Source organism: Solea solea, chromosome 14 (genome assembly GCF_958295425.1).
Source record: "Solea solea chromosome 14, fSolSol10.1, whole genome shotgun sequence".
In the NCBI taxonomy this organism is placed as follows: domain Eukaryota; kingdom Metazoa; phylum Chordata; class Actinopteri; order Pleuronectiformes; family Soleidae; genus Solea; species Solea solea.
In genome coordinates, this window is record NC_081147.1 from 25439138 (window position 1) to 25544183 (window position 105046).

General features: G+C 40.2%; 4 protein-coding genes across 9 annotated transcripts; all 4 read left to right on the plus strand.

Moving 5' to 3' along the window:
• Nucleotides 1-3000: 3000 nt before the first annotated feature.
• On the plus strand, nucleotides 3001-26117 carry tapt1a (transmembrane anterior posterior transformation 1a). 2 transcript variants are annotated; one of them, XM_058650219.1, is made up of 15 exons: nucleotides 3001-3214; nucleotides 5214-5344; nucleotides 7929-8047; nucleotides 8983-9015; nucleotides 11532-11694; nucleotides 11792-11927; nucleotides 12481-12578; nucleotides 12802-12871; nucleotides 13819-13899; nucleotides 15352-15461; nucleotides 15568-15627; nucleotides 15747-15815; nucleotides 15956-16032; nucleotides 17969-18138; nucleotides 22437-26117. In XM_058650219.1, the coding sequence occupies exons 1-15, from the start codon at nucleotides 3019-3021 to the stop codon at nucleotides 22826-22828; spliced, it is 1905 nt and encodes a 634-aa protein (XP_058506202.1). In that variant the 5' UTR covers nucleotides 3001-3018; the 3' UTR covers nucleotides 22829-26117. The 2 variants fall into 2 exon arrangements, with proteins under 2 accessions (XP_058506202.1, XP_058506203.1); XM_058650220.1 differs by lacking the exon at nucleotides 8983-9015.
• A 3513-nt stretch (nucleotides 26118-29630) lies between these two features.
• prom1a (prominin 1a) lies at nucleotides 29631-90954 on the plus strand. Of its 5 annotated transcripts, none has more exons than XR_009242097.1 (26): nucleotides 29631-30211; nucleotides 50685-50743; nucleotides 51721-51747; nucleotides 56385-56590; nucleotides 72381-72501; nucleotides 73121-73184; nucleotides 74316-74405; nucleotides 76406-76635; nucleotides 76741-76815; nucleotides 77599-77662; nucleotides 77825-77984; nucleotides 78408-78560; nucleotides 79357-79480; nucleotides 79763-79866; nucleotides 80386-80470; nucleotides 82597-82743; nucleotides 83271-83342; nucleotides 84372-84464; nucleotides 84888-84905; nucleotides 85403-85456; nucleotides 85531-85611; nucleotides 85706-85774; nucleotides 86348-86437; nucleotides 86888-87003; nucleotides 88192-88678; nucleotides 90925-90954. XR_009242097.1 is itself a non-coding variant. In XM_058649632.1 (26 exons), the coding sequence occupies exons 1-26, from the start codon at nucleotides 29953-29955 to the stop codon at nucleotides 88680-88682; spliced, it is 2658 nt and encodes an 885-aa protein (XP_058505615.1). In that variant the 5' UTR covers nucleotides 29631-29952; the 3' UTR covers nucleotides 88683-90261. The 5 variants fall into 5 exon arrangements, 4 of the variants coding, with proteins under 4 accessions (XP_058505615.1, XP_058505614.1, XP_058505616.1 ...); XM_058649632.1 differs by lacking the exon at nucleotides 90925-90954 and having other exon boundaries at nucleotides 88192-88215; nucleotides 88610-90261; XM_058649631.1 differs by lacking the exon at nucleotides 90925-90954 and adding an exon at nucleotides 89634-90261 and having other exon boundaries at nucleotides 88192-88215.
• Nucleotides 90955-91219: 265 nt separating this feature from the next.
• Nucleotides 91220-98142, plus strand: fgfbp2a (fibroblast growth factor binding protein 2a). The gene is given in 6 exon segments (XM_058649635.1): nucleotides 91220-91270; nucleotides 92561-92586; nucleotides 93044-97030; nucleotides 97032-97095; nucleotides 97098-97286; nucleotides 97289-98142. Coding segments are annotated over 4 exon segments (594 nt in total). The 5' UTR covers nucleotides 91220-91270; nucleotides 92561-92586; nucleotides 93044-96775; the 3' UTR covers nucleotides 97375-98142.
• Nucleotides 98143-98742: 600 nt separating this feature from the next.
• fgfbp1a (fibroblast growth factor binding protein 1a) lies at nucleotides 98743-100651 on the plus strand. The gene is made up of 2 exons (XM_058650253.1): nucleotides 98743-99119; nucleotides 99775-100651. Exon 2 carries the CDS (start codon nucleotides 99796-99798, stop codon nucleotides 100423-100425), a length of 630 nt encoding a protein of 209 aa, XP_058506236.1. The 5' UTR covers nucleotides 98743-99119; nucleotides 99775-99795; the 3' UTR covers nucleotides 100426-100651.
• The last annotated feature ends 4395 nt before the right edge of the window (nucleotides 100652-105046 follow it).

Here is a 105046-nt window from a genome sequence, read left to right on the forward strand (position 1 = left end):
AGCACTGGTAAAAAAAAAAACAGCATTCCAGAATCATTTAAAATATAAATCATAAGGTAAGCTCACGTCTGCCTTTATTGTCCCCAAGGTTCAGTTTAATGTTGTTGTGCAGTCAGCAGTGATCACACACGTCCAACAGCAAAGAAAAAACTAAATAAGTCTTAATTAGAGCACTCTGCTGATCACTTTATTAGGAACACAGATCACGTCCATCACAGCAATGTGAAACTAACAAAACAAAAAAAACATCAAGAGTTTAAGTTCTGCACGCGACATGAAGAAGTAGCCTTTTAACGACACATTTAAAACGACATTATACAAATAAATAAATGAAGATAACACTTCTCAAAACAAATGTTACAAACTGCTTTACGAATAAAAACACACATCAAAAATAATAATATATACAAACAAAGACGTTTTAACATTTAAAAAAAAAAGTTAGGTGATGGAGAAACCAAAAATTAAGAAACCTGTTCCCTAAAGACATTACTTTCACTTTCACAGCACTTCCTGTTTAGTGTAATAATAAAAATGCAAAACAACAACACTGTTGTCGCCCTCTGCTGGACAACTTGACTTCAAACAGTGCGATGTGCTTCTAGGCTGCACATTTTTTTAACTCACTTTTTAAAGGTTTGCGTTTAAACTCCCCCCCAAACACAAAAGGTCAAAAGGTCACTGAGGTTTTTGTTGTATGCACGTCAGTCAATGCACTTCAGTCCATCTGTCAGTCCACTGCTCGTGTCTAGTGGATTTCTTTCCAAGACTTCTTCTATGTCACTTACTTACCTACTTATGACTTTTATATGTTGATAAATGTAAAGGTTTTGCGTCTGGTGTTGTTGGATATGGACGTCTGCTTCTGTGAGCAGCACGTACAGTAAGTGGCAGTCGAGGAGAAAGAGGAGGAAACAGTAATAAACGACTTCTCTCTCCTCTGTTGGAGGTTGGTGCGAGTGGTCAGAGAATCAGTGAGTACGTTTGTGAACGTCCTGTTCAGCAACCAAGGCAAACAGTTGGTTTGACCGTCTGGACGCCTCCTGGTGTCAGGAGGCTAACACACACACACACACCTACACTGCTTATTATACGATGCAAGGCCACCGGACCGGAAAGAGAAGAGGGGGTTGGTTGGGGGAGGGGGATGAACGGATCAGGAGAGATGGAGGACGGAGAGACAAGAGAACGAGACACGGATGACAAAACAAAGAAAGAAACAGTGTGATTGTGTGTATATATCTGTATATTCCTCAAATATGTTGAACTTTGTGGTAACGTTCTTGTTTCAACACCAAGGTTGAACAGACCTTGTACATGTGTGTGACTGTGTGTGTGTGTAAGTTTTAAGAGGCTGGAATCTCCCAACGACAGGAAAAACAAATCTCCCTCAAAGTTTCGTTAAAACCAGTCGTAGCTAAACTGCCAGCCGACATCTTACTACCAGTTTTAAACATTTAAAACAGTCTCCATTGGTCATTCTGTGTCAAACAGTTTCCCCTATACGTCTGGAGATAACTATAACGGGGGCTTGTGTGGGATCTGTAATCTGTACGTCTTTGTTACAGCGGACTACACCTGGTCTCGAGTGGTGCACAGAATTCAACGTCTAAAGCCGCCTTGAATTTAACACATTGGGCTTGTTGTCAATCTCAGTGAGTGTCTCGTTACAGCTTGCTTCCTTATATGCTTCCTTATATGCTTCCTTCCTTGTGTCTTGTTCACCTTCACACGATTGAATCTCTGTGTGAGACGACATCTCGTCGTGTTTACACCATTTTTACCCAGGCAACAAATGCCACAAATACAGCAAACCTCAGGATTCCAAAGAGCACCTGTGTGTGAGATTAACACAAAGACCCGGCAGCAATTCCACTTCATTGCCCTCAAGTGTTTTTTTTTTTATTCTAGTTTTGTTTCAGTCGTTTTTGTGTTTGACTTTGAGTTATTTGTTTTATTATTATGTTTTAGTATCTGTGCCCCATGGGCACTAGCCAGGTTTCCTTCCTGGCATTTAAAATAGGAGTTTTTTTTGTCCATGTTTCAGTTGTTTTGTGTTTGCGTGTGAGTATTCAGCCAGTTATCTTTTCTGGCAGTCAAAATAAGTAAGGGCTTTTTCTATGTGTGTTGACTTTAGCTTTGTTTCAGCACATTTTCTGCTTTTTGTTGTACTCCCGCAAGCAAACCCCTGAATCCAGTCCAGCCAGTCGACGGAATCCAGTCCAGGGTTAGGGAAACACCTGCCGTAAACAAATAAACAAGCGCGAGAAGAAAACCAGCGACTTTTTAGTTGATTACGTAGTTTAATCCTAAAACTTTTTAAGTTTAATTGGAGACGTTCTCTCTCCAATTATTATTATTATTTTTATTTTCTATTTTACAAATAAAATTCATTATTATTATTATTATTATTATTAACCGTGGCACAAATTATACCGATTTAAAGTCCTTACTTCTTTGCACCGGCATTAGTAAATGGTATTTTACGGAAGCTGTTGATAAGGAAGCTGAACATTGGCGCGCGAGTGGGGGCGTGGCACGAGGCGTTACTCTGGACGGGTACAACCCTGGTACCTGACGCTACCTGATAAAAACAATAAAAGAAGTATTTACTCGTACAAAGTTAAAATGATGAGTTTGTGTCAAACGGTGTTTAAATTATCTTTCATAAAGTTTCCGTGTCACTACGTTGTAGATGTAGGTATAGGTATGTAGGTATTTGTTGATTACAGACAAACACGTAGTGAGTGAGTGAGATTTACACACTGATAATCATGGTATGATCCAAATAAAATTAAAAAAAACCCTCAATGTATTGTAATTATTTTTTATAAAATATTTGTTTATAAACAGTTCACTTCATGATACTTCATTTCATTTAAATGTATTCCAAAGATATTTAATTAAATATACAGTTTTTGGTTGGACTAAACCACTCGTTGATTTACAAATGACGTCACCGCTGACGACGATGATGACGCTGCACAGAGCGACGCCGCTGTGGCCAAAGCAGCAAAGATGGCGGACTCGTCGGGGACCGAGCTGTCAGAGGAGAAAGATGCAGACATTGAGCACCAGAAAAGGCCGAAACGGCCGTGGGAGGATTTACACAAGTCGGGCAAAATTGGCCTGACTCCGCCGCTGCCAGAAACGTTGGGGGTTTACGACATTAGCGCTGTCAGGAGGCGGGAGCAGCAGCGGGAGCTGACAGCAGGTAAACCGCGGGTCCTCTGCTCATACTCTGACCCTACTGACGTCTCTGCCGCCGCCGCCGCCGCCGCTGCTGCTGCTGCTGTAGACGTGTGTCGAGTCTATTGTCAATTTACTTTAATCACAGGGTCAATAAACACTGCAGTGACCCATTAAACTCATTCATGGCGATACGAGTGACGTGTACGCTTAACTAGTTGGAAAGTAGTTTATGGTGAAGAGTGGGGAGGTGACGTCACGCGTGTTGTTGTTGACAGTCAGTGGTCAGCTTTGTAAACAGTCTGTTAATGGAGAGTGTATTCTTTGAGCCATTCAAACCTAGTTCTTTACTTTTCACCTTGTAGCCACTCTACAAAAACATGCTAAACCATGTGACTTTGAGGGAGATTGATGTTTAGTTGCTCATGATATGAATTAGTAAATAATAGGGGCGTTAAAAAGCACCTAAACAGTGTGATATCGATATATATATCAGTGTGAATTTCATGTGTTCATTCTATGAAGAGCTTAAGTGACATGAAAGTCTTCCTTGGCATCATTACCTTGGCCTAATTAGGTTTTCTCTCCAAAACAAAATTGTATTTAGTTTATTTTAACCTTTTTGAATACAATTATCTCAATTATGTCATGACTCACAGATAGTTTAGTCTAGTTATAGGAATTGGACAAGTTGTCAAGGTTACACTACACTGCCAGCTGTAAATGTTGGAAAGAATAACCCCATAGATAAGATTCAAAAGTCACAACTGTGGGGCATCTGTGGAGGAAATGATTGTGCTTACAGACTCCCATGATCCTCGTTTCCCTGCACTTTGACCTTGCACTTTATGAATTACTTTCTCTGTATTTCCCAGTACAGAGATGATGAGATCTTGTGTTGTGACAGAGGCCATAGCAACATTGTCCTACCAAAGCAAGACGTTTAATTGTTACTGATCAAAAAACTTTGGTTTAAGCACTGCCGGTGTATACACACAAACGCTCCCTCAGTCACGTCGGATGGATTTTCTTGACAGAGTCCATGGACGCAGGATATAAATAATCAATTAAAAAATAATCAATCAAAAAATTTATAACAACGTAATCAACAAAACGTCATGCATCGTAACTTTAACAACCATTCAAAGTTCTTTGCAGTATTTATTAAAGACAGTACAGGGATCTGTAAGGCAGACACATTATTAAATACATATTGGACAATATTAAGTGTAAATATGAGTTACATTTGCTATGATAAGATAAAGGTACATATTCCAACCTGAGGGAAATGTGTAATCAAACAGAAAAGTCACTGTAATTCATTTATGCTTTACTGGAAACGGTGGGACATAATTTATGCTTTACTGACTCTATAAAACCCCCCCGGTGTCATTGTTACTTTAACTTTGGCAGCAAAACTGCTGGCAGTTGACAGCACCAGATTTATGAGATCAAACGATATTCTGTGTACAGTAAGCGCACCCTTGTTTCCAGTTCATAAAGCTTGACATGTTTGACAAGTTCTCACAGGTTCAATTCGAGTAGAAACATTTTGAAAACAGCTTGGGGGGGCATTTGGGGTTAAACTCAGAGCATGAGAATTGACTTCAACAACTTAATAAAGCCACCAACACATCTGCAAAGAAAATGTATGTTTATCAAGTGTGTCCTGTATTTCAGGTTAGTAAATGATGTATTTCATCAAAGAAAACACCCATACATCAGCAGTGTTTTGAGTGATTTGCAACGTTAATAATCCTGTTGTATCACTCAACTTCTACTCATTACATGGGAAAAAAAATATCTTGGTTTTTCAAGATATAATGCTCATATAGCACTGACACCAACCACATACTTACATATACTATAACCCCCCCAGTCTTTATTATTATGAGAAGTTTATTCCTCTCATTTTGTGCATCTCTTCAATGGTTGCCGCTGTCATTGTGTTTGTAGCTGTGGTTGTATTCTTCTCTGCAGACAATGGCCCTTATGCTAACACTGCCGCTCTCGTGTTGTTCCAGATCCGTCGTTGTCACGGTTTATATGCACAGAGCTCACCAGAGGATACTTCCTGGAACACAATGAGGCGCAGTACACCGAGCGCAGAGAGAGGGTGTACACGTGCATGCGTATTCCCAAGGAACTGGAGAAGGTAGCGTATAATACACGTGCAGACCTCTGTCTCCTCAGCCATGTGCATCTGTCTGCTGTCATTCAGCCCGTTCACTGACCACCAAACATCAGCATATGACACTTTTGAGTCTCTCTACATGTTACACACCACTGCTGAACTTTAGATTGATCAACTCTGTATTTATAACGATTTAATTATTTGTTCCTTTTGTACAGTAGTGAACAGTTTCCATCCTGTATTTCTTTACATTGGGTTATGTAATATCAATTATGCAACAGGTGTAATGTACATAGGGCATCATGTATATGCACCTGCACATGTCAGCATATTGACTGTGTAAGCATGTACAAGTATGCAAATACTTACGTCATTGCTTCATTGTGTTTATTTGGCTTTATTTTTGTCACTATACAGTATTGATCTAATCATTATTTTAGTTTAAATCACAATGGAGAAAGAAATATAAATTAGTTGCAGCCTCAACTATGAACAAAGGGCGATGCAAGCACACAGAATTTAGCTTGTGACTGCGTTCTGTAAAACAATATTACCCAGAAACGGTCGTCTGCTGTGATTCACTGACACCGGTCTGTTTTTGTGCTTCTTCTGATGAGTCAGTAGATGGCAGTGTTGATCTGAGCTGCATCACATATTATATACACACACACGTGTACACACTCGATGCATGATGTATGGAGTGTATAGAGTGAACCCTCTCTATAAAGTCTTAACAAGTGAGTCTACACCAACACAGCTCCCACTGGTGTGGGTTTTCTTTAGGGGATGAAAGAGGAATGTATTTATACATGTAAGTATGTAAACCTAAAAAGACCTCAGTGTGTTAAACAAACACAAGAAACGTTACACAGAATCCACCAATGAGGAAACAAACCCTCCCTCCAACTCGCAGCAGTGCTCACCTCAGGCCATTTAATGTTTATTATGAGTGACACAATATTTCACAGTTACACATGTTCCCTTTTGAAGCGACAAGGACAAGACCATGACTGTTCTGTTCTATCGTATGTATGACACAGCTATGGTATGTCTGCTTTGTATTTGGGTGAAGGTTTTTCTTTTTACATGGTGTTGCATGGTGGTCGGGAGCTTTAAGTCATTTTTTAAGCTTTAATTTGTGAAACAGTTGTGCATCTCTTCAGCTGATGCATTTGCAGCATACAGGATATGGACAAAAGTATTCAGACACCTCACTGTTACACAACAGGGACTTTAATGACATATTCAAATACTTATATACTACTTTACAGGGATCCAGACTCACTTATTTTGCTATTTTGAGCACAGTGGCCCCTCACTGAAAGATTTAGGTGTGCAAAAATATTCACATTTCATGATATTTACTTTAATAAATGCAGAAATTACAGTGTGCTGTTTTGTGTCAAAATCAAACGCATCTCTAAAAATGAACGACCAACTGGATATGTTACGTTAAAATGTAAAGGTTTGTATTTCTTAACTTTCAGAACCAGTTCCTCAGACCTAACATAAGCCTTACTCGAGTAAAGTCACCGGAGTAAAAACAAACGGTGGCCAAACTCCGCCTTGATGTCTGGAGCCCTTCCTCAAGATTTTTGAAGTGAATTCTATGTGAATTTGACTTTGTGTCCGTTCATTCTGTAGAGCATGTATGAGGTCAGGAGAAGACCTGGCTCACAATCTCTGTTCCACTTCATCCCAAAGGTGCTCGATGGGGGTGGAGGTCAGAGCTCTGTGTGCGGGCCAGTCAAGTTCTTCCTCACCAAACTCAAAAGGCGTATTTCCACCGGCTCTACTCGCCACGCCACGACACGATTTAAGTAGTGTTTCCACTATTTTACTACTATATTCAGCCCCTGCTCCGGCGAAGTTCCAAAAGCATGCTGAGTAGGCACTAAGCGATGATTGGTCAGACTGCCGGCCACTGACTGGCGTCACAGGAAGAGACGTCCCACACAGAAATCAAGCTGAACAGTGGATCAGTTAAAACTTAACAATCTACCAGGAGTCTGGTGTAAAGTCACTAGTCACTCGTTTGTTTGTGTGTGTGTGTGTGTGTGTCGCGTATAAAAAAAGTCACTGCAGTTTCACGCAGCCGTGCAGTGATGACTCCGCCTACGTTGAGTAGGTGCTTTTTTTGTAGTGGAGATGCAACCTAACCCGTGTCGTGTCGTGGCGAGGCGAGTAGAGTAGAGCCGGTGGAAATATGCCAAAAGTCAAACCGTTTCCTTAAAGTCCTGAGACTCAGTCATGTTAGAGAATAGAGAAGGAGGACCTTCCTCAAACTGTTGCCACAAAGTTGGACGCGTTCCAAAATGTCTTGGTATGCTGAAGATTGTCCTTCACTGGAGATAAGAATTCAGTAAATAACATGTGTGGCCAAATACTTACAAACACAGACACGTTCTTCTGTGTCCTTGAAGATGACGGACTTGTAACCTGAGGGTTGCCGGTTCAAATCCTGGTTCAGCTCAGGGGCTGGTATAAAAAGGATGTTTTAAATACAGAGATCGTAATTGGTGTGTGTGTGCAAACATAAATAATTCATTGTAAAACATTGTTTGACTTAGACGTGGGTTGGGTGTTGTTTTTGTGATTTTTCCAGCTGATGATCTTTGGCTTATTCCTGTGTGTCGACGCCTTCCTGTACCTGTTCACCCTGCTGCCCCTCAGGGTGCTGCTGGCCCTGCTCCGCCTCCTCACCCTGCCGTGCTGTGGCATCAGGTCAGAGCGCCTCACACACACTAGTTCACATCCTCCTGCCGGCACTCGTGAAAAAATCTGGAAGGAAAAACAATAATAATGTATTGCTGTTCCATAACCAGTAATGAGATACAATTATGTAAGTTATACACCCACAGTATTTATTATTTTATAGATATTTTTCTATATAAAAGATATAAATACAGTACGTGTGTGTTTGTAATTTTCAACTTTTAAAGTCTTACTGTTAGGGTTTGAAAGCTATTTTTTTTAATCATAATTATTTGTAATCACGAGACACTATTTCTGTTGCCCATCCAAATGTCTATTTTATCAATGACAAAAAGTAGACACTGCATGATGTATATACATCGCATGGATGAAGATAAACATTTAGATGCACACACATTGATGGTCTGGTCTGTCAGTTTAGAGTTTGACTCTTGCTACTCTTCTCTCCTCCTCTTTCTGACGGTTCTTGTTTTAAAAATGTTAAGATCAACTATTTAGCTGAACTTTGCATGAGAAGAGGTTGTGCATGGTTGTTTTTGTGTGTGATTATTTTCAGCCTGTGAGTTTTCCTACAAATATCTGGAAACAAGAAAAACAAATGACTGGTTGTGCATCCCAGTAATCTGTGTAGCTTTTAACCAATAGACACTTTCAAAAGACAGCTCCTATACTTCCTGTCAGCTGTCGTTTAGGGGTAACTTGGACTTTTTAAAGTAACATTAACACATTCAAACTTTTACATTGTCTTTTAGTAGTTAGTAGTAGTTTTAGCCTAAAATGAATATAAGTTTAGCACTGCAGAAACCTTTTTTAAAAAGCAGTGCAACACAGGCGTTTGTATTCAGAGCCTCATGATGGACTCTGCCTCTTCTACTTCCCTCCTCTCACCCTCTGAATCTGTCTGATTGTCCCCCTTGCCTTCCTTCCTTCCTCCCCTCCTGCAGGGCACACACATGCCCCTACTGCAGAAGAAGCAGGTACGCTCTCACCCTCCCACCCAGCCAGCAACCTGCCATGGCTTCATAAATATCACGTCATGTCGTGATTCACCAGCCTCCACATTATTCACCAGTTCATCTCCATTGTGTCTGTTAATGTGCAGCTTTGGCTCTGCTCATCCTGTCCCATTGTCCAAGGCAAAGCAGCCGTGTTGGCTCCTCATAAGTGCTGTTATTTTTTTGTCTTTTTGTCCCGTCCCCCCCGTCCCCACACACACACACACACACTCTGCTGAGAGTGCATGCTCGTTGTTGTCATCACTGTGTCAGTGGCACAGCGGTCATCACGCAGCTTTTCTGGAGCAGTTTGGATCTCATGTGTGCCGTTGAAGTGCAAAAACTCAGCATTGATTTGATTTGATTTAAAAAAAAAAAAAAAAATAATAATAATTTAAATAAATAAATGAATAAAATACTAAAACTTAAATCCCCCCCGACTGCTTCGCAGAAGCAAATTGGCACATTTTCTGCTCACCAGCCTTTATATTTATTTCTATTTTCCAGTTTTAATATCATGTTTCTAAGCTAATACAGTATGAAAGGCACATAGCCACGTGCTACTTGAGATGCTGCACATACTGTAGCCGACTGCACTGCAGACTTAACGTTCATGTGTGTGTTGGTGGAGATAATGCCCTTTTGTGTGCGCTGCAGTAGCAGCTGACTGCAGCAGCTTTGCAACCACAGATTTGTGCGTTTGGAATAAGATGCTGTGCGGGGAGGAGGTTACTGTCTGCTGACGTGCAGTATCCACTTTGCATACTTTTACTAATTAACTTGCTATGAAAACAACATTTTAAGTTCCTTCATGACAGTTATTATTATCCTATAATATATACATTTATATATATATTATATTATTTTGAAATCAGTTAAACTCTCCCAGCCCAGTCTTCCATATGCTGCTACATCTCTTGACCTTGGATTGCATCTTTAAAGCCTTTGTTTTCGTTACCAGCCAGCTCTTTATATGTTTAACCACTAGATGGAGCTATAGTCTCAGGAACAAACCATAAATATGTCAATATCCCTGTAACATATTCCTCATATTTTGCATTTTTGTTGACTCTATACTTTTCCTATATGATTTGAGAGGAACCACTAAAGGCTAGTTGTGTTTATCCAGGTTCTCCTCGTCGGTGACGAGCTGTTGTCTTTATTCACACTTATTATTTTTCCCTTTTGCTTATGAAACCAATCACTGTCTTTTATTCCTGAGACAAAAGGCACAGATGCTCGCGTCGTGCTGTTCTCTTCACAGTTCTGTGCTCAGCTGCACACAGACTCAGGAGACAGTGAGAGACTTGATGAAGCTAATTTACACATTTTTGTCTAAACTCGGGCCGTCTCTAGTAGTAGTAGTTCACACATCTACACCAGCCACACCCTTATGTTATTTGAAATATGATCTTATTGTACGAGATTAATCAACAGCAGCTGAATGAATGAAGGTAATGGTGGCGTGGTTTGCATTAGTCCGGATTGTCCTGCTGTCTTTATCAGGTGCTGCTCTTCGGGGTTTTGTACTGCGTGGCCATAAACCACCAAGTAACACTTGCAAAATTGTGCTTGACTTTGGTTACACCGAGTGTAAACAGTCAGTGGTGGTGAGTAGATGAATCCGAGTTCCACTGCTGTACTCTGGTGTGTTTGTAGACGTAATGACTAGGCACACAGCTGACAAGGGAAATATGCAGCAGGATGTGTCGGAATTAAGCTCCCTCTGGCTCTTCCCAGTTATCCCCGCTGTCATAAACTCTAAATAACCACTCCTATGGATTTGTCAGCCCTCCTTTTTTTAAATATGCTTTCCAAGCTGCCACTGCCGTTAATGAAGGACACTGCACATAGCTTTTATTTCTGTGTTCATTCGTTGTCCAGCAGCACTTTGAATGTTTTTTTTTTTCTTCCTTGAAAAATATCTGTTCCCTTGAACAGATATTAGGTTTTTCTCATGTAGTCTGTTTCATAAAAACAACAAAGATTTAATCTTGTTAGAAGCAGCATCGACCAAAAACAGAAACATATCAGAGGGAGATAAGGTTTAGACACCAGCTCTATTATCTCATGATGGCTGTTTCGTGTTATTACTGCTTGTTGTTGTCATCTCTTTGTAATCGGAATTGAATTATTTAGCCCGTTTTGTGTTTTCCGCACTGTTTTCTCACATGGTATAAATGACAAAAGGTCATTCAGAGCATTTATAACAAACAAACTGTTCTAGTAGTGTGTTTACTGAAAAATCCATTCCTTCTTCAGTTCATCTTTGGAAAGACGAAGTGAAGAAAGTTTAAATGTGTGTTTAAATGTGTGTAAACATACGTGTGTTCATGCAAACAACCGTTTCTGTTTTCACTGTTAACTTAACACACGTGCATGTCGCCTATAGACACACTGCACTCTGTGTGGCAGCATGCAAGTCTGCATTTATAAACCCAAAAGCATAACTAATTATTTGTCACAAACCTCTTTGTTGTGTTTCTCTGTGTGGTCAGTGGGTCACGGCTGCTGCAGCCGGCGCAGGTGTGCGACATGCTGAAGGGGCTCATCCTGGTGTTGACCCTCTCCATGATGCATTATGTCGATTACTCCATGATGTACCACCTCATCAGGGGACAGTCTGTCATCAAACTCTACCTCATCTTCAACATGTTGGAGGTACACTCATTTATAGTTTTATAGACACGCAGTTATTATCTTTATTTTACACCGCTTAAAAAGAACACTGCCACCTGTGCCTTTCCTTCTCTGTCAGGTGGCAGATCGCCTCTTCTCCTCCTTTGGTCAAGACATCCTGGACGCCCTCTACTGGACGGCCACCGAACCCAAAGAAAGGAAAAGAGACAGTATAGGAGTCATCCCTCATTTCTTCATGGCTCTGTTTTATGTCTGTATCCTTCTGACTCCGACTCCTGGGGGAGTTTAAAGAGTAAAAAAAAAAAAAAAAGTTTTCAGTCACGTTTGTACAACTCCAACTTTTTTAACAGTCCCATGTCATGTTTCACGTTTAACCTTTTCTTGGCGTGCTCTTCTTTCACTACCAGGATAGATAAATGATGCCTTTTCACGTAAGTGCATCAGACGCTTTGTTTTGATGTTCTTTCAGCTCGACAGAAACAGCAGAACTAAGAGCCAGAAATTGATTTCTGCTCAGGTGTGCAGCAAAGATGATGAACTGCAGAGCTTCAGTCAATGCACTCGAACTCGTGTCTATCTTCTTTTATTTGTATTGTTGTTATTTTGTCTCCCATTCCTACGTACGAGAAGATTTCATTATTGTTTTATAGACTTGTAGCTGAGTGAACGTCAGTGAATGAGCAGGCCTGAGGTCTTATTTCAAAAGAACAAAACTCTGAAAGGTCACAGAGGCTGTTTTCATGCCACCATTTTTTGGTGAAGGAACAAACAAACCAACCGTTGCTTTCCTCAGTGACTCGCTCTCAGTCCTCCATGCCATTCTCATCATGGTCCAAGCCTCCACGCTCAACGTCGCCTTCAACTCCCACAACAAGTCCTTGCTCACCATCATGATGTCTAACAATGTGAGTACACACACACACATGCAGATGATTGAAAGCCAAGTCATTGTAGTGTAGTACATAATAATGAGCCGCTCACAGGCTGAATTCTTCTCGAGTACTTATGGATATGTGTCGCAGAGGAATATTTAACATGTCACGCTGGTGATGAAATGTAGCTGCAACGTCCTTCTCACTGACGCTCTCTCTCGTTTTGTGTTTCTGTTTTTTCCGTCTCAACACACAGTTTGTGGAGATCAAAGGAAGTGTGTTTAAGAAATTCGAAAAGAACAACTTGTTCCAAATGTCCAACAGTGGTAAGAAAGTCCATTTCATGTTGATTTAATGCAACCCGGAAAAAGCAAATGTCAAAGCATGAAACGTAGCGTTACATTTCCTCTTATGTCCCCAGAGGCAGAATCTTTTTATCTCATTCATGCTGAGTGCATTCTAATGACAGTAGAATACAGTGAGCTTAATTGGCTGCTGTGTTCACCGATCTCTCTTATCTTGGATCATTGTCTGTTTGTGAAAGTTGAATTTTTGTGTGTGAGAGTGTGCAGCGCTGACTTGTTATCTCGCCGCATGCTGACGCGTCTGACAGTTTCAAAGACGTCTGTCACACCTTTTAGGATCACGATGTGTTTTAACACAGCTTCAGTTCTACGGTTTGTTCCTCATTAAGTACACAGAATACTCAGTATTTACTATCCACAGTTACTACTTACAGGTATCAGAGTTTGAACCAAAAGAACATAGAAATATTTACACAGTTATAATAATTATATCATGACATCTAATTGGCTGAAAAATACTCAAAATATGATGTTCAATGTCCATTAGAGCTGAAACAATCACTTGTGTAATTGATTACTAAATTAATTGAAGTTTTTTTCATGGTTAAAACAAGATTTCTGTTTGTTTCAGCTTCTTAAATGTGAGTATTTCCTTAATTTCTTTGCTCCATAAAACAAAGAAAACATTAAAAACTGAATCATTTTGGTTTGTGGACAAAAACAGGACGTTTGAGAATCCATTATTTCCAGATTTGACAACATTTTTTAACGGTTTCTGACATTTTATGGACTAAACGATCACTCCATTAATGGAGAAAATAATCAATTATGAAAAGAATAGTTAGTTGCAGCTCCTACAAGATCTTGTAGTGTCCCAAAAGATGATTTAATCTGTACTAATAATCCCATTTTATGAGTCAAATTGCTTTGGATTCAAACAAGTGTCATTTCATTATTTTGTCCTGCAGATATCAAAGAGCGGTTCACCAGCTACGTTCTCATGCTCATTGTGTGTCTCAGGAATATGGAGCAGTTCTCATGGAACACAGGTAATTACATGAGTTATATTTCAGTACACAAATATCACGCTACCCCAGGGGTGTTTACCCACAATTTTACAAGTGTTGGGGCTTGTTATGATGAAAAAAGAAAAGAAAAGAAAAGAAAAGAAATGAAGAAAGCCGAGCGGCCTCTTTCCCGCAGTTTCAGAGCACCCGCTGCGACGCCTCAGGGGAGTTTAACCTCCCGCGGTCGCCGTGAATGAGACAAAGCAGAGTGAGAGATGAGAGCTGGGCGTTTCTGTGTGACAGCGCTCTGAAAACAATCAGCTTCCCCCCTGACAGACTCAAAGCCAGAAACACAGTCGATGACAGACGTGGCCTGTCAGCTGAAATTACAACACCGCGGAGCTACAAGCAGCGCTAAAGGCCTGCGTCGCTTAAGAGGGATACAAATGACAAGTCCACAGTAATTTATGTGTTCTATGTGCACGGCGCATTCGTGGCGCTTGCTTTTCTTTGGCTGGATTGGAAAAAACATGAAAGGGTCTCAGGCTAATTACCTACTAAACAAGTTGTTTGAGATGTCGACACAAGGCTGGTACAAACATATGTCAGAGAGTGTTCACACTGTCAGTGTAAAGGTGAAGCAATCTTCAAGTTCAGGTGATAAGTCTGTGTATTTGCATCACACTGTCACATTGTTTCCATGCGATCATCTGATCAAAAGCTGAAGTGGTAGATGTGTTTGTATTGTGGCTGGCTGACAGCTCACAGTGATGATTTGACAGAGTTATCATCGTATTTATGCAGAGCTCCTTATATTAAAGGGCGCTTTCAGCCATTTTTTCCCACTTAATAAACTTAAAAACTCATTATGATGCCGTTTGTTCACATTCTATTACAGAGTCAGGTTAAATTTGACCAGTTTTTTTATTTATTTGAATTTTTTCAGATCTTTTACTCATAAAACTTGACAGAAACACGGTAAAGAGCAGTGAAGGAAGTAACTTTTTGTCAATTTTATTTTATTTTTTTCAATCCCAACTTCCTCTGTTGTTGTTGGAATGAGACGTGTATCTCAGTTCCACTGTCTGATGATCGAATAACTAGTAAATTAGTAAAAAAAAAAAAAAAAAAACCTGTATACTTTAACTTATTTTGTATTTTTATTTGCATCTTCCACCTCGTTGTTCAGGTTGACTATTCTGGTTTTATAGTCATGAACCTAAACAGCCAATGGTCTTCCCCAGAAGTTGGTGCAAAGCAGAGCTGAAAAAAAGATAAATGTTAGAGTTGCATTCATTGGATGCTCAAAAACGTAACTCCACATGAACGAGCGTGTTGCTACGTGTGCTCTTCGTATAAATAAGGAAGGAGCTTGTTTCAACTGCTCAGTGGCTTACTCTGCCTTTCCTCAGATGTTATTCTGTCAGGATAAACCACATGTTTGTTTGTTTGTTTGTTTGTTTGTTTATTATCTTGTGTTCTCCCCATCTTCAGATCACCTGTGGGTGTTGCTCCACGACGTCTTCATGGTCGTCGCCTCGGAAATAGTCGTCGACATCATTAAGCACGCTTTCATCACAAAGTTCAACGACATCCCTGCCGCCGTAAGGGCCAAACATGCTGATGCCGACGACTTCTAAACACTGATATTATTAACAGCTCGTCTATATCACTCTCAGTCTCTGTGTGTTTCTTTCTCCTTCTCTCCAGGTGTACAGCGAATACCGAGCCAGTTTGGCCTTCGATCTCATCAGCAGTCGACAGAAAGATGTAAGCTATATCTCCTCTGCGCGTCATCGTCATTGTACTCGCACACAGACTACGATGCTAATCAATGACATGCTGTTCTCTGAGCTCCTGTCACTGTGTGTGTGTGTGTGTGTGTGTAGGCTTATACTGACTACAGTGATTCATTTGCCCGGAAGATGGGTTTCATCCCTCTGCCTTTGGCCGCTATGGTAAGAGAGAGACTGCCGTCTGTTGCTTTACACAAACTCAAGTCATGGGTACATTCGCTCTGTGTTTTTTCCAAATTAGATTTTAATTTCATATTATGAATTCAAATGTATTCTTGCCTTGCCTCGCTGTGCCTCAACAGCTTATCCGAGTGGTGACGAGTTCAGTGAAGGTGCAGGGAGCGCTGTCGTACACGTGTGTGTTCCTCTTTTATCTCGGGTAAGTTTTGTATCGCCGATGTCACGATGGCAGGATTTTATTCCATTCACTGCTCAGCATCCAGAATTGAGGAAACCTCATATTACTGCACATGACATTTTCTTTTTCACGTATCTACTGAACTGTAGAAAAGCGGCGCAGGGGAACATTTAAATGCTGTGACAGTGACAGCTAGGTTTTAGGGCTGAAACTATTACTCGATGAATCGATTATTAATCGATTACTAAATGAATCGTCAACTGTTTTCATCATCGATTATTCAGTTTGAGTGTTTTCTAAAGAATTAAAACTTTTTCAGCGTCTTTAATGTGCATATTTTCTGGTTTCTTTGCTCCATATAACTACAAAAAAATCATCAAAAGTGAATCATTTTGGTTTGTCGATAAAAACAAGACATTTTTGGGGCATCGTCATTTCCACGTTTGACAAACACTGATCAATATTTTTCAGCATTTTCTGACATTTTATGGACCAAACGATTACTCGATTAATCGAGAAAATAATCGACAGATTAATCAATTATGAAAATAATCGTTAGCTGCAGCCCTAATTGGTGAATGCAGTTATTTACCCTTGTTCCTAATTGAACGACAGTGGCTAAATTTCCAGGTTTCTGCATCATTTAGTCACGGACAAGTGAATATTTGTTTATTTATAGAGTGACAATTATGCACAGAGACTCACAGACATGCTTGTGGAGACCCTTCTCATGCAGGGCCTGTCATACACACACACACACACACACACACACACAAGCCCAGATTCAGCGACATGCAAAGTTATGTAAGCATTAACACTGTGGCCTTGCGTACTCTCCCGCGCTGAGCCGCCGATGGCCTCGCTTACTCTCGTTTGCCAGATCCCATTGGCTTCGTGCTGCTGAAGAGTTTCCCTCAGGGTAAAGAATACAATGTTGTCATTTCTCGTGCCATCTCTCCCCCCTTCACCCACCCCCGAGTTAAAAATAGCTGCAGCCTGACCAGAGTGCTGTGCCAAGGCAAAGATTCAGCTGTGCTTGAGACAAACGCTCACTCAGACACATCCTGTCACAGCGGGCAGCGGTCCACTCTCTCGTCTCAGTGTCAGTGCTGTGGCCCAGTCCAAGGCAGCACTCTAATAACCCAACTCAAACCTAATAGCTTTATGCTAAATCCATAAACCAAATCAATGGAAAAGTGTAAAGATGGAAATGAAATGTATTAACTGTAGATTGCCTTAAATGGCACATGCATGTCCATAGACGTCTATATACATCATCTACTGACTGTTTTATATTTGAATCTTGGGCGTTTGGAAGGAAATATTCAGTGCTACTAGTTAACTAGTGTGTTGTTTTTTTTTTTTTTCATTTTATTATGTGTATTTGTCTTATTACTACTTATTGCTTTCTGTCACCAAAGCTTTTTCCTGAAAGCGCAGAGACTAACAGACCCCATAGACATTTCAAAGCTGAGCGAGCTATAGCTAAGCTTCCATTCCTCAATAATTTGTCACAATCTGTTCCTATGCAGTATGGAAAAGTATGACAATTTAATTTCCATACATAATTTCCAGTAATTTCCAGGTCTGAATAGACTATTATCTCAGTTTCTAAAATAAAATATATCAATATATACAAATGAAAACAAGTTTTACTAACACAACATAGTAGAATAGTGTCGGGTTACCATGGTTACCGTTCGCCGTGCGACTACGATTCTCATTGCACTGTTTTAGCATTTAGCTTGAATAAAATGGTGTGCATTGAACATGTGTCGGTTTGGAGACTCAGAGAAGTCCGGAAATTTGACTCTGGAAAACTATGGAATTTTGAAATGGAAAAAAACTCTGAAGTGACCGGTGTTGGAACTCCGCAGTAGCAGCTGAAGGAAGGGAAATATTATGATTGTGGAAGTCAGAGATGCAATCTTCTAACCGCTGCTTTCTCCCTCCACAGGCTGGTGACACTGCAAGTGCTGAACAGCATCGTGCTGCTGGGGAAATCGTGTGTTTACATCAAGAGAGCCAACATGGAGGACAAACTCTTTGAGGAGCCCGGTGCCACGGCGTCGTCCTCCGCACAGAGCCCCGGCGACGCTGAGCAGGCCACGTGTCCCACGCCTCCAGGTACAACCAGAGACACTTGGTGCTATAGTTTCACACTGATATCACTTTTCCATAGAGCACCATCGTTGTTTGAATATCAAATGCACTGGAGCTCACAACAAGAGTGGGTGTGTTGCTCTAAAAAAGGAAGTGTGATCAGACGTGATGTTACACTGCTACACTGAAGATTATCACCTGAAGCTTCCTGAAGTTTCATGGAAGTTTATTCTTTTCCACATTCAGCGCACACGGGTTGACCCAGTTATTGGTTGACATGAGCGTTTTCCAATCACTTTACATAATTATTCACAAAACATCTCAGCTTGATAACAGTGGGTCCCTTTCACTAAGTACACTGTGTGCAACTGTCAGAGTTCCCAAATAAGTGCTGAATTATTGATGCAGAGAAGTCGACACTTTACATTTGGATTTCATGTCATTCTGTTAGTTGTGTCGTGGGCTAATGACAAGCATGTTTGTTTGTGCCTGGTTTCTACTTCTCATGCAAATAGAACACAACAATTTGATGTAGGGTCTAAATACTTACAATGTGTTGATGTATTGCAGTGATTATTGTTATTACATAGATAATGAGGTCATTGCACAAGAACGTAACATCATTTACACAATGTAAAGTGATCAAGACCTAAAATAGCCAAATAGAATTTAATCTGCCTCATCAATAATGTAGCGTGTTGCCCTCTGACTCTTCTGCTGCTTCTGTGAACGCACGAGAAACAAACAAAGTCCTTTGAATTTTGACGCTGTACAAACCCAACTAAAGCTTTGATGTGATAATGACCACGTGTATTGAGTGAAAATGAAAGTATTGTCTTGCAGTGATGCTGCATTTCTTCTCTACTACATGCACTACAGTTTCTAAACAGAACTCAATCAAAAACAAATACATCTTCTCATAATTATTGTCTTTTTTACACCCACTACTCACTCATTGAAATGCTGTCATGGTGGAAATGGCTGCAGCCAATTTGAAATTCTGTCGCCTTTCCATCAGAATCTAAAATGTCTTCAGAGTGATATCATCCCTCTATGACTGCACCAGCAACACTAAACAAACAACTTAATATTAACCAAAGAAATGATGCTAATGAGCGCTGTGAGACATTAAACCTCCACTGCAAAGTCTATCTATGATCGTTTTGTTGATGTTGCAGATAAATTAAACAATCCGTTAGTGGACATAACCTGAAATCGGTAGTTTAATTTATGCCACCATTTAGAGCAACGTAGACAATGAAGCGTGACAAAACACTGAGGAAGCAGCCGTCAAGTGAGAGAAATCCTTGTTTCCAATTCCATTCCACAGATCTTTCAACATCTCCACTCTGTTAATTAACCAGCCGACAGTTTCTCTCCTTTTTCTTTTCATTTTTACAAGATCTTTTTACACCACTCTGGCACTTTTACCGGAGTTGTCAGTGATTTTGTCGCTCTTGCTTGAGAGTATCTTGTCGCTCACAATGTTACAGATAAATCAAATAATCGTTAATTAATGAATTAGTTTGTGGCCATACATGAACTACACCTAAGGATTTGCTCTTGTAAATGAAACAATCATAAAAATGAGCAGCAGATTAAGTTAATTAATGAACAGTACCATTGGAGAAGCGTCATGTATCATTTAAATATCATAAAAATGTAAATGTACAACACTATCTAGGCCTGGTACATCCAAATCCTGAGCACCCAGGTCCTTTATTCCAGCGGTGGCACCGACATAATCTGCTCCACTGAGCCGGGATCTTTAATCTATCTGAGATTCTGATGCTACATCAAGTCATATCAAACATCAACGCTCCTGCCGCTTCTTCTCCTTCAAATGAAACTCGTTCCTCAGGAAGTTTAGCGTCCCCTGCTCCAGCATACAGTCAATAATAATAATAATAATGATGATAAGTGCGTTCTCTCTGCCGCTCCCACACATGCAGTGGTGGGGATTTGAACCAGTGACCTCGGATACCGTGCTCACTCTCCCATCATTAAGTGGGTTTGATGTGTGCTCCCTGACTTACCTACTGCTCCAGTGGTTTCACTGCACGTCTCTACAATGATCTGGATTCACACAAGGCTGAGATTTGCCATCTGTCTTTGCCCAGAGGGCGGAGTCAGGGTAATGTGCAGTCTCGACTCCACCCCCATGGTGTGCAGCATTTATTAAGGCTCACATAACGAGAGAAGAAGAAGAAGAAGGAGGAGGGGAAATGTCTTGTTAAATGTGTTTTGTAAATATTTAAAGACTCTTTCACGGACACGTATGTAAATACTGAACTTGTCTGCAGGTGAAGACGAGGAAGTCAGTGGAAAATAGAGTTTGAATGGAAGTTTTTTAATTAACGTACTTCTCACGTGATTTGTTAAGTCACAAAACAACGGTTAATGGCCTCAGTTACTAGTTTAATTGTTATGTTACCATTTAGAGGAAAACAGATGATAAAGCACAGCAAAAAACTTAAGGTTTTCTTACTCATAAAATACATATTTCACTGATTATTTATTTATCATTATTATTTATTCACACCGTATACTCCTGACTGATGCCACCACTAGCGTGCAGTTTATTAAATTAACACCATGTTTATTACATTAAGCCATGGCATGTAGAACTAAATTGCTTTGAATTTTTGTAGAGCTGGAACAATTAATTAAGTAATCGTCAACTATTTCTGATAATTGATTCATTAACTGTAGATTGCCTTAATCATAAATCTTGTTTTAATCATGAAAAAAAGCTTCACACCGAGCAGGTGGGCAGCGTAACACCGTGCAGCGCACAGTCCGTCGGACATTATTAGAAGATGATGAAGAAGAAGAAGAAGAAGTGAGTGGATATCCTGCACCATAATAACCCCACACAGTCTGCTGGTCTGTCACTATAGCAGAAATCCTCTTTAATGCATTAATCAAACACACGTTGTACACGCTCCAGTGTGCTGCAGCTTCTCCTGCGTCGTACAGTGTTGGTTCATCCCTCTCAACAGTATAAGAGCAGCAGGTTTGTTGTAGCTTCACAGCCCCGGGCTGCTGGACACTTTGCTCAATTCTCTCTCTCTCATATGATAAATTATTCCGTTTGCTTGATTTTTCCTCATGTAACACACTGTGTATCCACAGTTAAGAGGCTCTGCGGCGTTTTTCTCTCAACATAATGCGGTGGAGTTTGTCATGGAAACCGAACCGTGCCGCAGTGCATGTGTTCAGTGTCCGCTTCCCTTCTTCTCTGTGCTGTGTTGAAAGGGAGGCAGTCAGGAGGGTGAAGGTTAATCTGAGTCACCCGCTCCTGTAAGCTGTCTTTCTTCTCCTGCTGCTTGTGTTGTTGAAAAGTCAACTTTCACATAATCTGCTTTGTGATTCAGGAGTCTCAATCAGTCTGTAGTGAACTTAACACAGATTAACTTTGGTTAATGCTCCTCCAGACGTGTCGGCTGTAAACTACACACAATTCAGCACCGAAATAATTCAACTAATCAGTTCATTGCTGGTTCATGTTTATGTGAAGATCTTCATTGAAATTCCTGCAGGAAATGAAAGAAAACAACTAATTAAAAACAAAACTCAATCTTTTGCAGTGTAAGGTTTTGCTGCTTTTTTTTTTCCAGTTTTCTATCTTTGTGAATTTAAAATGAGAAATGCATTTTTTAGGAATTGCCCCCCGTTTTATACACTTGTGTTAGGAGAGTGGTATTACTCCCAGATTTTCTTCTATGTTAACATCACATCTTCCCTTTCTTACTTATTATTTTATATAATCGTGTGTGTGGACCTCAGCAGGAGCAGCTGGTTTGTGGCAGTTAACCCTTAGACCATAGAGCTGCTTTGTCCATTACTATGTTTAAACATATACAGTATATACAGAGGAATATAAGAATGTGCAACATAGAGCGTCTTATATTGTTTTCTGATAAAAAAAAATGTTTCAAATCGGATTGATGTTGGGAAATTTGGGAAATACGTCACAGTTCAAAGTTAGCTTGTCTCGATTTTTTGAACAAAAGAAAAGAAAAACACTCTATTTTTGTGACTTCTGCACAATTATAACGACTTTATATCACGACTAAAAATGTGATATAAAATCAATCATAACTCTGACTCAACAACACATAAGAGGATTAAAAAAAAACCTCATTTTTTAAAGCCTGAATATGCACTAAGGGTTAATGAGGATCCAAATAAATGAAAGATGTACAATAGACATCCCAAATATAATAACGAGGATACTCATTTCCATTTTCGTGTTTGTTTTCCACACTGTTCTATAAGTTAAAAAAACAAATAACTCATTCACATGTTGTCCTGTACAGATGAACCTGACGTGGAACAGGTCCTCACCACGCCCAGCAGTCCTCCATCGTCCTTCTCTCCCTCCTCCACCTCCTCCACCTCTGTGACGACACAGCCAACTCCAAGGACTGACTTGCTTCTTACGCCACCCACTGATGCTGCTGCTGCTGCTGCTGCTGCTGCTGCTGCAGCACCACCACCAGCAGACGTCCCTCCATCTCCACCACCTGACGCTGAACACCCTGCAGCTTCACTCTGCAAAAAAGAAAAGGACATGGAGGAGGAGGAGGAGTCGGAGGAGTCGGAGGAGGAAAAAGAGACGCAAACAGCCACAGAGCTGAAGCGTAGGACTCCCAAAAAAGACTTGTTAGAGATTGACCGTTTCACAATCTGTGGCAACCGCATTGACTGAGCAGCAGCAGCAGCAGCAGCGGCAGCAGCAGCTGCTCCTGTGGATTGTGGAAATTAACCTCTCAGGAAAGACAGACAGACAGACAGACAGACAGAAAAGGCCTCTCAGCCCAGCTCTCCAGGCCAACAGCCGCAGAAAGCCGAGTATTTATTCGAGTCAGTGGTGACACAGTAAGTTATTGTGAGTAAGGACACAGTCTAAGAGGACCCTGCTGATGTGGAAGCCTGAAGTTTTATATAAGAATACTTCAGCAGGATTTAACAGCAGGAGTGAAACAGTGTGAGTTGTCAGGATGAAGTGTGTGTGTGTGTGTGTGTGTGTGTGTGTGTGTGTGTGTATAGGTGTTAGGATTGTTCAGTGTTTAGAGTGTGAGTGTGTGATATAGCGTATGTGTGAGCACACAAGCACTTCCCCGGGTTAGCAGCGCTGCGAGCATGAGGAGAGACGTTTCTCAGTTTGCCCGGCAGCCAGAAAGTACAATCATTTCCAAACTACTGCATCAAGCTAATCCTGGGCTTATTTATACTTGCATCAAGTGTCTCCTTTGTCCTGTGTGAAAAATGATTAGCATTTTTTTGGACTGCGGTGCTTTAGGGCCGTGCTCCTGTGGCGTCCGTCGTTACTAAGCAACTGAAACCTGGGCGCTGCTGAGACGACCATCAGTAAAACCAACACATGAAAACAAAGGCGTGTCTAATCGATACAGTGTCTTTGCTGCTCAATGAGTTTGCCAACTTGTCCAGGAGCTTCATCTCGAAGATCACATCATTCACCTGTCCCCATTCACATGTCCTCATCATTCACCTGTCCTCATCATTCACCTGTCCTCATCATTCACCTGTTCTAATCATACACCTGTTCACATCATTCACCTGTCCTCATCATTCACCTGTCCTCATCATTCACCTGTCCTCATCATTCTACTGTCATCATCATTGTTAGAGATTGACCGTTTTCTCACCAATTCTCACCTGTCCTCATCATTCACTTGTCCTCATCATTTACCTGTCCTCATCATTCACCTGTCATCATTCACCTGTCCTCATCATTCACCTGTCATCATTCACCTGTCCTCATCATTCACCTGTCATCATCATTGTTAGAGATTGACCGTTTTCTCACGAATTCTCACCTGTCCTCATCATTCACCTGTCCTCATCATTCACCTGTCCTCATCATTCTACTGTCATCATCATTGTTAGAGATTGACCGTTTTCTCACGAATTCTCACCTGTCCTCATCATTCACTTGTCCTCATCATTCACCTGTCCTCATCATTCACCTGTCATCATTCACCTGTCCTCATCATTCACCTGTCATCATCATTGTTAGAGATTGACCGTTTTCTCACGAATTCTCACCTGTCCTCATCATTCACCTGTCCTCATTCACCTGCCCTCATTCACCTGTCCTCATCATTCACCTGTCCTCATTCACCTGCCCTCATTCACCTGTCCTCATCATTCACCTGTCCTCATTCACCTGCCCTCATTCACCTGTCCTCATCATTCACCTGCCCTCATTCACCTGTCCTCATCATTCACCTGTCCTCATTATTCAACTGTCCTCATCATTCACCTGTCCTCATCATCAGAAACCTGGGAGCTGCTGAGACGACCGACCCCCCCCCCCCCCGCCCTCAGTAAAAACCGGTGTCTTATCAGCAGAGAATCTTTCATCTCGATGATGAATGTACAGAGTTCATTTCAGAGTCAACAAACGCCAGTTTATTTGGCCCGAGTATAAAAAGACACGTTGAAAGAGTTCCTTTGTCCACCCAGAACACACCCAGAAAAACCAAGCACATCCGACTGCAGACAGACAGCAGGCACTTAGGAAAACACGTCCGTGTAAAGTCACAAACGTAGAGCGCTAGGGTCAGGGTTACAAATGCACGTCGCATACGGCATTGCTCTCGGGGGAAAAGACGATGCACGTGAACCTTCAGACTTCAGACAGAATCTGTGGTCTCCAGCTCCGGGTTTTCTCCCCTACAAGTGATTTTTAGATAAATGTGGTCAATCACGTGGTGATTAATGAGAATACTTTTACTTTCTCTATCCACGCGATCATTTCTCCCAAAGTTCTTCAACTGACACACATATGATGATGGTGTTAAAGGCGTCAACAGATGTTTGAGCAAACAGTCGTACACTGGTGATAATACAGCGTCTTTACATTGTGCTACTTCAAATTAAACCGAAGAGTTCACTCCTGGGTGAGTGCGACTAGTTTGCATTTTAAAAATGAAATGGGTTGTTATTTTTTTTTTACATGATTAATACACAACTTCACATGCTCTAAATGAGTAAATAAGTTTAATGTTCCATTACCTTTGGTCTGTAGAGCCTTATGTTTGCACTGGTGGACCGCGTTGTCTTAAATAAGGTCACATTTCTCATAATGTTCTAATGTTTACATCTGTAGAAAAAAAGAAAGAAGCAATATTTCTGTGACAAAATGCCTTTTTTTTCATATTATGCATGATATGAAAATGATTTTGTTGACTAATGTGAATTATTATTATTTTGTTTATTTGGTTTGATTTAAAATGGCCTTTTAATGCAAAGAAGAATCTACTGTATATAACAGAGCAGTACTTTGATTTTGTTTTTAACCGAGTGTTTAATGACTTTATATTATGTATTATTCCCGACGTTATATATGAATATATCAGAGAGCTATAATCAAAAGTCATTAATATGCTGTAGCTGCACCAAATATTTCTAATGTACAGTATAATGTCAAAAAAAAGAAGAACGGTACGTTACAGTGACGATCGCTCCCTGATTTCTTGCCGTTTATATATTGTTTTTTATTATTAAACTCAAATATATTTGACTGGTACTATAATAATAATAATAATAACTCTGAAAATGATCTGTGAAATTAAAAGGAACTTTTCTGCCTGGTGATACGTGAAGCATATGAAAAGCAGAAAGACGACATATGTTTGTAAATAGTGTTTACACGTTAAAATGTGGAAAACAGCTCTTTGTAATAATGGAGATTCTTCTGTTTTTGGTGCATGAAAGCTGTTGTTGGTCCTACATTTGTTTTTTTGTCACATGTCTCATATTCACTGGCGTGAGCTCTGCTTTCTTTCGCCGCCTCATTGGTCCCAGAACCATAAACTGGGTCCAGCTGAGCTTCGCTGGGCTAATGGAGACGAGACAAAAGTGTCCTTGACGGTCCAGTACACTGCCTTGCTGTGTTTCATCCCTTTTGTTTCTTATTTAATTGTATGAAAATGCTTTTGTTTGGTTGTTAATAAAAAGTTGTTTTTTAATTATGTTTTTTTGTTTTTCAATCTAATAATTATAAATTTGTCATTGTCATTCTTGAAGACATGTGTTGCTGCTGTAGTCTCTCCTCTTGTGTTTGTTTCCCCTTTAGAAGCTGAATTTACCTACAAAAAAGGATGATTTTGGGATCTGCAGGGTGACCTGGACTTTGAGTCAAACTTCCTCCAGGTGTGATTCAACGATGTCTGTGAGTGTCCTTCACTTCCCCTGACTTTGGTCGGAGGCGGTCAATGCTCGAGTTTAAGTAAAAAAGTGCCTTTTTTTTAAGTTTACTCGCAGTAAAAGTTACTTCGTTACTAGGGAACACAAATCTCACATATATTGTTTTTAATTAAAGGCAAAACCTTACAAATTAAAGTGCTGGCAAAATAAAATATGTTAAAAGGTCACAAATGCTTTAACTTTCTCACTCGCTCAGGGTTCTGAATTAACGCCAATTCACCTGTCCTTATTGTTCACCTGTCTTCATTCACATGTCCTCATCGTTCACCTATCCTCGTTCACATGTCCTCATCGTTCACATGAATTCAGGTCAAATTTGTTGTTACTTAGCAACAGATGTGATTTAAAATGTAGCGATGTACAGTCGGTCCAAAAAAAGATACTTAAGTAAAAGTAAAATTATACATTTTAAAAGTACACAAAAAAAACCTACTCAGTTACAGTAACACAAGTAAATTACTTAGTACCCTAATTAGAAATTAAAAACAACTGAACTTTCCCTGATCAACATTCTTTTATAAATAGCTGAAAATAATTTATTCTAATGTAACAGCACTGAATCAAAAAATCCTCGCCTTTATGGAGGTTATAATGACAAGTTGTGGGATGTCGTTTCTGGTGCCGATCAACTGACTTACATTGTACATAACAGCATTATAATGTTCAGTTAATGTTATCCTGACAAGCTGAACTTAAAACTGTCAAGACGTAAGAATGTATTGCAGGTTTGCTTTATCATACTGGACTATATATGATCTGTGAACATGTGTACACATTTTAAATGTGGGGAAAACGTCCTTTTCTCACGTCTTTAAAACCTATTGTATGTGGACTGGTTTCTTTCCATTCTCTCCCATTAGAAACGTATGAAATGTAGGAAAACAGCTCTTCACAGTTGTGCCTCACCTGTGCTTCTGAGGCTGTGGCAGAGCGGTGCCGTATGAGCCGAGGAGAAGGAGGTGAGGTCATCAGGTATAGAATAAATCTGCAGCTGACATTCTTAGACGCATAATCTTCTTATACTGCTGAGGACTGAGACGAGCGTCAGCTCTGTCACTGCTACCGGGAAGTTGTCTCGAGGCTTGATGACAGTAGTCGTACTTGGAAAGATTCCAGTATGTTAGGGTTAGAAGAAGAAGAAGGAGCATTAACGATACTGTTGTTGATGTTGTTACAACTTGCTTTAATTGTCCATCTAATCCCAGAAAGTTTAAGACATTTAAAGACACCAAACTTGGCAGATACTCTAAGAAAGAGAGTTAAGATTGATGGACTAAAGCCTGAAAACAGTTTCTCTTAAATGTTCTGTTCAATATTGTCTAGGTTAGGTGTCTAAAACTATGGCTCTGGTGCTGTCACTGAGCCAGAGATTATTTAGCACAACTTCTCTTCAAACACGATGTAACGATAATGAAACTCAGCGGTTTACCTGTTCACTCGTGACTAGTTACATGTTTTTGTCCTGAAAATTACCTCGATGCAGAAACACAGAAACTCTCGGCTGCTTTATTTTATGGGTGGAGTGGCTCAGTGGCTAAGATCGGTACCCTGTGTGCAAAAGACATCATGGTTGCAAGTTCAACTCCACCCCTGGCTGATTGTACTCAATTCCCTGCTGGTGTGTTTATAGGTCACATATTCAGGTTTAAAAAATGTGTTTTTTTTGTGTTCTTGAGTCAAAGCTATGATTTATTTTATATCCCTTTTTTACTCGTGATGTAAAGTAGCGATAATTGTGCAGAAGTCACAAAAATAGAATACTTTTTGTACTTTTAGTACTTTTTGCTCAGGTTGTGCTGAAAAAAAGGATATAAGACGTTGTTGCACATTATCTTATAGCCTCTGTATATACTGTATATGTTTAAACATAGTAATGGAGTTCTAAGGGTTAAAATTCATAAAGGTATAGAAATGAAGTAGAGAAGAGATGGAACTGTAGCTAAATCAGCTCTGTTTTGTGCAATATCTCCTTAAACTGTGACCTTTGCACTTTCTTTTCTTTTTTAGATCCATCACTTAATCAAGAACCTCCACCAGTCACACGTGTCCGTGGAGCTTCAAGTCACCATCTGCCTCTCTGCAGGTCTAATGAGTGTGTGATCAGTGGAGGAACGGTGCTCGGTAACGGTGATCAAACGCTCCTCCAGACAGGAGAGCCTCTTGTCTCCTGGAGGCCGGGAGGAGGTGGACAACGGTGTCATTGTCCACACAGAGGGACAGACGCAGAGTCCAACCTGTTCACTGCTCCACCAATCGTGATGCACCTCTGCGCTGCACCGCAGGTATCCTCTGTCTGCCCTCTGGGTGGGGGCAAGGGTCAAAGGTCAGGGAAAACAGAGAGCACCTGTTAGAGGGAAGGTTTTGGAGAAACATAAATGTGATAACTGATGATCTGCACTTTCACTGAAGCTTTAATGAAGAACAACAACAATCGAGGAGGTGAAGTCTTCACTGTGCACTGCCGTCCACGAGGTGGACGCCTGAAACACAGAAGGCAGGAGCTGAGCAGAAGAAGAAGAAGAAAGTGACTGAATCCATCAATAAAGTCAAAGCTGATCATGAAGAGACTCATAATAAAAGGTGAGGAGAAAACTCAGGGCTTGAAACAACAGATCCTGGTTAGAGACAAAGGAAGAAGCACAGAAGGTCCATATTAAAGTAACCCCCCCCCCCCCAAACATGAGAATTAATAATGATTGGTTACGGCTCTGGTACCTTAATAAATGATTTACAAAGCTTTTCTCAGTCTTCTCCTCTCTTACCTGTGGATCCTCTCATCTTTGTTCCCAGGATTCTCTCTCACTCACTTGCCCCGAGGGTCAGAACTGAATGGGGGGGTAAAAGGGGCTTTTATGTTTGCTGCTCTGCTCTCTTTGCTTGGAATGAACTGCAGAAAGATTTGAACCTTAAAGTCTTGGAGGCACACACACATCTGCCTGTACACATTTATGATTGTGTGGATTTTTATGATCATGATTCTGAGAATTGCATTTGATTACTGTATGTTTTTTATACCTTTCCCTTTTTTTGTGTGACTGCTGCCTGTCTTGGCTGTAGGACACACTTAGAAAATAGATGTTTAATCTTAAATAAAGGTTTAATAAAAATAATAAACAATTCATAGTCAGATTACTACCAGGAATTCACTGAAACAAATTCACACCTGACTCTGTGAACTCCCTCCTCCTCCTCTCCCGGCAGGAGGAGCGCTTCCCTCCGGATCCTCCCTGCGTAAATGGACGCGGCGGCGCGCACCCCCGCCCGCCCCCGCGACGCGCAGATGCTGCTGGAGCGGCAGAGACAGTCGCGCTCATCACGGTGGGACTGAAAGAGCGGAGACTGTGTGCGTGCGTGTGTGTGTGTGGGGAAGATCGCCCGGTTATCGTCCATCCATGAGCCCGAGACCTCGGGGAACGATGCGCAGAGAGAGCGTCTCCGCGGGCAGCACGACTTAAGGAGCCGCGCTTCATCCATCCGGACACTTTTTTACTCAACGGAAGAAGAAGAAGAAGAAGAATCCAGGCGGCGCGGATCCTTCATACAGCTCATCTCCATTTAACCCCAGTTTGATCCAATCTGTCAGTTGGTTTGGACGCGATGTGGAAGACCAGCGTCCTCGTCCATGTCCTGGTTCTGCCCCTGCTCCTGCTCCTGTCCCCGGCCTCCGCTGAACTCCGGCAGGAGACGCAGGAGACGGAGCCGCGGAGGCTGCCACCGCCGGGAAAGTTGGATTTCGGTTATGTGCCCGCGGGACTTTACGAGACACTGGCCCACTATGAACCGGGACCGATCGGGATCCTGTTCCACATAGTGCAGACTTTTCTGTGTGCGGTGCAGCCCAACGCTTTCCCGCAAGGTAAGAATCCACATCACAGAAACAATAATGATAATAATAATGATAATAATGACACATACATTGAATCCTCGTGGATTCAGAGACATCTGTGTGAATTGAATCACTTATGACAGAGTTCTGCTGTGTGTGTGTGTGTGTGTGTGTGTGTCAGCTTCAACTGTTTAAATACACTGTAAAATATTTCACAGTAATGTACTGACCATTAACTACTGTGTCTCATAGGCTACACTGTATCTCCATTGTAGGTTACTGTATAAATATATAGTTATTTACTGTTAAAAGATAAACGCAGGTGTTTACTGTGACTTAACAGTTATTATTATTATTATACGACTGTGATTTAGCAGTATTTTGTTATTGTAATCATATCACGTAGTACATCATTGTGATTAAGCAGTATTTCCCCTGTATCAATGCTGCATTTTATTGTGAAATTCACACCTGAACAATCACTTTTAGAGGAGTGAACGATCACAGTCAATGCCTGTGAAATCCTGGAAATAATCCTGGAAATAATCCTGAAAATAATCCTGGAAATGTGCATTTTTTTTTAAAAACGAGAATAATCTGATGAAATCAAAAACCCGTCTCTCTGCACCAAAAACATGTTGTGATTTATTTGAACAGATCCTGGTTTAATTCTGATTGAAAACGCTCATCTGGGGTCACATGACTCACGTGCTCCTGCCATGTGGGGGGTGTGTTTTGATTTGATTGGCGCGCAGACCCGAGCTGACAGCACACTTGACGGTGGCGTCTCTGCCCGCGGAGCTCTTTGTGTCAGCTTGATTACAATTAATGAAATCCTCGCTCACAGCAGCTTCTGCCTGTGCTTAAATCAAGGGAGTGAAATGAAGACTGTAGCTGTAGCAGTTAGCCACCAGGGGGCGACTCCACTGGTGGCAAAAATAACTCCTTTCTATGCGGAAAATTTGTCTAGTTTTGATTTGATTTATCGCGTCAGCAAATGTCTTCTTTAATCGTTAGTTTCACGACTTCTTCAACAGGAAATTTCTTTTTCTTTTAAAGACGTCAGTGAATTCTGGTTTCAAACGCTGACACAGTCGCTCAATGTAATCCTCAAGCGTCCAAAACAGACGTAACTGGAAGAGCACGTCCACATTTAAATACCAGATGCAGACAGGGTCACATGGCTTCTCATTTAATGCTATTAAACCTGACGTCTTAAACACACACACACACACACACACACACACACGAGCAGTGTGTGTTTAATGGGGCTGTGTTCGGCACAAAAACACGCGGCGCCCCCTCCGTGTGTCACAGCCACATGTATTGTCCTCACACTCCTGTGGAACATTTTGCAGATTAGCAGCTCCCTGACTCACCTTGTTAGTTGCGTAATCCCATAAGCCAGTGTGCCATATGTTGTTGGCCCTTTTAGTTTCCAGTTTGTCACCAGCACTCAGGGGCTCACCGTGGTCTATCTAATCCTGCGGAGAGCACAGTCAGAGTCACTGGGGCTCACAGTCGAGCTGTGCTGTTGGTTCATTCATGGGTGCATTAAGTAAATGACGGCGAGTGGAAATCATGTGGAAACTGCTGGGTCACAAAACTGCTCGGCTTCTCGTGCACACTTTTTTAATTCCCATTAGTCCATAAACCTCCTTAATTAGCTAGAATGGGGAGGTGGGAATGTGTTTAATCAGCTGTCACTTTTCCCAAACGTCGCCACCTCTGACAACAGGAGGAAGCTCCAACAGCTAAAACATATCCATCCATCCGTCTTCTACTGCTTTATCCTCCACATGAGGGTGGTCAGTCCATCACAGGACCACAGAGAGACAAACAACCACTCACTCTCACACTATGGTCAGTTCAGAGTGTCCAATTTACCCTAATCCCCGGAGAATCCGGAGAAAACCAACACACACACACACACACACACGGGGGGAGAACATGCAAACTCTAGCAGAAACACAAGAAACTCAAATGTCTTTCAACCTGATCAGGATCAAGTGTGGCTCTGTTTTTGGTTAAATTCATGTATTTACGATATTGTAACCCGTGGATAAGAAGCTCAGATGTCTCTCAGATGTCGGCTTCAGTTGGTGAACGCGCTAGTTTCTTCTTCGTATATTCCCACATCATTCCCAGCACGATGCTAAGATGGATTCATCTTCCAGCTGTTAGCGTTAACTCTTAGCACTGAATGTTTTTAGCGAGCTTTACCTTTGACAACATTGGATAGCGCTTTATATCCTTTATTTCCTCGCTTTATATCTTCTTATTTTCTTCACACTGGACCTTTAATAGTGTTCTCTCTTTGTTGATTTTGGACTAGGTACAAACAGGAAGTGACTGTCATGTTGTCACTGAGCTCCATTGTGTTGCTATTTTCTTCTTCCTCTTGTTTTGTTTGCGTCACGTTTTTTGTGGCGTTTGTGTCAAAATCCCGGTCACGCCCACTAATTCTAGAGGCTTTCATTATGATGTTTGTGTTACCAAGTGCATGTATGGATGTTTATCACGACACATGCTGTGATTGGTCACGTCTGGTTTGACGTAAACTTGGAGTCGTAGCACGTTGTCGTTCCCTGTGCATCTGTTGGAAAACAGAACTCACGAGTTACGTTCAATTCTACGAGACGAGACAAGTGAGGGAGAATAAGCGCTGAATGGTTTTCCTGCTCGTGGTTTGTGACTGGAGGGGGATGCACGTGTCAGAGTGGAGCTCTGTTTAGGTCGGGTGGATGTTCAGTTTGCGGGCGAGCGCAGCGCTGACATGTCGGGAATGAATCACAGACCGCCCTCGAGCGGAAAAGAAAGAATTCTGCATTTTGACTGAACAGCAGCATCAGCAGTTTGACCTGTTTCTCTATTCTGAGATCTAGAATATTGTGATGCAAAGGTGACATCTTCATCCACCTTGCTTTCTTCAAGTTCAGTCCATAATCCACAGATACCGACTTTAAAATGAGATTAAAAAATATAATAAACAGCACAGTTGATCAATCAGTTATCTAAACTATAACTGTTATTACTGTGATACGGTCTTTTCCTGTGATTTACTCGTATAAATAAATAATCTGCTTGTATTTTACTGACTAAAATGTGAAAGAAAAAGCTCATAATTGCAGACATTGGCTTCTAACCTGGTTAAATTTGTCATTTAACCAGGTTAAGGTTAATCATGTCGCTTTAAATACAACAATGCAAAGTAAAACTAGGCATTTCATGACTTTTAGGCCGAGATAAAATGATTTGAAACATATTCTTAATTCTTAATGTACCAGGAAATCATAAACAATCACTGTCTGATGTCTGTTCACACAGCTTCGGAGGTTAAAGCGCCACAAAACTAAAACAGAGTTCACCATCAGCTGCATAACGCAGGAAAACCACCTGCAGGAATGACTCATAAAACACAGTCAGCCATTATGAGCCAGTCCTATCAAAGTAACCTAAGAAGCCTCTGTGTTAACAGGCCCGTGTTTCTCTTGCCTTATACGAAGCCGCAGCACGCCCGTGACATTTTCCATCGCACAGAAAAAGGTCTTTTAATCTCCTGACGCGGTCGACTGAAGTGTCGCACACACGCAGGCTTCCCGACAAACACACGACTGACACCTACACAAAGCAAATCAACACTGACATGTGCTGTGTTTTATCACTGCAGTGTGGAAGCATCACGCCCACTCTAACGTGACATATCTGTACACATGCTGATTCATAGCACCATCAAAAGAAGCTGCTAAGACAATGATGAAGTAACACTGCTGCTTTTGTGAAGCTGTTTTTGCCTCAGACAGCTTTATTATTTACTGTATGTAAATGTGGACGTGCTGGGAGTTTAATGTCGTGTGTGCAGTTTTTCGCTGTAGATTAATCTGGTGAAGTCACGGTGAAGCTGTCACTTGTCTCTGTGTTCAGCCTGATTTTGCAGAATTTTCAAAGATTATTCTGAATATTGGGAGCAGGTGGTGCAAAGGTCTGTGTCGTTACAGCTGTTATTATATATCGTTATTGGTAACCGTTATACCGGTAACTGCGCTGAATGTGAAATTTGCTGATTCAAGCCTTCCGAGCAGTCGCTTCGCCGCTGCCATGTTTGTCGCCATGGTGCTTTTGAATAATAGGATCTTTTTTTTTTACATTTTTGCTGCAAGATACAAAGTTACCTTTGTGAAAAATGAGGTAAAATGGAAGAAGACAGGCTGTAATCTCCAGCTTCTTCCAGAAGAGTCATCGTGTAAGAATTGTTTTCTTGTGTGAATGTTCAAAGGTGTGAAAGGTCAGAAAATCATCCCAAACACACACAGCTAATATGTGGTATGCATGAATATATGAAACATTAACAACATTGAATAAGTAGACAGTAAAGCTGCTCGTCAGGGAAGATGGAATAACACATTTATAAACTGTAAAAACGATTTTTTTTCGTCCACAGAATTTCCAGAATATTCCATCGTGAAGGTTTTAACAAACAAAAATATTCACCCTCGAGCTAAAAGCCTGCCCACACTTCTTAGCTTTCTTTTGAGACTAAGATTTTACATAAAGACGTGTTAATTGAACTTTTCCCCCTCCCTGAAGCGTGGAAATGTTTATGTAATGTTGTGTAATGTTATTATTATTTACTTGACAAATCAAGGTCAGAAAGTTGACAATCATTGTCACCAAAACCTCAAAATGACAAAGTTATTCAGATTAGAGGAAAAGAAAGATGATGAGAATGATGTCTGTGCTCCTTTGATTCTCGTGTCAGAAGTTTTCCTGAGTTTTGCTCAAGGACACTTGAGAGGAAAAATCTGCTCAGAAGCCGGTGACCTTCAGCTCCTGTGCTCTGTCCAAACTCATAAACACCAAGTGTAAATTCACCAACAGTATTGAAGCCTTTGAAAAGCTCCCCCGTCGCCCGCTTTCATGTCGCATATTAATTCATCTGGGTGTAAGTCCGTCAGCGCTTGAGAATAGAGGTGCACTAATCTCCCTCTGCAGCGTTTTTAAGTGTATCATCTCTCGCCTGTGGGTGAGTAAGCGCGGCTGGGGAGAAGATGGTGCCAGCCACCGCCGTGCATCACATCCCTGCTGGAAAGGGTTTGCTCATTAGTGAGCTGCACTCCCTCTTCTCAAGAAAGGTGGAATTCAGACAAACAGTTGAGAATCTGGCATCGATTCAAGGAAAGCAGCAGTTGCCAGGGAAACCCGTCATCGGCAGCGATCATCATCGCTGGCATCTTTGGGTTTCACCTCGCTGAGCTGCTGTACAGTAAATCTATCTGAGGAACTCCTGCTTGTTACTGAGCTCTCATCAAAAGAGACGGAGGTGAAGGACGTGCAGACATGAAACCAAATTAAAGAGGGAAACATTTCAAAAGACTTCTAACCAAGGACAAAGCAGAGATCCAAGCGCTTTCGCTTTGCAACCGAGATTTGACAGAATTATAAAGTGGCCGGTGTTTTGAATTGTTGTCTTTCATCTTTTAAAAAGGAAGAAAGGAAGAAAGAAAGAAAGAAAGAAAGAAAGAAAGAAAGAAAGAAAGAAAGCTCTGAGGGGACGGATTCTTTTTAAGGTCAAATTTTGATCGTACACTTTAGAAGAAAACGTTTTCTGGAAGGTTTCAGGTTTTTCTCAGAGGCTGGATTTGTGAGAGAGTGGTGTATGGAATTAGATTTGTGTCAAGGAAAGAAACACTTTATGAACCGAGCAAAGAAAAATGAACCACAGAATCAAAACATGCAACAAAATATGGATTTAATTCAAAAATACACTTTTTGTTTGGAAATTCCAGACAGACAAGACCGTGACTACTTCTGGTCCATCGAGCTGTCGCTCCTAAACTCACTCAAAAATGTGTGTATTTGGATTTTGTGCTTGATTTTTGTTTGCTCACATGATAAAGTGTTGTGATGCAGTGTCATAAACTTTCAGATGTTGAATATAAAGAGGCTACAGTGCATCCATCAGAGGGAAACGTGTGTGTGAGGTGGGGAAAGCTGAAGCAGCTCAGTCAGTGCATTTACATATTTACATGATATGAATCAGATTATCTGTTATTTAGCCAGGAAGTTTCCCATTGAGATACAACATCTCTTCCTCCTGGGGGGGAAGTCCCGGTCGAGATAGCAGAAGCATAAATAGTAACGGAAACGAGACCTTTTCAGATATAAAAAGTCATCAGCAGAATATAAAAGATAAAAAGGAAGTTGTTAAAGGAGAGTAAAATAAAGAGTCAATTCCAACAAGGACCTTCATTCAAACCCCTCTACAGTACGTGAAACAACACATGGACTTTTAAAAACACATGTTAACCCAAACTGTGCCTGTTCCCCGGCTCCACCCCCTGAGTTTTGACCCTTAACAATAGAGGAAGCTGCTACACAGACACGAGGAAGAACAAGTCCCGCTGACGTCCAGATGATCAGATGATGATCAGATGATGATCAGATGATGCACTGATAAGGCGACTGACTCTGTGCTCTGACAACTACAGCTGTCGGGTTGTCGTCGTCCTGGTCGACACCCGTCGTTTAAATTGAGTCTGTGCCAGTGCTTGGACACTTTGCACAAGGACAAGAGAGTCCATTTCATTTGAGTTGTCAGGCTACAACTGTTATGTGACGGCGTTATTTACTGTTCCACTTAGTTTTTATCACAGCAGGCTGTTCAGTTGTGGCGCTGCTCGTCTGTGATGCCTCTCCGCTGCTTCACTGCCACGTACTCGCTCATATTTCTTGGCTCATGATTTGTTCCGATCGCTTTTCAAACTTCTCTAGGATTAGGAGTTAATCCCAGTTCTGAGAACAACACACAGTAACGTCATGATGTCTTGTTAGATTATTCAAAGTGAAGCAGTGTCCACTGGTTTTCAGCGTGGAAAGCTGGACGTGATCACGTGTTCAGAGGAGACTCCTCCATGACATGATGATTTGAGCGCTGGTCACATGTGATCAGATCACGAGGAGAGGATTAAAAACCTGGTCAGAGCGGGAATCACAGGTAGCCTCACGGTGCGATACGACGATTCCATGATCGTCAACATGTCGCAAGACAAACATACAGAGATACGTCTGATATGTGTCAGGATTTCTCTGTTATTTAAGTCTATGTATTAACTCCTAACGTGGATGGAGAATCTTTAACGAAGCTTTCTCCGCCTTCATCCCACTGTTAACTCACTCTTCTTCTTCAGGAAAGGTCACTTCCACCCCCACATGGTTTCTCTGTGTATTGACAGAGCACATAGCTGTGGCAGCACTATGGCAATGGCTGAACTGGAGTCAGCTGACCCTGCGCCGCGTCACGCCGTATCTTTGTGTGTCACACGGTAAACTGCTCTCCTGCCACGTCTAAGGAATAAAAGTGGCAGCTGTTCTTCAGCATATTAAAACCACGCCGAGGCTTATTTTACATGCTTTTGTATTTGTACCTCAGGAGGAGGAGGAGGAGGGGGAGGGGCTAAAACTCGAGCTTGGTGTTATTGGACACAAATGAGCGAACATTCATATGTTTTTGTGGCATTTATTTCCTCAGAAAGCTCTTTTTTCTCAGAAAGAAAAAAGGACGACGTTGCTGCTTTTTCTCTTTCTTCTGGAGGATTGGATGATGCCGCCCTGAGGCGTAAACATGTCACGGAGAGAACTGAGACACGTTTGTCTCCTCGATACTTTAAACTTCATCTCGGTAAACAAGGCCGAGCATTTATGAAAGCATGGCTGGACTATTAATCTGAAATAATCTAATTACGTGTAACCCTCCAACCACCCGGGCTTCATGATAATGATCTGAACATAATTTTGTCTCAACAAATGATTCAAATAAGTAACTTGTGCATCTCTGCATGTTTCTGCTGACTCAGTGTTACTGCTGCAGCGTCTAACAGAAGGTGAAGTCTGCTTTTTCTGTGCTGTCACGTGATTAAATGTGACAGTGACGGCCTCGGGGGGCCGGCTCTCACGCTTCAGGACACGCTCCCTCTTTCTCCCCCCCTCTCTCTCCCTCTCTCTCTCTCTCTCTCCCCCTCTCTCTCTCTCTCTCGCCTGTACGACACAATGCCAGCTGATTACCACGCGCAGCGAGTGTCAGTCACCGCGGCAGCAGCAGCAGCATCGTTGTGATTTTCATCAGGTGTTAGAGAGACAATCAGGGATGGATCCGCACACGAGCGGCTCACCTTCACTCACTGTCCACTTGTTTGACTCTGTTGACGGAGACGAGGCTTTCTCATGAGACTGTGACTTTAAAGATTTCAAACCTAATTTTAAATAGTAAGGTCATTTTCTTTGGAAGCATTAAAAACATGGTCAATGTTTATGTTTCTGTTGGTATATGCCTCAAACACCAAAGACACCAAATTTCCAGTTCATTCTCATAAATTCCTATTAATTCACCAAATTTCCGTGGAAAGTTTCTGCAAATGTACCTGAAATTTTCCAAAAAATGCAACAAACACTTACTTTCATAATCGATGAATCTGTCCAAAAATGTCAGGAAAAAAAATACTCAAATGTCTTTGTTTTGTCCACAAAATAATTGTTTTTTCTGTTCTGTGGAACATGTTCACATTTAAGAAGCTGAAAAATCAGAAAATCATTGGAAAAACTTAAGTAAGTGATTAATAATGTATGAATCGAGTAATTGTTACAGTATTTGAAAACGTCCCATCACTACAACACATGCAAAACTTACACAAATAATTATTTGTCATTTTAAAGATGATTATCAGGCATGTATAGAGTTGCGTGTAACTCTGGAAAAAAGTATTTTTTACATGAATTATTCTTGATTTATCCTCTAAAAGCTACAGTTTATTATTACATTAGGATTTTTTGCGATATATATCTTTAAAGTGATGCCACTAAAAACTAAAATAAATCTGGTTCCAGATTTATATCACTGTAAAACTGAAGCCGTTGCATTTTATCTGCAAGTTTCCGTTAAATATGATGTTTTCACAACCTCAGGAAATACTCTGATAGATATTTATAGACCGATATCATTTGTAAATATCAGGTCATTAAAATTAAAATCTGTAAATTGTGGTTTCAAACTCACACGCACTTCAACAACAGCTGTTTTTAACTCACTTTTTGGCAGCGTATCCTGTGGAAAATAGAGTCAATATCACTCACCACTAATAGACAATAAATCAAAAGATAAATAATAAGTTTATTATCAGTTGAGGCAGAAAAATCTCCCTCCAATGACAAAGTCTTTGCTTTGCTGCTTGATCAGCGCAGTTTCCTGTCGTCATAAAGTCTGAATGGATGTTGTTATGATTCAAATCTGCATCCATCGCTGCTATAAACAGCTTTCATCACTCTCACATGTTCACGTCCAGTCGCTCTCTTTACTGTATGTGAGAAGACAAACACAGAAAAGTCAGGTTTCATCCACTAGTGTTTTAGTACTATTTCCTGCAGCTGAATGAATTCACATGAGAATATATTGGAATATGCAGTTTACAGCAGATTATAACATGTGATTATTGTAATTTAACTGAATTTTCACATTATTAGACATGTTTTAGTGTTGTTGTCAGTGTGTGAAGTGTGTGGGTTCTCCCCTGATCCATATGAGGCCTGTATGTCCGTAGTATTATATAAATCATTTATGATCATTTTCAGTAAAACATAAAAGATGTTAGTGATGTTCACAACTTCAGGTTATTTGAAATATTTAGTCTGTATTAAAATAACAAAAAAAAACCTTATGACACTTATGTTACACATTAAGTCTGATTGTCCGATATTGTGCTAGTTTAACAATAACAACAAAAATAAAAACTTAAGACACTTGAAACAAACAGCAGTTGCACACGTTACATAGTACACACTTGGAAATTATATTCTGTTTAGAAAAAAGTGAAAACCCGCACTTTTCTTTGCTCTTCTCATGAGCTGCCAGTACACAAATAAAAATGCTTGATACATATACAGTATATGAATATGCATACATACAGTACACAGCCACTGTGCATTCAGACTCACATGTTTAAACAAAAACACTAGAATAGTACAGATCATATTAAAGTTGCATTTAAACCAGATCCAATTGTAATCTCATTGAAACATTTAAGATTATCCAGCAACTGTTTACAAACAAAAGTCCACTAACGTAGCAGACACTAATTGCCCAGTTTCCCTCTGCTTTGTTAACACCACTCTGTAATTGTGGAAGAAAGTGTTATTTTTGCTTCAAACCACTCACAGCCCCCCCCCCCCCCGCTGTGGCAGAACTGAAGTAACCCATAAAAAAATAAGGCTTTTTATGTTCTGATTGTGTCAGAACATAAAGTGCTGGTGGTTACGCAGGAACGTGTTCTGGTTACTCATATTCCCGAGTGCTTTCAGAGAAAGTTGGGTCTTTCTCTGATACGGCAGAAGTTCAGCGGTTGGATTCATGACACTCTGCGTGACTCCATCACAGGGAGCTCCTGCATTTGAAGTTGAAAAGCCATTCATGGTGTTTTTGTAGCGTATGAAAGCAGAAGAATAGATCAATGGAGCGAACACGCGGCTCCTGGATCCCTGAGAGGAGAGAAGATGCATCTCGTCTGTCATATAAGCCGCGTACGCGCGGGCGAGATAAGAGCGACGGCATTTAGATAAGTTAAACGCTTGAAACATTTCAAGGTAATATTATAATGCCGCCATCAGCTTAAGCCTCCCCGTGATCTGGCAGAGAGCTGCTGAGGAATATGGCAGACGTACTGAGAGCTCAAGTCGAGCTCAAGTCGAGGAAAATCTAAAGATTACGGGCAGCAAGAGAAGCTGAGAAGATATCAACTTTATTTGAAAAAAGAAATACAAAGAAGGGTAAAGCAAATAAATGGGGGAGTGTGAGGGAGCTGCTAAATCTGTGTCTCATTCAGCGGCGTCGTCATATTTGGGTCAAACCGAGAGGTCATGGTGAACTCATGCATTCTCTGTCTCTTTGTTGCGCTTCACTGGCGAGCGCAGTGATGTCTGCGACAAGTCCACTCTGGGGACACGCGGAGGTTTTCATTGCAGATGTGTGACATCAAGCGCTCAGTGTACAAACACAGGAGAGGGCAAACCCAACGTAGCATTTAGCCTCGGCGCTGCCCGTCACAGCTTCATCATCAGGTCCTCGAAGCCTTCACTCACGCGGCTCCAGTGTCACGGGAACGCGGCCGTGTCACCGCTCACAGAGGATCTGACGGTTTGTCGAGCAGCTCGGTGACAAGCGGCGTGTCAGATATGCACAGGTAGTCGAGCAGCTGCGATATCATTGAGGGTGGCTGTATATCTCCGCTAGCTGACAGCAGGTAACCTCTAAGGATTACTACGCTGTTCATCTCTATCAGTGTTCTCTAACTTTTTATACCAATTACCACAGGAGGAAATATTGAGCTCTCAAATGGCTTTGTTTTCTCGCCCTGATGGCAGCGACAGTAAGCTAAGTTGTCATTGACGACAACACAGGAGGACGTCCAGCAGCTCTATTTTACCTGGTCTGTGCTTTAGTTAAACAGGTCGACAGTGAAACGTCATTGATTATGTGGACTTGAGCTTTCAGTACAAAACACAGCCACACCATATGGATGGAAAGCAAAGGCCTTCGCCTAAAGCACATAATACAAGGCTTAGTCAATAGCCATGTTTCCATCATGGTACAGTTCGGTTTGGTTCGGCACAGAACGGTAAAGACCTTGGTCAGGCTTGTGTTTCGACTGAGAACGGTACCTTTACTCGGTAGGTGGGGGGTGGGGTGTGCGCTGCGTTGGCGAGATGCGACGCGTGACGTTGTACCGGTGTGCCGTCATTGAACGTGACGCATTAGCATGAGAATAGACCGCAGGGCGTTGAAGAAACACCGGTTGCAAGAGAGCGACACTTTGCTGTCGCTCCATCAGCGGACTCTCGTAGCTCTAGCGACACTCGTTACCGTTTCCATTTTTGGGTACCCCAAGGGAAGGGTACCCAAAAATGGAACAGTTGGGGCCGGTTGTTTTGGTTTATTCCTAATGGAAATGTAAAGAAAAATACGTACCATACCAAACCGTACAACTTGGTGGAAACACGGCAAAAGTATTTTGTTGTTGTCTCATTTTGGCATAATGAGACAACAGCAGCCGTGTGCAGTCGTCCAAAGGACATTTCAGTAGTATGTCTATTTTCTGTCCTCCCGCTGATGGGTGGGTGTTAGGTTGTCTCCTCTGATTGGTCAGAGTCTCGGCGCTCTGCAGGTTCCTGTCTGTCTTTGTCACCTTTGCAGCGCGGCTTCAGCCTCGATTAGCCAGTGCTAATCTGGGATGTTGTTTTCCTGGGTCAGACCGCGGCGAGACAATCCTCTTGTCGGTGCAGTGGTCAGCTTTCAGTGGTCAGCTTTCAGAACCAGACGCCACAGCACACACTTGTTTGTCCTCTTGTCCCTGGACGCAGCCTGAAGGTTAGAAGCGGAGGCTGGTGAGCAAACGATCACATTACCTGGTTTTCGGGGGAAATCAGATTTCTCGCTCCTCCTGGCCGCTTTCAGTGTGTAAGTCCAGTGTGTGAGAATGAGCGGCATCTAGTGGTGAGACGACAGATTTTTTAAAGCAATCGTATTCGTATTCAAATACTTCACGGTTGTCATTTCAGTTTCTCCCAGGACAAACCACTGGACCATTAAGTTCTACAGAAACACCCAAACTTTTTATATGATGACCTGCTATCTTTTTACGGCTAATATTATTTTCAGTCGGCAAACCAGCCATTTCAAAAGATTCGTATGACAAATCAATCACAACACCCTCATTATTCATGTGTTATTTCTTCAATTCTAAGTGAAAGGCTGCAGAACATTCAGCACATTTATTTATCACCACCCAAAATAAATCTCCCACGAGTGTCTGGGAGTGACTTTTTTTTAACTGCACAAACGAATAAAATGAATAAATATTAATAAAACTTGTGCATCGAGGAAAACGCGCTCTATTCTGACAGCCGGTGAATTATTGTACTTATCTCTGAAGGCACATCACTCAGCGTACACTGGATTCACGTTGTCATTTCTCTGTGTCCACGGACACGACGGCAGCGATATTACAGGTTTTATTAGTGTCTGTTGCCATGTCACCCACATTTATTTTTATCCGAGTGTGTGCAGTTGCCCTGTCATGCATTAGCTCCCATCAATGTGATTTCCACTGAAGAGGCAACTGTCAGGATTATTAAAAGTGTAACTGTGAACGCTGGATTGTATTCACAGCATATTGTGTATTGGTGCATGTGAGCAGGTCTGATCAGATTAGCGATGAGGATGTTTATGTTCTGTCTGTGTCTCCTCTCAGCCGTGGACGCATGAAGACAGCTTTATTGTGTAGGGGCCATGTCTCAGTCGTAAATGAGCCCAGCAGCTGTTTACGTACGAGTGATGTGTACAATTCCACTGTATGTACTTACTGTACACTGTATATACTTACTGTATACTGTTTGTACTTACTGTATACTGTTTGTACTTACTGTATACTGTTTGTACTTACTGTATGTACACAGACAGTAAACTTCCCTCTCCTTTGAAGCATTAACGTCATATTCCAACAGAACACGGTGAGATTGAAACAGTTGATAATTTTATGACAGCAGATTAAATCATCTTGACGCCATCTTTGGCATCCACACACAAACACACCTGTTTTTATTAGAGCTGAAACAATGAATCGATGAATCGATTACAAATCGATTACTAAATTAATCCACAACTGTTTTGATAATTGATTAATTGGTTTGAAGCTTTTTTCATGATCAAAACAAGATTTCCGATTGAAGCTTCTTAAATGTGAGTATTTTCTTCATTTCTTTGCTCTGGATAACAAAGAAATCATTAAAAGTGAATCATTTTGGTTTGTGGACAAAACAAGACATTTGAGAACACCATCATTTCCAGGTTTCACAAACACCGGTCAACATTTTTTAAGGTTTTCTGATATTTTATGGACCAAACGATTAATCGATTAATTGAGAAAATAATCCACAGATTAATCGATTATGAAAATAATCGTTAGTTGCAGCTCTTAGTTGTTATGATGCTAGGGAATGCATTATGCCAACCCCTTACCCTAACCCTTACCCTAAGTGACTAACCCTAACCCTAAAACCAGGTCTTAACCCTGAAAAAGCACAAACATGTCCTTACAAAGATAGGTTTATATATTTTTTGGACCTCATAAAGACATAACACACATTCTTGTGCAGCATCCTTAGCTGGGACAACCTTAACTTTAACCTTAACCATCACAACTAAATATCCTAACCCCAACCCTTAACCTAACCCTGACATTTATCTAGTTCTAATCCTAAAACCAAGTCTTAACTTAAAGATTGTGAGTAACGGCCAAAAATGTCCTTGATTCCCATGATTTGTATGGTTTTGTCCTCACAAAGATATATATGCCCTCTCTCACACACACACACACACACACACACACACACATATGCGAGGCAGCTCATTTCAGTGTGATTGGTGGGAGGAGATAATGGCACAAAAAGATTAAGTGTTTTAAATTAAATGCCTTTACACCATGTCGTTTTGTAACTGTGTGTGTGTCTCTATCTGTGTGCGTGTGTGTGTGTGTGTGTGTGTGTGTTCCTTTATTCTAGTTGTGATAAAAGCCAATAGACTCCCCTTCATAGTTACGGGTTCCATGGTAACAGTGTGTTTACCTTGCGGAGGTGTTTTCACACCAGGCTCATGGGAAGTCAGCTCTGATACACACACACACACACACACACAGACACACGCACACACACGCACACACACGCACACACACACACACACATTATTTCAGTTAAATGCCAAGTCAGTGGTGCGTGTGCGGACATTCACTGGAGGACGATTATCAACACTGTGTGTACAGTATGTAACCACATATTGTGAAAGCCTGTGTTTATTAGTATTTCATACTTGTTATATAAAGTTAGTTTTAAAGGTTAGAACACATCTGTTTACATGTCACGACAACATGTTCAAAACTGATTCATCACTTATCAAAATGGCTGCCAAGGCATTTAGCCACCAGGTAACCAGTTGCTAATTATTAGTCATTATTAGCTGTAGCTCTAACGATGAAACAAATGTGAAAATTAAGCATTTTTTTATGTTTCAAACTGTGATTTTGATTTGAAAATCAGGAGCAGAAAACCCTAAAAACATGGAGAGTTGTATAATCACACATTACAGTCCTAGTGATTTATTTATTATGATCTTATTTAAAACTCTGCGCACATGCTTTTACATTTAATAATACTAAAAAAAGGATTTAGGTCAGGATAATCTTTGATATCGTCCCATTCTGTCCCAGAATGACAAAGTAACAGTTAAAATAAAGTGTATATTAAAGTTAATAAGCGTTTTTTGTGCCTGATTAACTTTAATATACACTTTATTTTAACCGTTCTCCGGAGTTGGGCGAGGGGAAAGTTTATCAGAAAGTTTGAAAGTGTGGGGTCACCGCAGGTCTGGAATAATCTCATCTCAGGCTGTTTCCATACGTACGTCTGCATTATATATCAGAGTCAGATATATTCAGTCTGTCGGGGTTTTGTGATTGTTCAGCACGAGCTTCGTGGATTTACAGCGAGCAGTCGACTCTGACGGCTCGAAATTGGCGCCGCCACGGTTCATCTTTGCGGAACCTCTTCTTGCCGCCATTGTGGTTTTAAACAAAGCTAATCCCGTGACGTCTGTGGCTCTGGAGGAGTTTTTTTTAATATCATAACACAAAGCTCTCCCTCATTTTGTGCGAGTTTCCTCAGATAACTTTCACGACTCTTTTGTGCTGTGGACGTGTTTCATCTCACGACCACGCTCACTTTCTTCTATATTTATTTGATTCCTTAATAAGTCTGTGAGCAGCAGCTGTGGTCTCAGAGAACTGCTGAGGCTTAGCAGCAGGAATAGCAGACTTTTGTTGATTTGTTGGTGATTGGATTGGGTTTTTCTCTTCTTCTTCTTCTTCTTCTTCTTCTTCTTCTTCTTCTTCTTCTTCTTCTTCTTCTCCTTCTTCTTCTTCTCCTTCTTCTGTGCAGATAGTATAGATTTTCCTTCACTTAATGCAGAGCGGCGTGAAAACCCATTTTCATCAGCTTCTTGTCCTTGCATTGCATCACCTATCATTTATCAGTCTATTTATACTCTCCATCTGACCATGTATTCTTCATCCCTCCATCTCTGCACCATTCTCTTGATTCTCATTCTCTGATTTTTATTCGTCCATCTGTCTCAGTCTGTTCCAGATCTATTACCCCCCCAACGCGCCCCCCCCCGACTTCAGAGCTCATTCCTTCTGTTTTTTTTTTGCTGATTTTTCATTTTTCAGCTGTTTAATCAAATCTAAATATAAACATAAACTGAGCCTCAGTCCACCTCAGAGTGTGTCCTCTGTCAAGATCAACCACAGTCTTATTTTAGTGTCTTCACTTTACTGCACGTGTGGGTTTTATTCAGCACTAATCCACAGTTAAACCAATTAGCAGCGCAAAGAAACTGCTTTATTTCATATCTGAAACAACGAGGAGACGTTTGTTCTCCTGGAAACTCGTGTGTTTTCCTAAAAGAACACGGCTGAGTATCGGAGCAATAAGCCTGAAGCATCCTCTGACCATGATGTTAGCTGAGTCACTTCTACAGTAGACACAGAGACAAAGGTTCTTCTGTCAGTGCATCAATAAATGTTCCGTCCTGATGAGAACAAAGTTCTGGCACAGGAAACTGTTCAGCGTCCTGAGGAACCCACTGTTAGTGTCATCTTCTTCTTTGGTTGTCTTCTCTGTCGTCTTGGTCTTCTTGGCCTTCATCTTCTTTGTCTTCGTCTTCTTTATCTTCTTCCTCCTCATGTTTTTTCTGATCAGCTGAACCAAGACAGAGCTCTGCTGGATTTCTCTGGGCGAACGAATCCCTTCCAGTAAAAGTAAAGACAAAAAAGCCAAACCCTCTCTCTTGGTTCGTCTTTATCTTCAGATCTCTGGAAAGCCTCAATAAATCTGCTTTAAATGCTGAAACCAGCTTGTGCTTCTGCGTTTACATTTACATTCATCTCAAAATGTGCATTTACACTTTAATACTGTACATGCATCTCGCTCAGCATGTGGCACGTCTATTTTCAGTCCTGCTTTTGGAAGAGGAGGAGGAGGAGGAAGAGGAGGAGGAGAGGAGAGAGTTAATGTGGGTGGACACTCATGGAGTGAGGGATTAAATGTCTCTGACTGGAAACAGAGGTTCACTCAAACCCTTCCTTCGTACGGCTTTTCACTCTTTCACCTCTCCTCCTTTTCCTCCTGTCTTTGTCCTTCCTTTCTCCTTCCACTCCCTTTCACTCCTTCATCCTCTCACGGCTCCTTTATCCCTGATGCTCTTCATTCTTGGCCGACGTCCCAGCCATCACTTTGTTCATGAGCCCTTTTTTTTCAGAAGCGAGAAGATTCATTCATTCATTCATTCATTCATTCATTCATTCATCAAGGGGGTTATGTTTTTGGTTTGTTTGTCTTTCTGTGTGATTGTGCAAAAATGACTTCTAAGATTTTCTTTCAAGTTGATAAAAGAAACAGCTTTTTATTTTGAAAATCTGTCCTGGACGATCATCTACTCCAGAAAACATCCTCTGAGCTTCTGAGCTCTGAACTCTTGGACTGAGGACCATTATTTACTGCCCCAAGGGGCTTTTTTATCCTGATACTTTAACTTCATTATTTTAAACTAGTATTATTATTTAAAAGTACGAAAGATCAAAGATGTAATGACATATTACACATTAGCATCTTTATATGTTGATAAAAAGGCTCATGGATTTTTTGGGTGACTCCTGCTACACCGTGGATCTTTCTTCTTGATCTACAGCCACCTGCAGATTTCTCTGTGATGTTCCTGTGGCTTTGCTGATGCCTCTGGGCAGTTGTTGGGCTGTACTGTAGCTCACCTCAGTGGTCATCTCCCCCCCCCCCTCCTTGTTCTCTGGCAGTTGGAGGTATTTTCACCTTCTCATGCTCTCCGTGTGGCTCCTCCTCAGTCGTCCCAGGGAACTGTGAGTTCAAGCATCACAACTTGCCTCGAGCAGTCAGATAATAAGACTCAGCTCAGGCCTGGAGTGTTGTATTTGCAGTGTGTTCTGGGAAATGCAGCTGCTTCCCTTCATGGATTTAAAGTCAAATAAATAAATAAATATTCTTCAAGCAAAAATGGAACACTGCTTGTAAGGATTGACTACTTTTAGTGGAATATTAGTAAACATCACAGTTTTTCACAAAATAAAAGCACTATTTCTTAAATTTCGACCCCAAGTACAAGATCTACTTGAAGGGTGTGTTCAGGGTTAAATTCGTAAAATCTCGTCCTGCGAGACTCCGCTTTGAGGAAGATGCGTTTCCGTGGTTACTCTGTCCACACATACCGCACCATCTTGTCTCTAAAGACGGTGTAAATGCAGAACAAAAAAAAGTGTTTCTATTAGAGCTGCAACCAAAGATTGTTTTCATAATCCATTAATAAACAAACTCTGTTCCATCTCAATATTTGAGGTTTGTGCTGTAAAAAAATGATGATTTCAAAGATGCTGATTCTCTGTTGATATAATAATTAAACCAAACCTGCAGCCGTCACTGAGGTCAGTGCAGAATCATAATACACTCCTCGGTTACTGCTACCTGAATCGTGAGAGAGGACAAAAATAGCTTAGTCTTTGAAACTCGCACAAAAGAACACGGGGACAGGTAAAAGATGATAGCTCTGCTCTCAGCTCCATGTGCTTTTATTTTTATGGAGAAAGTTGGATTATTTTACAGATTATTTTACAGCTCGATCATAAAGGCACAATAGTGACGTCCTATAGCCGTTACAGGGCGGAGGGACTTTAACCTAGATATGGAAAAACCGACTTATATTATCGTTGTTTTGTTTTTGCACGAACACGGTGGGAAAACCTTCGGGCAGGGAGAGAGGATTACAGGAATCAGGTCATTGTTCAATCATGAACAATTCATTATTTTTAAATCAAAACACTGTAATATGTCTCAAAGGCTGCAATGTATTGGCAGAAAGTTTGTTTCGTGATACGTCAAACAATTCATTTCCTCCTGAAGAAAAGAACTTTGTGCTGCAGAAGACACAAAGAAAAAATGTTCTCCTGGTTTTATTTTTGGAAAACCTCTCACCTCTGAGCAGACGAGATGAGTCACATCAGCAGCGCTCCGTGTCTGCAGGAGAATGAAGAATGAAATAATGTTTTCATTTAACTGGGATTGGAGTTATTAAAACAGTCATTTCATTAAATATCCTTTACATGACTTCAATTAGACGTCAAAATATACAGTCTGTGGAAACCTTGTGTTTCAGCCCAAACACTGTACTGTCAAGTTTCTTTGTTTTTATCCTTATTTGGATATGATTCATGAATTATACATTTGTATTATTCCAGCAGCCACAATAATCCAAGTGAGGTACTGTACAGTAAATCATGTGATAATATCCATGAGAACCTTTACCTTTTATACATTTATAGAAAAACCTTTTATTATGGAAATCAGCACTATAATCTTGTAGTATGTCACTTATCCAACATCAAATAAATGACATAAACAATAAAACAATTCTAGCAACATAAAAATATGATATTTCCACAGAAATAACAAAAAAACAATTCTAGTATTGTCAGATTTTAGCCCCGCCCACTTCCAATTTTTGACGCACATTCCCTCGAAAACCACTTTCAGACATAAAATGTTCACGTTTCACGGGGCATGTTCAGGTTTTCAAATATGTGATTCATTTGGAGGAAGAAGAAGAAGAACTTCTTCTTCTCATTTATTGGAAGTAACTGCAGGATAAACATACTCATTAACACATAACACAACAAATAATGACACAATATCCAACAGTAATGTAAAACCAGGGCTCTTATATCAACAAACATGAACTCCACCGACACACACACACACACACACACACACACACGCGTCAGTTTCATCAACTCGACGTAAAATTCTCTGAAGTTGTCGCGCGGTCCCTTCGTCAGCTCTCCCCGGGATTGAGCAGGAACCAGGGTTTGAGCAGCACCAGCAGCACTTTTTGACAGGATGTCAGTCCAGTGATGAATAATAGACGAGCTGCTCACAGTGTCAGACTTCGCCCTCGGCCTAAACCCGGAGGGATGAAGCGGACGCAGCAGTGTCACTGTTGATTGTGGATTTCATGACAGCGTCTCCTCAGAAATGTCAAACCTGCTGCTTCAGTTTGACAGAAAATAACTTTTTTTTTTTTTTTTTCCATGAAAAACTTAACTCTGCATTATTTACCGTTATTACTTACCAAGAGTTATTGAGAGAATGTCGAAAAATGTCAACAAACCAACAAGTATTTGTTTTTAATGATTTTTTTTGTAAAATGGAGCAAAAAAAAAAGAAAATATTCACATTTAAGAAGCTGATAAATCAGAAATCTTATTTCTAAATTGACAAAAACGGCAGCAGAGTTTTCCTAATGTGTTGTTTTCCCTCCATGTTGTTTCAGATCTTATCGTCAAACTGGCAAAAGACAAGTTTGGAGCTCTTCACACAGAATATCAAAAGGTAAGAGTGTGTGTGTGTGTGTGTGTGTTACTGCTTTTATTTTGTCTGCTTAGAGGTCAGAGGTGAACTTTTAGAATGAAAAGAGACATTTTTTTGTCCCCTTTCCACCCAAATAAAATGAATCTGGAGCCACAAAAAAACCCATTTCACCCATAAAATGAAGATAATGACATTTAAGAACTACAAAAAGAAAACTGTTGACATTCCGTTGCTGTTAATACCTAAAAAATAAAACACTGAATAATTTAGACCTGGTCTTCCCACTGTTTTTGGAAAAATGTAACCCTAAGTAACCCAAAAATATTTGGATTCAGTGTAATTTATGCTTTAGAAGACCGACCTATGTGGATCCAAAGATGGACAGGACATTTGACTTCCATACTTCAAACACAAGTTTGTTGAGGCTTTTTAATTTAAGACATTGAATGTGACTCACAGAATATTGCAACACCTTTAAGATCGGCTCACTTTGAAAGACCAATATAAAATAAAATAAAAATAAACATGTTTTTTAGAGCCACAGGTTGCAGACCCCTGCTATCGAGGAGGAAAACACTTTTTTGCTCCAGCCGTTCTGACACTCGACAAATGTGCCTCGCAGATACTCTGCAGTCCGTGACTCCTCTGGAGGAAAGTGTTAATAGCTTTTTGCAAACCAAAGCCAATAAGGTCATCTTTTGACATCTTTGTCACCGCCCAGAAAAACATGGTAATTGCTTCTGTTGCACAATGTGTGCATTTAAAGACACAACATGGACAAACAAAGACTTTTCTTTTCTTGACTCACTCATGAATACATTCTGTGTGTCTCATTTATTACTGTCTGTGTGGATTTGCATGCTGATGACGGACGTCTTTCATTTCTCTTTTTGTCTTTTGTTGTTATTGTTCATCCACACGTCTTTTGCTTCTGTCTTTTGACGCTGACTTGCCTTTGTCTTCTGCATGTCCTCTCCATCTCATCTGGCCTCCTTCAGCCAGAGAACATAGTGCTGAGCCTTCAGGTAACGTCTGCACACTGGATTCACTGTCAGACCCGTCCATCCCCTCCTGTCATCCCGCTCCATCCTAAAGCAAAGTCAGTGGGGTTGCACAGCAGTCGCTAAAATTCCACTTTCGTCTCTGAATTTTGAGTTTTATGGCTCAAAATCCCATTTTAACCCTCAATTTAGTGCATTCCTGTGTAGTGAGAGTGTCCTGATTCTTATTTGGGCAGGATGAATGAAGAGTAAGGGCTGACTAAATAATTAAAGTCTAATTAAAAATGTATTATTAACCTTTCAAACTGAGCTTTTTTACCTACCGTCTCAACAGTAACTCTCATTAGCATGTTGTGTCGCTACGGTAGCCACAACAAAAACTTGTCTCTTGCACAAACCACAATCTGCTCCTCCAGGTTTCCTCAGGCGTTGTGTTTTCTGACAGGCGAGTGTTCAGTCGCCCGTGACAGAGATAAACCGGCCATCTCACCTGTGAGCGGCTGACAAGTCAAGTGAAACACTGAAACACTGAAACACTGCATCAGAAGTTCAGGGATGTTCGACTTTCAAGTGTTGACCACTTAAGTCTTGAAGTACAAATATTCCAACAATCAAATCATGTTTTTGTGTTTGGCCGAAACACTACACAAGGCTTTTCTCCCTGTTTCTGATCTTTTTAGTCCAACACTGGACATTACTTTAGCAACATTAGTTGACTTTAGCTACTTATGGCGCTTTTCAACGATACACTTCTAGCTCTACTTGGTTAGCATAGCATGGCTGCACAAAACTGCCGTGATTCATGACACAAACACACAAACTAGTGACGAGCAAAGCAGTTGTTTTCAGTATACTGAATCATTAGAATCATTAGAATCATTAGAATGAGTTGATACTGAATGGCTTGTGATTGGGCTCACGATCGCTGGCTTTCAGCAGTGCTGTCGCTAAATACACCAGACTCCTCTGTGAAATATTGAGATTTTAGACATTTCCTTTGCTAAATGTTGGAGATTAACGCACATTTTCAGGTTGTTTAAGTGTTTCTTAACTGATCTACAGTTCGGCATATGTTCGGTTTGATTCTTGTGCCGGACGTCGCGCTCATGACTGGCCGGCAAATCTGTCAACGTCACATTTTTAGTATCGGCTTTTAGCTCGCTTGGAACCTCGTCAGAGCAGGTACAAAAAAAAAGCACCAGGTACGAGGTTCTATCACTGATGGAAAACCAAAATAATCAGTAGAGTTGAGCTGAATTGTGCTCGAACTGTATGATGGAAAAAATGCCAATAGTTAGCCACGGCAGACACTGCTATGCTAACCTCCGAAACACCACCTCCAGCACCAAACGCTGTAAAACATTAACACAACACACACGAGTCTGAATCTCCTGCAAAAACATGTTAGCATGTTACTTACATATGTTCCGTGATGTCGTGTCACATTGTTGAACGGGCGTCTCATCTTGTAGGGTTCCAGAGAGATAAGGGTAATGGGGGTAAACATGGAAATAAGGATTTGGCCTTGGAGTTTACATAAACAGTTGTGCAGCCCTCTGACTTCCACTGAACCTTCTTATCACTTAACTACGTTAAAATAGCACCTCTGACTCCTGTGCTCTGTATCTCATGTCAACAGCAACTCACAGTGCAGCAGCCGCACTTTGACAACTCTTCTGCTCCTTGTGTGACGATGTGTGAACTGTAATGACTGTTCAGCTCACAGCTGGTCAGCCATCGATTTGATTTTTCTGCTGCGTTTTCTTCCCCTGTGTAAAAGTCACATGTTAACACAGACACACAAACACTCGTGTTTTACCTGCTGATGTTTTTCTACAACCTTCATTCTACACATACGCTGAGAGAGCACAGCCTCATAAAAGCCTCGCACTCATAATCATCGACACAAATCCTCTGCATGTCACCGCGCATCCCGCTGCCTTTTTATCACGTTAATAAGTCGGAGCAATTACTTCTCCAGTTTCTCCAGAAATATTTGATTTCACTGTCATGAAAGCGAGCTGCAGTACGCTGCTAACCTGATTCTGCACTAGAGCTTTTTAAAACTGCATAAGATTTATGACTCTGGCTCAGGTTTATCAAAGCAACTAAATCCCAGAAGTGACTCCAAACTTTTCTTCAGGGAACAAAAAAGGAAAACAGGCCCCGTACCTGCGCGATGTGCCACTTAAGCACAGAAGAGAAATGTTATCCAGTATTATTAAGGTTGGAGCTGCTGCTGTCGCTGTGGGTCTATAATCCAGTGTACTTTCAAGCAACTTGGAACCACATCATTAATTTACTCTCCGTGGCTCTTATATCACAGGTAGATCAGACCTTTATTTTTGAGTGTGGAAGTATGGAATCTACCTCCTTAGCAACCTCATGGAAACACTCAAACTTAGCAGGAGGACGGTGTGAGGAAGTGGTTCATATCCCAGCATCTTCTCCTCGACCTGCTGGTCTTCTGTAGGTTTATTTTCAACCATCAAACAGCAGAAGAATCCATGTTGTTGTCAAAGTTGTTTTCTGACCACAAATGCCAAACCAGATGTCAGTCCACACGAGCTGCTGCTCTTGTTGCCTCAGTGACGGCACATCGGCCCTTTAGGTTCTTCTGTCCATCCCAATGCTCTTTGAGCAACATTCTATAAAGAAACGTTCATAAAAAACTGTTTCTGTTTCTTCCATCTCTGTAATATCTCTAAATTGAAACCCCCTTGTGTCTTGAAGTTTGAATTGGAGATGATTAGTCAATCCTTTTAGAGGACACTGTACAGTCTGTGTGCTGCGTGTAGGGAAACAGCATTTTGCTCAAGGACACTTTACGGCCGCTGTGTTGATGGACTCTGACTTCTGAAGCTCCACAAAGTGCCCGCCTTCGTCACTTAGAGACATGCTGCCAACACATTATTCAGCTGCTTATTGGCGGAAGGTCACCTTCTTCTTTCAGGGCACTTGTTCAAGATAAAGCTCTGGTCCAAAACTAGTCTGAGCTGCAGGCCATTGAAGAGCAGTGGATACATCTTTGACCTTCTTTTGTCAAGTATCGCCAACAACACACACACACACACACACACACCCTCAGGAGATCCTGGATACTGAAATGTGGGGAATTACCCCAAAGTGTCGGGGGGGTAGATGGAATTTCTTTTGTGGGTGGAAACACACACTGATTCACTGATGGAGGGAGAGTGAAGTGGTTGTGGCGCAGAATAGAAGAGGCATGAATAAAAAGCAGCAGAGGTAACTGTTATCTCAGGTGACGTCCAATCTGTAGAGAGGAGACTTTGTATCTCAGGTGCTGGTAATGACTCAATCATCCTAAAAAGAGACACGTTGGCTTCTATTAAAGCTGATTTAACTGTGAGAATAACAGCGTTGTAAGTACAGCCTTCCTCTTTGTTCAGGGTGTTTTGGATAACCTTCTTGTTTTGAGTTGTGGCGAGAAGTTTAATTTATCAAACTGGACCATTCACATCCTGTCGCTGTCACCATGTTCCTTCCTGTATCTCGTACGTCTGCTGTATTTTCCCGACGCCTGCATCCACAGCCGTGACACATCCAACCACCATAATTACATAAAGTGTTCAGAAAGATTTTCAAAGTGGACCAGAGAAGGTTTCATTCATGCAGGTCCCTGGAGAAGCCGCTGACCTACGAGGGAGACTGAGATGAGTGTGAATCAGCCGGGAGAGCCGTCCATGCGTCCGGTCAGGAGCTCGGATCGCAGCCGCCCGCTTTGATCCTTTTATAATGAGACGCTAACAGAGCTTCATCGTGACAACTTACCTACAAACCCCCAGTGTAGCCGGGCGCAGATTAAAGCGGCAGCGCTGTGGTACAAGACAGGAGGGAATGCAGAGGAGCTGAACCTGCCTACAGCAACAATTTAGCAGGAGGACTTTTTCTCTTTGCATTGTCACCTTAAAGATTTTAAATATTTAATCAAATTATAGAGACGTTGTAATGAGAAATGCAATTTCATAGGTGAGTTGTCGACGATCGCACATTTCACTGCACTCACTTCAGACTTTACTCACTCAGGCTAAATATATATTCTGCTCCAGAGGCAAGAAAAACACATTATTTTCTTAGTCCGACTTAAACCGTACTTTAAAATACATATCAACATGTTAGTCTGACTATGATGAAATTGGGTTAGTCAGACTAATGTGTCCCGATAATAAGGTTTGCAGTTGAATCATTATTGTGTGTTTACAATCAATCAGAATCTAACTGGTCTGGAAAAAGCTCAGAAGAAGACAAAGAAAACCAAAAAATGCACTAGTCACAGTGATTTCATTAAAGAGTTTATTATTGAGTTTAAGAACGGGAAAGAAAGGATTCTCCCACAGTGATTAGTGTTGTATTGTTTTTTTCAATAAATCCCTTTTGGATAAAGAGTTATTTTTAGATTTGTTGATCCTAAACCTCCTAGTGTGTGTCCTCCCTTCTTCCCTGTTATATTGCTGTTAATCTGTCCTTTTCTTCTCTCCTTCACTCCCTTGATCCAATTGTGTTTCCTTTCACCTCCCTCCCTTTATTTCCCTCCTCCTTCACACCTGATGCCATCTCTTTCTTATCGTCTTTCATTATTCCTCATGTGATTTTGTCTTTCCTCCCTCTCTCCCTCCCTCCCTCCCTCCCGCTGACCCCAGGTCATCTACTACGAGATAGGCTTTGTGGTGTGTGCGGCGGTGGGCCTGCTGTTCACCGTGCTCGTGCCGCTCGTCGGCCTCTTCTTCTGCATGTGCCGCTGCTGCGACAACTGCGGCGGCGAGATGCATCAGCGCCAGAGGAAGAACGCGGACTGTCGCCGCGGCCTGCTGGGAACGCTGCTCTTCTCCACGTCGCTGGTCATCACGTGAGTGTGACGCCGTTCGCTAAGTGCTACATTTGAGTCGAGCTAAGTGACAGAGCGTTAACATGCTAACAGGATACTAATAAGTTATTAAACTTATTAATATCTGACGTTTGAAGCAGGCGTCTTTCAGAATGACAATTAAAAATGTGACTAGCAACAACTTATAATGGTGATAAAATGCTAATTTTTAGTCAAGCTAAGTGACAAAGCGTTAACATGCTAAAAAGTTCATAATCAGTTTTAATGAAGTTTTGAGTTTTTTGTAGAATGACAGTTCATTTTGTGACTAGCTACAGCTATGTGCTAAATTTGATTTGAGCAAAGTGACAATTTGCTAACATGTTAACAGATAATTGGCCTAGTGAAACAAAATAGCTGAATATCTATAGGTTTTCAATCACCTTTTGATACTATTTTTATAGAAAGATGTTTATAATCGTGATAAAAGTGGGAATTTTGAGTCAAGCTAAGTGACAAAGCAATAACATGCTAACAGGATACTAATATGTCTAGAAAAACAAAATAGTGAACTGTTTTGTCACTGACTTTTGGAACAGGCGTCTTTTAGAATGGCAATTAAAAAAACGTAACAAACAACGACTTAGTGTTACATTTGAGTCATGCTTAGTGACAGTACGCTAACATGCTAACAAGGTCCTAATAAGTCTAGAAAAACAAAATCAAGTTTTGATGAAGTTTTGACTTCATGACAGTAAATTTTGTGACTAGCCACAGCTAAGTGCCAAATTATGATTGAGCAAAGTTAGCTAACATGCTAACAGATAAAAGGCCTAGTGAAACGAAATGGCTGAATATCTATAGGTTTTCATTCGCCGTTTGATACTGAAGTTTGACCTTTTTTTAGAATGGCGTTTATAATCGTGATAAAAGTGCTAATTTCGTGACAGAGCGTTAACGTGCTAACACGTGCACATGCATGCATAGGCAAAAATGTGAGGAAATCAGCTCACATGATGGCATGTGCAAACATAAACACTGCTCCTCTACTCTACTCTGCTCTAACATGTTCATCCAATGTGTCCTTTCCACGCACACACACTCACAAATGCTGGTCATCAGCCTCATCACCCCCCCCCCCCCCACCCCCGCCGAGTGTTGTTTGCTATATATAGTATATAAGACCTAGTGAAGATATTATGTGGCAGCATCCTTCATATTCATGCTCAGTCCAAGCATTTGTCATCATAATTTGCAGGGAATTCACACTACAGCTTAATATACTCTAGAGATTTTTTTTTTTATAATTATCATCATTATTATATTAGCATACTATATATATTTGTATAAAAACAACCAAGTGACAGCTTGAAAATCATAATTATAGGCAGTTTACATGGTGGAGGCGTCTTTTCTGGAAAGTTCCATCCTCGCCTTATTATTATGCTCAGCTTTTTTTTGTATAACACATCCTTCACCAGCCTCCTGAGTTTATTATAATAATGTTCGAGCTGTCATTTCCCCAATTTAAATGCACACATGACAGTTTGGCTGATGACTGCATCCAATGGGAAATGCAGCAGCCGAATTAGCTGCCAGTATTATCTGTCATTAACTGCTGCAATATAGGGATTGTTAAGTGTACATGGCTGAACTGTTCTCCTCTCTTTTATGACACGCTGTTTGCTTGGTCATTTATGTGCATGTGGCTTTAGTCGGTGTAGCTTCCAGTATTGATCTTGATTGATTCTCTGTGTCTGAAAGGTCAGAAACCTTGTTTTTGTTTGCAGGACAAAAAACAAAAGTCTCACAAATCAATACACACCTCATGATCAAAAACCACGCACGATGCTGTGCAGCACCTGTGCCGCACTTAAACCCTGGCTTCTCACAGTTTCACATTCTGTCATGGCTCCCACTTTGTTGATTGTTGCTTAAATGATCAAAGGTGAATAATTAAATAATTAAAATTAGATAATGTCGCGGAAGTTTGATTGATAATTTGATTGGCGTGTAGTTTTGGAAAAAGCTAGAAACTAAGTACAATATCGGTATCTGAGGATTCGATGATATTGTGGTAACAGTGTTTAACGGTGTGATATTTGTTGAGGTTTTTGTGTAACTTTGTCTCTTTGTTTGACTTAAGTTTGTTTTCTTGATGTGTCGCATATGCGTGGGCAAGATCTTTTGGGGGGATTTTGTTAATAATAATTAGTCGATATCCTTTAAAATTGTGATTTTAATTACAGATTATGTCCTTGGACACAGTGTTTCAGGAAAATAACTCACTTAAATTTCAAGTACAAATTCAAAGGCTTGTAAATGAACCACAGTGTAGGAACATTGCACTCTGGGTAAACATTCACATGTCATGTTCTACTGTTTAGGTAAATTGTGCAGCAAACACACAAAAGCAAATAATAAAAGAATTAAAGACTTAGTTTCGGTTTCTCCTTATTAGCATAACCACACACGGCGAACCTGTGTGGCAGGGAGGAGGCTCGCAAGGGCGTCTCGTGGTCATGTGACACTGATTCAGGAGTTTCTGTGGGTGTTTTAAATACTCATGATATGATCTTATAGACGATAAATCCCCTCTAACGTCGCTATTATACTTGAACAGTTGTGGATCACTTGTGTCCAGGAGACTTGTGTGATGTGCAGTTTGGTGGGTGAGTGTATGGATGTCAGTAGTCTTTTTCTGTGCATGCAAAGGGACTAAACTAATTTAATTCTCAGCGATTTAATTAATTTGGGATATCATTTTAGAAAAGTTCAGTTTAATATTCACGCTTCTCTTTATTTGCACCCTGACGTAAATGAAGCAAATAAAAAAGAAATAGCCTAATAATCATTACTTTATATGTAACATGCATAGCATTTACATTTCTTTACAAAGAAAAAATTGTACAATTATTGTACCTACAATAATACATTCATTTCCATTTCAAAATAAAAGTCTGTGTCTGTATCAAGGTGCGAAACTGATAAATAAAACATTTTCCCAGGATTTCACCAAAATGACATATGCTTTTCATTTTCTTAACATGCTGCTGCACAACCGGCCCGGAAATTGAGGCAGAGTTTTGATGAGATGAAGGAAAACAATGGAAAACAAAGCAGGATCAGGCTGGAAATATGTTGAACATTCCTCCGTATGAGCACATTAAATCTTCATCTGTATCTCTCCGGAATAATTTCACTGAAAATGAAAACAACAGGAAACACAATCCACTCTCTGTGTCACAGTCTCGATAGAAGAAGAAGAAGAAGAAACAGTCGCCGCGGGGAACGTAGCCACATCACCAACGGCTCAGGAGGACGTTCTCGTCTCGTCCTTGACTGAAGGGATGCACCAATCTATTTAGTTTGATGTTCTTTGACTTTCTGTCCTCATTGGAATGAAGCCCGGATATTAGAAATTCCGCAGCAATATCCAAGCAGCAGTTTGAGAGCATCCTCTGAGCTCTTATTAAATCTCCCAAGCTACCAGGCAGAGATGCTGCACAGGCTCTAATGAAGCAATTACAGGAGGGAGAAGGATGAGTACCCGAGCTCCGAGTCCACACTGCTTTTTACTGCCACTAAAAAGAAGAAGCTAAAAGCCAGACCCAGAGAAGCGACAGGGGTGAATCATTTTCCAAGATGTGTTAAAATTGGATTAAGTGGGAGGAAGAAAAAAACAGGACATACAGGTGAAAGGGTGAGGACAATAAAACTGCAGGAGATGAAATGAAAACATGAACACAGAACAAACAATGCTGTGTTCCCTCAGAACGGGGAGTTGGAATCACAGATAAATCTGGATTTCCAGTTGATAACAAGGCTCTATAATGTTCTTTTGAGCCTTGTTATCTATTACGACCACTCCAAGAAAAGAATCGCAAGATTCATCGAGTATGAAAACAAGAGTTCGTTTCAGCCCTCGATTACACGACGAGCCTTAAAGAACATTTCAACAAAAGTACCTTTTGTGTGGGATCAATAAAGTCAAATCTAATCCAAACTAATTTAGTGATTTGACCTAAAATCCCAGTTAAATGTTTGATTTTTCTTTATCTTTGTCACCTCAGGTATGTAAAGTACCTGATTTGTCAGGCACTGAGGTTTAAAAAAATCCTGGGTTTGTGGAGTAACAATCTATGCAGTAAAGTCAGTGTTGCTTTGTGTCTTAATAATCAACACTGTAGATACACAGTTAACACATTCACTTCATTGTTTTGGAAACAAAAACTGACTGCGTGTCCTTCTGAGGAGGAAACACTCCTGTACACTTTGTCGTTAAAAGGTTCAAAAGTTTCCTTCCTCCTCCAGACTGATGTCCTGTTCTTACAGTGGATTCAAAAGTGCCTTTTTAAAGTTATTTTTAGACCCCGGTGCAGCGTGGACTTATCTTCTCTGCCTGAAATGTCACGTCGGCCTCTGTCACTGTCGTATTAAAGGGGTTTTAAGACGATAAGACAAATGCAATGTAGTAATGAAATGTAGGACGACAATTCACTACACTTCTTCTTAATTAGATTAAATAAAAGACTTTTAGACGGCTAATTTAAAGTACACAAGATCAACTGACCCTTTAAATACTGACTGCTTACTTTATATCGATCGATCCTGAGAGACATTTCCCCACAAATGTGACCATTACTGACAAGAACATGCTCATGTAAAGGATGAACCGACGTTATTCTGCTTCTGTTTGGAAAGAAAGGATCTAACGTTATTTATATGCCGCGTCCTTCATCGTCCTTCGTCAGGCTTCCATTTTTTCACTGACACTCTGCTGCCGTCGTCTACGTCTGCCGTGACAATGATGAATGAATGACATCCCGTGTGCAGGTGCGATAATGTCACCGGATGCAACATGTTTCTAAATTTAAAGTGTAAAAAAAATCTTAATTTAAAAAAAAAAACAACAATTTGCATTTGACACTGAAACACAACACACTGTCTCCTCAGAATATTCAGCACAGGAAATTAACTGAGAAAACTGCAAATGCAAAGACTTAACGTGATGAAGGAAACATTAGGCCACTGTCACGCTGTTATTGTTCACGTGCACATGAATAGTTATAATCCAGCGGGGGATCAGGTCAGAATCAGTGCCAGCACGTTTCTAATTACACTTTTTCACACGCAACAGAATCAGAGCATCACACGATTGATTACAACCAAACTGAGGGAAACAAGAACGGGCAAAAAGGGGAAATGTGAGAATAGAAAGAGTTAAGATGATGAATAAACTCCCCTGTGAAGGTGATGCTCGGTCACATCCCAGAGGAGCGGCCAACCAACAACCTGTGGCTGTGAACATGCACTGCACTCGTGCGCAGGCTGCAGATGTCGCCCGTTTTTCTCTGCAGGAAATCACATGTCTCTAAAACACTAGAATCATCAAATGAAGCTGATGCTCACACAAGTACAGGCGTCGCATTCACACCTTCACCAGGTCAGAGATGGCGAATGAAGATGGAAATCTTTGATTGTGAATCTCTCTGGCGTCGAGCTCATAGTGTGGCCACACGCTGAGAGGAGACACTGACAATTACAGTCAGGATGAATCTGTGTAATCATGTTATCGTAATAATGAACGTAGGGTAAAAAAATCTACAACCAAACTCGCTGTTGTTTGTTAGTTAAAATGTTTTTTTTCAGTAGAATTTGTGCTGATGTGTTCTGAAGGATTCCACGACAACGCGGCACATGATTATTTGTTAGTCAAAATAGTTTTATCTTGATTTCCATCATTTGGTTATGATAATGAACGCAGTTACGGTTTGTGCTGTAGGAAAACATTCCAACAGTTTCTGAAAGCTGAGAAGTTGCACATTAAAAACTCAACATGGCAACACCTGTGCTGTTTCAGGAAAAACGGAAAATCAGCGTCTTTGTCGCCAAAGAGGAGCGAGTGGAAGATGTGTACATAGTTTCCATTTTTGGCCTGTTTTGCACATTGAGAGATGTGTTATATTGTTCAAATTTCAAATTGAACATGCAAAACATGTTGTTCATATACAACTGAGGGGTTTTTTGAAATAGAAATGTTAGTTTTTCTTCATTGTAAATTGTTAAAACAGTATTTTAACACTATTTATTTATTTTCAAATGTCACCTTGTATTTAAGTTATCACCATTTTGATCCTGGAGCACAGCAGATGTTTTTGAACATGAAGACTGTGAGTCTGTAGAGTTTAAACTGACACCGACCACATCCACGAACGTCTCCATCAGTTTCTGGTCACGTCGGTGCAGAGACAACGACACATGAGAATAAAGCTGACACAGCACACACACACACACACACACACACACACACACACACGGAACAACAGCTCAGTGTGGACGAGTCGGAGCCGCAGGCAAAACAAGTGCATGAGACACAGAAGCAGCTTCTGTACACAATCTAACACTCTCCATCCTCTTCTGCCGTCATGCAAAAATGACACTGTTAAAAAGCAGAGCAGGAAATGTCCTCGTGTTTAGGAGAAATTAGGTCTTTTTATCAGGCCGTATCTTTAAATTAACTACAAGACGCCATTATTTTAGACAAACAGAGTAGAGCATCAATTATGAATCATTTACAGACAATTAGAAACAAATAAACCTTCCTGGTGGGAGCCAAAATCTTGCCAAATTACACCTAAACATCTGTTTTGATGTCATCAGTGCATTAATATTATGTTACTATGCATTTTTTAATACATTTCATTCAGAAGAAAGTGTGACCCATTCTTCCATTTTAACTTCATCTGCATCATTTGCAACACGTTTCCTTCATAATCTGTTTTTTATTAAATCTGCTGACTTCAAGGGCGAGGAGTGAAGGATTTGCATTCACAAATATCTTTTCTGTCGCTTTTAAAGGCATCCATCAACGTTCAAGGTTTTTCTCTTCTTCTCTTTGTTCTTGTGGTTGATATTTTTTTTTTTTTAAACTAGGACTGCACATCCTCCCACCAAGTTTCGTGAAATTTGGTGGAACTCAGTGTATGCTGGAGTTATAGGGCACTTCCTGTTTTGTGGCGAATGGTAGAAATCCACCAAAACATATATGTACATAAATATATATGTACATATATATATATATATATTTATATATATGTATATATATATGCTGTACACCCACATAATATATATATATATATATATTATAATCATGAGTCTTTATTTTGCTTCCAGTTATATGGATATTATCAGTCAGTTTGTGTTAAGTGAACTGAGCGGATGATGATGTCAGAGCGGACACATGTTTACTTTGCAGCTTTACACAAACCACGCCAAGTTAATTAAGTGGAGAGCTGGATGTCAGATTCTCTGTACATCCCATATTTTATCATGTCTCCTGTAGAGACCTCACTCTCGCTAATTGTTCCAATTCTCCGTCATCGCTGGTTTGAAGCCAGAATCCATGTTTATTTATTTTACTGATTATTTTCTGTAAAAACTGCTCCGTACAGTTAAACGTACATGTTTTTTTTTTCTTCTAGATTTATTGGGACACATTTGTGTTACATCAGTGATGATAAGGCACAAACTGTAATGTATGAAGAGGAGGAGAAAGACATGAATAAGGCAAAGCCGCAGGTCTCAGTGATGTGGTTTTTACGGCTCAGAGATGTTCACTATCATCGGCTCTGAGGATTTACAACCCGAAATAGCAGCGTCTCCGCGCTGATGGAGACGTTTTTCTTGTTTTTTTTGTGTCACTGGTTATGATTTAACCTCATGTGTGAAGGTCAGAAATGTATTAGCTTGAATTCTATTCAAAAAAACTTAATGTGTGGTGACTTAAATAGACACATTGACACATAAATAAAGAACACTAACGTAACGTAGATTAACAACGTTAATGAAAACTCACCCCATAAGAAGATAGAAGGTTAATAAGAGGTTTTCATCGCGGGCGTCATGTCGTCATCTCAGACTCCGTTTGTTGTGTATAAGCTCTGACAGATATGGATTTTCCTTATTCATTGATTTATTATTTATTTATTGTGTGTGTGTTTATATATGAGGGAGATTACAGTATGTTTAAGAAACTGACAGTGATTCCTCAGATGTTAGATTCTAATTTAGTTTAACCAATAACTTTATTATAAATAAAAGAAAAATAGAAAGGAAGAAGAAAATAGACGGCGCGTAGAACCAAATATATAACTTAGATTTGTTATAAATGAAAGAAAACACATTTTTATTTTGTAAATTGGTCGACTTTGCTCCAGTGATTTCAAAACTTTACGACTCCCGGTGATCAGCCTCTCGCTGAGAGAAACTCTGAATTCTCCTCTTTGTCATTTTCTCTATAATCTCCATGCCCACGCAGACACAGTGAACCTCACGCTTGTTGTTTTCCTGCTGCAGCTTCTTTGGTTCTTTGCATCAACATGTCCAATATAGTGTAGTGTGTATGGAGGCTGCGTCGGCACTGAATATGTTTTACATCACGATCGCAGCACAGAAAATGTGTCTGAGGCAGAGGATGAGACAGAGAACAGTGAACTTCACAGCTCATTTGTTGCTTCCATTACTCTGCGAGGAAGCAGGCTGTTGTTTTTGTATGTATGTGGCAGCACAGCTCTACATTATTAACGTTTGGAGGTCATTGGTCAAAGGTGTAGAGGTCAAAAATAAGGTCTGAAAAACACATTTTGGAGAAATCTTCAGAGATAATAAATCAGGATGGCACGATACAGGTTCTTCCTGTCTGATACGAATACCGATATCAATCAGATACAGTTATTTTAGACACATTTATGCCATTTCAATCTAATTTGAGACATAATTCTCCAACTGTGTTACAAATATTTTTCTCCCATAATGCAGAAATAAACCGCCGACAACATTTGGATTGTATCGGATTTTTCCACTTTCCAATCCAGTGATTTTGACCATTATCGGATCAATACTGTGTATCGTATCGACTCATCCCTAAGCCTAAAACCTATGTTGATCAGAAATTGATTATCGATCAAGTGTGACATCATGAATAAGTGTATGTAGATGTAAAGTTTAAGAAATTAACTTTAGAGCAAGAAGAGGGTACATTTATTGGAAATATGCAGATTATATCAAATTATAATGTATGATTGTTCTATTTCAGCAGCATGTTCTTTTTTCTTTAACCAAAATAATAACAACAATAATAATAATAATAATAAAAAAGAAAAACACTATATAAGATGGAAGAAAACAGAACAAAATGCGTGTTTACTTTGTTTTTCCAGAAACCAAACCTACGTCTGCAGGCGCTGTTCAAAACAAAGTCAGATTTGACCTCATCACAGTCGTTCAGAGCACAGATGCTGCAGGAGACTGAGGGCTAAATTAAAGCCATCACTCTCGCTGTGTTTTTGCTCCTCACTAATCTCACTTAATGGGCAAAGATCTGTGCTGTTATAACCAATCACTGCCAGGAGATTTCGTCCCTGAGAACTGACTTTTAGTGCTGACACCAAAGAAACCTTTACACTCTTACGTCTTAAGTGTGTAAAGTCAGGAGCTTAATAATTTTAAAATGCAAATCAAAGGTTGATTGAAAGCACAAGGTTGGCTGGTCAAGGCTTAATAAAGTGCAGGAGGTTGTCATGGAAACACTCCTTCCAAAATTAGCTTCATGCCAAATATTATAGCAATCAGAAGAGTTCTGGACCAAATCTGTTTCATGACAATGAAAGTGTTCAATCTAAACAATTAAATAAGTGAGTTAAAGTCACTGGATGAATAAAATTAGATTTTGCTTAGACACACAGGACTATAATCCCATAATAACATGCAGTTTAGATTTCAAGGGACAACCTTGAAATGGCATTAAATACGTTAAAATACATTAAACCAGCCCAACTACAGACAGGTCTGTCTAACCATAGCATCAGAAACTGGATTTTTAAAGACTCATAGAGTAACGTTTCCACCACGGGGACTTTTCTTATTTACCTGGGATTTTGAAAAACCTTGGTGTGTTTCCACTGAGATTACCCGGCGAAAAACTTTCCCTCGACCCCAAACTAGTAACTACTTGCCACTGGGGACGTTTCAGATTACCAGGAACTCTACAGGGGTGGGGCTATGTGCTGAAGAACACTGATTCACTTCAACAAAGTGAATCAAACAACACTTAAATGCATCGAGGTACTGAAGTATGGCTGAGGGTCACTGAATGCACCTCAAAGCATTGCTGCTAAACTTAAGACGTTTTTCTGGTTATTTATCGCACATCTTCAGCAAAAGAGGCCTTTTATAAAGCAATGGTGACTCATAGTCAATAGCAGCATCCATGGCTGTGGAGCCTCCATGCAGAGCAGTGATCTGTGTCTCCATGTGACAAGCAGAGATAGATCAGCCATCGGCCTCTATCGGAGCCAGGGTCTGCAGATGCCGATAGGTTGTGAAATGTCCTATTGGAGACGATTAATCAGTCGACCTCCACTGTGGACTAAAGCTGTTCTCATTTGCTGCCGTCTGAGCTCAAGACTTCAGGCAACCGCCTGCTTTTCCTGCTCGTTGGAAATGCCCCTGATTTCACATTTTCCTTCTTTTATCTTTCTCTCCTTCTGTAGTTTTTCAAATAACAGTGACCTTTTGCGGCTGTTTGCACAAGCCTGAACCCTACAGGCTGTTTGGCTCATAGTGTAGCATTCATATCATTTCTGGACTGTTTACTTTGAATATAATGGTCTGTTTGTGTCACACTTTACTTATACATCGTCCTTATAAAGGGAAAAACAAATTTGGCACAGTCTTCTTCACAGGGTTGTCAGACCCAGACCAAAAGGCCCTGGAGTCAGAAAGCTTAAGTATTCATTGTCTGCTTGAATCCTTGTTAAGACGCAGTGCTACACTTGGAAGCTGGGCTCAGACGGTGACCTGGCCAATGCCGGAAAACAAAATTAAACAGTGGATAAAAGGAATTTAAGAATAGCTACTTGAGGGGAAAAGGGCTGTTAAATGTAAAGAAAACAGGCTAAACTGAGGCTTCACTGAATAAAATGAATACAAATCACATCTATGAATGTACAATATAGAAAAATATTGACTATGAAGATAAAAAAAGGAACAGAATATACAGTATAAACAACAAGGCAGGAGCCACAGTAACAACTGTAATCGTAATCGAGACAGGATAATAGAAGTCCAGTTCCAGCAGTGTCAAAGCAGGGACGGGCTGAAAGACGACTGTCCCAGCCTGGCTACTACAATCACACTGAATGAAAGCCATTGTTGGGAGTTTGTAAAAGCTATGGAGGCACCAGACCATGTAACACTCACTACCCAGCCCCCAGTAGTGGCCTAGATTCTGGGGCGCTGCACTAGTTTGATGCTGTTGCGGGGTTTCCACCCTAAAGGAGAGTTTCATGTGTCATTTGGCTTCTGCTCAAACCATAATTACGGTTCTTTTTACAAAGTTGTTGGAGGTGAACTGTCCTCCTGCCGTGTTTTAATTGTCTCCCGTGGTCAATAATAGGGCAGCTATGTGGCCGTTAGCCATTACAGTTTGCGCTAAAGGTCAGGTCATCACTTAAAGAGCTGCTGATGTGGATACTGATTGGTCTCAACCTTACAATGTCGAGCCTTAACGGATTTTAAACTATGCAAATAGAATTCAAGGGAAAGGCTGACTGAATTTGGTTGAACTTGGATACGTAAATCTTTGTTAAGTACATAGTTAAAGTCATAAATGACAATTTTAAAGAGCAGTGGCCTTTTAAAGAAGCCGATGCTACCTGAAAATTACTACCCAGTGTTTTTTGTGAAGACGAGGATGATTCAGCAAATCAAAAGTGTAAAGAGAGTGAGAAGCTAAACGACCAAATGTTTGCTAGTTCAAGGTTCTCTCATATGTGAGGATTCAAAGTGTAAACTTTTGTCGGAAAATGAATGTTTGAGTTTCGTACGACAGAAATAGAAATGTTAAAGATTTGTTTTAAAGCTGTTGTCTTTTGGCTAACTTCCTGTCTGTTGCTACTGTTAGCTTAAGCACCTATTCAACATGGACGGGGTTGTCGTAGCGTGGCTGTGCGAAACTGCCGTGATTGTGTTTTATACGCAACACAAACTAGTGACGGGCAAAGTGGTTGTTTTCAGTGTAACTGAACCATTAAAATCAGTTAAGTGAAAAGATTAGTTCAGCACTTCCTGCTAGAACTGTATCACAGAAAAGTTCCATAACAAATCCAAGACTATCAGGACACAGTAATACTGTGCAGTATTATATGTATTTTTACTCAAGTACTCCATTGACTGCAGTTTTTAGTACGTGTGTATATTTTTACCATTTAATACAAAGACAAAGAAAACAAATAAATGCATCAGGATGACAAGAGAAATTGTGTTAAGTTGAAGCCCACGGTTTAAAAGGAGCTTTTTCATAAATCATAAATGACTTTTTCTTTTTTGACTTTTTCAAGGAAACACTGACAGGTTTTGTTTCAATTATTTTCTGCCTGTGAACTTAAATCCTCTCTTCTCTGCTTTATGCAAAATTCATGAGTCTTTTTTCCACATACAATACTCTAGTGGGTTTTATGATGTTGCCTTAAAAGTATGTATTTATATTTAATTGAGTGGAATATTCAAGACACCATTACTGTATATAGAGTGAAGGTGGTATTTTGGTCATGATTAGACCACAGTGGGATTAAATCCTCATATGTTTCTTCTTCTCTGACATCCATCTCTTTTCTGTCTTCCCCCTCAAACGTTGTTTCATCACGTGTCAGGTAGCAGAACTCAAACTTAGCCAAACTTGACTGTGTTGAAGGTGGGTGACGGTTTTTTGGAGCCTGGCAGGTCGTTGGAAACCGGTTGGCGTTTTTCCCTGAAAGAGTCTTTGTTGTGCTGCAGATTCCAGTGACCTTGTGGGACACCAGCGGGGAGAGGCAGCGAGCGAGAGACAATGAATAATAAGGGGAGGTGAAGGAGAGAGGGCAAAAGAGGAGAGAGAGAATAAACTATGAGGATGTTGGAACAAGGAAAGCCTGAGGGTGGAAGAAGAGATTGAGAGACAGAAGAAAACATGGACTTTTAGTAATAAAGACACTTAACCAGGGACATGGAGGAAGGAGACATTTGAGAGAGACGGCGTGAAAAGGCAGAGAAACCGTCGGACAAAAGGCTTTTGTTGTCAAAGTGGCCATTTTGAATCTTCCCGTGGTTCCGGATGGCTCCACTTCACCGTGTCCCAGCCTAGTTGTTTGGCCTAGTTTCTCATCAAGTCTCCACATAAACGATGACAGCGTTTACTCACACACACACTCGCACACACACTCACTACTTACGGCCAACGTCATCACAATCCCCCCCAGACGCGACGCAGCCCGAGCGGTTTCTCTCTCTCAAGGGCAACGCGGTGCGCTGAGAAGTATTTGCCCTTTAAAGGACCCACAGTGGTGAGAACACACTGTATTCACTGAGTTAACATACAGTACAGTATGAGCCAGACCAGTTTCTGGCAGGGACTGTTTTTCAGCGAGTCTCAGCTCAGCTGTTGTTTACCTGACAGTGATTGTGTTTAATGAGCCATTCCAATTAAGTTTCCTCACGTAAATGACCCCCAGAAGATGTGATTACCCAATCCTGATGTACGTGTGGCTAAATATGTTACAGTTTAAGCTTTTAAATGTGTTATAAATGAGAAATTATAATCATTAAAATGGCAGAAATTCACACCTTTAAATCATCTAAGTTGTCAAAAATAATTACGTCATTTTCGGTGTTTATTCAATATTATTTGAAGACATAGCCGCTGATAACCTGTGTGTTATGAAAGGCTTACATCTGCTGAAAAACTTCTCCCAAGTAGGGAGATTAGATATAATCTGATTTAATATCCTTAAAGGAAATGAACCCAACTTTTTTATGAAAGGTCTTTCAGAGAACCTCATGTTTTTGTTTGTTGATATCGTAAAAATCTGTCAAAATGCGTAACTTTTGGTGACTTTTCTTTGTTGTTGATGTTAATATTCTGCCTCTGTGTCTTCTCTATGGCTCTGTCAAGCAAAACTATCAGACCTGACTGACTTAGGAAAGTTTTTATCCTCTCTAACTGCAGAACAATCTTTTTTTTTTATGGCCACTTCTTGGCCACACGATGTTGCTGTCGTCTCCGTCTGTCTTGACACAAAACTCATCACTTCCTGTGTGCAGGGCACGGTTTAAACCCTGGAGCTGATAGACTAACGCAGAATGAGGTGAACTCACTCGATAATGGCTTCAATGTAAAGCGCATTTAAAGTTTAAAAGTTATTCTAGGCACTATGAAAATCCTTATGTTACAAAAGTCTGCAGCAGTCGTGTTTACCACACAGACTAGTGACCTGCAGATGCCTCTGCCTGATTATACGCTCAGTCACAGCAGTCTAATTGATCTTTATTGGTCATCGATCATCGATCGAGTCGCTCTACATCGTTGACACAGACACTTGTGTCTCTGAAGTCTTTCCAGTAATGAGATTCACCGCGTTACCGACTTCTTTTCCACCTTCTACAACCCCGTAAATCCTCAGCACTGGCTCGTATCCTAACATACACTACATACAGTACATGCACACGTTTATTAGTGAGCAGAAATTCAGCTGGGATGTGGGTGAGTCATGGAAACAGCTAAATATTATGGGCTGTCTTTCCCCCTTGATGTTACCCGGGCTAATTAAGCCTCGCACCAAGCAACTCAGGTCTGTTTGAAGTGTGTGTGTGTGTGTGTGTGTGAGAGAGAGAGAGACTCGGTGTTTACACGTTAGATTTTACAGAAAGGACCTCAGGATTGAATTTAGACACACCTGTGTGTTCGATTCTAATTTGCCTTTCCTTTTTCCAGCAGTCCGTCTCTGAATTAATTATCTGAAAAAGTATAAATTATCAGCTTCTCTGCAACAGTTTTAGGACTAGGGATGAGTTGCTATGAGACGCAGTGTCATATCAGTCCAATACTGGTCAAAAACACGCGATCAGATATTGGAAAAGGTAAAAAGTCAAAGCAGATTTGATCAGTGAACCCTAAATGTGACATAAACACAAGCAATGTGAAAATGACCGGTTATAACACGAGAACTAATGTCTTTTAATGGCTAAGTTGTTTTAAAGAGGTAAAATACAGGGGTCTCAAACTCAAATGATCCTAGAGACTAGACTCTAAAAAAACTGGGGGTTTTAACACAATATTTATTAAGATTCAAGCAGAAAACACAGGAAACACAGCCTCTATAATATTCAGGTCTTAAATCTTAAATGTCTAGCTGAAAAATAACAGCATTCCCAGAAGGAACGGCAGAGACGTCTTGAGTCCCACATCTTTGAGTTTGTTTCTCTGACAGTGACCTTGCTTCTGTCATATTTGGCAGAAGCAAGTTTTTAATGTCCTGAATAAACCTGACATAATAGACCTTTTTCATGGCAGCCATTTTAGATAATTACAGTGTTACCAATGACAGTGATTAGGATTCCACTCCAGGTTCCTGCCATTGTTCACGTTTAAAGGGAGGCCACAATCAAACAATGGCACCTGCACCAGTGCGTTCATATTTCCTGACAAAAAAAAAGACTGAAATATAAAGATGTAAAGTCGTTAAAACTCTGTGTGCTACAGAATTCTCAAGCTGCTTTTTAAACACTTACACTTTACATTTTTATACTTCTTCCACAGCTCACTCTACAGGCTCACACTGTGAGGGTGTTGCTATGTAAATACAGGGGTGCATACTGCCCCCTACTGTTGATGCCATGTTATCACCTGGCTCTGTGAAACACACCCTCCAGGCTGCTGCTTTGATAGATGATGGAAAGCAAAGGTCACTGCGCTGACAGAAAGGTCACAGTGTTTGTGTGTGTGGTTTATTTATAGGATGGGCGTGCTGTGTGCGTACGCCGCCAACCAGAACCTGAGCTCGCAGGTGAAGAACATTCGCAGACTGGTCAACAGCAACATGAGGGACCTGCACACCTTTGTTAATGACACGCCGATGGTAAGACAAGAGATTCACCACGTCACTGTCAGGCGTCAGGAAATTAGCTCATAACAAACTTTTACTTTCAAAACAAGGTCATGAAAGAAAAGGCAAGAGTGACATTATGTAAAAAAAATCAACAACATAAAAGATTGTTGATAAAATAATTTGAATGAATCATGAACAAAAGGTCATTTTGTTTTTAAAGGCAAATGTGTGACCATGCGTGAGCATTTCATTCATGTTTAGTTCAGTTTTTAAGTTTTGTTTATTTATTCAAACACGATAAATTATAATCTCAGTAATATAGTTCAGCAAAAATTGAAATGACAGCAAAATTGAAAGGGTGTAGGAGGAAGTGAGGAACCTTTCAAGTCTATTTTTTAAACTCTAACAAATTACAAACTACACATTAGCTTTGTAAAATATCAGTTTTATTCCATCTACTTCAAAGTGTTTGGTATTTAGTGGCATTATTAAAACACAAATGTTGATATTGTATGTATAATATACTGTATAATATATAATATTTTTGCCATTTTCCTCTGATTCTCTTGTTGATTATTACACTGGACTGATATTTCTGTTAAAACCTCTTTTATTTTAAAGTTTGCTCTGCTGTTTTTCTGATTTGCAGCAAATTGATTACCTCATATCCCAGTATTCCACAGCCAAGAAGAAAGTCATCTATGACCTCAATAGTAAGTCGACTTTTCTCTTTTCTCTTTAGTTAAACGGGACCCAAAGGTTCCAGGAATTTCTGTCCCCGTTTCTAGCAAACATACTATTTGTTTTACTTGTCAAATATTTGAATATTGTAAATGTAATGCAGGTTTCAGTGTGCTCAGCTAATGTGATGCATTCAACGACTCTGGTAAATGTAAACACTTCTGCAAACAGGGTTCCCACAGGTCCTTGAAAGTTTGTGAAAACTTTCAAGGACAGTTCAAGAACAGTTGAAAGTTCTTGAAAATTGCCCTAAATAGACACGGGTCATTGAAAGTGCTTGAATTGTGTGCGAGAAAGAAGTGAAGTTAATATTTAGGTAAATGTCTCCCTTGTTTGTGACGACGCCACCTACTGTTTCATGCCCTGCATTGCTTGATGATGACATAATTACCCGGTGTTGTGGAAGCTGTCTCCACTGTCTCTCTCTCTCTCTCTCTCTCTGCCGTTGACGTGAGATTCTGTGCAGAACAAAGAGCGAGTAAAGCTGAGCAAAGAGAGTGAAAATGACGACGTGATGCCTGGGAAATGAAAATTCCAAGATCTCACACCGATAGAGGTGGACGCCATCTTGGGCGAAGACGACCTCTTACAAGTTGCCCTCCCATCTTCAGCTGTGTCAGCATAGCACTCTAGTCCTTGAATTAGATGGAATTGGTCCTGGAAAGTCCTTGAAAAGTCCTGGTGTGGGAACTAAATGCTCGTGATAATAGATGCACCACAAATGAGGTCGTCATTGGAGTAGAAACACTGAAACAATTGTTTTGTTTGCTTTTAAATATAATGACCAACAGTCACAGTAACTGATCGACTTTTTATATTCAATGCAAGTAATGGAATACTTGTGCCCATCCCTATGTACATCCCTCAGGGTGTATATAAAACATATTGTGTCTTTGTGACATAACTAGGTCTCAATGTCTCCGGTGGTGACTTTCCTCTTTGTGCAGTTACTCCCTGACAGTTGGCACAAGAAAAAGCAATACTGCTGTTGTTGTTATTATTATTATATAAGAAAAACATAATATCTGCCTGTGCAATAATGGCAGCAGTAACATAATAAGAAAGAGTGACATCCTGCTGCTGTGATGCTATCTTCTCCACAGATATAGGCCCGTTATTGGGTGGAAGGATCCACGATCGGCTGGATAAGGAGGTCCATCCTGCCTTGGACAGAGTGCTCAACATGGCGGGAGGTACAGCTGCTCATTTTTTTAATTTCCTCTTTCAGTGACGATTCAGTCAGGTAACAGTAGGAGGCTGACAGTTATTGGACTACTCTGTGTGTGTGTGTGTGTGTGTGTGTGTGTGAGACGCATCCCGAAACCTTTAACTGACACCGTGCTACAGATGCATCCCAGCTGATATCATTTCTACATTAATTGCAATTAAATGTCAGCTTTTTTCACCCTTCTCTTTGTTTTTTATGCTTTTTTTTAATGAAGTGAAAATCGAGAGAGCCATCAAAGGTAACAGTGAGTCAGTATCTGAGCAGTGACTCATGGTCCTTTCACCCCTGACCCCTGTGACCTCTGACAGTGATGGTGCTCCTGTGATTTGTTCCCTTTGTGACCTTCCTCGTACAAAACCCACGTTCTGACCAATTAATGCATTAAAACTGCACTACGCAACATCTCACCCCAGTGACCACAAATAGAGACAGTGTCATTTCCTGAGTTTGATTTATTTTAACTTATAGAGACTTAAGAGAAAGACTAGGATGTTAAATCAAATCTTTTTAATCTTTTTAATAGAGTGATATGTAATACAAGCTGCACGATAGCAGTTTAAAGGAGATAATGGAGGATGTGTGTGCCGTCCAGCTTCCAACCATGAAGAGAGCTTTTGACAGCTTTTCAGACACTTTAGACTTCAGTAACGTGACTTAACTGTTGTTTTACTTGAATTGAGGGGTTTTATATATATATATATATTTAAGCCCCTTCATATTCTGTACACAAGCTTGCCAGTAAATGTAGCTTCTGTGTGCTTCTGTTTCCAAAGTTAACTTTCTATTCTTACTGAGGCATTAAAACAAACCCTGTCCTGCTTCTGTCAAGGGCAATTTCAGATACTTTATGGGTATTTTGCCCTAAGCCCACACTAATTTCTGACCCTGGGAAGGAGGTGATAGAAAAACATTTTCAAGGCAGCCTCTGTCTTTTTTAATTCTGCTGCGAGATACATCATATATTGATTTGTTTGTTTTGTCTTGTAAGGTCAAATCCACCCCCACAGCCTGAGATTACAACGTACCCTGATTGTTGTCTGTTGTCTGCCATTGCTTTCACCAGATGCATTTTAATGGGCTTAGAGCAACACTATGTAACACCTATTTTAACAGCGTCATAGCTATTTTGATGCTACACTGATTAGTGGCATCTGTTTCTGTCTCACTCACTTGACAGGCAAGTGACGACTGTAGAGCTGTTCAAAGTGATTAAAAGTAAATTAAAATCAGTGTTAATCACCTTTCACTTATTCATTATTGTCATTTCTTTCATATCTTTACACACAAAACGACTTATCAGCTCAGGCGTCTCAGCCCAAACACAAGTAATTACCCTTTTTGCCCACAGGTGGTGCTATATTTATAGTGTTGCTTTAAATAAACAAAACAAAACAAAACAAACTTTGCTTAGTGCAGTTTTAAATGAATGGTTTCACCAGATCACGTTGCACCTGGATATTTACCTTTCAACTTTAACTGTGTCCCCCCCAGTGTGACGTGAGCATAGACACTTGTGCCACTGTGTAACCAGTCCTGTTACTTTATGTTAATGTTATATATTATTTTATTTTAACAATGTAACTACAGTTCAGTCCCATTAAAAATCAATCAACCATTTGACTATGTAAGTACGACACTTTTGTGTTTACCTAATGAAATATAAGTAGTAAAACAGGCTTTTTGTGCACATACATCGTGGTTAAGGTCGTGGTAAACATTGTTGTGTATAACAGCTTATTCACGTCATATTCTTAAAGGAGAGTGTCCTATTTCGTAGGGCTGGATTTTAATCACTACCAAGGGAAAAGGTAGGGATTAAAAAGAGAATAGGATTGTTTGTTTATGCCCCAGAAATGTAATCTTTACATGATAAAGATATATTTCACTCTTCTAAATATAAGTCTGTATGTATGCAGAAACTCCCAGAGGAGAGCTGAAGATGTTTCTTCCTCTCTTTTCATGCAGCAATGAGAGAAACCAAGGAGGCCCTGGACAACGTCAACAGGTCTTTGGAGGTCCTTCAGGAGGGAACAGGGAAACTCAAATTCAACCTGAGCCTGGTACGCAGCGGTATCAACCGCACCCTCAATGACCCGGGTTGTCATGACGACGACTCAGACACCACCACCGTCCAGCTGTGCCACAACATCCGGCAGTCGCTGTCCCAGCTGCAGATCAGCGCCAACTACACGAGGGTATGAAAACCAAACGTTCCTGTGATCGCTGAGAGAAGCACCAACACCGGTTTTCTCAAACGTGACATTTTCAAACGTTTATCACTGTGTGTATTTATATTTCAGCTGCCCGGTGTAGACGCTCAGCTGGAGAAGATGAACCGAGTGTTGAGAACGGACCTCAGCAGTATCGTTCAGAGGGTGAGTTCAAGGCCAGGACACGCCCCTCTGATGGTCAGCCAATGGCTAAGAGTGACAATCAAACACTACTGTGCTTCAGTTGACATTTTGGGGATGGAAACCTCTTCGGCACATATTCAGGATTTGTTTTTCTTGTTCGGTCGTCACACAGATGGACAGACTCATGACAGCACAGGGTCTTAAGGTTCTATTTGTGTCCAAATCACCGCCATAGTCATCGTCTTCCGCTTATCCGTGTCCAGGTTGCGGGGGCAGCAGCCTTAGCAAGGAAGCACAGCCTTTTCCTCAGCCACACCAGCTCCTCTGGTGGGATCTGAAGGCGTTGCAAGGCTAGCCGAGAGATTTAATCCCTCCAGTGTTTCCTGTGTCGGCCCCGAAGTCTCCTCAAAGAAAGGACATGCCCAAAACACCTCCCCAGGAAGGCGTCCAGGAGGCATCCTAAATTAATAGCGGAAATCATACAAAATAAAACAAACATGAGCACCTTTTTGTTTGTTTTGTCAGTCCCCATGTCTCTTGTTTGTGGAGACGATGCCTGACGGCCTCGTGTCTCAGGCATCATCACACTGGTGTCCACTTACATTTGTCTCTTTCTCTCTAAAATGTTCTATTGGAGAAGACCTGACAGTAGTGATTGAGACAATTAACTCTCCGGGAAAATGTTTATTGACGTCAAACATAGTTCTTCATTGCACACAGGGAAAGATTTTAACACTCCTCCTCCTCCTCCTCCTCCTCCTCCTCCTCCTCCTCCTCCTCCTCCTCCTCCCCCTCCTCTCACAGGGTTTCTCCTCGTTGAATGATACACCACATGTGGTGATCGAACAGACCAGAGGTGTCGTGGAGAGTAAGTGATTTTGATTTTGAAGTAAATGAATTATAAATATCTCACTCCTTCAGATCGTTTTATTTCTTTGTTTCTTTAACTGTCTTTTGCTCCATGTGTTCACAGATAAATAAATCACTGAATTGATTGATTGATTGATTGATTGATTGTTGTGATTCTCAGGTGTTCAGAACCTGGTGGATGGGATCGGCCAAAACATAAGCAGCTTCTCCAAGAAGTTCCCCGTGCAGAAAAGCCTGTCCAACTTCAGCATCTTCGTTAACCACGTCCACGCCAAGATTGAGGACCAATACCCTGAAATTGACAAAATAGACTTTTACAGGTAAAATGACCTCCCAGCTCCTGACAGTAGAAACATTAAAACTGCAACTAATGATTCGCTGTCTCCTAAACCTCAGTGTGCACATTTTTAACCAATTACTATTGACAAAGTTCATTAGAAACAAAGATTCAGAAAGTTCAATCTCATGGGAAACAACGTTGAAACAAACTTGACTCTTAGTTTCATCATATCTGCCTCGTCCAGACTCTTCTCCCAAGCTACTGAAACATTTACCAGGTCCATATTTATGAATTAATGTCGCTTTTACATTATTCAATTTAGAAGAAATATGTTTTAAAAGCTTCGTCTTTGCATTTTTATTTTACCGCCCCGTTTTAAGCAGGCGGCGCCTTCGCCGTCTTGCTCAAGGGCAACTTTGAGAGACATTTTGTGCGGCTGTTAATCTGTGTGTGCCGCTCACAGGTGGATTGGCTGCATCACTCTGTGCTGCATGATTGTCCTCGTCCTGGCCTTCAACTACCTGGGTCTGCTGTGCGGCACGCTGGGATACGACAAGCACGCCTCGCCCACCACGCGAGGCTGCATCTCCAACACGGGAGGGACCATGCTCATGGCGTGAGTACCAAACAAATACACACAGCAGCAGAAGGTCGTGCTCCAGTGTTTCTGCCATCTGTGAAGTCGCAATCATGTAAAACGTATGAAAAACACTGCAGTGGTAAAGTTGAAGCTGATATGACGACACTTCTATAAAGGGACGCAGTATAAAACACCACATGGAGAACATGTCGTAACAGTGCTGTACTGTGTTTGTAATAACTCTGCGGTTTCACAGTAAATAATCCCACAGAATATTATTGGCTCGTAAAACCCTTTTTAATCACATTTTTTCCAAGATTATTTTGATTATGAATTGATTTCTAAATTATGAAGCAACTCTTTTCATAATCGGTGAAAGTGTTGGAGATTAAATCTGAATATTTTCTGGGGGTTTTTTTGTGTTTTTTTTGCTTCATATAATGAATAAATATTTTTTGTTGTGTGAACAAAACAAGACGTTTGAGAACATCATCATTTAGAGGTTTGGGAAAACACTGATCGTCATTTTTTGACATTTTCTGAACCAAACAATGAATCAATCAACTGAGAAAATAATCTACAGATTAATCGATAATAAAAAAATAATCGCTAACAGTCGTACCAAACAAATCCTGCTCCTTTTAATCACCTTCCTCTTATACACTTGTATATATCTGTATTTCCATGTATCTGTGTGACAGGTGTACATAGTATTGTATATTATGTAAATATCTTAGTAATAATAATACATTTTCAAGTATTTTTTTTTATCTCATATTGCCTGTTATATTCTTATTTTGTGTTTCATTTATGTGGCGGCTTCTCTTCACAGCGGCGTGGGATTCAGCTTCATCTTCTCCTGGGTGCTGATGGGAGTGGTGACCGTTCTCTTCTTAGCTGGAGGCAACATGGAGAAACTTGTGTGTGAGCCGTTCCACACTAAAGAGCTCTTTAAGGCGAGTGGTACTGTAGGTCCAAACGTGGCATTGTCTGCCTTCCATGAACCAAACAATGCTTCTGGATGATGGACCCAAAAAATGTCATCACAATAAAAAATAAATCAATGAAAATGAAAGACAGAGAGATAAATGGCAGAGGAGGAGCTTCAGTGTCGCTTTTAAATATAAATGTCTGTTACACAGTGCTGACTCTCTGTGTTTCTCAGTAAAAGCCGTGTTTAGCTCTCGCTGGTGATATAGTCACATTTATCCGTCTTCACTCTCTCTGTGACTCTCCAGGTGGTGGACGCTCCATATCTGGTGAACCCGGAGTGGAAGAACTTCATTCCCGGCTTCATGTACGGCGACGCTGACCTGGAGCTGACGGCAGAGAGCTTATACAGGCAAAGCAAAACCATTTCTACATGTTTATATGAGGAGCTTCCTCCTCACAGTCATGATGGTAGATGGAATCACCGCAGACATTAAATCCTGCATCTAAATATTTTATTTCCGTTGATGGGGAATGCAAATGAAAGGCCATTAACATGGAGGTGCTAATTAGCATAATTTGTCTCTACATTATCTCTGATGTGTTTTCCTGCAGTCGCCTCTTTCTCTGTGATTACATCAGCTTTCACTGTTTCCACTCCAGGGAGACGCTGCATGTCCTCAGTAGCTGTGATGGCAGCAGTTTACACACATGAAAAAGCAAACTCTGCTAATACTGTGGACACTAAAACAAAGTAGTCTTATGTGCCTTTATCTTTGCAGATATTAGCAAAATATGAGGATTGTGCTGTTTTTCTATCATCAGTCAGTGCACTGCCAATCATTTTCACTGGGTGGCAGCAAGTGTGTTTCACTTGTTGTGTTGACATTCCTCTGGTGTGTCTCTGGTGTTTGCTCTTGGTCTTTCTCAGCACGTGCAAAGAGAACAAAGGCATCTACTTGGCGTTGCGTCTGGACAAAATCTTCAACATCTCCTCTTTGCTGAAAACCACAGCGGTCAGTGAACTCACTTCATAACTACACGTCGCTCTGTGCATTACGCAGCATCTAAATGCTTTTGTATTGATTTAGCATTTCACCCAACCAGTGGAACATAAAGGATGCAGACATTACATTACATCACATCACACACACACACACATATTTACCAGTCACCATTTAAGTCCAGTATTTTTTTCAAAAACTGTTAAAGCTGTTACTAACACATTCTTTTGTATTGATGTTTACCCATTAGTCCTAAGCAGCTGTGTATTAAAGCCCATTTCCACCAGGAAAAAAATACAAAGAGATAAAACTTAGCCTTGATAATAAAAATATCCTCAAAGTAAATCGAAAATGATGAGATAAATATTTAGAATTATTATTTTATACTTTTTATCTCATAATTTCATAAGGAATAAGGATATTTTTATTATCAAGGCTTTACCTCTGTTGGGCTTCCATAGCTATGTCAATAACAACATTTAAAAACTAAATACAGTAGCACACATTCTGCTCCAAACAGAAACAGAGGAAGAAATTGCTGCTGCTGCTGCTTCCATTTATTCCACACTGGTGATGGCAGCACATGCCTGGGCTAAATGAAGCATGTAAATATGTTATATTTATGGTTTACAGATGGTATCAATTATTATTATTTTCATTTCCTATTTTTTGATATCCATTCCAGTGATTTTTGAGTTTTAGTTCAGCTCAAAACACTAGGAATTAGCACAGGGGAAATAGCAGCCATTCAGACTGTAGGCCTACATTAATATATATGTATATATATGTGAATATATATATATATATATATATATATATATATATATATGTATACATACAACTGTATCTCCACTGCAGACTCTTTTCTTCTCCTCTGGTCAAGACGTTTTTCAGAAGAGTTCTGAGACTTTCTAGGTTTAGTAAAAACCAGCATTTCTGAGCCATAGCTGCACTTTCCTGCGTTCAGCTTGTGTCGGTGCCTGGCAGACGAGCAAAAACACCAGACCAAAACATTTACAAGAGTTATCAGAGAAGCCAGTATTTCACCCTAACCTCTGACATCACATCGTGGGCATTTTATGACTCAACATTATACATTTATTACCCACAGCCCCCTTAATAATATAAACGACAGTCTGTAGTAGTAATCTTCTTAAAGTACCACTAAGCATGGCGATAAATCAGTGCATCGCAGCACAAGCTCACACCAGGCAGGGTTTTGTGTTTTGACAGCGATGGAGGCTCCAGACAGCTGCATCCTTGGCTCCAGCGTTTCATTAGCGTTACTCAGCGCGTGTGCTGACGGCGGACAGCTCTTACCTCGGTGTACGACTGAGACGTTACACTGATATATGTTGGCTTTCTGAGCCACTCTCGTCTGCCCGCCTGAGGCGTTCGGCACCGCGCTGCCAGTTGGCACGAGTGTCCTGGCTCGTTTCTGTGATACGAGCTCCAGCTGCATCTGTTTCATTTGTCTTGATTTTAAGCCGGCACATGTTTTACAGTGAGTCACTCTACATCTGAGAGTGTCACAGTAAAGCAAACTATAGGTCAGTTACTTTGATGGATATGAGCTTTAAATACAAAAACAGGGATAAAGTGTTCCTAAGACATAATGTCACTGACTGAATCACTGCTCACTCATCAGTGTCAACACTTATCTACTTCACGACATTGACACAGTTTTATTCCCATAGTGCTGTGTGATTCTTACAAGGGTCACCGTCAAAGTAAAGATTCTAGTAAATACTGGCCTGATTTTTAAATTCTCACATTTATTTCTTCTTGAAGTTGTCCACCCATCCATTGTCCTCCACATGAGGGTCAAGAGTGCTAATCCAGATGGGACCTACTTTTTATCTCATAATTTAGACTTTTTATCTCATAATTTAGACTTTTTATCTCATGATTATGATGTTTGAGGCTCAGCTCACATACATTTTAGTATTAAGTATTAGTATAGTAGTCAGTTTCAGAAAATTGTAAAAAATAAATAAACAACACATTCTCATTCGTTAGCAGAATTAGAAGGAGCTTTAATATGTTGATTAATTCATTAAGGTGCTTTAAACATTACCAGGCCCATTTTACAGCTGATTTCTTTATCTTTATGTATTTGTTTGTTTGTTTGTTTGCAGTACACTAAAGATGTGATGAGTCAGCTGGACGGCATCAAGGTCAACCTGAGAGGAATAATCCTGTTAGAGGAAGAAGGGAAGCAGAACCTGCGGGACTTCTCTGAGGCAGGACTGTCAGAGATCAACCATGCAGACTATCTGGAAGAGGTCACACACACACACACACACACACACAAGCATTATAAACTTAAACATAAACAGATGCTCACTGACATTTCACCCAGAACATGAACCTGGAGTCAGAAGGTGAAAAAAAACCAGACGCTTTCACAAGAAAACACAGAAATATAAAAGCTTTTAAAAACCTGCATATTCTCTCCCTCGCTCACTAAATTAATAAAATGTAGATTCATACCATTTATATACCTTTTGAAATATGAGAACAACTGTTATTTTTGTTGTAATTTATATTAATTGTATAAGAGAAGAAGAAAAATGGGGTCTTTAACAGATGAAACTATTAAAATCTCATTTTGCTGCAGAGTCTTCCTTAATTATTCATTATTCATGAGCACACTGTGCTTTTGTTTTGAAGCAAAGATAAAAAAATAGAAAGAAAAATGGTCAGATGTATTATTTAATAAAGATAAAAACACTTGACATTGCCAGTGAAAGTGATGCAGTTTGCTGTGTCTTATAACTGCAGAATGTTGACATAGTTTCTTCCTCTGCAGGTGAATAAAGGAGTGACGGAGGTGGACCTGCTCTCGTTTGCCAGAGACCTGGAGGCTCAGACCGACCTCATGGTGAGAGACCACTCACTTCTTGGCCGCCACTGGGTTTATTTTGTAGATTTATTTTTGGAACACCTGGCTGTGGCCAGACTCTTTCATCAGATAAACACAAACAATACACAGAGGGCCGACCGCTGCACCGCTGCCTGCAGGTGATTCTGGGGAAACAAAGCACATTTATTCACCTGCAGTTGCAGAGTCGTGAAGGAGCCTCCAGAGACGAGGAGTTTGGAGTTACAGTCTATAAATTCTGTCTTTTACGGCACTATTTAAAGAGTGGAACATTGTGCATCTATGCTACTATGTTTTCATTTGGAAATGTTGTTTTCGTCCACATCTGTGTTCATACTCACACTCTTATTATTGGTGTTGACAGGAAACTTGAGAAAGTGCTGTTAATGAGAGTGTGTTTTCTTTTATGACACAGACTTCATTTAAATGGAGCTTTTTATTCACAGCTGATGCTCGAGTCGTGGCTGATACCAACCAGTCAGGAAACTGTGCCGCTTTCAAACTGACATGGAGCCAGCAGGCTGGGTTTAGTACGGACAGTAGGTTTAATCGCAGTTATTTTCGTACTGAAAAATTAGAATCAGTTCATTAAAAAGATTAGTTCGGTACTTCCTGCATGACCGGAGCACAGACTCTGAACTGAAATACAACTGAACGGGTTGTGATTTGGCTCTCGATCGCCGGCTTTCAGCAGGATCTTTTAAGTCTTTTTAACTGATTTACAGTTCGGTTTGATTCTCGTGTCGGACGTCGCGCTCGTGACTCTTCCAGTGACGACTCTCTGACCAATCAGCGGCCGGCAAATCTGTTGACATCATATTTAAGTATCAGCTCAGGGAACTATCACAGATGGAAATGATCCGAGGACTCTGTCGTGGAAAAGTGCCGATAGCTGAAAATGTCCGGCATGAAAATCTCATGCAACTCTTCCATGACTATTAAAACTTAAAGTCACATGTTTGGTGTTTGAATATTATGAGCCAGCATTTCCTGATCCGAGTTCTTTGTGTGTCTGACTGTGTGTTTCAGCCCAGTGGTTCTCTGAAGTCCACTCTGAAAGGCTACTGTGGCACTCTGAGACAGATCCACAGACAACAGGTCACCCCCATGGAGAAAACCACGGTAATGTCCCGCGCTGTCTTTGTCTCTGTTTACGGTTCATATGTTCATGTTTATTTCAGGTTTTTGGTTGAGTTGAACTGACTTTGATGATCTGCAGATAGAATTGTGCATTTCAAAATGGCTTTTCTTGGAATACCATGAGAGCGTCTGACACTTTTCTGGTGGTTTTTTTCCAGTCAGTTACTCAGCTATCAGCTTTTCCATGCTTTAGACTTTTCCATCAGCCTCTGTGTTATTCATGTGTAAACGTATATATCGTCAAACGCAGAGAGAGAGAGAGAGAGTTTTTGATTGTGATATTAAACCACGTTTCTCTCTTCTTACTATTACTATTCTTCTGAACGACAAGTTGTTTTATTGCAGTTTTTCTTTTCTTTTCTTTTCTTTTCTTTTGCTTTGTTTTATTTCTCTTTCATCTTCAAGAAATATGTTAGAGCAAGGGTAAGCAAAAAAATGTGTGCACCCTGTGTATTTATTGTCCCTGTGCATCATTCTGAACACTTAGAGAAGCAGTCACCTATCCTAATCCGACAATAGACCATTTATCTGTGCTTGATTTTGCTTGTGTGAGCTTGTATTTACATTTATGTCAGTAAACAGTGTTTAACGGGAAGGATTCTGTACCAAAATATTACATAATATCCACAATCAATCATGTTGAATTGTCATATACAGTGCTTTACACAGCGACATTATTATTATTTATTTAAAAAAATATATATAAACCAGCCGAAACCCTTACGCGGGCCAACTTCGGGCCCCCGGGCCACACTTTGAGCATGAGTGGATATTTAATTTTGGAGAAAGATTCTTCCAGCATGTCTGTAAAGCAAGCCTTCCCTGTACTTTGTGTTTTACTGATATATATAAAATAATTTCACGTGTCAAAATCTTGTCAATGTGTTGATTTCTGCTCTTAATATTTCTGTTTTTTAAAGAGTTCATTGAACCAGAGTATGAGGTTCCTGGAGAGAACGACGTCAGATCTGCCTGTAAGTAAATCTGTGAAAATGGAACATTTAAATTCAGCTTTAACCTCAATAAAATCACGATTTCTCTCCCGCAGAACAAAGTCTCATCCGTGCTCGAGGCGATTGACGCCGCCCAGTATCTCATCTCTGATAATTCCACACACATAATCAACTGGGTAATTTGACTTTCTTCTTTATTCGTATCCTCACTTGTTGTAAACGATGTATGAGTTCATTCATTCATTCATTATGTTTCAATCTTTCTTTCAGGAAAGGGAAAAATACTCAGCGACCATTGTTGGCTACTTCCACCAGTACATCGAATGGATCAAAACATCGGTGAGTTTTCGCTGCCAGTCAAAACCAAAACAGAGTTTGAGAGTAAATATAACAATTACAACCTCGATAAAGTGGAGTATTTACTGTGTGGCACTTAGTAATTCACTGTGATGAATAAAATAAAAAATGAAGCCATTTTTCTGTCCCTATAACAAGATTTCTGAGAAGTTTCAGTGTGAGGACACCAGAGATATTTAAATTAAACATGCTTTTGTTTTATATTAAAGCTATACTTTCTATATTCAGGTTTTTTTTTAATGATACTTTATACAGTATACTATAAAATAACCGCATAATGTGTTTCTACCTCACCCACACACGTGTTCTATCTGAATTTATTATTTTTCTCTGATGTTCTTATTTAGAAATGTGCAAATAAACCACACCTTTACATCTGTTAAATCTGTTTAACATATCTGTTAAATGTGTTATGTTTTATGTCACGTCAACGACAGCTAAACACAGTTGCTAACATGACATATTAACATGCTAATGTTCCTTTACAAACGGTATACAAGTTCATATTCAGTCATTCAGTGCAGATTTGAACTGTTTATGTCTCGTTTTCCATAGGTGGCTCTGGAGGTTGCGCCGTGTAAGCCCTTCAGCAACATGGTGGACACCATGGAGATCATGGCTTGTAGTTTCTTGGTCGACTCCATGGTAACGATGAAGCTGTCTTTGTTACTCACTTAACACATTATATTTTTGCTTACTTTAGAGCAAAGACCAAAACAATAACTCAAATAAATCACAGGGACAAATGAAAACTGTCACCACTGTTGATTTACTGTGGCCGCAGACATTTGTTCCATTCCTTTGAGATAAACCTGCACATTATTTTCTGAATTCATCATTTGGTCCATAAAATGTCAGGCGATGGAGAGGGAAAAAAAACAACTAACCACACATTTAATATATGAAAAATGTCGCAAATGTCAATTTACTGGTTAAATGATTGTTTTTGTAGAGCTGCAGCCATTAGTTTTTCCATTGTTGTTGAATCCACACGTTGTTTTAGGAACATAAAAACCCATTAGAGTAGGTAACTGTTTGATGAATAGATAAATATAAATATAAATGTGTAGATTAATATTGTCTGTTTGTCCGCAGAACACTTTCTGGATGGGTCTGGGCTGCAGCACTCTCTTCCTGCTGCCGAGCATCATCCTGGCCGTGAAACTGGCCAAGTTCTACCGCAGGATGGAAACAGAGGATGTTTACGACGAGTGAGTAGTTCTTCTAGTTGATTAGATTGATTGGACACTTACTCATTCATGTCCCAGTAATTATAAAAGATAATTCAAATTGAAAGTTTATTTGCTGTACATTATGGAAGCTGAGAGCGGCCGTAGTCGCCACTGTATTTTTATATATCATCTCAAGATCGCAAGATAAATTATTGCGTTATCACGAGGCTCAATTTCTCATGATTATGACATAATTGTGGAGGTTCATAATCACACAGATTGTCCCCTCAAGTACTGACGCAGGATTTATTACGAGTATGGATCTGTGCGCTCTGCCGTCTGTGCGTCAGGGAGGTTTTTGTGCACAGAGAACTAAAATAACAAGGTTTGTTATCCCGAGTTAAAGCGTTAATTTATACGCATTCATGTATCGTGAGAAAACCAGCCTTGTTATCCCGAGTTAAGCATTCGTTTATTTCATTATCTTCACGAGATAATGCATTCATTTATCTCGTCATCAAATGGTAACAGTCTGTTATAACCATGATAAATTCCATGATCTCGAGATAACGGACTAAAAAAAATATAGTGGCAACCATGGCTGCTCTCAGCTTCCATAGAATATGATTGATGATTGCAGGACACTCTCTCTCTCTCTCTCTCTCTCTCTCTCTCTCTCTCTCTCTCTGTCCAGATTAAGTGCATGTCATAAGATGGATTTCCCTCCTTTAGTTCCTAGTTTGTCACAAATGTCAGTTTCCGGGTTTCTAACCTTTCTTTGTTCTCTGCTGTGCTTTGTTTACGATTTATTTCCTTTGTTTCCTTCTCTTTTCCTCGTAGTTCCTCTGTTTCTGGGACTTGGCATTTTACTTTGTGATAACCATTTCTACTATTTCCATCTTTCTTCACCCTGTACTTTCTTTCTTTTTATTTATTTATGGATTGAGTTGTTTCATTTCTCTCTGTCGAGCACTTTGCACTTTACAAAGACAAAGAAAAAAACACTGCGATGCATTTGTACGTTGCTATAATTTCTTCTCCTTGTTGGCTTATTTATAACAAACACAGATATTAGTCTCAGTTCATCTCAGCGGCGTCTTCTCTCGCCCTCGTGATGTTTGCTGAATTACAGGGAACTTTCTGGTGCATTTTTCCTATCGTCGAACTCTTCAATAACCTTTTTTTTATTGTGTTGCTGTGTTTTTGTGTGTGTGTGTGTCTTTTTAGCATTGAGACAATTCCCATGAAAACGTAAGACACTCCACTCACCTCCCCTCTCCTCTTTTATCACCTCCTGCTTCTCTCTGGATCTTGTACATAGAGCTGTTTACTAAATTCTTGGTGCTGGTTAATGTTTTAAAGCTCTTAAATGGGTGGATGGTGTGGCTTCTTGTCGTGTGCTACCTTTGGAAAAAGTGTCCCTTACTGTACATGAAGGGCTCGTGCAATCATTACCTTACAAGTCCACCTGGGTTTTTGTAAGTTTTAGTGTAAATAAAACATTAAGGTTTGTACTAATATACATAAAAAAGAAGATAGAAATGTGTATGTCTCATAACATCCTTACTCACGTGTCAGACATTTGTCTCTCATTTTACATTTTCATCCCTTTTTTATTTTGTTGTACACAATGTTTTGTTTTCAGTATGGAAATTGGTAATAATGGTTATCATAGTGAGCGCACACAAGGTATCCCAAATCCTATGATGGCAAGGTAAACACATTTTATTTGAATCCTCTTGCCTGCATGTGATGGGACGTGGACGCATGCCTTTTTCTTCTCTCACACACACACACACACACACACACACACACACACACACACACAGTGCATGGCTTTAAAGCTGATTCACACACACACTCACACACACACACACAACAAAGGTGATTGAGTTTGAAGAATAACAAAATAAAAGTTGACAAGTAATGGTCGCTTCATTTAAAATGTGCACGTATGTGCTCACATCAAAGCTCAGGATGAATTTGTTGTGTAGTTTTATTTGTTTTTAAGAGTTGAGATGAGAAAGAGATTGTGGGGGATTATTTTAGCTCGGTTTAGTCCAGCATAAAAAAATCTAATAATAATGATAATAATGATAAATCTGTCAACCAATGCCCCTAAATGTCACTAATTTGTACATTGATGGCCCTTTTCCACTATAGACCTATTTTTATTACAGTAAAAGAAACAAAATATTCACATGAATTTCTTTCATGGACGTTTATCTCAAACCTCAGTAACAGTAACTAAAATAATTCAAACTTTATTGTTACTGTCTAACTACATCTTAGGAAGGAGGTTGAAACCTGTGAAATAAAGGTTTAACATTATCCCTGTGGCGTGACTTCAGATTATTATTAGTGTTCATTTATGTTCAGATTAAGGTGCAAAATATAGATTTATCTTCTCATCTCATTCTTATACACAAATGCCAAAGTATATCTCAGATAAATCTGCAGAGATCTTGACAACATCGTGATAGAAAAGAAAAACTTCTGCGACCATTACTTCTGTCTCTGCCGCTGCTGCTGCTGCTGCTGCTGCTGCCAAATGTTCATGTGTGCGTGTGCTTATGGGTGAACTGATGGTTTATTACTCACTCTCTGGCTGTGACTGTGTGAAATGAAACAAAACAAAAAGAAAGATTCCTGTCTCCTCTCGTCCGTAGAGTCAGCCAAAGTCCGCTGAATGTTCACCTGATCATTTTGTTCAGAGAGAGGCAAGCATGTCGCGCTTTGGTCTTGAACTTAACTTAACACACACACACACACACATTCTAACTCTGCATGTTTTTTCAAAGTCGCATTTGGACCGGGATGCATTTTTTGACCTGCATTGACTTCCTGTTAACAGAGGCAGAGAGCGAAACAGCGAAGCTATTCACCACGTCATTCTTAAATATCATTGCACAAATAACTACTTTAAGGGGCAATCTGGGATTTTTCTACCTGGGATCTATGTGTTTTTATAAATGTAGTTGTGCAAGTGATACTCAGAGCTGCAACTGCAACATAACCCAGATTGAAAAACCCTCAAAAATCCACTTAAACTTTTAATTTTACAGTCTCTTTTCGAAAAATCATATTTTTTAAAAGATGGGTTTGCTATCTTCTACTAAACATGTGAATCTGGATTGAGTTTTTATTGGAGTGAGATCTACAGACTGTTTAGTCAGACATTTAAAGAGGCACTAGGTAATCTGTTGCACAGTACGACCTTTAAAGACTTTCTTTAAAGACTTTCTTCAACCCTCAACCTTCTTCTCCGGCTTAATCCTCTCACCCGATTTATGTTTTTTAAACAAAACAAATCAAGATGGCGCTGGATAATCTGCGTTTATCAAGGTTTCAAAATGGCTGTTCATAAACCAGTGTGTTTTTTTCCACAATCTGAAGCAGGAAATTGTTTTATTTTTCCTTCAGCTCGTCCAAATTTACATGTCTGGGATGTTCTATTATATGTATATAACACTTGTTATATGTGTAAAATGACTGGGATGGGAATGGGATGAGAATAAATAGAGTTTGTGAATATGCTGGTTTCCACACGTCATTGTCATTTAATTTTTACATCCTGTATTTCACCTTTAAAAGTCTGCTTAAGTCATGATAAACGTTTCTGATCAGGGCTTTACCGAGGACATTAGATCCACAGTAAACCCCTGATATTAATAAATACCACCAGAAACCCCCACATGTATGTATATATATACACATGTATATTAATATCATCCATATTTGGTGCTTTCAGAGACTTACTTAGTGCCTCTTTAACTGACCACAGAGGATGTTGTTGTCTCTGTTCTGCTCTCTGCCTCGTTTGTCCCACTCCTCTTAAATTGCATTTTCACAAACAGATTACGTTTGAATTCCTGTTAATGTTGTGCCCCCTGTGTGTGTGTGTGTGTGTGTGTGTGTGTGTGTGTGTGTGTGTGTGTGTGTGTGTGTGTGTGTCATTAGCGTCCCCACCTGTGACACAGTGAACAGGTTCCCTCGGGCCTCGGCTCCTCCGAGACACATTGACTGGTGACAGAGAGCCGGCTCTGGTGTTTTGGCTCCTGAAAGGTATTTGATGAGTTGTCAGAATCTAACATCACTTTATTCTTTTCCCCTCACACAGCCATTACCGCCGCCGCCACCGCCACGTCAGCGTCAGCGTCTGCTGTCGTCACATCTGTCTCACGTCTCTGTTTTTAATCCCATTTCTGTGTATTTGTCATCTATCTAACACGACTCTCTCACCACTTCTTCACAGCTTGTTTTAGTTCTTTTCTGCTCAGAGCGATTTTGTGGGAAAACCAGCATGGTGAGAACGGCTTATTAATTACTGAACCATAAATGTCTGCCTGATATTTATGTGTGTGGCCGCTCTTAGACAGAGGGTGTGGTGTGTGAGGAGAGAAATGCTGCACGTGCTTCTTGTTCCTCCTTTTCCTTTGTTTCCTTCGTTTGTTTGTTATTGAGAGTAATTTGCTTCTGTAGTTAGAACGGCTGTCCAAAGCATTTCATGTCGTCATTAAAATAGCTCATTAAAATGTGCACAGAAATTCAATATTACTCCTCAGTTAACCTATTTTTTTCTACATGTATTTGCTAGTTCCTAATGATGCTGATAAAACAAACTAAAGTTCAAAAACAAAACAGCATTTAATGAAGGGCCTCGCCCCACGTAACGCTGGGACCGCCGCAGTTCCCTGACCTCACGTCTCCCTCACTCAACAGTCAGCTTGTGTTAAAGCGTTCAAAAAGTGGAATTTTAAATGTGGAATTTTAACGTCAAGTTTGTTGCAGCGCTGAGGCTCCGCCTTTTGATGTAGAGAAAATCTTTCGACAACTTTTTAATCATTAACTTGTCTAGAACAAACGGACCGAGTTTGATGCGGCTAGCCCAAACGTATCGCAGTTTTTCGCCCACCTGACCTCCATGCCAAATTTCAGAGTTTTTATTCACCTTAACGTCCTCAAAAATGAGCGCGACGTCAGAGAGAAAAAAAAATCTCTACAGGAACAATAGCTTCCTGTCACATTTGGGCCCTAATTATAATTATATTAGAATTATATTATTGTATCAGAATAATTGCCATAGGTCAACTTTTCAAATGAAGTGTTACAGATGGTTAGAATAAAATGTATAGATATAAAATAGAAAATAAAAACTTCAATATACCTGAATTCCATTTGACTGCTTCACTTTTAGAGATCCTTTTGTTTTATTCTATTGTTATTTACTGACTTTAAAACAATGTCAAATTGTTCTACGATTAAACAAAATCAAGACACTTTTAATGCTTGAGATACTTCATATGAATATGATATTATCTGCGCTTCAGAAATGTCTCTCTATCTGTAAAATAAGGTTTGTATCATTGTCCAGAGCTTTAGTTTCAAAAATGTTAACCATAATATCCACTAACTGCAGCCTTTAAAGCCACAAGTAACAATTGATATGAAGATTAAAATAGAATTTATTTCTCATATCACAAAAAATTGAATAGTAGAATATGATGAAATACTCAGGGTACAAAAAGTGGATTTTTCGGTTTCATTGTTTAAAAAAATGTGTTATATACCTAATTCATTTTATTTGTCTTCACAGTGCCCTTGAAAATTGGAACTAAAATAGTGAGTTTTCCTTTTTTGTTTTTTACATGTTTACAATCTTGAGTTGAATCTGCTGTGATGAGAGAACGATGTAAAGAGCACAGTGTTTTTTTACAGCCTTTGTTGTTTATGTGTCAAGTAATTAATACTTTGTGTGGAGTCGCCAAATTAAGTTGTCCCTATAATGAGTGAAAAATAAGTTTGGCACTTTGGCAGTTTCATCTGAATGAACACGCTTGTCAGAGTAAATTACAATAGTTATTGGAACAAAGGCAAAGAATAAAAATTTGCATTTTGTGTGCGTGTGTGTGTGTCTATGTAATACGTAGGCAGACGTTTTAAGATTAAGATAAGATCATTATTGTTGTCAGAGAAAGTAGCAGCACAACTTAGAACTTTTCTTGATGCACAATCACGCTCAATGTACATTGGGTGTAATCTGTATTGTTTAATAATAATAATTGTGTCTATTTTCTAGCCACGTGTTTCACAATCCCTCGGACCAGACGTAGATGGACTCCTCACAAAGAAGGAACGACACACAAAGACGAGCAGGTTTTCCTCAGCAATCAGCTCATCCAGGCCGATCATAACATACAGTGAAGACACTCTTTGGTGTAGAGGGGGGTAGATTTATCAGACTCTCGTCATTCAGCGTCAATCTGAGCCAGAACTTCAGAGGGAACTGCTACATGACGGCGTTTACACTTCGTTTAGACACAAAAATCAAGCTGAAAAGACATTTGACAAGAGGACAAACTTGGTAAATGTCATGTACTGCGTGACCTGAAGGTTGTGGAAGAGAAAAACAACATTATCCTTCGCTCATGTACAAGAAAGGACAGAAAGTGCAAATTTTCTGTGTTAAAAAACACTGTTTTGTTGAAAACTGTACGACCTGCTGGGTTTGTGGTACGTTAGTGATCAAACTAATTGGTAAAACTACAAAATAGGTTGTTGAAGTCTTCTAGAAACTTCTAGAGTTTGACGTCTGTACTGGTTTTTAGCGCATTGCAAATGATCTGTTGCCTTTTAGTTGGTGTGTTTCACTCTGGTGTTTAGCTGATAAAAAGTCTGATGCTCCTTCACAAAGAGAAAATCCACCATCAGATGTTTCCTATAACAAAAATCATGTCATGGTATAGTGTTTAAAATGAGTAGCTACTTTTACACACATACCACTATTTTCCTTTATTCTGCATCATTTCATTTTTGGTCAAATATTGACCGCCTACATTTTCCACAATGCCTCTAAACATCTTGCAATCCATTTTCTACCACTAAAGTCAACATGTCACCACTTGTTTTGTATTGTTAGTTTGTTGAATAACAAAATGTGGGTCAGACACTAACTCAAAAGCTTAACTTACAGAAAGGCGTCTGAAAAAGTGGATTATTATATTATATTAGTATATATTATACCTCAACATCCTGTCGTCATGCTGTAATGCTGGACGTTTATCGAAGTCCAATAACAACATTTTTAAGCTACATCACCAAACTGTGTTTTTTGGATGGGGTGGATTTTCCCTTTAAGTCACACAATAAACTCAGAGCAAGATTAGAGTTTACTAACATTTTTCTTGCTTTCTTAGTGGTGATACTTTTAAAGTGAATTATATTCATAAGCCAAATCTTTTTTTTTATTATTATTATTTTAATTTTAGTTCTCAGGTGTTTAATAGACTAACATGCCGCGTGTTTATTTTTTTAACGTTAGCATGAGCTAGTTTCTGCTTTTTAAAACTCCCCCACAGTAGCTATGGATACATAGGGAACAAATGAATGTATTCGAGAGCGGTTTTGTTTGAATTAGCTGGCTGTTGCCTGACATGTTTGCTGAAATCTTGTTTGTTAACAGGTTGGGTTCACACATGCTGTCAGTGTAGTAAATGTGGTTAAAAGAAAAAAAAGACTAGACAATCCGTTGACGGTACAGGAAAGCACTGCCAATCAAATATACACAGAAGAATGACATCGATATGGTTTGCATGACTGATGAAATAATGTCCATAACAATTAAAACGAAGGATTTCAAATATCTTCCCATGTTTAACAGTGCATCAAAGTCTGATTTAAGTATTAAGTCAACACTGTTAGCATGTGAACACATAACGGTGGAAGCATTTCACCTCCTTATGACCACGTTTTACCTAATTTACTACAATAATTCTGCCACATTAACGCTATTTTTTGCTTGGTTTAAGTTTTATACCTCTAAGCCTTACTTCCATACATGTTCTGCTTAGCCACAGCAGGCTAATAAAGTTGCTACAGCTAATCAGCTAGCTCCCATTGCTGTAGCAACGTACTAGCTAGCTGTAGCAACTAGCTAACTATCTCATGAACCCCAGACAGTTTAGGTTTAAATAAATTCTTTCTGAAGAATTATATTTTTGGTCATAAATAGGTGTTGAAATGACTGTGGTTGACATTACTTGTACTACTTGTAGTAGTATTTATATGAAGTAAAGGGAACTATATACCCACTCTCTGGACAAAGCCTTTTAAACGTCGTGCTCTGTAAGTAAATTTAAAACACCCACTATTTGCATAAGATTGTCATTTTCACCCGTTTCACCATGATTTTTTCCCACTAGTTTAATTGTTAAGATGGATATTTTTCAAAGCAGTTGTGAGCAGTGTTTTGTCTGCTGTAGAGTCTGGATGTGACCCATGTCAAAAATATTTTTTACCAAGTGCTTAAATAATACTACATATGTGTGTGAACACTGGACGTATACTAGCAGGACAGATACTCAGTGGTAACTGGTTTGAAATGAGACTTGTTCCTCCAATTGGGCAATGACGGAGCCACTGAAGAGGAACTATTTATGTGGCGGTGAAAAAATAAAACCCCAAGAGTGTACAAAATGTGAATAAACTTGGGTTCGTTTTAGTTTGTTGTAATTTCACTGCCTCCTCTCTGTTTTGTATATGGTCTTTAAAAAATGCCTGATATTTTCTGCCATTATGAAAATGATTTTGTTCCAAATGAGTGATTGGTGTGGGAAGCCAAAAATGTAAAGCTATAAAGTATAAAAGATTAAATGGAAATTATTCAAATTGAAACGTGTGTTTTTAGGCTTGATTGTGGAACCAAAAGTAAAGATAGATTGTGAGGGTGCTGCAAAACAAATAATGTCCAATCTTAAAACACAACACTGCACATTCTTCTGCTCACACTTCTGGGTTTGTGTTACTGGTCTGCTATTTTCAACAGGTGAGGATTATCCTCTTCCATCAGCACGTGAATAAGCACCAGCGACAAAACCACAAGCCAACTCATTGCTGTTTCTAAACAGGCTTTTGTATGTGGGACAGATTTTTTTGCTGTCCAAGATTTTTACAAGTTGCACAACTTTTACATTTCCTTATATGCAATCCATCCTCTAGCTCGATGGGTGACCTCTGTTGGTTGTTTTATTCCATGTTGCAAGCTGCTACACATACTGAAATGAGTCCATCGGGGAAATAAAGTTGTATTCATGTGAATTTTATGCACAGATGTGCAGATGAGATTCTCACATCACTTTAAAATGCTGCAATAGAAAGGGATTTTTAAACACTAATGAAACAAGTAATTTGGTGTTCAGCAAAGGATGGGACTGGCGGAAAACGAGTAAACTGTTTTTTAAACATTAGGTTTTGCACCAATACTTTCACAGATCCAATTATTTCTGCTAAAGCTGTACTTTCCTCCTGTTTTTCAGCTGTAACATGTAATAATTACCATGAATGCACCGTGCTGAACTTGGCCGAGCATGTTCGTGTTCCCTCTGCTCACATTTCTCTGTGATACTACGCGTGTTTTTCAGGGAAATGATGGCTCGCCCTGCACAGTTTTGAGCTCCACCTGCCTTTTAAAAAACAAGCCTGAACACGAGGCCGTGAGATGCTCATGTTCCCAAACATGCCATTTTTCTTTTTTAATTAGGAGACACATTTGGTGGTGACGGAGAAGTACGATGGTGCACAAACCAGTCAAGAGTTGTTTGCACTACATTCTTTAGGAATGCCTTCATGTGTGACAGAATGTTCTGTTTCTACAGGTAAACATGAGCCTGGTTGTGACATGTGACCTTTGTTTTCCACAACTGATTTCCATGAGTTTCCTCTTTCCCTGTTTAGCCAATAAATAGCAGGAGGGACCCTCAGCTGCACAGCAGTTACTCGTTCCTCCTCTTGCACTCAGCATCCATTTGACACCATGTGGACACAGGCCAGCACTCCACTGCTGCTGCTGCTGCTGCTGCTGCTGCTGCTGCTGCTGCTCGCCTGCTGCGTCTGCACAGCAGAGGCTCAGAGCGACGGCAGCAGGAGACAAAGCATCTGGGATGATCCCATCAAATCCAAGACCAAGGCTAATGACTTGTGTACCGTGATCATCACCGGTCAGGGGGAACACACCAGGCTGAGGCTGTCGTGCCAGAGCACCAAGCAGTCGTACTGGTGTGAGAACGTGTTGGAAGCCTCACACCTCTTACAACAAAAACCACTACTTTGTCCAGATGATGTGGGGCCTCAGGAAGCTCCTGCCAGGAGACACATCAAACCTCACATGTGCAGGAAGGCAACGGACGACTCTCAGATGGTCTTCTCGTACGTGTCCTTCAAACCAGCAGCTCAGGATGCACAAGTTCAATCTCCCTCAGTGAGGAAAGCTGCCAATGAATCCGCCCGCGTCCCCCTGAGAGTGAAGAGAACAACTCCAGAACCTCTGACGCCAAGAAGGTGGCTCGGCAGAACTGTTGGAGGTCACTTCGAGGCATCTGCTCCTTCTTCGTTGGGCTGTTTCGGAGCGAATAATAAAAAAAAAGGTTAGACGGCCTCTTTGATAACATGCAGTATTTGTTAGGTTTTATTAAATCCACCAGGGAGGTTATGTTTTTGTTTGTTTGAAGTGGAAAAGCAAAGAATGGATTTGGATGAAACTTTCCGGGAATGTAGGTTCTGAAATGATCTGAACACAGACAAGGATTCAGGTTATTTTTTTGTTTACTTTTAAAGAAATTGTTCATCTTGTGAGATGGAGGTGTGTGTGGGAAACTAAGCAGCCAGGTTTTTACCCTCTGGGTGGTTTTTCTAGCTACAGTAGCAAGAAAAATGTGAAGTCTTTAGAATGACTGTAGTTTTCTGCATGAATTTGTAGTCAAGCAAACATGTGCTTAATAGTGTTTTTATCAAACTCATTATACTGACAGGACACCAGTTAGCTTTTGTTTACGTCATTAGTTTAATGCTTCACTTACTTTTCCCATCACCACTGAGAATGTTTATGGACTGTGTTCATGTTTGTTACTTCCTGTGAACAGAGAAGACACATTTCAGGACAAATTCATGCAGAAAACCTGGAAATTCCAAAGGGTTCACATACTTGTTGCTGGACTCTTTCCTGTATACTATGTTTTTTTTAACTCGTCTCCACAGAATCACATGTCTGATGAGTGTCTAGAGCGGACAGGACTGCAGTCAATGATGATGATGATGTCAATGAGACAAAAACACGGATTAAACCAAACTATTTAATAATATTTGTCTTTATGTTTGTTCCCATGTATATAATACACCACTACATATGTTACCTTGAATATTACAGTACAGTTGTCATAATTATGAATTAAAACAGTGACCAGTGACAGGTGACAGGTATGTTTGAAATACTCATTTATGGAGAAAATGAGTTAAAAAACAGTGAATGACTTCTCAGAATTCTGACTTTTAATCTCAGAATTCTGACAGTTTGTATATGGTTTCCTCTTCAGTATAATACACTGTATCATAAATGGGAAAAAAATGTTTTTTATCAAATAAAAAGATAATATTCTCTATTAATCCCATATTTTCATGCACCCTAAAATAAATAAAAGCAATAATCCTTCTGTGAACATAAGGAAGTCAATCTATTAAAAACATCAAGTCTGTGCTTTATTTACTGTTTTATATGATAATAATAATCTGCTATACTGTGTTTAACCTTTAGGTGTCCCTGTCGCCTCATGTTTCTGATCATTGTCTCATGCAGGGACATCTGGCATGTTTCAGGATACATCAGGTCTTTGTGTGTGTGTGTGTGTTTGACACACTGTAGCACCAGATTGTCCAGTGAAGTCGCCTTAAACGTTATCATGAAGCAGTCTGTGTCTCAGTGAGTCGTGATAATTCATCATAAATCCACGTTAACACTTTCCTTCAAAGTAATTGCTCTCGAGAGTGAGAGCACGGTGAAATGGTGAGTGACTCGATTTCACTGATTGAAATGACTATGTAACTCTCGATGGTGTGTTTGGAAAAACTGGATCACAGTGTCCCAGTGTTTCATGAACGTCTTTGTCTTTCTTTGTGATTGAATCGTTCAAATGAACGGCTTTAGAGGAAGTTAAATCGAGCTCAGATCTGTGTGTGTGTGTGCGTGTGTGTGTGCGTGTGTGTGTGTGTGTGTGGGAGGGGTGATCCTGCAGCAGAGTCCTGCAGCTGTACATGTACAGTAGAGGAGACTTTAAACTCTCAGGTGTGAGGAGGACAAAACTCAAGTTTTACTCTGACTTGTTCAGGTGAGTCTTTTTTCTCCACTGTTATTGTCATGAGTAGATTTACCTCTTATCCTGGGTGTCACTTACATTCTAAACATTATATGTTATAATTACATGTGTGCACAGTGAAAGTATAATCCATGCGAATCTGAGATACTGAGATATTTAATCTTATGCTACTTTATACTGAGATATTTCACTTTTTTTTGACATCTTTAAACCACAGTTATGCCAAATATTCTGAGTATTATTGTGAATGCAGGGCTCTTATTTGTCACTTATTGAAGCTATTTCAGGTTTTTCTGACTTGAGTTGTCTGAATACTCTCTTGTCAAATGTTCGACTGAAGGATTTGTTGCATTGTCACAATGTTATTAAACTTTAACTTTTCATTATAATCACTTTGACCTTTTACTCTGATTACTTTGACCTCGGCCGTCTCTTGATTAAATGCTTAAAATTCTGTCTGCCGCTGCCTTTTATTATATTTAATTTATTCACATCTTTTATTGAAGTGTAACTGTTTGTTCTCATGCTCCCTCTGATTTATTCCTTTTTGTCCCAATTTATCTTCCACTTAGTGACAAAACACATGTATTTCTTATTGGTCTCTGAATTGTGGACAAAAACCTTGGCAGAAACTCAGGTGTTTCTTTCTTTCTCGTGATTCTCGCAGGTTTTTTGATCTGCTGATTCCATGGCTTTCTTCACCAACATCACCATCCTCCTGGTCGTGGCGTGCGTTTCCCATCAGCTGATGTTGGGCAGCTGTCAGAAGGGACAGGGGCGAAGGGGACGAGGGGGGGACAGAGGTCAACACAGGGTCACGTCAGGGCTGAAGCTGGGCCGCCAACCCAAATCTGTCGCTGCTCGGCCCGTCAAGGGGAAAGTGGTCACCCGGGACAAGTCTGAGTGTACGTGGGCAGCGACGGGGGACGATGTCCTCGTCCTCGGTGCCACCTGCAAGAAGGGAGGCAGGAGGTTCAGCTGTGAATACGTCGCCAAACCGTCCCTCTGTCCTGAATACGCGTCCAATGTGAGCTCTTACTGGAGGCAGATAGTCAGAGCGCTGAAGAAGCAGAGAAGCCTGTGCCAGGACGGTGAGGCTCTCATTAAGGCCGGTATCTGCAAGAGAGCGGCTGCAGAAGCTCATTTCAGACTCCGTAAGGCTCAGAAGAAGACAGTCCCACCTCCACCTCCACCTGCAGCTACAGCTGTCAAAACATGTCAACATGCCAACAGCAAGTTGGCAGAAGAGTACTGTAATCACTCCTGGTCCAGTTTTTGCACGCTCCTCTTCACGATGGTGCAGGATTATGATTGTTAAAGAAAAAAGACATTTAAACTCCTTATTATTACAGACTTTATATGAGCCTGTTGAAGTAAATCGTTCCCCCTCTGAATGCTTTTGGATCTTTTTTAACGTTGTCCCAAAAATTGAAAGAAAAGACAGCATGAACCACACAAATTGCTTAAAATTGATTAAAAGTAAATACAAGTGATTTCCAAGAGATATTAACAGAATAAAAAGGTCAATAAAAGTCAAAGCAGCATTTTTCCACCATGCTTATGGCACTTTTACATTTAAACTGTGTATTTGCTGTGTATATATATCGAAACCCTTCACCAAACATGTGCACACACACTCACTCCTGCTGAAAAAGGTATTTGCTGGATGATTAGACAGCGGGCATGCTGGGTATTGACTCAGAAATGTAACCAGAGTGTGTGTGTGTGTGTGTGTGTGTGTGTGTGTGTGCTTCTTAGAACGCATTAGCCTGCATACTTTGGCACAGAGTCTCTGAATCCACACTCTCTGTGTGAAACTGTAAAAACCTTCACATGCTCCACTTGCAAAATCAAAGTCAAAGGGCAGCGGGGATTTCATGTTTTCAGCGTTTTCTCGCCTGATCAGTGGGAGATTTTCCACACTTGAGCTACTCTGTCGATGAGGCAGTGGAATGAAAAGTTTAATAATTTGCGTGGATGTAAATTCCTCCGCAGCGACGTTTTAGATCAACGCTGTGATGGCTGGAAATGCTGCTTCACACTTTGACTCGCAGTGAACTGGAGGTTTTTCTGTGTCTGTATTATCCCCGAGGGTCAATTAGTGTAACAACCAGCATTCACATTAACATTATTATTGCCACATCACAGGAAACAAATATTAAATGCAGTAGCATAAATGTAGAATCACATCCATTAAGAATGCTGAGAGCTGCAAGAATAAATGATGATTGTTCTGCACCTGGGCAGATTGTATCGACCTGCACCTCACCTGATGTTCTTGGAGGTCAATAAGTGGGATTTTGGCGATTTTGCAAGTGATTTTTTGACTTTAAAGAGAAAGTAAGAACAGATTGGATTAAACAAGAGAGAGAGAGAGATAAATAGATAGATAGATAGATAGATAGATAGATAGATAGATAGATAGATAGATAGATAGATAGATAGATAGATAGATAGATAGATAGATAGATAGATAGATAGGGGGTGAGGGGCTGTGAGTGTATTTCCAGTAGATTAGTAGTCCTTGTAGTTAAAAGCAGAAATCAGTGTCAAAGTGACACAATATGTTGTCACAGCAGGTCACTCGTCACACACTGGTGCTCTTAAAGGAACACACACACGTTTAGTGATGACTGCAGTGGCTATATTCAGATTTTGGATTTATTTCACTATTTTTAATCCTTCCTTTTGCCCAAACTTCTTTCTAAATGTCACAAAGTCAAGTAGAAACTTGGACTCATCATTTAAAACTTCTCATTGTTACTACACACTGAAGACTTTTCAAATGTTAATAAAGCAGACATTGTTTTTGGATGATCTCTAGCTTTTGTTCTTTAGGTTTCCTTGAAAAATTTGAAACTAAACCAAATAAATGTCACAAAGAAGAGATCAGTAACATCCCCCATCGTCAGAGCAGCCTGAAGGGAGAACGACTCTTCTCTTCTCCTTCTTCTCTTCTTGATGATTTGAGCTTCATCTCCTGCTGTAACCTAATGTATCACACGCAGCTGAAATCCATCAAACTCAGACTCTCAGCAGGTTGCATTCTGGGAAAGCAGAATGAAGCAATGTGGCTGCAACTGAAGGCAAATTAGAGGGCGTCGCAAGAAAAATAAAATCACCGCGAGTGTGCGTTTAGGGAGGAGAATTCCTGCTGAAAAAGACGAGCTGCACCATTTAAGCTCCTGTGAAAGCATTAAAATACCACCTGTCCTTTCTGAATTCTCAAACTTGTTACACACGTCGTAATCATACGACGGCGTCACCTCAAATAACCGAGCTGTGGAGGACTCGTTTCACTGCTGCGAGCAAAACAAATAGAAATGTAATAACACTCTAAATATGATAAAGATGTTATTATGATGTCGAAAAATGGAAAGTTTTGACCCTGGTCCATTTCACCAGGACCCCCGACTGTGCTCTGCTGTCAATACTCTGCTCCATCACAATACTAACGACGCCCAGTGAAAAGGCCTTCAGTGACCTGCTAACACTGCATTCATTTAACCACCGAGAGGACGACGTGTGTCGCACACGAGTGCAGATAAATGCATCACACACAGTGTGTGTGTGTGTGTGTGTGTGTGTGTGTGTGAGAAAGATCTGTCATCATCAGAGATCCAGTGCAATCACAGTAATTACATTAATATACATCCATATCTGGTTTTATACAAACAGTTCCTCGGCTTGTTCTTCATTCTTTATTTTACTTTCCTGTGATGTTTTGATCATTGTTTTCATGCCTTATTCTAACAATGATGTTTTTGTCACATTTTAATGCCGTACGATCCTTGGATGTGACATTTTGAGACACTTTTCATGCCTTATTCTACAATGTTTATGTGACATTTCTAATGCCGAAGGTTCTTTCATGCTTTTCTACATATTTTCTGCCTTATGATGTTTTTGTCACTATTCCATGGCTTATTGTATATATGACCTTTTTATGTGATGATGTGTTTGTCACATTTTAATGCCTTTACTGATGTTTTTGAGACCCTATTCCAGCCTTATTATGCTGACATTTTGCAACATTTTTTGTGCCTTATCGTGTTTGCGTGACATTTTTCATGCCTAATTATACTATGACTTTTTTGTTTTACATTTTTATGCCTTATAATAATTTTTCTGCAACATTATTTATGTTTTTTTGTCACATTTCAATGCCGTATGATGTTTTTGAGACCCTAATTCGTCCCGCTCATACTATCATTTTGCAACATTTTTCAAGCCTTTCTATACTATGAATTTTTTTTTGCAACATTTTCTTTCCTTATGATGTTCTGTTTTGTGGTATGTTTTTTTTTGTGCCTAATTATACAATTTTTGATTCCTTATCATACAATTATGTTTTTATCACCTTTTAATGCCTAATGATGTTTGTTTTTTGTGTCTGATGGCGTTTTTTGCTACAATTTTATACCTTAATATACTATATGATGACATTTTGTATGCGTTATTATCTGTTTTTGGGACAATTTTAATGTTTTGGTTGCATACATTTGTATGCTTTTCTGTACAAGTTTTGCAACATTTGTTGGAACATATCACATTTCATGTCACATATTTGCGACATGTCATAGGCCTTAGTATACGATGATGTTTTGTTTTTTTGTGACATTTTTCATACCTTACAGAAGTGGCATTTTTACTGCACGTGTGTAACATATTGACAATCGTCTATCTCGGTCAATAACGATCAAGAACTTTCCCCAGTCCTCAGCTCCCTCGCGTGCTTTCTATACTTTTTGGCTTCACAGCTCTTTAAATCCTGTGTGATTTAGGTGTTTGCTTAAATCTCATCATTCCCCCTTTGTTTGCAGAGCCAACGCATCCTTCCTGAGACGCCCGTGGTGAGGATGGATGGTGTGTGTGTGGTCTCACCAGTGGCCTGACTGCCTGTGGCTCCTGATTGGCTGAGAGATGTGGGCCTTGTTCAAGCTGAGACTATGGAAAACACAACCAGGCACCAATGATACTAAGGAGATTTGGCACAGTGTGTGTGTGTGTGTGTGTGCGTGCAAACAGTCCAGATTACACACTCGTATGAATACGTCTGCATGTGTGTGTGTGTGTGAATGGGTGTTTGGGTCATAAAGAGCTTTACTTAGATTACAGAGAAATGATGGGATTTAACAAAACAACACAAATATGGCATTGTTAGCATGAAATGATAATGATGAGTGTGTGTAGTGAGTTGTGACCAAAGAAAACTCTGCCCTCCTCCAGTTCTCTGGGTGCAGCTTCGAGTGGCCCACAACTGACAACTTGAAAGCCCCTTCTTCGAAAGAGACACGAGTAAACAATAAAATTAGAGCTGAGAGTCAAGAAAAATCACTGAAGTGGAAAAATAATTTCTTCTTCTTTTTTGGTCGTTGGAGAATGAAATGTGACACTGCAGGCTTGTTCACAGCATCTTCCCGCAGTGGAAGTGGGCATCCAGCACAGCCAGTGATTTATGACCCACAGAGTTCACAGCCACTGGCTACATAAGCGCTGAGTCATGCTTGTATTGATTAGTAACAACCAACAAAAAACCCTGCAAAATAATACTGATGTTGTTGGAAAATTCACCTGGATTCTTTAAAGTGTTTATTTAAAGACATAGATTGTCCATAATCCTGTTTCCAGGGGTTCATATTTACATTCAGTGAACACTTCATTGAATGGATTTGGTCCGTAAAGAGTAACTAAACCCTTAAAACACTATCCAGGTCCAAACTAGTGTATATGGCTATTATGGGTATAGCGCTGATTCGTAACATACATCATCTCAAGGCACTTTACATCGTAAGGTTACAGTTCTTATAGACGGATGGGTTAGGAGAGAGGAGAGAGGAGAGAAAGGAGGGGGAAGGGAAGGGGGTTAGTGAAGGAGAGGTGGGTGAAAAGAAGAATGGAATGGAGAGAAGATAGAGACCAGGGATGGTTGTGTAACA

What these genes read in the sequence shown, in the direction of transcription:
- tapt1a (XM_058650219.1), top strand. Translation starts at nt 3,019, where the DNA reads ATGGCGGACTCGTCGGGGACCGAGCTGTCAGAGGAGAAAGATGCAGAC. An exon ending in CCATCATGATGTCTAACAAT is followed by an intron (nt 12,579 to 12,801) that starts GTGAGTACACAC and finishes CTCAACACACAG; the next exon opens with TTTGTGGAGATCAAAGGAAG. An exon ending in GCAGTTCTCATGGAACACAG is followed by an intron (nt 13,900 to 15,351) that starts GTAATTACATGA and finishes CCCCATCTTCAG; the next exon opens with ATCACCTGTGGGTGTTGCTC.
- prom1a (XM_058649631.1), top strand. Translation starts at nt 29,953, where the DNA reads ATGTGGAAGACCAGCGTCCTCGTCCATGTCCTGGTTCTGCCCCTGCTC. An exon ending in AGTGCTCAACATGGCGGGAG is followed by an intron (nt 74,406 to 76,405) that starts GTACAGCTGCTC and finishes CTTTTCATGCAG; the next exon opens with CAATGAGAGAAACCAAGGAG. An exon ending in GTTTCTTGGTCGACTCCATG is followed by an intron (nt 86,438 to 86,887) that starts GTAACGATGAAG and finishes GTTTGTCCGCAG; the next exon opens with AACACTTTCTGGATGGGTCT.
- fgfbp1a (XM_058650253.1), top strand. Translation starts at nt 99,796, where the DNA reads ATGGCTTTCTTCACCAACATCACCATCCTCCTGGTCGTGGCGTGCGTT.